General features: G+C 37.9%; 16 protein-coding genes, 1 long non-coding RNA gene and 2 pseudogenes across 26 annotated transcripts; 12 read left to right on the top strand and 7 right to left on the bottom strand.

Annotated features, from left to right (window-relative positions):
* The first annotated feature begins 3,493 nt into the window (after positions 1 to 3,493).
* Positions 3,494 to 7,503, top strand: LOC126606696 (uncharacterized). Its single transcript, XM_050274083.1, has 9 exons — positions 3,494 to 3,981; positions 4,564 to 4,644; positions 4,757 to 5,221; positions 5,514 to 5,649; positions 5,855 to 6,017; positions 6,503 to 6,631; positions 6,786 to 6,980; positions 7,090 to 7,212; positions 7,324 to 7,503. Exons 1-9 carry the CDS (start codon positions 3,777 to 3,779, stop codon positions 7,429 to 7,431), a joined length of 1,605 nt encoding a protein of 534 aa, XP_050130040.1. The 5' UTR covers positions 3,494 to 3,776; the 3' UTR covers positions 7,432 to 7,503.
* A 131-nt stretch (positions 7,504 to 7,634) lies between these two features.
* Positions 7,635 to 9,364, bottom strand: LOC126606695 (DNA damage-repair/toleration protein DRT100-like). The gene has a single exon (XM_050274081.1). It carries the CDS (start codon positions 9,350 to 9,352, stop codon positions 7,718 to 7,720), a length of 1,635 nt encoding a protein of 544 aa, XP_050130038.1. The 5' UTR covers positions 9,353 to 9,364; the 3' UTR covers positions 7,635 to 7,717.
* Positions 9,365 to 15,943: 6,579 nt separating this feature from the next.
* Positions 15,944 to 18,235, bottom strand: LOC126606697 (glycerol-3-phosphate acyltransferase RAM2-like). The gene is made up of 2 exons (XM_050274084.1): positions 17,446 to 18,235; positions 15,944 to 17,014 (listed from the first exon to the last, which is right to left on the bottom strand). Exons 1-2 carry the CDS (start codon positions 18,055 to 18,057, stop codon positions 16,112 to 16,114), a joined length of 1,515 nt encoding a protein of 504 aa, XP_050130041.1. The 5' UTR covers positions 18,058 to 18,235; the 3' UTR covers positions 15,944 to 16,111.
* Positions 18,236 to 19,188: 953 nt separating this feature from the next.
* On the top strand, positions 19,189 to 24,085 carry LOC126607833 (hydroxyproline O-galactosyltransferase GALT6-like). The gene is made up of 9 exons (XM_050275546.1): positions 19,189 to 19,208; positions 19,846 to 19,867; positions 21,018 to 21,474; positions 21,637 to 21,869; positions 21,950 to 22,240; positions 22,318 to 22,446; positions 22,534 to 22,707; positions 23,367 to 23,444; positions 23,535 to 24,085. Exons 1-9 carry the CDS (start codon positions 19,189 to 19,191, stop codon positions 23,574 to 23,576), a joined length of 1,446 nt encoding a protein of 481 aa, XP_050131503.1. The 3' UTR covers positions 23,577 to 24,085.
* A 23-nt stretch (positions 24,086 to 24,108) lies between these two features.
* On the bottom strand, positions 24,109 to 25,666 carry LOC126606703 (uncharacterized). The gene is made up of 2 exons (XM_050274091.1): positions 24,520 to 25,666; positions 24,109 to 24,390 (listed from the first exon to the last, which is right to left on the bottom strand). The coding sequence occupies exons 1-2, from the start codon at positions 25,388 to 25,390 to the stop codon at positions 24,341 to 24,343; spliced, it is 921 nt and encodes a 306-aa protein (XP_050130048.1). The 5' UTR covers positions 25,391 to 25,666; the 3' UTR covers positions 24,109 to 24,340.
* Positions 25,667 to 27,818: 2,152 nt separating this feature from the next.
* Positions 27,819 to 29,115, top strand: LOC126606701 (protein ALP1-like). The gene is made up of 2 exons (XM_050274089.1): positions 27,819 to 28,465; positions 28,563 to 29,115. The coding sequence occupies exons 1-2, from the start codon at positions 27,880 to 27,882 to the stop codon at positions 29,015 to 29,017; spliced, it is 1,041 nt and encodes a 346-aa protein (XP_050130046.1). The 5' UTR covers positions 27,819 to 27,879; the 3' UTR covers positions 29,018 to 29,115.
* A 610-nt stretch (positions 29,116 to 29,725) lies between these two features.
* On the top strand, positions 29,726 to 33,578 carry LOC126606690 (pentatricopeptide repeat-containing protein At1g05670, mitochondrial-like). 3 transcript variants are annotated; one of them, XM_050274075.1, is made up of 4 exons: positions 29,726 to 29,843; positions 30,308 to 32,745; positions 32,920 to 33,100; positions 33,209 to 33,578. In XM_050274075.1, the coding sequence occupies exon 2, from the start codon at positions 30,418 to 30,420 to the stop codon at positions 32,662 to 32,664; it is 2,247 nt and encodes a 748-aa protein (XP_050130032.1). In that variant the 5' UTR covers positions 29,726 to 29,843; positions 30,308 to 30,417; the 3' UTR covers positions 32,665 to 32,745; positions 32,920 to 33,100; positions 33,209 to 33,578. The 3 variants fall into 3 exon arrangements, with proteins under 3 accessions (XP_050130032.1, XP_050130031.1, XP_050130030.1); XM_050274074.1 differs by having other exon boundaries at positions 32,916 to 33,100; XM_050274073.1 differs by having other exon boundaries at positions 32,891 to 33,100.
* Positions 33,579 to 36,557: 2,979 nt separating this feature from the next.
* Positions 36,558 to 79,932, top strand: LOC126606707 (uncharacterized). Its single transcript, XM_050274096.1, has 2 exons — positions 36,558 to 37,019; positions 78,422 to 79,932. The coding sequence occupies exon 2, from the start codon at positions 79,171 to 79,173 to the stop codon at positions 79,843 to 79,845; it is 675 nt and encodes a 224-aa protein (XP_050130053.1). The 5' UTR covers positions 36,558 to 37,019; positions 78,422 to 79,170; the 3' UTR covers positions 79,846 to 79,932.
* On the top strand, positions 41,082 to 42,694 carry LOC126606706 (glutathione S-transferase U17-like). The gene is made up of 2 exons (XM_050274095.1): positions 41,082 to 41,707; positions 42,154 to 42,694. The coding sequence occupies exons 1-2, from the start codon at positions 41,390 to 41,392 to the stop codon at positions 42,529 to 42,531; spliced, it is 696 nt and encodes a 231-aa protein (XP_050130052.1). The 5' UTR covers positions 41,082 to 41,389; the 3' UTR covers positions 42,532 to 42,694.
* On the top strand, positions 48,576 to 52,859 carry LOC126606698 (uncharacterized). Its single transcript, XM_050274085.1, has 14 exons — positions 48,576 to 48,875; positions 48,980 to 49,132; positions 49,224 to 49,322; positions 50,054 to 50,155; positions 50,406 to 50,549; positions 50,658 to 50,752; positions 50,842 to 50,971; positions 51,044 to 51,148; positions 51,452 to 51,558; positions 51,643 to 51,694; positions 52,015 to 52,104; positions 52,196 to 52,280; positions 52,355 to 52,419; positions 52,542 to 52,859. The coding sequence occupies exons 1-14, from the start codon at positions 48,783 to 48,785 to the stop codon at positions 52,629 to 52,631; spliced, it is 1,410 nt and encodes a 469-aa protein (XP_050130042.1). The 5' UTR covers positions 48,576 to 48,782; the 3' UTR covers positions 52,632 to 52,859.
* Positions 53,059 to 55,680, bottom strand: LOC126606691 (LEAF RUST 10 DISEASE-RESISTANCE LOCUS RECEPTOR-LIKE PROTEIN KINASE-like 1.5). The gene has a single exon (XM_050274076.1). It carries the CDS (start codon positions 55,663 to 55,665, stop codon positions 53,506 to 53,508), a length of 2,160 nt encoding a protein of 719 aa, XP_050130033.1. The 5' UTR covers positions 55,666 to 55,680; the 3' UTR covers positions 53,059 to 53,505.
* Positions 60,033 to 68,650, top strand: LOC126606693 (uncharacterized). 3 transcript variants are annotated; one of them, XM_050274078.1, is made up of 4 exons: positions 60,033 to 60,834; positions 63,790 to 64,389; positions 64,476 to 64,764; positions 68,330 to 68,650. In XM_050274078.1, exons 1-4 carry the CDS (start codon positions 60,184 to 60,186, stop codon positions 68,464 to 68,466), a joined length of 1,677 nt encoding a protein of 558 aa, XP_050130035.1. In that variant the 5' UTR covers positions 60,033 to 60,183; the 3' UTR covers positions 68,467 to 68,650. The 3 variants fall into 3 exon arrangements, with proteins under 3 accessions (XP_050130035.1, XP_050130036.1, XP_050130037.1); XM_050274079.1 differs by having other exon boundaries at positions 60,034 to 60,834; positions 68,277 to 68,650; XM_050274080.1 differs by lacking the exon at positions 68,330 to 68,650 and adding an exon at positions 65,260 to 65,616 and having other exon boundaries at positions 60,040 to 60,834.
* On the top strand, positions 66,318 to 68,085 carry LOC126606702 (uncharacterized; annotated as a pseudogene).
* LOC126606704 (uncharacterized) lies at positions 74,212 to 82,470 on the top strand. Of its 4 annotated transcripts, none has more exons than XM_050274093.1 (4): positions 74,212 to 74,577; positions 80,660 to 81,690; positions 81,839 to 81,924; positions 82,099 to 82,470. In XM_050274093.1, exon 2 carries the CDS (start codon positions 80,688 to 80,690, stop codon positions 81,600 to 81,602), a length of 915 nt encoding a protein of 304 aa, XP_050130050.1. In that variant the 5' UTR covers positions 74,212 to 74,577; positions 80,660 to 80,687; the 3' UTR covers positions 81,603 to 81,690; positions 81,839 to 81,924; positions 82,099 to 82,470. The 4 variants fall into 4 exon arrangements, 2 of the variants coding, with proteins under 2 accessions (XP_050130050.1, XP_050130049.1); XM_050274092.1 differs by having other exon boundaries at positions 74,213 to 74,577; positions 80,660 to 81,712; XR_007617299.1 differs by having other exon boundaries at positions 74,241 to 74,577; positions 81,491 to 81,712.
* A 1,112-nt stretch (positions 82,471 to 83,582) lies between these two features.
* LOC126606711 (uncharacterized) lies at positions 83,583 to 84,964 on the top strand (annotated as a pseudogene).
* Positions 84,965 to 85,034: 70 nt separating this feature from the next.
* On the bottom strand, positions 85,035 to 97,104 carry LOC126606710 (thioredoxin H2-like). Of its 3 annotated transcripts, none has more exons than XM_050274100.1 (3): positions 96,708 to 97,104; positions 85,969 to 86,091; positions 85,035 to 85,434 (listed from the first exon to the last, which is right to left on the bottom strand). In XM_050274100.1, the coding sequence occupies exons 1-3, from the start codon at positions 96,837 to 96,839 to the stop codon at positions 85,300 to 85,302; spliced, it is 390 nt and encodes a 129-aa protein (XP_050130057.1). In that variant the 5' UTR covers positions 96,840 to 97,104; the 3' UTR covers positions 85,035 to 85,299. The 3 variants fall into 3 exon arrangements, with proteins under 3 accessions (XP_050130057.1, XP_050130056.1, XP_050130055.1); XM_050274099.1 differs by lacking the exon at positions 96,708 to 97,104 and adding an exon at positions 86,543 to 86,747; XM_050274098.1 differs by lacking the exons at positions 85,035 to 85,434; positions 85,969 to 86,091 and adding exons at positions 95,081 to 95,605; positions 96,101 to 96,223 and having other exon boundaries at positions 96,708 to 96,955.
* Positions 90,004 to 90,665, top strand: LOC126606709 (uncharacterized). The gene has a single exon (XM_050274097.1). It carries the CDS (start codon positions 90,055 to 90,057, stop codon positions 90,463 to 90,465), a length of 411 nt encoding a protein of 136 aa, XP_050130054.1. The 5' UTR covers positions 90,004 to 90,054; the 3' UTR covers positions 90,466 to 90,665.
* LOC126606715 (uncharacterized) lies at positions 91,494 to 93,755 on the bottom strand. The gene is made up of 4 exons (XR_007617339.1): positions 93,350 to 93,755; positions 93,174 to 93,268; positions 92,552 to 92,620; positions 91,494 to 91,679 (listed from the first exon to the last, which is right to left on the bottom strand). It is a non-coding gene; the product is annotated as an uncharacterized LOC126606715 (long non-coding RNA).
* A 4,711-nt stretch (positions 97,105 to 101,815) lies between the features above and the next one.
* LOC126606700 (uncharacterized) lies at positions 101,816 to 106,485 on the bottom strand. Its single transcript, XM_050274088.1, has 4 exons — positions 105,591 to 106,485; positions 105,323 to 105,480; positions 102,591 to 102,665; positions 101,816 to 102,478 (listed from the first exon to the last, which is right to left on the bottom strand). The coding sequence occupies exons 1-4, from the start codon at positions 106,273 to 106,275 to the stop codon at positions 102,101 to 102,103; spliced, it is 1,296 nt and encodes a 431-aa protein (XP_050130045.1). The 5' UTR covers positions 106,276 to 106,485; the 3' UTR covers positions 101,816 to 102,100.
* Between the last annotated feature and the right edge of the window lie 2,084 nt (positions 106,486 to 108,569).

Genomic DNA, 108,569 nt, shown 5'->3' with positions numbered 1-108,569 from the left:
GTGTCCAAGTCGTAACAGACTGATATCGATTCTTGTTTCAACAGTCTGTTATGGTGACATTAGAAAAAAATTGATTTTGTTTCTAGGTTGTACCAGCATTTTAAAAGAATCACTTACGATATGTTTCTTTATAAAGCAATTTTAATAAAAAAACACTTTTAACGAAAGTGCTTATGAGCATGTGTGCATTTTACACATGCATAATGCATACGTTTTTACTTTTCTTAACAAAGAAGATAAAAATATTAGAAGTTGGGGGTTCAAATTTGAGCTAACATTTTACAAGTTACCTTGAATATGAGTTTGAAATGTCATAACACAAGTTATCAATTATAAATCATAGAATATAAAAAGTATCGTACATCTATATTATAATTCGTAAATTATCGTATAATATTTTTATTGAGGTTGGTATTGAATTTCAAATCCTAAAAGGACTAAAAAAGAAGTTAATCCCAAGAGTAAAGTAGCTGGAAACAAAGGAAGGTTTGAGGCTTTATGCAGCTTTGTGCCGATGGCAGAGCCACCTAAATCCTTGGAGTAACGAGCACTCCAATATTATTTCCAAACAAACATGGACTTTGATTCCCGATTAGGAGAATAAAGTAAACACCAATTAAAGCTCTTTTACTCCTTAATTGCATTAATTAGTTGCTTCACCCTCTAAGAGTATTGCTAAACAAGTCATATAGTTTGTTTGGTAGAACAATCATTAAATAAACAAATGAGGAATCATGAATTAACAATGGCACACTCTACTAAATCATAGACCATACATGAGGTTACTCAAAGATTCAAAAAGGATATATTTTTTAGTATGCTTGGAATACGAAGTGATACACTATGTCACCATACAAGTGGAGAGACACTTGAAAATTAAAAATTATCTTCACTTATATAATAACATAGGACATGGATCCTTTCCGGATCCATTGGTCCTAATCCACCAACTCACATTATCTGGGTCATTGAAATTTAATCTAACGGCTGCAAACATGATTCTATTTTAAAAGTTATAATAATTTTAGTCGTTGGATCAAATTTCAATGGACCAGATGATGTGACTTGGTGGATTAGAACCAATGGATCCGAAGAAGATCCATGTCCAATAACATAGATCAAGTTACTCAAAGATTAAAAAAAATGGTGAGATTTTTTAATATGTTCGGAACACAGAATGATACATTAGATGTCGTTATATAAATGGAAAGACAATTGAAAATTAAAATTAATCTTTATTTATAATAACATGTCGTGTATCACTCTGTATTCCGAACACACTAAAATAAATTTCCATTTGAAGGACGTGCAATGCAATCCCAATCACAATTCCAATCTCAATCCCTACCACCAATGGCAAAGGTGGTGTTGACGTTTGGGTGTCGCTATCGGGGACATGCACGAACGTTTCCTCATGGAATTTAGTGTTCGTGTCGACGTTTGTATTCATCAATTCATTGTTTGCTGCTTATTATTGGTTTACTGACTTCACACCTGCAACGTGGGGCCTTGCCAAGTCACCTACGCAACAACATATATGGCAGTACACGAGTCCTGCTTCCAACATTTTGTATTTGTATTTGTATTCGGTTTTTGTATAAAATTTATTTAAAAAAATATTAAGATTAGTTTAAAGTTTTAGTATAATTATTCTTTCTTTTGTATAAAATGTGAAATTACAACCACAACAAAAAAAAAAAAAAAAAAACCCTTCAGATAAGCATAATACAAATATTTCTAACAACAAGCATCAACGACAAAATTCACCGTTATAGAAATATAAATGTATAACATATTTTTCTTGCTGTCCTGTTATTATATTTATGATACATAAGTTTATTTGACTAAAGATCTATGGTTGGCGATGTGACAAGCTTATCTATCAATCAAAATTTGTGTTTTGGTACAATAAAATTACAAAATTTCTAATAATCTTTATTCCCCGTACTGAAATTACCTTTATACCTTGCGTACGTACAAAATACAAAGAACGAAATCCTACAAGTGAGCATAATATTATACAATTACAAACATAAAGCAATGAAAGCATGGATTTTATTTTAATTTATATTTCACTTGCGGAGTATCAAGAGAAAATCTTTTTTCTTTTTTTTTTTTAAGAAAAAAAAATCAAATCAATTTTGGTAGGTGAGGAATGAGTGGACAAAACAAAGGGAAAGGGTCAAGATATTAAGATGGGAAGGGGAAACCCATCTTAAGATTCTTAACTATCCACCATCACCAAAAAGTTGTTCTTCTTTCTGTTTCTTTCTCTTTTTATTTATTTTGCTCTCTCTCTCTCTCACTTTTCCTTTGTTGTTAAGAAATAATAATATTATTATTAATAATTAAAATAAAATGATTTTCTGATTTGTTTTTTCCCTAATCATTTCAGTAGAAATGGTAAAGGTAGGCTAGCCGACCTTATTGTAATTGTCAAAGAACTGTAGCACAGCTTTATCATCTACGAGACGACGACGTTTTTTGGACTCACTATTAGAATGGAAAGAAAAAGAAATCAGATGGAACAACGAATACTGCTTTGGTCCTTACCCTCAAAAGTCATTTCTCTTTAGAGTTAGATATTTAAAATCATTTATCTTTAGAGTTAGATATTTATGTTTGGGTAATGCGGGAGACTAACTTGATAGATGAAATTTTAGAAACTAAATAATATGAAAGTTGATAATTTGTTTACTTTTTAAACGTTGATAAACATGTTCATTCATATTGGTGACACATCGTTTAGCTTGCAAATTTTATCTTTAAATTTAATCTCCTTAGCATTATCCTTTATGCTTACGTACAAATTACAAGATAAACATTTTATATGGAATGCATTATTGAGTGACGCGATTGGAGGCCACATAAAGTTAGGGGATCAAAATAAATAATCTTATACTTTTATGTGAGATGTACTATCAAATGACATGTCAAGAAGGAGACCCAATTAAATTTTTGTAACAAACTTTTGACACAACAATATAAAAAAGATATACTATATACTATATAATGCTTCGGTCATAATTAAATATTAAACTCGTTATTTATCAAGGAAAAATAAAACCAAATCAGACAATTGCACAACTGCATGAATTTGAATAAAAATAAAAAAGTGCTTTCCCAACTGTGAAATTTTAATGAACAACGTAAGCCAAACGCCAGCGTCAAAACCAACACACACGGAGAGAATGAAAACCCACACGTTCCAGGGTCAAGTAAAACCACATGACGCCACGTGTCAAATCATTTGGATGCGTACTCCCGTCCCAACCTCACGAGAGATTTTTTAAAATGACCATCATACGAGATGGTATATCACGTGTCTCTATATAAATGATAGTTTATGTACGTTAAAAGGTTAATAACTTAAAAATTAAAATTTGTCATAATTTTTATTAAAACACGTAATGTATACCATCCATGTTCCCGAATAAAAATTTCTCCAACCCCACCACTCACTGACCGCTATAAACTTAATAGAGATGCCTTTACGCTGCCACAACAACTGCCGTCTCTCGCTCCCTCTCTCCCTCCTTTTTACTTCCTTTTATTTGACTCTGCCTGCCATTAAAGCTTCCGCCTCGAGCTTTTGCTTCCAACAAACAAAAACCAACAAAAAACCAACGACCAACAAACAAACGCTAGCTCCTTCCAGCTCTCTTTCTTTCTCTCTCTCTCTCTTGTTTCTCTCTCTCTATAATTATGCTATGGTGAATTGGCGACGGTTGTCTTGTTGATATCTGAGCGCGAGAGAGAGAGAGAGGGAGGGGGTTATGGGGGCGTGCGTGTCAAAGCCGGAGGGGTGCGTCGGAGGGAGATTGAGCTCGTCGAAGAGGAAGAGAACCCGGAAGAGGAGGAGAGACGGGCGGGCTAAACAGACTCCGGGTCGGGCCGGTCGGTTGTCGGAAGGATCGCCGGACAAGTTTGATCGGTCCGCCCCGCCTGATCGCTCCACCTTCAACAACCCCACTTTCCAAGGTCCATTTTTTCATCTCTCCCTCTCTCCCTCTCTAGAATCCTCTGTTTTATAAGTTGTTAAATGGTGAAATTTTGGAGCTTTTTGTTTGGAATTGAGTTATTTTTCTGGTATTTATAATTCTGGGTTTTTCTTTTTTTGTTCATGGGAAAATTTGAGCTTTCTTGTGAGTACTTATCTTGATAATTAAAAGAACGTGATTGATTAAGATAATAATTAAGAACATCATAATTAAGATTGAGCAATTGACCAGAGAACATGCTGTAATTTTCTTTGAGAACCACCAAATGTTTAATTTATGCTATGATTTTGTTTCTGGAAAGGTTCAGTCTTTAAGTAAATCCGTCTCGGAGCTAGTTCATATTTGATATGAAGCAAGAAGATATTGCTACTGAAAGATTATGTTGTCTTGGTCTTTTAATGCAAATGGCATTCTGGAACAGAATTTTATCCGACAGATTATTCAGGATTTCGGTGGCATTTTCTTTTTCTTCGAACATTGTAATTCTTAAATTGCGTTTTACTGTAATTTTTTCTATGGCAATGGTTCCTGATTGTTGTTAAAAATGTCATCGCATCCGCAGAAGGTAGTGAAGACGCATGGTTTGATCCGGTTGCAAGATTTGAGTCCGACTGCGATGAAGATTTCCATAGTGTTCAGGATGGTAAAGTTTCACAGATGTCTGATTTCAGTCATATTGTATTCATTTTCATGTTTTTTTTCTGATTAATTAGATGCTTTTATGTTTGAATTACTGAAAGTCTTGATATTTGCAGAGGTGTTATCTGTGAATGGATTTGAACGCGTATCCGTATCAAGCAATTTGTCATTGAGAGATGCCAATTGCGGAGAGTATAATATTACTGACCTGCATGCCTCATCGACTGATCAGATGCATAAGAGAGGGGATTCTGCAAACAACTCTGTCAGTGTAGTTTCTCAGAAGAGCATTAATCATATCATGAGTGGTAATGACGTTGATGGACATTCGACTGCTGAAGCAAACCAACCTGTGTTCCTTGATGAAATCTCCTCTTCTGTGGATGAATCTTCTACCAAGGAGGAAGGAATATTGGACAATTGTGGGATTCTTCCAAGCCATTGTCTGCCTTGTCTTGCTTCAACTGTTCCATCGGTTGAAAAGAGAAGGTCACTGAGTTCTAGCCCTCCAAGTGCAAGGAAAAAGGCTGCCATAAAACTTCCCTTCAAATGGAAAGAAGGACATCCTAACGCAAGTTTATGTAAGAACCAGAACTATGTTTTGATGTGCCAATATGTTACATGCAAATGGTAGACACACATATTATCCTTTTCTTTTTTATCGTATTATCATGAGTATGCATTTTCTTTAGTCTTTAGACGCAGTATTGGCATTCGTCAAGCAGGTATGTTCAGTTTAGCATAAAGATGTCATAATATTTCGTTGTAAGTCTTAGTGTTCGTATATTTTAAGCATCTTGACTCTTTAGTCTAGCGTAAAGATATCAATATGTAATTCCTTTAACTAATCCTTTTTTTTGGGCATATTTCCAGTGTCCTCAAAGATGCTTCTGCAAAGACCAATAGCAGGTTCTCAAGTTCCTTTCTGCCCTATGGAAAAGAAAATGTTTGATTCTTGGTCACATATTGAGCCAAATTCTTTCAAAGTTCGGGGACCGAATTATTTTAAGTAAGATTCCCAGAGGAAAGTATTCAATTACTTAAAGCACTAGTACATGTACATATGTACATATGTACATTCATATAGGTATAGGACATATTCATAAATAAATTCACACACTTTTTATGTTAACATAATCTAATAAAAAATAGTAGTAGTTGTAAAATAGTGATTGTAAGTGGCGTCCATCAAAATTTGATATTCTTTGTTGCAGGGACAGAAAGAAGGAACATGCTCCCAGCTATGCTGCATATTATCCATTTGGTCTTGACGTATTTTTATCTCAGCGAAAGATAGATCATATAGCTCGGTTTGTCGAGCTGCCTGTTGTTAGTTCTTCTGGAGATCTTCCCGCTATTCTTGTTGTAAATGTACAGGTAAGTTTGATCTCCCTCTCCTCTCCCCGCCTCTCTCCTTTTCTAATTCTCCTGTAATGCACAGTTGTCCATCTTTTCTAATACTCTGTTATTCTTATGCGGAGTATGCCCTTAGTAGTAGACTTCCCAAACTATCCAGCTCGGATTCAGAAAATAAGTTGAATCGAAATACTTTCTAAATAGCCAATAAGCTGTAACAGTTGAGGAGTTATACCCTTCCACCTGTGACAATAATTTTCCAGGCTAGGTTCTAACTTTAAGGCTCTCCCACTCTACCCACCGACCACCGTCCACCGCTTAAACAAAGGTCGGGGCCAGACAAATGCATCTTGCTCGTTTTAAATTTGTAGCTCAAATTGAGTTCAAGATGGGTAGTTAGTTTAGATACCTTCTCGTTAGTTAATGAGATTCAAATGGCTTTGCTTTCTAGATATGTGTAAATATGTTCAGATTTTGTAATACTGTCCTTTTCGTTAATTCTACAGGTACCGTTGTATCCTGCTGCAATTTTTCAGGGAGAGACAGATGGAGAAGGGATGAATTTTGTTTTGTACTTTAAGCTTAATGATATGTACTCTAAAGAACTTCCACCTAATTTTCAAGAAAATATCAGAGTAAGATGGAGCCTTTTTGAAGATTCTGTTGTATTCCCATTTCATATTGAACTTTATTCGTAAATATCATATCTTCATCAGTTATGATGCTGGGGGGAATCGTAGCATACCTTAATAATTTACTAATCCATGTCCATGCCTTTTTTCAAACCAGAGGTTAATTGGCGATGAAGTAGAAAAGGTCAAAGGTTTTCCTGTGGACACAATTGTTCCCTTTCGAGAGAGGTTGAAAATATTGGGACGTGTTGCTAATGTGGAAGATCTTCACTTGAGTGCACCGGAGCGGAAACTTATGCAGGCTTACAATGAAAAGCCCGTTCTTTCACGTCCTCAACATGAATTTTACATGGTGAGTGTGTTTGGATTACTTTAATTGCTTACTTCAGTCTTCCAAATTCGCAATCGATTTATATGGCTTCTTAAGTGTTTCTTTTCTTGCTAACCGTAATGGATTTCAGGGAGAAAACTACCTCGAGATTGATTTGGATATGCACAGATTTAGTTACATCTCTAGGAAAGGGTTTGAAGCGTTCCTAGATAGACTAAAGCACTGCATATTGGATGTCGGGCTCACGATTCAGGTGATTTTCCCGGTAGCAAGTTTCAAACTTCTATAATTAATCCCTTATTCTGTTCGTTTGCTGGCCTTTTGAAGTTATTCATCCATACCTTATATTTGCATTTCGAAACAGGGGAACAAACCCGAAGAGTTGCCGGAGCAGATCTTATGTTGTATACGATTGAACGGAATTGATTACATGAACTACCACCAACTGGGGTTGACCCAAGATCCCCTTTAACCCCCCCTGTAAGTGATGGGATTATGTAAATCTTATAATTATTCATTAATACAGCTCAAATTCAAGAAGAAATTCTGTCATCTTTTGTGTCGTTTTATACTCTAAAGAATCTCCATGAACTGAGGCAACAAGCATCCTTCAGTTTTCAAACTACTTAAGATCAGATGCTTGATATTTAACGTACCGTAAGCCCGAGCATGTACGAAAGAAATATAAATTTATATAAATCGGAGATTTAGAGCTCTATTCCAAAAGTTATTTGGCTGCATAGATAGGAGGCCTTCAACTAGGCTTTGCAGGGAGCCAGAGGCTTTCCGCATAAGCCATTGTTTCCGGAGTAAGAGCTTTTCGGAAAGTCACTGAGCGGTTTACCCTCTGGGATTTTCCCCTCCAGAAGATTGTCTGATAAGTTCAACGTTTTTAGCTCTCTCAACTTCAACAACCCGTATGGAATTTTCCCGGAAAAGCGGTTTTGCTGCAACTCGAGAGTCTTTAGCATGCTTAGATTTCCCAAGGCCTCTGGCAAGTTGGAAGCTAACTTGTTTGCGTGGAGATCAAGCAAAATCAACCTTTGCAAGTTTGCGATTGAGTCGGGGATCTTTGAAACAAGTGAATTATCGGACAGGTTTAATGAGTAGAGCGCCTGAGCAAACTTTCCATCTCCAATCCATGTCGGAATGCTTCCGGTGAGATTGTTGGCTGATAAGTCTAGTTCTTGTATGAGAGTCAGAATCGTGCGTAAGAGCTCTGGAATTTGGCCCTGAATTCCGCAACTTGCCAAGGAAATTCGAGAAAGAGGCAACTCTGCAAACCATTTTGGAACGGAGGAGAATCTCAAACGGTTGAATGACAGATCGAGCGAGTTGAGATTTTTGAGGGAAGACATCTCAGAAGGCAGTGATCCTTGAATCATATTGTGAGCGATGTTGAAGTATGCAAGATGTGAGAGTTGACCAATGGATTTTGGAATTTCTCCTTCAAGCTTGTTATTTGATAAGAAAGCAACTTCGAGCGAAACCAGATCTCCGAAGTTGGGTGGTATTTTTCCGATGAGTCGATTATTCTGCAGCCTTAAGAGCCTGAGAGAAGTCATTTTCGCAGAGCTTGACGGGAACGGAATTGGCCCCTCAAGAAAATTAGTGTCCAACCAAATAACTTGAATGGCTGAAAGATTAGCCATTGAAGGTGGAAGCTTACCGGACAAAAGATTGTTTGAAAGATCAAGGTCTTGCAAGACTTGCAACTGACCAATTCTCTGTGGGATGTGACCAGTTAGAGAATTGCTATTAAGATCCAAATGCACCAAATTTGTCAAACTTGCAAGTGAATCTGGCATACAACCCGAAAGGCGATTCGAGTACAATTGTAGCGAACTCAGATTCTTAAGGCTACCAATGCTTGATGGGATTGACCCAGAAAATTTGTTCCCAGGCAGAAAAAGTTCTTCTAGATTTGAAAGCCTACCAATGGATTCTGGTATTGGTCCAGTGAGGCTGTTTTTGTAGAGGTAGAGCTTTCGGAGACTCGGAAGGCGAAAGCCTATGAGTTTTGGGATCTTCCCGGAAAGGCCAGAGTAACCACCAAGATGCAGAACTTCAAGGAATGATATGAGAGTTATTTTGGAAGAGAGAGAACCTTCCATCCAGGCATCGAAAGGAGCATCATCTTTTGTCATGAAGCCTGGTAGGTTGATCTCTGTCACTCTGCCGGTCCTATTGTCGCAGGTAATGCCATCCCACGCGCAGCAATCACTGCCAACCCATGTCGCTAGGCGGTCGGAAGTGTCAACGTGGATTCCGGCCTTGAAACTGGTTAGACCTTTGAGGTCATCGGGGTTGCATGCTCGGTTGGGACTCGTGTTTCCCTCTCCAACTGTTGAGAGGGTGATGAGTAGCACAAACCCCCATAGAAACTTGGTCATCTTTGCTTAATTAATTGGGGATTTGGAGAATATTTGTTCTGAGTTTAACTTGTATTTTAGGGCTTAATATATATAGGCATGGTCGGATAAAACTTGTCTTGTACTTGAAGAGTAAATCTTTGCAACCATTTTTTCGACTCGTTAAGATGCCATAATTATGCACTTACTTTGATTTGGAATCCAATGGTTGAAATGCCTTAATTATGCACTTACTTTGATTTGAAATCCAATGGTTGAAATGCCTTAATTATGCACTTGCTTTGATTGATCATGTATTCTTGTATTATTGTTAGTAGCGAAGTTAGAAATTCTACCAATGGGGAGTCAACCTTAAATATCCATAAACTTAAATTGAAAAAAAAAAAATCATGAATGCTTATATAATAACACAAAATCATAGTTTGAAAACTCATTGAAGACAATTTAAAATGTATTTTGTATATTAACTTCTAAATTTCTAAAATTGGAAAGTATTTGCAAACTTGTTTTACGCATGAAGAGTAAATCTTTTGTACTATTTGTGCAATGTGTTCACAAAATTCAATATAAAAGTAGATTTTGCATATTGTTTGTGATCGTAGAATCTTGTATATCCAGTATGATAAACGAAAATCTTATATGTATTTTGTAAACTATTTAATGTAGGACTAGAGCAAGGAAACACGATGAGTTGCTTATCTGAGTAATTAATAATTATACTGTAACGTTTTATGTTTTGTTTCTAACATAGGTAGATCAAGGATGGCAATGGATCGATTTGGGAACGGAAATGCTATATCCATCTCTATAACCACGAAAATTAACCATATCCATAACCGCAAATTAATCATCGGGTATTATCTATAATCATAACCACCGGATAATGGATTTTTTATCGGTTAACGGTTATATCCATCTTCATTAATACAAAAAATATATTTGCCCAATTGACGCATGATAATTTAGTAAATATTAATTTCATCATTAAATATTTGATGTATAAAATGATTTAATTAATGGATCTTGTGGAACATAAAAATTAAAGCTAAACATTGATAATGTTGGTTGATCTTTGATATCTCGCATAAATACTATTAAATTCTCATAGATTTTGATTAATATCAAAACTTTTGAACTTTGCCCCAAAATAAAACTCACACAATGCAATTTTTGTATTATCAAGGTAATGGATTCGGTGAATAATGAAATACATATAATTATATTATATATTATTCAGTTCGGATTCGAGTACGGATATGGATTGGGACCCCTATAACCATATCCAAAACCATAACCGAATAATATTCACGGTTTTTTCCCATACCCAAGATATACCCAAATTTTCATACTCAAATCCAATCCATTCGGACGGTTATCCACGATTATCAGGTTTAACGGTTAAAATTGTCATTCCCTCTTTTTCCTTCCTTGAGAATTTTTTCATGTGGTTTGCCCAGGACGAAGTTTTTTCAGGACCACTTTCTTATCCATGCTCTCTAATTAGTTCCTTTAATGACCAAAGAAAGTGTTTGCACGTGATGGTATTTACCAAAACACAATCCTCCATGTGATGGCCTTGTTTATTGTTTAAACAAGTCAAAGGAAATTAATGAATCAGAGTATTTTGCTTCTAATTAATCATAAAAAAATGTTGAATTCTCCTTTTTCTAGTAAACTAAAGAGTGGTTTGCATTCCGATTCATATTCCCATCTACATATGTTATATTTCCTAATTTAAGTTTGAAATTATTAAACATACTAATCTACATGTGCTTCTACATATGTTTTATTTCTTAATTTAAGTTTGAAATTATCAAACATACCATTCTACATGTGCTTCATTATCTTCTTCAATATGTACAAGACGTAACATGAATGAGAAGCACATGTAGGTTTAGCCAGTTGTTTATGATAGTGTTTGGGCCCAAAATAATAGTTTGGGCCGAAGGTAGGATCATCCTCGGCCCGGGAGGCCGTGCGGCGAGAGGGCCATGGATCGTTCAACCCGTGGGCTTCCAAGCCTAGGTCGGATAGATCATAACGCAAGTCGAGTCCTAGTACAATGAGGAGTCTCGGCGGGATCAGTAACCCAGAAAGCGAATCCGGCTCAGTTAAGGACTAGGTTCACAATCCTAGTGAAGATAGGACTGGTCGAGGTGGTGTTGATCCGGAAAGGAAGACCTAGTCCGAGTAGGATTTTAACTTGGATTCAAGATACAGCGCTATAAATAGGGGAAGCTGTGCGTCAGAGAGGGACCCCTGCAAATCAATACAAAATTGCCCTGCGCAAATTCTCAACAACTTGAGATCTTTTTCCTTTTTCTTTTTCGCTGACACATCTTCCGTTGGCATCAACAGCACTGTGGAAGCAACCGGTGATACCTTAAGTCGGCATAGATAGCTCTGTCACCGTAGAATTAGTCGTTCTCGCAGTATCTTCCGTTGGCATCAACAGCACTGCGGCGAGAGCGGTTGATTACCTATCCAAGTCTCGGTCGAGAAGGGTTTCTAAATCCTTATTGGTCGAGGTCATCTCATTAGCCTTCTCGGCGAAGTGAGGTGTTACAGTTATTACATTCGGCACATTGAAAGCCGAATTTGATATTGAACTTCGTAAGAATAGTAACCTTGTCTTCAGGTTTGAGAGCCCAAGAGGCCGAGACGTGTTCCTTTCTCGGCCACAATCGCAAGACGCAGAAGTCAGCCGCGCACCCAACGCAACATCAACAAAATTTACTCCGAGGCCGAGCTCGGCCGACGAGTTGGCACGCCCCGCAATCACCGAAGGACGTAGTTAGCTTTTAGATTACTCGGCCTGCGCGCCACGTAGGCTTTGTAGTTTCTAGGGTCAACAGATAGTATCTTCGGCCCCGAACTTACTGACCAGCAATTCCATATATATCATCGTCCAACACATTTGGGTATAGGCAGTTATTTATGATAGTATCTCCAGCCCTGAACTTACACACTAGTTGTCAACATCTTTATAGCTATTTGAGCTACTTCGGCAAACCAGTCGTCCTCCGGCTAAACACTGCCCAAAATAAATAGCTTTATCAAAGGGTTACACTTACACTGAGCAATGCTAATAGTTTCATCAAAGGGTTACACTTACACCGTGTGCTAATATTCCCTGATAAATTGATCACTGAAAAAACAAAAATAGCTATCGAGCGAGTTTTACAATGGTGCCATTTGATTCCGAGTGCCTAAAGAGATTCGCATGTGTCACCGGTTGTTTATAACTATGTATCTATCTTTCTCGGCACAAATTAAATTTTTTTTCAATTTTTTTTCATCAGATGTGATTATGAAAATTAGAGAGAGAGCGAGAGAGATAGAGAGAGATTGGGGACCTTATCACTCATGGCGTGGCATTTGGTGGTGACGTTGACATCGTGGTCGAACTGGGATGTTTTGAAGGCCTTGAGGCGATCTTTGAGTGGAAGATTGCCTTCGAGTTCCCACGAGTCTCCGATGCTCGACGAAAACGATCCGTGTGAAAGATGTGAAAACGTCGTCGAGTTCATTGTTAATTAATGTCAATTAACTGTTTAATTAATTGGTTTTCACGTTTTAATTAATCTGTAAGCAAAATCAATGCGGTGATTTCATGATTTTGGTCAGAGAGATAGAGCTTGCAGTGGGAGGAGGAAGAGGAGGGAGACACAGGCGGGAAAACGATATGCTCATCCTTTGCAACCATTTTACAAACACTTAGGACTCGCTCGCTTTATTCTATTTGGATTTGTCGTAACCATCCGTTGGCCTAAAGAATGGAATCTATCATAGCCGTTGGATCTTCACTTATATAGTTTCGTGTTTTGTTTGTAAAATTGTTCGTAATATTAGAATTGTATCTGTTTGTAAGTGTTTTTATAATGACTAATTAAAAGTGTTGCTAAGAACATTTAACAAAAAAAATTTAAGTATTTATAAAAGCAATTTGAGGTGTTTTTTAAGTTTTGCACATGAATTTCGATAAAAGTTTCAACCTGTTTTTTTATACAAAAGATATAGAGAGTGGGAAGGAATTTTTTCAATAAAAATTATTGTGTGCTTCTAACCGAAGTTTTTTTAATTAGCAAAAACAATTACGAGTAGAAATATTTTCTGCATAAGCATTTACGAATTTCCGATGCATGAAATAGCTCCACAATTTGACTTTCGTAACAAAAAATATAATCCAAATAAGAATAACTGGTAAACTTTTTGTTCTTATCAAACATCAATTTCATTTGAAATTTGATTATTCCCAAACAAACAATAGGAAAATAAAAATACATATTTTCTTCTTGGTAAACATTCTATTTTCCCGTGCCATTTATTTCTACATAAACATTTAACTAGGCTAGAAAAAGTATACTTAAATAAGCTAGTAAATCAAAGTTTTAAAAACATTTGAAAAAGGGACACTTTGGATACGGTCCTAACTACCAATGTTATTTGATTGAAACCTTTGGAGTTTTTAGTTTTTGATGGAAGTCCCTGACATTAATGTATAATGTGTTTCTATGTAGGTATTATATTTTTAAATTAAAAATAAAATTTGTAGTTATTTATATTAACGAGATTTAAATTAAAACCCATAATATATGGGATTAAAAATATTAAAGATAAATTATACTCTCCAATATATTGTGTATATACATGTATACATGGATACGTTCATAAAAAAACTAACCAAAAAATTATTGTACCAAAACTTGGGTATATTTTTCAAAAAAAGAAAAGAAAGAAAAGGGCTTAATAACATTATTAATTTCTTCTATTAAACGTGACATGGATACATTCTCAAATCAACGAAATAGAATGTACCCTTATAAGTTTAAAAATAGATTATTATTAAAAAGATTGAATGAAATTTATATAAAAAATGGGTACATATTATATTAAAAAAAGGGTACATTTTTCATATAACAAATTGGTATATTTAAGAATGGGTACATATCAATTTTTTATAAAAATTAATGGGTACAAACTTATTCTTATTTTATTTTTTATATATTTGAAATGTTTGAATTGAAGATTAATTAAGAGTTTAATAAGGGTGCGAGTATTAAAACTCTAAATCAATTACTAATTTTTATTATGAAAATTATGTAACTTACATGTAATTCATTAATATATTAATGCTAGGAACTTTGATCAAAATATAAAGGGTAAAAGACTGTTTACTACCCTCATGTTTCATGGTTTTCAACATTTAGTACATCAAGTTTTTTTCGTCTCAGAGTCATACATAAAGTGTAAATTTTGGGACAATCTCATACATCCTTTAGTCAAACTGTTAAATTTGCCGTTAATTGTGACGTGGCACCCATGTGGACAATGACTGGGCGCCACGTGTCAGCCACGTTTTTTTTTTTTCTTTCTTCTTTTCTTCTTCTTCTTCTTCTTCTTCTTCTTCCACCTGACTGCAACATTTTTTTTCCTTCCTCCTTCTCCTTCATTCCCCTTTTTCTCCTTCTTCCTTCTCTTCCTCCGAATCTGGGGAAGTTTTTTTTTTCTTCCTCCTTCTTCCTTCCTCTTCTTCTTCTTCTTCTTCTTCCTCCGAATCTGCCCAGATTCGGTTTTTTTTTTTTTTTTTTTTGAGGAAGATGAAGAGGAAGGAGGAAGGAAGAAGGAAGAAGGAGAAGAAGAAGGAAGAAGGAGGAAGAAGAAGAAGGAAGGAAAAAAAGAAAAGAAAAAAAGTTGCAGTCGGAGGAAGAAGAAGAAGAAAGAAGGAAAAAAAAAAAAAAAAAAAGCCGAATCTGGGCAGATTCGGAGGAAGAAGAAGAAGAAGAAGAAGAAGAAGAGGAAGGAAGAAGGAGGAAGGAGGAAGGAGAAGGAAGAAGGAGGAAGAAGAAGAAAAAAAAAAAAAAAAAAACTTCCCCAGATTCGGAGGAAGAAGAAGAAGAAGAAGAAGAAAAAGAAGGAGAAGGAGAAGAAGGGGAAGGAAGAAGGAAGAAGGAAGAAGGAGGAAGAAGAAGAAAGAAGGAAAAAAAGAAAAAAACGAATCTGGGCAGATTCGGAGGAAGAAGAAGAAAAAGAAGAAGAAGGAATAAGGAGGAAGGAGAAGGAAGCAGGAAAAAAAAATTCCCCAGATTCGGAGGAAGAAAAAGGATAAGGAGAAGGAGAAGGAAGAAGAAGGAAGAAGGAGAAGAAGGGGAAGGAAGAAGGAGGAAGGAAGAAGGAGAAGGAGGAAGAAAAAAAAAAAATCCCCAGATTCGGAGGAAGAAAAAGGAGAAGGAGAAGGAGAAGGAAGAAGAAGGAAGAAGGAGAAGGAGGAAGAAAAAAAAAAAGTTTGCAGTCGGGTGGAAGAAGAAGAAGAAGAGAAAGAAAAAAAAAAAAGTTCGCAGTCGGGTGGAAGAAGGAAGAAGGAGAAGGAGGAAGAAAAAAAAAAAAGTTTGCAGTCGGGTGGAAGAAGAAGAAGAAGAGAAAGAAAAAAAAAAGTTTGCAGTCGGGTGGAAGAAGAAGAAGAAGAACAACGTGTCACAAAAAAAAATGTGGCTGACACGTGGCGTCACGTCTTTGTCCACATGGGCGCCACGTCACAATTAACGGCAAATTTAACAGTTTGACTAACGAATGTATGAGACTGTTCCAAAATTTACACTTTAGGTATGACTCTGAGACGAAAAAAACTTGATGTACTAAATGTTGAAAACCATGAAACATGAGGGTAGTAAACAATCTTTTACCCAAATATAAAAATTGATAAGATCTTAATCAATGAACATTAGAACCTAGAGATCAAATACTAATTTTTCTTTTGAAAAATAATTCCCAAATATAAAGCTAGCATCCCATGATTTTATTGGGCTTGAGCAACGGCTTCTCAGTCGTCACCGTCCCATCATTTCCGGCAAGAGCCCGGTACTTATCCTTCCTGGTGAACCCGGTGCATTCATACGAAAGGCTGGCCGCTATAACCCTCTGTATATAATTCGCCACCTCATGGCTCGACTTTCCGCCCCCATACGTCAGCTTAGCTGGCAGCTTGTTCAAAAACGTCACCTCGTACGCGGGGCTCGGGTTCATGAAGAAGTAGAAGGGGTCCATCCCTTTCCACCCACGTGCGGTGGTCCCGTGAAACATGCTCATCTTGTTCACCATCGCCACCGGGACCAGTTCGTCCGTCAGCTCGGCGAAAAGCGCCGAGAATCTCAAGAGGAAGGGCTCTCGACACGTGGTGCCTTCCGGGCAGATTGCCAGGTCACCCTCTTCTAGAAGCTTCTTGATCATGGCGGCGTCGAGGGCCCGATCGCGGTTGAGGCGGACGGTCTTGATTGGGGAGATGAACTCGGAGAGGCGAGAGACGGAGTAGGTGACGGCGGGGATGGGGCGGCCGAGGGCTGTGGAGAGGAAGATGGGGTCGAGGAGGGTGCGGTGGGAGCAGATGAAGAGGACGCCGGTGTGGCTGGTGGATTTTTTGAGGGCAGGTGGTGGGGTGCCCTTGACGGTGACACGGACGCCGAGGGCCCAGAAGGCGTAATAGACGAGCGGCATGGGGAGGAGCGCCCCGGCGGCAATACGGAGGCAGGCGAGGAAGAAGCCGATGGGGAGCCAGAGGAGGGTGAGGAGCGCCATGAGAGGTGTTGGCTTTTGAACAAGGCGGCCGTCGTGGAAGATTATGGGCTTTGGTAGCTTGTCGTTTGTTACTGCTTCCACTTTTGGTTTGGCTGGCACCATGTAACCCTCCTGCAACAATTTTTCACATTTACATGTTTCAAGTAAATTTAGTTAATGACACAAACAATGCTAGAGAGACTAAAATTGTGAAATCTAAAGGACATAGAAGTTAATGATTGATTTATTACTTACACGTCGATAAATGTGCTTATTCTTATTGGTGACACGTCATTTAGTTTGCAAATTAGTCTTCAAATTTGGTCTCCTAACATTACCCTAATGACACTAATTAAAATAAAACAAAAAGTAATTGTAGAAATGTCTTATGGCATGTAGTATTTACCCTTATTACAATTTTCATAACATATTCCTACTCACACTTCTTGTGTTTTGGTGCCTTGTACAGACTTCGGCCACAAGAATTCCTCTAAATCGAATGGATTAAGGATTAAAATTAAACAAAATAAAACTAAAAACGAATAGCAAGAAAATTGTCGAACCTTGCACAGTTTCATGAAAGGAATGTCAGTGTGTCTATCACCAAGCCCAATCTCTGGCAGGACATCTCCAAAAGCCTTCTTAAGAGCATCTGCCTTGTTCTTTCCCACAAGCACACCAGGTGGGGAAACAAACCCTGTAGCCTTACCCTTATAAGTGGCCACTTCCGTCCCCAAAACGGTGTCGAATCCAAGAAAATCCTTCAAAAACGGCTCCACCATGATCCTCGGATTTGCAGTAAGAATACATCTCTTTTCGCATGCAGAGATCACGCGCCAAGACTCCGGGTGCAAATCACTCGAGTAAAACTTAGGCAGCACGGCTCTGGCCACGGACTCGATCTCCGAAACCCTAACCCCGGCAAACGTTGCAAAGATGAGAACTTGGATTCCGGCTGATTCCGAGACAAAGTAGTAGAGGAGTCCGGCTAGTGGTGTAACCAAGATCAAGAACAGGAGCCTTAGTATCCCACCAACCTCAAAAGCAATGAGAGCAAAGTAGGGGAAAGAGCTCCGGCCTCTAAGCAAAGTCCCGTCCATATCGGCGACCACTGTGTGCTTTTCCCGTCCATCCGATGTGCATTGATCAACCGTCGGGAAGGTCGTCGTAGTCATATTGTAACAACTTTTGTTGTTGTTACAAAGTAAACTAGAGATAGTAAATATTGGCACACTAAAACTTTGATGATACAATAGAGGAAAGAGAATTTGAACTCGGGTTTAACGTCTAGAAAACTATAGTACTCTCTAGCTGATTTTTTTTTTTTTTTTGAAATAGAAGTTGTGCATGCTAGGTATATATAGAGAAACATACAATTTAATGCCAGGGTGTGTGACAAATATGGATTAGGGTCTAATTAATTGATTACAACAATGAGGAAAAGGTGGCATTGATGAGAGGCAACTTAGTTATTTATGGAAGATCCAAGGGTAGGAGACCCTTGTTTTTGGAGTAGCAGCAATTGCGTGCGCGGCAATTTGCTTGTCGTTATTTGTTTCCACCGCCACTCGTTCGTTTGTGTGTAGTTGAGCATTTTACAGATGCATATGATAAAAGCTGAGTGCGACTTTCCTTACCAGATAACTGTTAACGTATATAATTAATTATTTTTTGCTTACTCAACATGTATTATTCATGCAATACAGCGGGATGGCTTAGAGCTGATAAATTAGTGATATGACATGTGTCATTCATCTGTCAAGTTATTAATCCAATGAATGTAATGTCTCATGAGCTAATAAGGAAGACTATAAAAAATACATTTTCAGTTCATGAGACATTACAATCATTGGATTAATAACATGACAGATGAATGACACGTGTCCTATTACTAATCTATCAGCTCTAAGCCATCCCGCTATATTCCATGAATAATACATGTTGAGTAAGCAAAAATTAATTAATTATATACGTTAGATTAGTAATAGGACACATGTCATTCATATGTCATGTTATTAATCCAATGAATGTAATGTCTCATGAACTGATAAGGAAGGCTATAAGAAATACATTTTCAGTTCATGAGACATTACATTCATTGGATTAATAACATGACATATGAATGACACATGTCCTATTACTAATCTATCAATAACATGACAGATGAATGACAGATGATTGGCAATTTGGCATATTGTCCATATTTTCCTTCCACCAGTATGCCAAAATTTATTGTTTCATTTATGTTTTTTTTAAACAAAAATAATAAAAGTTGAGTTGTTGTTGGTTTAAAATAATACTTAAATATGTTACCAGTTAAGGTAAGGTAAGTGAAATGCTTTTGGAAATAACAAAAATCAAATTTAAAGGCAGCTTCAAATTTGACATCTTTTTGTCTATGTCAGCTTAGCCTTTATTTCCATGTCATCTTTGCACTACAGGAAAATGAATTATGAGGGGCAGATTAAAAGAATCGCATCTATTAATGAGTTTTTAGAGGCATAAATATTAGGGAGCTTTAATGAAAAGTGATTGAATTAACTTTTATTTAATGAAAAACCACCCTAAACTATTATTTAATAAAAATGGCTTAAATTTTAATCATAAGGACACAAAACTTTTATCCTAGGCCCTACAAAACTAAAACACACAGGCTCACCAAAAAGCCCAAACCGCATAACAATTAATATTCCAAAATTGCCCCTAACGGAGCCTAACCCAGGCCCGTTAGCCGAAGTTACTAAAATTCATCATCCCTCCCAACGCCATTAATGTTCACCAACCCCTTCACACTGTACAAAAAAATCGAAACCTCCATTACTCCAAACGTCAAGATCTTAAAGCGTTTTCAAGTTCGATTCAAGTTTTCAAACAATAATCTACACATCAAATCCGGAATTTCTCAACCCAAAAACTACATTTGAAGACGAAAAACTGAAAACATTCGAACTGTATGTTTGCAGAGTCGAAATCGGACAAACACAGGTACGAACCTATAATTTCTGATATTCTTGATGATTTCTTACTTTAATTTACTAAATATGTGCATTTGCATGTTTGAGATTCTAAAAAATGAATTATGTTTCCGGTTCACAGTTCTGATTTACATCCAGACGAAAACACACAAAAAATTTGGGAAATAAAAGCAACAGAGAAGAAACAGAGGTACGTACCACAAAATTTCTGATATTTTTGGTGATTTTACAGTAATATGTAAGTTTGCATGCTTCGAATAGCAATGTTTCTGCAAAATGGTATATTTTTACTTCACTTTAATAACTGCTCGTTTTCTTATAACCTTTAAATAGTATTTTCTTGCCCTCATATGTTGTTTTCTTTGCTTAAATAGCTTAAATAACTTAAATATAATCAACATTCTATTTTGGTGGTGTTTTAGTTTAATAGATAGTGTTTACAAAATAGTTCACGATTTTTAAGTTTAATAAACAATGTTTACAAAATAGTTTACAATCTGCTTCATTTGTAAATAGAATTGAAATGTAAGGAAATAGTAAAATCTGGGATGCATTCACGAACGAGTGTGGTTTTCTACTTTAGTTTGATAAATAGTTCAGTTTGCTAAATGTTTCAGTTTGATAAATAGTTGAGTTTGCTAAATAGTTCAGTTTGATAAATAGTTCAGTTTGTTTTGTAAAAAAGTGTGGTTTTCTAGTTAAATTTGATAAATAGTTCAGTTTGTTTTGGTAAAAAAGTGTGGTTTCTACTTCAGTTTCATAAATAGTTCAGTTTGCTTTGGTAAAAAAATGTGGTTTTCTAGTTCAGTTTGATAAATAGTTCAGTTTGATTTGGTAAAAAAGTGTGGTTTTGTAGTTCACTTTGATAAATAGTTCAGTTTGCTTTTATAAAAAAGTGTGGTTTTCTAGTTCACTTTGATAAATAGTTCAGTTTGTTTTGGAAAAATAGTTCAGTTTGATAAATAGTTCACTTTGCTTTGGTAAAAAAATGTGGTTTTCTAGTTCACTTTGATAAATAGTTCAATTTATTTTGGTAAAATAGTGTGGTTTTGTAGTTCAGTTTGCTAAATAGTTCAGTTTGCTAAATGGTTCAGTTTGATGAATAGTTCAGTTTGATAAATAGTTCAGTTTGCTTTGTTAAAAAAAGTGTGGTTTTCTAGTTGGAGACCAAGCCCGAGAACGGCTCTGAGCCATGCCCGGACTCGTTTTTGCTGTCAGGGTCCGAATTCGAGTCCCGGAAACGGGTAATGGTTATTCCCTGCGGGATGACTCTTGGGTCTCACATAACGGTGGTGGGCACGCCTAGGTGGGCCCACTCGGAGTACGACCCGAAGATTGCGATACTGAAGGAGGGGGACGAGGCGGTGATGGTCTCTCAGTTTATGATGGAGTTGCAGGGTTTGAAGAACGTGGAGGGGGAGGACCCGCCTAGGATACTGCATTTCAATCCGAGGTTGAAGGGGGATTGGAGTGGGAAGCCGTTGATCGAGCAGAACACTTGTTACCGGATGCAATTGGGGTCGGCCCTCCGCTGCGAGGGGTGGAAGTCCCTGGCTGATGAAGATACCTGTAGGTGGCTTCAATGTGTTCTAATTGCTTTGCTTAATGAATTGAGAGGTAAGGGGTCTTTGTGTTTTTGGGTTGTATTTAACTAAATTATAGTTTGGTAGGTAAAGAGTATATTATATTAGATGTGCCAATCTAATCTAAATAAAGCGGTTGCGGTTCTATTATTTGGTGAGATTGTTATGTGTTTTCTGATTCTTTTGTTTTGTGAAGTTGATGGACAGGTGAAATATGAGAAATGGATTCGTGACGATGACAATAAGTCGGAAGAATCGAAGGTCACATGGTGGTTGAACAGGCTGATAGGACGAACAAAGAAGGTGACCATAGACTGGCCATACCCTTTTGCAGAGGGAAAGCTGTTTATTCTTACTGTAAGTGCTGGTTTGGAAGGTTTCCATATCAATGTTGATGGTAGGCATGTCACTTCTTTCCCTTATCGCACGGTGAGTACCTTTGTGTTGTGATATTAACCTACAATGTAAGGAATGCGGAATATCTTAAAATCTTATTCACGGATTGACAGGGATTTGTTCTTGAGGATGCTACCGGACTATCTGTAAATGGAGACATTGATGTGCACTCTGTGCTTGCAGCCTCCTTGTCCACATCACATCCTAGTTTTTTGCCTCAGATGCACCTTGAAATGGTTACTAAGTGGAAAGCTCCGTTTCTTCCCTTTGGGCATGTAGAGTTGTTCATTGGCATTCTGTCTGCTGGCAGCCATTTTGCGGAGCGTATGGCTGTGAGAAAGTCTTGGATGCAGCATAAATTAATCAAATCTTCACGTGTTGTGGCTCGTTTTTTTGTAGCACTGGTAAGGAATGCAGAATGCTTGTTTTGTGCTTTGATAAATGTCAACTATTTACAGTATTTGGAATTATATTTTGACAGCATGGAAGAAAGGACGTAAATGTAGAGCTTATGAAAGAAGTAGATTATTTTGGGGACATTGTTATAGTTCCTTATATGGATAACTATGATCTGGTAGTATTGAAGACTGTTGCAATTTGTGAATATGGGGTACGCTTCATAACAAGACTTCAAATTGGCTGTACTTATTTTTTTCTTATGGATATACTTAACATCAATGTTTGTGGTTCTTTACAGGTTCGCACTGTGCCTGCAAGGTATATCATGAAGTGCGATGATGACACCTTTGTCAGGGTGGATGCTGTGCTCAAGGAAGCACGGAAAATTCATGGGTATAGAAGCTTCTATATTGGAAATATGAACTACCACCACAACCCTCTTCGCCATGGTAAATGGGCAGTGACATATGAGGTATGCATTCTTCTGCTCTTCACCAATGATTCTAAACAACAAATTATACAAACTTGAAATTGATGTACAACTTCTACTGTTTGTAAGTCCTTTCTGGTATTCTCTAAACCATTAAGTAATTCTGATCTTCTCAAGCTGTATATGTCCTTTAAATATATTGCTTAATGTGATTAACATTCTCTTCTCTGATTTTAAGGACAAACGTTTACAACTTGTGATTTACAAGTTTTTCTTCGAATGCTTAGCTTTCATCTTGTGCCTCATGTTAATACGTTTTCTGGTAAATTCTGTTTGTGACACCTCTTAGTTGAGTGTTGATGCTTTGGATTAGAGTAATATTTTTTAGCAATCAAGAGACAGAGGAACAAATTTTTACTTACCCACCATTAATTTGACAGCCTTAATACTCTTACCAAACTCTAGCTTTTATTGTGAATATTTTATTCGGTTTTCTTATCCACCTGATTGTCATTTGCCTCATTGCGTATGTTGTTGTCTGCAATTGTGACTGGTGATAAGAATTAGATAGTATTTAGCTCCTAACAATCAATAAGTCGTTTAACGGTGTCGCTTTTTAGTTCACGTTCATATAGAATTGGTATATGGGTTGTGTCATGAACAATCTCTCATCCTTCATATTTTTCCTTGGTGAGCTCCAGGAATGGCTTGAAGAAGATTATCCACCCTCTGACATAGCAAAATCCATCGTATCCGAGTTTGAAAGGCACAAGTTGCGAGTATGTGATGAACATACTGTTTTTTCTTGTTTGCATCTGTATTCCGTGTACAGGTCTCCATATCTTTAAATTAACTTCTGTTCTGTGCAGTTGTTCAAGATGGAAGATGTGAGCATGGGAATGTGGGTGTAGCGGTTCAACAAATCTAAACCGGTGGAGTATGTGCACAGCTGGAAGTTCTGCCAGTTTGGGTGCATCGACAACTATTACACCGCGCATTACCAATCTCCGAGACAAATGATATGCATGTGGGACAAATTGCAACAACAAGGGAAACCCCAGTGCTGCAATATGCGATGACCAGGAATGACGCATTGATCAAACATTTTGCTCACAGTATAAAGAATGTGAAAAGAAGAATACAGAGAAACAAGTTTTGCAGTCATAGTATACCGCTGTAAATATCCGGTGGGGGTTAATTCTGTCAATATTTTCTCACCTAGTTTAGTTTCTAAGTCCCTCATTTACCGTCTTTACTATTGTAAAGAAGCTAGATGGAGAAAGTTACTGTTCTGCCCCTGTAGAATCTAGCCAACCATATGTGGTGATGTAACCGTGGATACAGAAAGAGCCTTTGTAATGAAAGTTGATTCTTTCTGAGTGGTGAAAATGCTACAAAAAGATGGAACCAAATTCCCTAATCTTCTTTTTATATGCCATTTCCTTTGGGTTTTTGAGTTCTTTTATCTTATTTTTTATATAACATTGGGGCAAGATGAAAAGTACATTGGCAGAGCTAACTGACCCAACCTAGTTATTGCTAGGAATATTGTGGAGAAATCTCAACAGTTTACAACAACAAAAAGTTGAATCTCAACATATTTTATAGGATTCATAAAAAGTTCAAACCGCAACTTGCATTTGAACTTTAAAATCCAGCTACGAAATTTCACAATCTACAATACCAAAAGCAATAACCAAGCCAAGCAATAGATTAACCCAGTCTCTGCAAAAACACCACAAACAAACAGACTAAGTTGATTAGACCAGTGTACTCTCTTTACCGTCCCGGAATGTGAATAAAAATTTGAAAAATGAAACCACAAAAGGGTAAAAGGATAGATTGAATACGTACCAATCTGCCACGATCGAGGCCTTGAACCATAATTATATGAAGCTCCAAAGAAACAATCATTAGTGGTGTTGATCCCACTGGCGCAATTACATATAAATGAGTTGTAATTCCCATAATACCCGCAAACCCCGTTACTCCTCTCACAATTAGCACACGAACTCGGATACTCGTTGTTCACACTAAACTTGTACTTGAGGGCAATCCCGTACTTCCAACTATTAGGATCAGACTCACGTTCGTTGAAGCTGTAAAACCCTGAGTAAGAGCTGCACCGCAGCTTCTCCAAATCCATCTCGAAAGCCGGCCCGAGATCCACCGGCGTGTAAACGCAACACGTGGATGTGGGGAGGTTGATTGTGCTGATCGCCTGACATGAGTACAAGTAGCTACAAATCGGGGAACCTTGGTTGTCACATAGGGAGATTTTTGAGCTGTTTTTTTTGTCAGTGTATAGGGAGTTTTGTTGGAAGATTGGAGAGGTGGAAAGTGAGCAGTCGAGTAGGGCAAAAACGTTGTCGTCTTGGAAGTCGAAGGGTGCGTCCCAGTCTAGGGCAAACCCTTTGGATTGTTGTTTGCATGAACATGTTGACATGGAGGGGTCTGAGATGTACATGACCTTGTTTGTGTAGTCTATGTTGGTGATGGGGTAGGATCCGGTGTGGGTTGTGAAGATGGGGTTTCCCTGGCTGCACGACACGTGAGGGTTGAAGCGCGGGTCGCCGCAGCCGGGGTCGCTGCCGAATGGGAACTTGAGGGGGAGTTCGCCGCAGGATCTTTGGCAGGTTTGGGAGGAGATGAAGGTGAGTTGGAGGAGGAAGATGGAGAGGAAGGTGATGGAGAGAGTTGGTGTTGAAGGAGAGCTAAACTTCATCCTGTTGCGAGTTTGGAGAGGAGGAAATGATAAGTTTGACGAGAGGGTGTGGAGTGAGGCCTTGGTGTTGTGTTGGTATGTATATATATTATGAAGTGGAACAAGAAAACTTAGTGAGTTTACAGTTTTGGGGCCAGGGGTTTTCGATAAATAAAACTACTTGTATCATCTCAACTGATGTCGAGTTAGTGTAAGGTATACTTAAGAAAATAGTATACTAGACGATCACTTGAGATGATACAAATATTAATATTCCGCCGAAAAGGAGCATGTAGTTTTGGATCTCATCAACACTTTCGATTGGCAGTAGCTAGTTTTGTTTTTGTTTTCTTCATTACAGTGAAATAGAGGAAGTACGGAATCAAACTCGATACCTAAAGTGCAAAGTTAAATGTTCATACCCACTTAGCCAGACTACTAGCTAGCTTTAGATGTTCCGTGATTCTCTTTTCCCTATTAACAGATGCCCTTGTTCCACCTACCTACCTTTGAATTGATTATCTCCCTCGTTCTCAAATGACATCTCGAACAATAATTTAATTAATGGAGACACGAAGTAATATGTTACTAACCATTTAATCTGATGAACGGTTTAGGAATCAATATTAATTCACCATGCAGTTCCTTGGTCACATAACTCACATGGCTTGTAACCCTAACTATCGACTTGCTTCTGCACAAAGCACTTATGCTAGAAAGCACTTTATTAAAAACGCCGACACCGGTTTTTAGAATCTGAAATTTTTTTAATTGTTTTTGTCAAATGCACTGCTTTGAGCATTCTTAATTAGTTACCTGAATTCACTTTTAACCATTTCAAAAGCATTTTCAAACGTAATATATTTGTTGTGATTTGAGATCCCCATACGGCTACCTACCCATAGTTTCGTCCCCAAAGCAATCGTAGCCCTAGCTTTCTATATATTTTTTGAATTTCCATTCACAAACTCAACTTTCTGCTTGGAGTAATGAGTATATATTCCCCACCACTACCACTTCAGCCCTAAATCAGAAAAAAAGAGAGATCAAAAGCATAGTGTTCTGGAATTAAACCGGATTGAAAATGCAGCAATGATGATTTCTCCTCCATTTATTGAACTTTTGCAAATTATTTATGTCATCATCGTCGACATTATTTGTTGATAACAAATTTTATTCTTAATTAGTTTCCAATAATATATGTAACTGGGGAATAGTTCTTTTGGTAGGGTATCCAAACTAAAAAAAATTGTTAAGCGCAAGTCGTGGATTGCCTTAGTAGAACTTTATACGTACATGTGAGAGGGGGAATTGTATCAATGGAGAAGAACTTACTCAATCACGACCTCATGGTGGCAAGATGATTATAAGTTTATCACATGATGTTATTTGTTTGGGTGTTTTTTCTTTAGGTAAAGTGATGTTCTACCATTAGAGTAAAAGGAGAGATATTTGAGTTAAGTCACCCAATGATTTTACCAGCTTGTTTGGTTGTGCTTTTGAAAGAGTCAAAAGCGCTTCCTAATGAGTAAAAGCGCTTTAGTTTTAAAAAATGGTCGTTTGGCAACTATTTTAAAAGTGCTTTTAGTTAGAAGTAGAAGCACTAATAAGCATTTTCTAAGAAGCACCTAGGAGGTGCTTCCTCCTAAAAGTACTATGCAGAGAAAACAAGGGAAGCACTTTGCTCCCTTTAATGAATTTTTTTCAATTCCCGAATTATCCCTATTTTTTAATTTGCAAAGTCTAAAATGCCATTACACTTGAAAAAAACATCAAAATTGACATCACCAATTTTTTATAGGTTTGCACGTTAAAAACCTAGAAGTCTTTTATTTTCATAATATTTTGGTGGCTGGAGAAGTCATCTTGGTCTCCATCTCTTCCTCTCCATCTTCCCCAAATCTCCATCACCTAAAATTCTTGTGGAGGTATGTTTGCTATTTCTTATCTTAAAATTTGTATGTAGTGTGTGAATTTGATTGTTGATATGTTATTTTTATCAAAATTGTTGTGATTTTTGAACTACACGAAAATAATTTTAGGGTTTAGTGATCGTTCATTGACATTCCAATGGTATTTTCTGCATTTTTTTCATGATATTTCTAATTTTCCTGATTCATTCTCTGATGAGCAAATTATATATGTTGCCTATCAAGTTAATTAACTCTAACAGCAACTTATTAAAACGCTCATGATCAAACTAACACAAGTAAAACCATCTCCAGTTTCCTATCATTGATCGAGATGTTTACAGAGGATGCATGTGCTACAGTTTGTTATAATTTTTGCCATGATTATATATTCCTCTCGTATTAAAATTTTCTTTTGTGTTTACAGATATGAGTTCTAGCAGTAGTGATAGTAGCAATACAAACAACTCTACTGATGGAAGTGATGATGAATTTTATCAACTGGTTTCTGCAAGCTGTGTCACGGCTGTCTCTGAATGGTTAAAGTATGTTGACAAAGAACCTTGTAGGACTTCTTCGTATACGGGATATAGATGGGTAATGGAAGTTTTAAATGGTCATCCTATAAGATGCCATGAACAATTTAGGATGGAACAACATGTTTTTAAGGACTTGTTAGAGACTTTGAAGCGTGATTATGGCTTAAAAAGAATTGGAGATATAACCCTAGAAGAAGCATTAGCAATGTTTCTAAACACATTAGGTCATGGGCACACTAATAGGATGGTCCAAGAAAGGTTTCAACGCTCTGGAGAGACTGTTTCTAGGTGGTTTGGGATACTATTAGATGTTGTTTCTCGCATGGCTATTGATATTATATGTCCACATGATCGGCAATTCAAGAGAGTATCAAATAAAATTAAGGATGACAATCGGTATTGGCCATATTTTAAAGGTTGCATAGGGGCAATTGACGGAACACATGTCCCAGTTGTGGTACCTAGAGAAATGCAAGTGCCATATATAGGTAGAAAAGGAAATACAACTCAAAATGTTATGGCTGTATGTGATTTTAATATGTGTTTCACATTTGTCTGGGCTGGATGGGAGGGTGCTGCTCATGATTCACGTATATTCATGGAGGCCTTGAGAAGACCAGAATTGAAATTTCCTTATCCCCCTTCTGGTTAGTAATCAACCTTAGTCTTATATGAATGTGTTTATTTATTTATTATCTTATGAACACAAAAATCTTTATATTTTTCTTTTCAATTATGGTGTAGGCAAATATTATTTAGTTGATGCTGGATATCCACATATGAATGGATATATTGGACCTTATAGGGGTGAACGATATCATCTTCCTGAATTTCGACGTGGAAGTCATCCAAGAGGGAAAAAAGAGATATTTAATCAGAGACATTCATCCCTAAGATGCACAATAGAAAGAACTTTTGGTGTTTGGAAAAATAGATGGACAATGATTCGTCTCATGCGTAACTTCCCTTTTGAAAAACAGGTACAAATTGTTGTTGCTTCAATGGCCTTACACAATTTTATTAGGAAGCATTCCATGACAGATCAAGAGTTCCAACCTTATGATGATGATGATGAGCTACTTCCACCTGGACATGAGGAAGATCATAGAGATGAAGAAATTGTTGATGAAAATTTTACTCATAGGCGAGAGATGGATGTTGAACGAGAAAGGATTGCTAATCTTCTTATATCTAGTTAATGCTTATTTCACATTTGATTGTCATGCAACTATAACGTGTCATTTTGTTTTCAAGAAACAAACACATATTCTCAATAAGTATGTATAATTTTGTTAGTGATCATTATTTTTTGTAATTGAATTTTCATCAACTCTTAATCAAATTGTATGCTAATTATATACAAAAAATACTTATGCAAAAATTATTGAGAATTATTAATGAAAGCGCTTTTTCATTTGACAACCAAACACTCTATTTAATATCAAAAACGCTTCTATCCAATACAAAAACGCTTAGTTGGTTGCATGCCAAACAACAAACTACTTCCTCATAGAAGCGCTATTGAAAAGTGCTACAAACAAAAAGCGCTAGTGAGTAAAAGCGCTTTATAGAGTAGCACATCCAAACGAGCCCTGTATTGAATTCGTATTCAAGTGAGCCGAACTGAAGACCTTCTATTTATAAGTGGAGAAGAATACAGTCAACTCTAATGCTAGTAGTGTCATTTGCGGGGATGATAAGCTTGAGATCGACTACCTATGTGTTCTAATTGCATGCAAATTTCTCTCGTTTAAGTTAAAACACACTATAATATGTTGTATAAACTCATTTATCATTTTGAGCCCGGCCCAAGTTATTTGATGTCCATAACTTGGCCCAAACATATAGGGCCCAGTTAAATATCTTTTTCCCGTATTGTTTCTCTCACTAAAATTAAATACCTGCCGGAGGAAAGTGGAGGCCGAATGAAACTCGAGATATTTACAGGCAACAGCCATCCTTCTGAAAACAAGTTTCTGGGAAGTTGAAAGCTTTCGAGCTTTTCACAGTCGACGCACGTCTAAGGTAACACCTCTCATGCATCCCAGCTTCAAAAGCTTGCCCCTTTTGCCACCTTGTTTCTTTATTTTTCAGTTTTGAGTGCTTTTTATTGATTGCTCACCAAGTGTTTGATAGAATGCGTGAACCACTTTTAATTTGTTTTAGTTAGTGACGGAGTGTGGGTGTGATTGTGAATGTCAATTTGATGAAATTTTTGAACGTTTTATTGGTTTCGGAATCAATGTAGATGATAGCAACTTGAATGGTTTCATTGGTTTTGCAATCAGAATTTGTTCATTGTTCAAGTATTGCCATGCAATGCAAGTGTGCTACTCTCTGCATTTTAATGAAATTCTCTGTTTGTAAATGATGTTTGTCGAACGAACAAAAGTTGGTTATGATATGTATGCTTTGATGTATAGGCGCTATATTTTGTTTTACGAGAGTTTTTATATGTTTAGTGTTTGTGTTTAATTGTTACCATACAGGTGATGTGATGAAGCAACCTCTTTGCTTTGGTTCTTCTAAATGGAGGAAAGCCGCTGCATTACTAGAAAAGGGTCCCAAAAATTGTTCTTGATGGGTTCCTTGAGTAGGTATGAAGAGGCGCGCCATCTTGTCAGTCTATAGTTTTCAGATCTCCCATCATCATCTTTGCTTAAATCTTGCTGTAAATTCTTCACTATTCATCTTTAGGAGATGTTTGAGTCATGGAATTTCCTTAGGAGCAACACATACAAGACCTTTTCCTGACTATTCCCCCAAGAAACCGTCCATCAAAGATGCCGAACTTGTACATCGCATCTCCACCACAATTAAGCTTCGCTGCTCTGAGCCCTTTTGCAGTATTCTGAAGCCTTATGAATCTCATTTCAGGTCTGACCATCTTATTTGGGTCCTCATGAATATTAAGAATGACTATAAACTAGTGTTGGATTTGTTTGACTGGGCATGCTTACGAAGGGACCCATCATTAGAAGCCCATTGTGTCGTTGTACAAATTGCTGCAGCATCAAAGGATCTTAGAACAGCACATGAGCTTATTCATAATTTTTGGGCAAAACCCAAGTTAGATGTTAGTGTTTCATTCACTCGCTTTTCTGATCGGTTGATATACACTTACAAGGATTGGGGTTCAGATCCCCATGTGTTCGATGTTTACTTCCAGGTCCTTGTTGAAACTGGGATGCTCAATGAAGCAAGAAAGCTTTTTGATAAATTGTTGAGCTATGGGTTGGTTATCTCTGTTGATTCCTGTAATTTATTTCTTACTCGGCTATCAAGCACCTTTGATGGGATTGAGATGGCAATAAAGTTTTTCAATGAATATCCTGAAGTGGGTGCTCACTGGAACACCATATCATACAATATTATCATTCATTGTCTTTGTCGATTAGGGAAAATAAAAGAAGCCCACCATTTACTCCTCCAAATGGAGTTGAGGGGTTGTATACCTGATGTTGTAAGTTATAGTACTTTAATCAGCAGATATTGTTATGTTGGAGAACTACAGAAGGTGTTGAAGCTCATCAAGGAAATGAAAATAAAAGGATTGATGCAAAATTCCTATACCTATAACAGCATAATACTCCTTCTGTGTAAGACTGGTAAACTATCTGAAGCAGAAGTGTTACTGAGGGAGATGATGGTTTTGGGAATACTTCCTGATAATGTTGTCTACACTACTCTAATTGATGGATTCTGTAAGTCGGGGAATGTTCCTGCTGCAAGTAGGCTATTTGACGAAATGCAGGGTAGGAAAGTTGTCCCTGATTATATAACATATACTGCCATTATTCATGGATTTTGTCAAATAGGGAAGATGACAGAAGCAGATAAGTTCTTCAATGAAATGGTTAGCAGAGGATTAGAACCAGATGAAGTTACTTATACAGCACTTATTGATGGTTATTGCAAAGCAGGTGAGATGATAGAGGCGTTTTCTCTTCACAACCAGATGGTTAGCATGGGGCTTACCCCAAATGTTGTCACTTATACGGCACTGGCTGATGGGCTTTGTAAAAGAGGGGAGGTAGATGTAGCAAACGAACTTCTTCATGAGGTGTGTAGGAAGGGCCTTCAACTTAATGTCTGCACTTACAACTCAATTGTTAACGGCCTTTGTAAGTCGGGAAACATAGCAGAGGCAGAAAAATTGGTGGAAGAAATGGAGGCTGCTGGGCCCTGTCCTGATACTATTACTTATACCACTTTGATGGATGCATATTGTAAGATGAGAGATATGAGTAAGGCTCAGAAGGTCCTGCATGAGATGCTCGATAGAGGGCTTCAACCTACAGTTGTCACATTCAATGTGCTGATGAATGGATTTTGTATGTCAGGAATGGTGGTAGATGCTGAGAGGCTACTCAAGTGGATGTTGGAGAAGGGTATAGTGCCTAATGCCGCAACCTACAATTCTCTCATGAAGCAGTACTGCATTAGAAATAATATGCGTACTACGACAGAAATTTATAGGAGCATGTGTGCTGGCGGGGTGATTCCTGATAGCAACACCTATAACATTTTGATAAAAGGGCATTGTAAGGCAAGGAATATGAAAGAGGCATGGTTTTTGCATAAAGAAATGGCAGGAAAGGGATTTATTCCCACGTCAAGTTGTTACAGTGCACTTATTAAGGGTTTTTTCAAGAGAAAGAAATTTGCGGAGGCAAGGGAACTATTTGAAGAAATGAGGAGACATGGTGTGGTTGCAGATAGAGAAACATACAACATTTTTGTCGATATGAACTATGAAGAAGGGAACATGGACATTACTCTTGATCTTTGCAATGAAATTATAGAGAATTGTCTTGTTGGCAAGCCCAAGAACGAAGACACGTAGCAGAATTGCTCTAATGGGATCTGTTGGAGAGAAATTCAGTTTTAGTTCCTGCGGACTCGCATCTACGATATTATCATCACGGTAATAGTTCTCATTCCGATGTGTTTAGTATGATATAGGATATTGCACAGCCTTTCTGAAATGATGATATTGAAATGTTAGTAAGTTCTTATTGGTATCATTTCTAGACTTTTTTCCCATTACTTGATGAATCTACACTGCACAGGTTATGAGCTATTACTCTTTGTTAGCCAGGGACCTACATATGTACCTGGCTATCGAACATTTGATACGAAATCAAAGATAGATGAAGCTGGGCCCTAAGGAGTAGGGCTATTCCGTAAACAGATCCAAGCAATCTCAAGATGGCTATTTCGCTCAAATGTTCTGTTGGATTTCATCACTGCCCAAATGTTCTGTAAACACGAACCTCCTGGTATATGTAGATTTTTCTTCTTTCATGATTTGACATGAAACCGTTCCATGCAGCTTAGAAATGTTATGTCAGCATTCTTCTGATCTTAACTACTTTGGCTGGGTGCAGCACTCTTGGTAAAGTTGGAGGATGTAAAAGCAGAGAACATGCAGAAGTGCTTGCATCCCAGAAAATCAGCAAAGAAAAAAGTTAAGCTGATACGGCGTCACCAGGGGCAAATCGCAAGGACAACCGCTTCAAGGGCCAACTTAAGACCAAAGAGACCGAGTGAGAATGAAGGGACTCGGAAGCAACTCGGAAGAATTGCAAACTTGGGACTGCCCCGAAATGCTTTCTGGTCTCAACGAGCCATTCCGTTGCTTTGAACCCCGATAGATTTGTAACATGACTGTTTTTTTGCAAAGATTGCTGCTACTTGTGTATGTTTACAAACAAAACCAACAAATCAATACGAAAACACGTCACGTGAATTATGAAATCTACACACAAACAACAACAACAACAACAAAGCCTTTTCCCACTAAGTGGGGTCGGCTATATGAATCCTAGAACGCCATTGCGCTCGGTTTTGTGTCATGTCCTCCGTTAGATCCAAGTACTCTAAGTCTTTTCTTAGAGTCTCTTCCAAAGTTTTCCTAGGTCTTCCTCTACCCCTTCGGCCCTGAACCTCTGTCCCGTAGTCACATCTTCGAACCGGAGTGTCATTCGGCCTTCTTTGCACATGTCCAAATCACCGGAGCCGATTTTCTCTCATCTTTCCTACAATTTCGGCTACTCCTACTTTACCTCGGATATCCTCATTCCCAATCTTATCCTTTCTCGTGTGCCCACACATCCCACGAAGCATCCTCATCTCCGCTACACCCATTTTGTGTACGTGTTGATGCTTCACCGCCCAACATTCTGTGCCATACAACATCGCTGGCCTTATTGCCGTCCTATAAAATTTTCCCTTGAGCTTCAGTGGCCTACGACGGTCACACAACACGCCGGATGCATTCTTACACTTCATTCATCCAGCTCGTATTCTATGGTTGAGATCTCCATCTAATTCTCCGTTCTCTTGCAAGATAGATCCTAGGTAGCGAAAACGGTCGCTTTTTGTGATCTTCGCTAGATTGCTCCGGTCATTAGCGTGGATAAGTATATAAATGGATAGAGATAGGAAAGCAAACACAAGATGTACGTGGTTCACCCAGATTGGCTACGTCCACGGAATAGAAGAGTTCTCATTAATTGTGAAGGGTTTACACAAGTACATAGGTTCAAGCTCTCCTTTAGTGAGTACAAGTGAAAGATTTAGTACAAATGACATTAGGAAATATTGTGGGAGAATGATCTCGTAATCACGAAACTTCTAAGTATCGGAGTGTGGTGTCGTCTTGACTTGCCTTATCTGTCTCATAGGTAGATGTGGCATCTTCTCTGGAAGTACCATTCCTCCATCCAGGGGTGGTATCTTTAACTGGTGGAGATGCACAAGGTAATGTATCAATTTCACTTGAAGCTTACTTGTAGTTTCAGGCTTGGTCAAGCGCGATACAAACCATGTAGTAGGAGTCCCCCAAGTCGCCGAGCTAGGGGGTCTGCTGAAAGAGGTGACAGACAAGGTAAGCAATCAGAGCTCCGACTGATTGTTCACCTTCTCCCCATCTTGCAGCAGCATGAAGGATAAAGAGAAGAAAAATGAGAAGAGATGATATGAGATACTTTTGCTTTTGAAGAAGTAACTTTCCACAGGCTTATTCTTGAACTGAGCTGGAGGGTTTTCTGGTTTCCTCCAGAGTATAAGGCCGACTGAAGAATTTGAGGGTCAAAACAAGTCCATCAAATCTAGAGTACGTTCCACCCTGCTGATATGAGATACTTTTGCTTTTGACAGAGTAATGGATGTATCGGCACGTGTGCTGTTACGCTTGTCTCCACATGCTTCCTTGTATCCTTCGCACTTGCCCTATCTGTTCCTCAAGCAGATGCGGAATCTTCCCTGGAAATATAAGATGTTGAAGATGAGTACTCGAGAGCAATGCCAGGTAAGTAATCAGGTAAGGGGTTCCAGGCAGTCAGTTCCTGGCTGGAAGCTTGATTCCAAGTGCTGACTGATTGCTCTCTTTCTCCTTGTCTTGCAGGTAAAAACAAGGCCAAAGGAAAAGACAGGGAAAAAGCATGATATGGGATACTCTTGCTTTTAACCCTGATGATATGAGATATTCTTGCTCTAGTATAGCTTGTTTGCAGAGGTATTATCGGGGGGAAGGAAAGCTGAATATTTCGAAAGGCTTCGTTGGGAGTGCCCTCTCAGATATGATGAAGGGTTGAGCATTTTTGCAGGTCTGCCTGTCTGTTGGGGATGGAGGTCGACATATATAGGAGTCTCCCTAAGAAGTAGTAATGCTATTCCTTTACCCTGCTTGGTCATAGCACGGTAGTGGGAGCTGCCAGTTTCACATGTTTTAACTCTGTCAGAGCACTTTGAAAAAGTGGTCTGTGGTATCTGGCTCTCGAGATTCGGAGAACGATGCCTCTTCGATTTTTGAGAAAGCAATCATGCTGGGGGTCTGGCTCTCGAGATTCGGATAGCAGTGTCTCTTCGATTTTTGAGAAAGTAATCATGTTGGGAGTTTGGCTCTCGAGATTCGGAGGGCGGTGCCTCTTCGATTTTGGAGCAAGCAATCTGTTGGGAGTGTTGTCTCGAATGTGAGTAAAGGTTGGGCATGTTTGCTAGTCTACCTTGCCACGAAGCACAAAGGTTGACACACAGGGACTTTCCAATTATCCAGCAATGGTACTGTTCCTTTACCCTCTCTTCGATTTTGAGAAAGTAGTCATGTTGGGAGTCTGGCTCTCGAGATTCGGAGGACGGTGTCTCTTCGATTTTGGAGCAAGCAATCTTGTTGGGAGTGTTTTCTCGAATGTGAGTAAAGGTTGGGCATGTTTGCTAGTCTACCTTGCCACGAAGCACATAGGTTGACAAACAGGGACTTGCCAATTATCCAGCAGTGGTACTGTTCCTTTACCCTTGTGGGTAATAATATGGTAGCTAGACCTTCAAAATTTATGTGTCTAAACTTTGTTAGTGCTGTTTCTTTGCTATTCTTTTACCTTTCTTGGTCAGAGCGATGTAGTGGGAGTTGCAAGCTTCACGTGCTCAACTTTGGCAGAGAACTTTGGCAAAGTTATCTGTGGTACCCATGAGCTATTGTTGCGTGTGGGAAGTGGGTGATTGAACAGTAAGATTCATGTGCTTTCTACTTCACCAGAAGTCTTCGACAGAATGCCCATAATTTCTGCAAAGCTGAGTGTGCGTGTGACAGGTGCTGACAAGGCTAGAAAAGTAGGTGCCTCTTCGATTTCTGAGATCGGCCCTCGTGGTCTCTAAGCAGCCCAGCTTTTGAGAAAGCGAGCGCCTCTTCGATTGATTCGGAGAACGATGCTTATCGATTTTTGAGAAAGCAATCATGCTGGGGGTCTGGCTCTCGAAGATTCGGGGAGCAGTGTCTCTTCGATTTGTGAGAAAGTAATCATGTTGGGAGTCTGGCTCTCGAGATTCGGAGGGCGGTGCCTCTTCGATTTTGGAGCAAGCAATCTTGTTGGGAGTATTTTCTCGAATGTGAGTAAAGGTTGGGCATGTTTGCTAGTCTACCTTGCCACGAAGCACAGAGGTTGACACACAGGGACTTTCCAATTATCCAGCAATGGTACTGTTCCTTTACCCTCTCTTCGATTTTTAAGAAAGTAGTCATGTTGGGAGTCTTGTGCACTGGGTACGACCTTTTAGTCATGTTGGGAGTCTGGCTCTCGAGATTCGGAGGACGGTGCCTCTTCGATTTTGGAGCAAGCAATCTTATTGGGAGTGTTTTCTCGAATGTGAGTAAAGGTTGGGCATGTTTGCTAGTCTACCTTGCCACGAAGCACAGAGGTTGACACACAGGGACTTTCCAATTATCCAGCAGTGGTATTATTCCTTTACCCTTGTGGGTAATAATATGGTAGCTAGACCTTCAAAATTTATGGGTCTAAACTTTGTTAGTGCTGTTTCTTTGCTATTCTTTTACACTTCTTGGTCAGAGCGATGTAGTGGGAGTTGCAAGCTTCACGTGCTCAACTTTGGCAGAGAACTTTGGCAAAGTTATCTGTGGTACCCATGAGCTATTGTTGCGTGTGGGAAGTGGGTGATTGAACAGTAAGATTCATGTGTTTTCTACTTCCCCACAAGTCTTCGACATAATGCCCATAATTTCCGCAAAGCTGAGTGTGCGTGTGACAGGTGCTGACAAGGCTGGAAAAGTAGGTGCCTCTTCGATTTCTGAGATCGGCCCTCGTGGTCTCTGGGGAGCCCAGCTTTTGAGAAAGCAAGCGCCTCTTCGATTTCTGAGATCAGCCTTCGAGGTCTTTGAGCAACCCAACTTTTGAGAAAGCAAACGCCTCTTCGATTTCTGAGATCAACCCTCGTGATCTCTAAGCAGCCCAGCTTTTGAGAAAGCAAACGCCTCTTCGATTTCTGAGCAGGCGCCTCTTCGATTTCTGAAGCTCCGTCGAGTGCAGATTTTTATAGGGGCTGGCATTAAGTTCCAAAGCACACTTGAATCTCCACCAGTAGAAGCTTCATTCTTGCACTTCTAAGATCTTGATTTGTCCGACCTCTTCTCTCTTCAACACCTTTGAAAATGTCTGGCCCCTCCGACCGTCGTTTTGACTTGAACCTTGTTGAAGAGGCAGCCCCGCCTTCTCCAGACAACATATGGCGCCCATCCTTCGTCTCCCCTACTGGTCCTCTTACCGTTGGGGATTCCGTGATGAAGAATGATATGACCGCTGCGGTGGTGGCCAGGAACCTTCTCACTCCCAAAGATAACAGACTACTTTCCAAACGGTCTGATGAGTTAGCTGTTAAGGATTCGCTGGCTCTCAGTGTTCAGTGTGCAGGTTCTGTGTCTAATATGGCCCAACGCCTATTTGCTCGAACCCGCCAAGTTGAATCATTGGCGGCTGAAGTGATGAGTCTCAAACAGGAGATTAGAGGGCTCAAGCATGAGAATAAACAGTTGCACCGGCTCGCACATGACTATGCTACAAACATGAAGAGGAAGCTTGACCAGATGAAGGAAACTGATGGTCAGGTTTTACTTGATCATCAGAGATTTGTGGGTTTGTTCCAAAGGCATTTATTGCCTTCGTCTTCTGGGGCTGTACCGCGTAATGAAGCTCCAAATGATCAACCTCTGATGCCTCCTCCTTCTAGGGTTCTGTCCAGTACTGAGGCTCCAAATGATCCCCCTCCGGTGCCTTCTCTTTCTGGGGCTCTACCGACTGCTGAGACTTCTCCTAAGCAACCTTTGTGAAGGCTCCCTCTTGTGTGTTTATTTTGACTCATGTATATGTACATATTTGTAGCTTATCGGGGATATCAATAAATAAGCTTTCCTTCATTTCAACGTATTGTGTTAAATACACCAAAGCCTTCTTCGCTAAGTTCTTTGAATTTTCTTTTGTTGAAGCTTGTATGTTGAAGCTTTCTGAGTGGAGCATGTAGGTTGGGGTAGTGTTCCCTTAATTTTCCGAGTGAGGAAAACTTCTCGGTTGGAGACTTGGAAAATCCAAGTCACTGAGTGGGATCGGCTATATGAATCTTAGAACGCCATTGTGCTCGATCCTGTGTCATGTCATTCGTTAGATCCAAGTACTCTAAGTCTTTTCTTAGAGTCTCTTCCAAAGTTTTCCTAGGTCTTCCTCTACCCCTTCGGCCCTGAACCTCTGTCCCATAGTCGCATCTTCTAATCGGAGCGTCAGTAGGCCTTCTTTGCACATGTCCAAACCACCGTAACCGATTTTCTCTCATCTTTCCTTCAATTTCGGCTACTCCTACTTTACCCCGGATATCCTCATTCCTAATCTTATCCTTTCTCGTGTGCCCACACATCCAACGAAGCATCCTCATCTCCGCTACACCCATTTTGTGTACGTGTTGATGTTTCACCGCCCAACATTCTGTGCCATACAGCATCGCCGGCCTTATTGCCGTCCTATAAAATTTTCCCTTGAGCTTCAGTGGCATACGGCGGTCACATAACACGCCGGATGCACTCTTCCACTTCATCCATCCAGCTTGTATTCTATGGTTGAGATCTCCATCTAATTCTCCGTTCTTTTGCAAGATAGATCCTAGGTAACGAAAACGGTCGCTCTTTGGTATTTCTTGATCTCCGATCCTCACCCCTAACTCGTTTTGGCCTCCATTTGCACTGAACTTGCACTCCATATATTCTGTCTTTGATCGGCTTAGGCGAAGACCTTTAGATTCCAACACTTCTCTCCAAAGGTTAAGCTTTGCATTTACCCCTTCATGAGTTTCATCTATCAACACTATATCGTCTGCGAACAGCATACACCAAGGAATATCATCTTGAATATGTCCTGTTAACTCATCCATTACCAACGCAAAAAGGTAAGGACTTAAGGATGAGCCTTGATGTAATCCTACAGTTATGGGAAAGCTTTCGGTTTGTCCTTCATGAGTTCTTACGGCAGTCTTTGCTCCTTCATACATATCCTTTATAGCTTGGATATATGCTACTCGTACTCCTTTCTTCTCTAAAATCCTCCAAAGAATGTCTCTTGGGACCCTATCATACGCTTTTTCCAAATCTATAAAGACCATGTGTAAATCCTTTTTCCCATCTCTATATCTTTCCATCAATCTTCGTAAGAGATAGATTGCCTCCATGGTTGAGCGCCCTGGCATGAACCCGAATTGGTTGTCCGAAACCCGTGTCTCTTGCCTCAATCTATGCTCAATGACTCTCTCCCAGAGCTTCATTGTATGACTCATTAGCTTAATACCCCTATAGTTCATGCAATTTTGTACGTCGCCCTTATTCTTGTAGATAGGCACCAAAGTGCTCGTTCGCCACTCATTTGGCATCTTCTTCGTTTTCAAAATCCTATTGAAAAGGTCAGTGAGCCATGTTATACCTGTCTCTCCCAAAAGTTTCCACACTTCGTTTGGTATATCGTCTGGGCCTATTGCTTTTTTATGCTTCATCTTCTTCAAAGCTACAACCACTTCTTTCTTCCGGATTCGACGATAAAAAGAGTAGTTTCTACACTCTTCTGAGTTACTCAACTCCCCTAAAGAAGCACTCATTTCATGTCCTTCATTGAAGAGATTATGAAAATAACCTCTCCATCTGTCTTTAACCGCGTTCTCTGTAGCAAGAACCTTTCCATCCTCATCCTTGATGCACCTCACTTGGTTTAGGTCCCTTGTCTTCTTTTCCCTTGCTCTAGATAGTTTATAGATATCCAACTCTCCTTCTTTGGTATCTAGTCGTTTATACATATCGTCGTAAGCCGCTAACTTAGCTTCTCTGACAGCTTTCTTCGCCTCTTGCTTCGCTTTTCTATACCTTTCACCATTTTCATCGGTCCTCTCCTTGTATAAGGCTTTACAACAATCCTTCTTAGCCTTCACCTTTGTTTGTACCTCCTCATTCCACCACCAAGATTCCTTTTGGTGTGGGGCAAAGCCCTTGGACTCTCCTAATACCTCTTTTGCTACTTTTCGGATACAACTAGCCATGGAATCCCACATTTGGCTAGCTTCCCCCTCTCTATCCCACACACATTGGGTGATTACCTTCTCTTTGAAAATTGCTTGTTTTAGTTTTGTAAAGGTGGGTGGGTTGACCGCCCTGTATGATATCTCCTTTATCAATCTTTATCACATTTATTTTTTTGTGAGAGATGTGTGCAGGGAACAAGTGCCCAGCAGAAATGACTGAATGCAGAATAAGCCACGCAGTTCCAGTTGTTGTCGTCTTACGTGCTCCCATCTCAGCCGCACTACACACCAACTTCCTATCTGAACACAAGACCGAATAGAAGTACGTTGAATACGCTGAAACTCAATATGGCAAAAAATCAGGACGTGTCAAGCGAGAAGTTAAAATACGTGATAATTTAACTTTGATTGCATGCAAATTTTTCTCAATTATCTAGACCTAGTAGCATCTTTCATAAATAATACATTATCATGTGTTTTAAAATTATCTATGCAAGTCTCTTCCCATCCACACATTGGATATTAACTTCTTTTTCCTGCCTTTGAAACCTCTCCCGACTGCCACACATATTGTCATTACTTTTACACCAAAATATCACTTTCTATACCTTTACCTTCTCCTTACTATCTTTCATGCACATTCATAAATAACCGGATCCCAAAGCACAGATTTTGCATCTGCATTTTGAGAGCTTTTCTTGTTTGCGAGTAAATCTGAATCATTAATCATGGCGAAGAGCAACGTGAAGGTTTTGGGAGCGTGGCCGAGCCCATACGTGATGAGGGCTCGGGTCGCGCTCAATATCAAGTCGGTGGAGTATGAGTTTCTGGAGGAGACATTCGGATCCAAAAGCCAGCTTCTGCTCCAGTCCAATCCCGTCCACAAGAAAATCCCAGTTCTGATTCATGGCGACAAGCCCGTTTGTGAATCTCTCATCATTGTTGAGTACATCGATGAGGTTTGGTCCTCTGGCCCATCTATCCTCCCTTCTGACCCGTTCGATCGCGCTACTGCAAGATTCTGGGCTGCCTATATCGATGAGAAGGTAACTGCATGGTTTATCTTCATGTCCTTAATTTTTAATTGTTGTAGGCTGATTTCATTAATTTATTATTATTCTTTTGGATTATCCAGTTAAATGTAAGGGATTTGATGAATGATGCACGTCGCTTTTTTATTCTTTGCTATTTAAAATATGGGGTGGTTGCGGCGACGGCAGAGAAATGACGGCTCCGACCCTCCAAAGAGGGGCGGACAACCGCCAATCTCCCTGGAGCGGAGCCTCATAATTTAATCAGTGTGATTCATTACTTGATGAAATATGTTTAAAGGTTTTGTTGCTAGTCTTTCTCTTTATTAGGTCTCGAATAAGATCTATTTGGAATTGCTTATAGAATGATTAATATCTGCATAATTGCTTCGTACAAAAGAATTTTCCAAACGTGTTCTAAAATATGTTCACTTTTGTATATATTGGTGCCTCTGGTGCAGTGGTTTCCGGCGATGAAAGGCATTGGTGCTGCTCAAGGAGATGATGCAAGGAAGGCAGCAGTCGAGCAAGTTGCCGAGGGGCTAGCTCAGTTGGAGGAAGCCTTTCAAAAAACCAGCAAAGGCAAGGACTTCTTTAGTGGAGACAAAATTGGGTACCTAGACATTGCGTTCGGGTGCTTCTTGGGGTGGCTCAGAGTCACAGAGAAAATGAATGGGGTCAAACTTCTGGACGGCGCAAAGATCCCAGGGCTGGTCACATGGGCCGAGAAGTTCAGTGCAGATCCTGCCGTGAAGGATGTCATGCCGGAGACTGACAAGCTGGCTGAGTTTGCTAAGATTCTTGCGGCCAAAATGAGAGGTGCAGGGGCTCCCAAATGATTAATTAGTGAATCTAATTAACGGATCTTGTTTATTTAAACGAGTGATTAAGTCGGATGTGTTAGACTGCTGTAGTTTGATAAACTCGGGGACTTTGGCCTGTTTTATTTTGTGTCTGGTTTTTATGTTAATTTGACAGTGAAATAAAAAATCGTTTAGGTGAGTCTATTAGTTCAGTAGTTGTTTTTTATACGAACCATTCTTGATTATAATATGGGTAGACGATTTAATTGAAAGAAAATAATTATGTGAATAATTGTCAACTATTGATGCGTTGTGAGATTCACTTGTGCTACTTTCGTCTTGCGCACAGGGGCTCAGAATCAGAACAGTTATAGGGTAGGGTTAAATATTCTTGGAATGAATCTAAAAACTTCACTCAAAAGTCAAGGCTTGCAATTTTTATTTTGGCACAAGCCCGAAAAAGCTCTAAAAACAACCCTAATTTAGTGATTTTGGAAAGAGACTTTTCTACATCTCGATACACCGCTCCGGGTGTTCGAATCGATCACAAATTGAGTGTTAACTAAGTTAAGTAATCGTGACGAGGGCTCGCATTGCCCTTAAGCTCAAATCCGTCGACTACCGAGTTTCTTTCAGGAGGCAAAGATGGCAGCAATCGAGCAAGTGACAGGAGGGCTGGCGCTGCTGGGGGAAGCCTTTGAGAAATCCAGCAAAGGCGACGAACTATTTTGGCGGAGATGAGATCGGATACCCATTTCATTCGGGTGTTTCTTGGGGTGGCTCATTCTAAACGAGAAGCTGCAAGGAACCGAACTGCTTGACCAAACGAAAACGCCGGGGCTGGTAAAATGGGCTGACAAGTTTTGTGCACATGCTGCTGGATGGTATACTTAAGACTGACAAGCTTGTTGAGATTGCTAAGATTATTGCTGCCAAAGCAAGAGCTGCAGCGGCTCTTAGGCGAGGAACTTACATGTATCTGAGACGTCAAAGTGATAGCATGCAGGCGAGACATATGTCGACCATAGTTTCATAAAACTTATAGCCTGGCCTTATTTTTTTGTCTGCATGTAGTGTGTGCTTATTGAGCACTCACAGTAGAGAGCGAATCTCCCGTGTGAAGTATTTTCTTTTTTATGTTCAGAAAACAACACACAATATGCATATGGGAAGACCGAGGGCTCGAATGAGTTATCATCATCTTCTTTCAAATATTGTCAATAACGAGCTAGCCTTTCCTTCAGTCTGAGACCACTAAGAGCACTCAAATTCTAACTCTATATTCTTGTATTTTAGTATTAAAAAGGTAATGAATTTATGTATTTTGGTTTTGTTCTTCGATACAAAGACTCAAATATTTGAGTTTTGAGTCTATGAGAAGAGGTTTAACAATTCAGCTGTGTGCATTGGAGATGATTGACTCAAAACTCGTATTTTAGTTTTAACAATTGCATTGGAGATTACTAGACTCAAAACTCAAATCTATTTTCTTTTCACTGAATAATATTTTTCCTAATTAAAAAAAAATTAACATGGGCTCCACCTTGAACTCAAATTTCATACTTGAGTCTCAGCTTCTTCAGAAACTTACATGAGTTTTAAGTCCCAATGCATTGGAAAACCTTAAACTCATATTTAAACTCAAATATAAAATTTGAGTCTAAATTTTCTAATGCATTCAAGATGCTGTAAAAGGACCAAATATTGAGGTACTTGTGCCCTTTCCAAAGTAAAATAACTTAAAACTTTTGTGTTCCAAGTGTCATATTCTCAAAGAGTAGTATTATTCACACACCTCTTTTTACTTTCACACACATTTATTAATTTATTATTGCCGATCTTATAAATTAAAAAATATCAAATGATAAAAATTAACAAAAAAATATATATAAAAAATAAAAATACGTGTGTAAATAGCACCAACAATTCTCAAAACTTTGCTCATCATAAAGTTAATATCCACATGCACAGGTGTCAGGCGCCGTTTTGTGCTTTTGTTATTTTCCCCCATATTGGTTCAGTTTTTGACACGACACGATGACACGACACGAAAACGACACGAAAATAACGGGTTTCGGGTCAACACGATAACTTATCGGGTCACTATCGGGTGACCCGTTAATAACGGGTTCTTAACAGGTATACACGCGGGTAACACGTGGGTAACCCGTTTTGACCCGTTAAGAAAAAAATTATTTTAATAATTTTAAAGTTTAATTACTAAAAGATTTATTATAAAATACAATAGTCATATTAATATATACAATATATTCTATATTAAATATATAGTTTTGTATTATTGTTCTATATAAATTTAAAAAAAATTAAAAAAAAGTTTTAGTCATTATTTATTTTTATTATGAGAGTTTCTTATTATCATTACTAGGATAAATTTTACATAACATATTATTGTCCAAAATTAAAATATACTGGTATAGTATTTGTATATGCAAGAACTAAGAAGACATACATACAAATATGAAAAATGTGAAAGAATATATAAACACTCGTGATTTATCATTATTCCTCCACGAATAGATAATTGTTACACTTATATTATCGTTTAGATTTTTAAAATCCTTCAAACCCTCATGAATAATGTTTTTTATTTGTGGGCAAAATTAATAAAATTAATAATAATTATTGTAGAAGTGTAAAAAATGTAAAAATATATATATACAATCACTCATATATAAAAAAATGTAAATGCTTTAAATTAAAGATCAAATTTATTCATTACATTCTTATAGGGTCGAGGAGTGTATCTGTAAAAAATCATCAAAATCAGAGATAAAATAACCGTTAAATTGTGATTTTTCGTTTATAACTGCCGAAAACTTTTGTTCCATTACGTAATCTCTGAATGTTTGTTTTTTACGATTTTTTACATATGCGATCTCGGAATGTGTACAAATAAGTTTGATGGTTGGATCGTTGAAAAAAGTTTCATAGAATGCATATTGCGTCAAAACGGTAGATTAAGCAAACACTTAGAGTTAATATTATATTTCTATTAAGTATACACTAGTGTAAATACTTTAAATTAAAGATCAAATTTATTCATTACATTCTTATAGGGTCAAGGAGTGTATCTGTAAAAAAATCATCAAAATCGAAGCTAAAATAACCGTTAAATTGTGATTTTTCGTTTATAACCGTCGAAAACTTTTGTTCCGTTACGTAATCTCTGAATGTTTGTTTTTTATGATTTTGTACGTATGCGATCTCGAAATGTGTACAAATAATTTTGACGGTTGGATCGTTGAAAAAAGTTTTGTAGAATGCATATTGCGTCAAAACAGTAGATTAAACAAACACTTAGAGTTAATATTATACTTCTATTAAGTATAAAATAAGTTTTTGTGGTATCCACTAGTGTAAATACTTTAAATTAAAGATCAAATTTATTCATTACATTCTTATAGGGTCGAGGAGTGTATCTGTACAAAATCATCAAAATCGGAGCTAAAATAACCGTTAAATTGTGATTTTTCGTTTATAACCGTCGAAAACTTTTGTTCCGTTACGTAATCTCTGAATGTTTGTTTTTTATGATTTTTTACGTATACGATCTCGGAATGTGTACAAATAAGTTTGACGGTTGGATCGTTGAAAAAAGTTTTGTAGAATGCATATTGCGTCAAAACAGTACATTAAACAAACACTTAGAGTTAATATTATACTTCTATTAAGTATAAAATAAGTTTTTGTGGTATCCACTAGTGTAAATACTTTAAATTAAAGATCAAATTTATTCATTACATTCTTATAAGGTCGAGGAGTGTATCTATAAAAAATCATCAAAATCAGAGATAAAATAACCGTTAAATTGTGATTTTTCGTTTATAACCGTCAAAAACTTTTGTTCCATTACGTAATCTCTGAAAGTTTGTTTTTTATGATTTTTTACGTATGCGATCTTGTAACGTGTACAAATAAGTTTGACGGTTGGATCGTTGAAAAAAGCTTCGTAGAATGCATATTGCATCAAAACGGTAGATTAAACAAACACTTAGAGTTAATATTATACTTCTATTAAGTATAAAATAAGTTTTTGTGGTATCCACTAGTGTAAATACTTTAAATTAAAGATAAAATTTATTCATTACATTCTTATAAGGTCGAGGAGTGTTTTTGTAAAAAATCATCAAAATCGGAGCTAAAATAACCGTTAAATTGTGATTTTTCGTTTATAACCATCGAAAACTTTTGTTCCGTTACGTAATCTATGAATGTTTGTTTTTTACGATTTTTTACGTATGCGATCTCGAAATGTGTACAAATAAGTTTGACGGTTGGATCGTTGAAAAAAGTTTCGTAGAATGCATATTGCGTCAAAACGGTAGATTAAACAAACACTTAGAGTTAATATTATACTTCTATTAAGTATAAAATAAGTTTTTGTGGTATCCACTAGTGTAAATACTTTAAATTGAAGATCGAATTTATTCATTACATTCTTATAGGGTCGAGGAGTGTATTTGTAAAAAATCATCGAGATCGGAGCTAAAATAACCGTTAAATTGTGATTTTTCGTTTATAACCGTCGAAAACTTTTGTTCCGTTACGTAATCTCTGAATGTTTGTTTTTTAAAGATTTTTTACGTATGCAATCTTGGAATGTGTACAAATAAGTTTGACGGTTGGATCGTTGAAAAAAGTTTTTGGACCGCCAGCAATAGATAATTTTGTAGTAGTGAAACCTTAAATTTATTTAACCGTCAATTGCTATTTACACTTTATTCTTCTGACTGAATTTCATTTTTAAAATTTTATTTTTTGAAAACATGATCATCTAGTGGATGTAAGAAGATAATATCACGTTTCGATATTTACGATTAACTGAAATATGAGTCAATGTCATATAATTTGTAGAAACTTTATAAACATCAAGCAATATTTTCACTAAACGTAGAACTCTAAATATAATATCAACGATCCAAACCGTTCATCTACCTGCACCATCTAATAGATCATGTTTTCAAAAAAGAAAATCTAAAAAAACGAAATTTGATGAGAACAATGAAGCATAAATGTAAACAACAATCAACGGTTAAATTTTGATCTATGATTTATATGATTATAGTGGCGAATTTCGAAGTTAAGCTCTTCATGAAAGTTATAAAGCTTGTCATTACGAGTGTTTATATATATTTTTTCTATATTTTTTTACACTTCTTTTAATTAAAAAACTATTAAAGACTTTAGGTAAGCGAAAATATACTTATAACAAAATTGCGTTTTTATGTTTTGGATGTGATAATATGGAATGTATATACTTATTTAGTATTATGTTTTTCATTTGATTATTTATTGGTTTAAAATATATTTTCCTTAACGGGTAACGGGTCGGGTCATATTACCTGTTAATATTATCGGGTCGATTTCGGGTCGGGTCATTTTACCCGTTTATTTTAACAGGTGTTACATGACACGACCTGTTAAGATATCGGGTATGACACGAAAACGACACGAACACGGAAAACACGACACGAATGCCAAGTCTAGTTATCATTGGGGTGGGATTGAAATTGAACCCGAATAATGAATAGAATCAGATCCAAATTCCAAATGTTACTGCCCCAACCGCATAAGGAATAAGCCCAATACCAAGTTGGGTCTGATTCTGATATGCCTTTCTCCAAAATATGACAAGCCTTTTAATATGTTTACTTAATAAGAAAACTATAAATTGAAATGGCACCTGGTTGCTTATGGTATAAGATGTGTTATTTTCTTTTTACGTGGACGAAAAATAATGCGTAAACGACAACGGAAAATATGATTTATTATAAATCGAAAAAAATTAAACAAAAGTGGTTAAACAAGATTATTATTTCTTCATTTCGACGGTTAATGCATAAAAAATTTAGTGTGCGTTTCTATTTGAATGTATCTGTATTACGTGATGTATCAATCTTATTGCATCAAAATTTGGTAAGTTTTGGTACATAACATATCTACTTTGTTGTTTACAAAAATAATATGTGATTTATTAAGATAAATATGTGGATTATTAAGACATTGAAAAAAGATCACACGAAAAGACTTCTTTAAGAAAATCAAGGACAAAAGGCTGAGTAGGCCGATGCCAATATTAGACTACGCACCAAACCAACCGCGACAGCTGAGAACGACCTTCGTATTTCCTCTACTATTTTCACACTGATTTTCCGATTTACAGGCGAAAGAAAACAAAACCCAGCACCGGTTTCTGCAAAAAAGCTCTCTTCTTTTGATCGGCAGCGAGTAGAGTGGTAGCCTCAGCTAGCTAGAGAGAGTTAGAAATGAAGGGAGAGTTAAAGGTGGATAAGTTTGGATACGAGGTGAGGACCTCTTCAGACGCCTGCATCTCCGCCATCAACGCCTTCTACGACCAGGTGGGTACCATCAATTTTTTACTCTTTCTCGATATCTATGGCTTTGGTGTGGGAAAATCTGAGATGGGTTTTTGAGATTTTTCATTTTTGATGAGTGAATGAAGGTTTTGAATTATGGCCGGCGGCGGTCAGTGATATTGGAGGCGGCAGCGCACGACGGCCAGTGCGTGCTTGCTAACATACTGGCTGCCCATTTCCTCTCCTCCTCCGATCCTTCTCGTGCTCCTCCTCATCTCCAAGCCGCCAAGTCCCGGCTGGTGAGTTTCTTTGGGCAAATTTAACCCTTTTTTTGTTGATTAATTTTGGATATTTACTTATGTGGCGTTATGGGAAATTTGTTGTGCAAAGGAACAAGCTACCCCGTACGAGAAAGCAGTGTTTGCTGCTGTCAGTTGTTTGATTTCTGAGGATAGAGACGATGATGTTGCTTTTGAGTTGCATTCAAAGGTGGGCCAGCGCCAGTTCCTCTCTATTGGGTTTTTATTTCCTTGATGAGCATATCTTACTTGGTTTCTTAAGCTTTTCATTTGGCAGGAGGATTCTCTCCGGATCCTCAAATTGTGTCTATTCATCATATGTTCCTCATATACTATTCATATTTAATTTAAAATAAAAGTATTTAAAATGATTTCTGAGCTTATGATATATGATAAACGAACACGATTTAAGGATCCGGAAAGGATCCTCATTCTTTAATTTGTGGTTTCTTGGCAATTGTAACAAGGTCGTTAGTAACTATTTGGTCAGTCATGCTGGTATAGCAGATTATCCAGCGCAGAAACTGAGTTGGAAATCTGCCTCAAACTATAAACTTTTTTCCCTTCAAATTCCAATTTTATGGATACAGAGTTCACTGCTTAATCTTTTACATGATTGCTCAATCACCTGCCTATGGAAATCTGCTCTTATGGTTTAGTGGCATCTTCTCTAGTTTGCATAACCGATATATCATCCCGAACCCAAGACACAAATGGGTGTTAACGAAGCATGATGTTTTCAACTATGTTTTCAATTGCTTGTTTCTCATTGTTTTTTACAATGGCAGATACGGTAGGAAACATACTGTGTGGTTCAAGTATTTTGTATAAGAATGACAGCCCTTCAACATAAGTTTAGTCTTTATTGTTTGTACTGGCTCTGTCGGTTACATGTTTTTTCTTTTTTTCTTTTTTTTGCAGCTCTTGAAATGTTTCCCTAAAGATTTGGCTTCTCTGAAAAGGGCCCAAGGGCTCTGCTTCTACACGGCTCGACCTGATCTATCGCTGGATCTTGTTCAACAGGTTCATTTCTGTATGTAATGTTTATATTTTCGTTGAATAATGTTGAGCACAGTGGAAGATATGTAATTTATTAGCTGCTATTTTTCTGGCATCTTGCATGAGTACTGAGCAATTTCAACCAAATAATAAAAGTTTATGGCGTAAGATATAGGTATTAGGAGAGCACATTTTTCTGCGGTTTTGAGCGTTTTAAATAGTAGTCGAATCTTTTTACATTTTCTCAATTGCCTCAGTAACAATTTTCTAACAGGTTCTTCCCAATAATGAACAAGAAGATTACGTGTATGGCATGCTTGCTTTTCCTTTATTAGAGCTTGGACGAATGGAAGAGGCTGAGAAAGCTGCAAAAAAGGGATACAAGATCAACAAGCATGACAACTGGGCGCAACATAACGTGAGCTTTAATCATTTACTCTGCTTCATATCACTATCTGTTAGTTGTGTAAGAAGTTTCTAATGCTTAAGTTCTTGATTGTAATTCACGTGTTCTTAACTTATGCAGATGTGCCATGTTCTTCAGTACAATTGCCACTTTAAAGAAGCAGTAGAGTTCATGGAAGAATGTTCACCTTCATGGGATTTGTGTTCGTCATTCATGTATGCATATTGAATTAGTTTATAGTTTGATTTTTTTTTTCTTTCACTTTACCTGGTAATTAGATGCTAATAAGTGTGACAATCATCAGGCTTACACACAATTGGTGGCATGTAGCTCTTTGTTATTTAGAAGGCCATGCTCCAATCCAAAGAATCCGAGATTTATACGACCATCGAATCTGGAAGGAGTTGGAGAAACCTGATGCTGCACGTCCAGAGGTTTGTTGAAAGTATTTTTTTAGATCACCCAGCTCTTTTGCATCTTCTGTTCCTAACGTCTTGTGCAATTAGGTCTACTTGAATGCCCTTGGGTTGTTGTTACGGGTGCATGTTCGAGGTGAAATGGATGCCTTTGAGGACCATTTGAAGACTTTAGCTAATTGTGTGACAGATCAAGTAAGTTAAACCTTGGGTTCATTTTCATTTTTCTCAAGAGGTGCGCTCGTTTATGCAGCAAAGAATAGTGATTTGAAAAGTGCAGAATGCACCCATATAATAAGGGATAGCTTGTATAAATGTGTAGAAGGAGAATATTTATTAATTTTTCGATCGCTAGAACTATAATTTAGGAAAGAATTATATGAATTAGTGGCTCTTATTGCAATGTTATTTTGCTAGGTGATGGGCATTCCATGCTTTGTGTGCTTTAATTGTTGTCAGACACCGTTCTGTTATCTGAATTTGTTCCATTTTGTTCAGGCCAACTGGTATTTAGAGTGGCATCTTGACGTGTTAATTTTATGGGCGTTGACTCATACTGGTGAAATTTCAAAGGCAGAAGAATTGCTTAAGGGCTTAAAATCCAGGTGAAATAACCTTCCACTCACTCAAAAGCACTCTATCAACCGCTATCTTTCAACATATTGATTCCTACTTTGGTCCTCATGTAGAATTGCTAAGATGAACAAGAAGAAGCAACAGTTCATGCAGAAAGCAATGCTGGTTTGTTTTGATTGCCACCTCCCCACTATTTTATCTATTGGAATATTATGTTATCCTTTTGTTCATTTCTTTCTGCATCGTCTTTTCAAAAGTTCTCTTTATATTTGTATTCTGTATTGGTCTCACATTACACCACCTACTGAATCTTCTTCGTAAACGGAGCGTGGCATTGAACATTTTATGGGCAGTAAGAAGTTGTGTTGTTACTTTTATCCAGGGCTCTTTCACCCGTACTATCGGCAAGAGAATGAATTTAGAAGATTATCGTTGTTATATTTGGTTTATCATTATAAATAACAGGACAACATCTTCGTTATCAGCTTGCAGAAGCCACGTACGAGTATGGGATGGGTAATGAAAAACAAGCATTAGAATTGCTTGGTCCCGACTTTGATGCGGATAACTGCAAGGTATTAACATTGAGAACTGATTTCCTTGTTTTATTCTTTTCTATTTCCACATAGAGAAGCACTAAAGAATTCTTATGTACTATCATTCAAGATGATCGGGGCATCGGGTGAACAGCTTGATATATTCAATGAAGTTTGGTACTGTATGTTGCTTAACAATGGACAAGCTGCAAAAGGTATGATACACACACTAATGTTTCGCCATCAAACCCCACCGGTGATTTTCTTCTGACTTGTGTGCGGATTTCAGCGATTGAAGTGCTTAAGAAGCGGATCAAAACAAGAGAGGGTATCCCCTTCCTTAGGCGCCTGCTGGTATATACATCTGCCATACTAAATGACGTACTTTAGCTTCGTAATCCTCGATTAGAATGTGAGCAGTAGGAACGATTTCAATCCGAACAGTTTCATGTAACGGCTTCATGTCTTGCTTGCAGGAGAGAGGCTATAAACTGGCAGGCAGGGAAGAGGAGGCAGCAACTGCAAGTGAGGAAGCCAAGCGTTTGGAGAATGCATATTTCCCGTAACCAGTAAGATATCACAGCCAAGCCGAACACTTGCACATCTCCATGACCTTGGAGTGAGAAAACCAGGTGTTGTATGTGTCCCCTGTATTATGTGTACTATCTTTCAACATTACATTGTACTTCCAATGTTCCATCTACATGGCATTCTCGTGCAGCATGAACAAATATTTACATTTTGTTTCAACTAAAAGAACAACCTAGTTTCCTGCTTTGGAAACAGTTAGTTGATGCTTCTTTCTTTTGCAATTATGTGTTTACAACGGGAAAACGGAGAAACAGGGTAGGACAGTCTAACCAGCATGATGGTTAGACACTTTCATACAACTTATACGCTCGCCATTCCACACATCTCTCTTGTTCCCTTAACTTGATAACGGGAATATAAATTCGTGATAGCTAAAATTCTCCACTTTCGTAGACAAATTAATTGGGAAACCAAAATTGAAAATTCCATGCTAGAAATCACATTTATTACAATGCTTCGATACATGACACATAAACAATGAAAGATAGATGTGCGGTTTAGGATTCAGAGAGAGAGAGAGTAAAAGCCAGAAGCAGGCGAAAAGCAGAGGGGAGTTCCAAAGTTTAACCAAACACAAATCTCTCCCTGCATTCACAAGTCGCAACCATCTCTGACTTGCCCCTCACTCTTTCACTTAGGTGACTTCAGTTGTCGGTCAAAACCCGCACATGCACACCAGACCCCACGCCACGCCCACGGGCCCCACACACGTCCAATTAAATCATCCCTTTGCCACGTCCTCACCCATCACGTTCGAACTCGAAGCCCGGGACACCCCACGTGTGCGGCTCCTGATCCGCTTCAGCTCCTCCACCACTTCCTTGGCGTCCGGCCTGTCGTCCAATCAAATCATCCCTTTGCCACGTCCTCACCCATCACGTTCGGACTCGAAGCTCGGGACACCCCACGTGTGCGGCTCCTGATCCGCTTCAGCTCCTCCACCACTTCCTTGGCGTCCGGCCTGTCGTCCTTATCCGCTGCAACGCACCTGAACGCCAGCTCAGCCGCCGCATACACGCCGTCGGACACGTCCCCGTCGACAACCAGAACCGGGTCCACCACCTGGTGTAGCAGGCCCGTCTGGATTTTCTGCACCACCAAATCCGCCAGCGCCAGCTCCCTCTTGTCCCTCCGCTGGTCCACCGCCTTCAGCCCCGAAATCAGCTCCAGTAAAACGACACCGAAACTGTACACGTCACTCTTGTCGGTCAACCGGAACGACCGGTGGTAATCCGGGTCCAAGTACCCAGGCGTACCCTGCGGGCCGGTCCAAACGTACCCGGAACTGGACGACGTCCTTTCGGGGAAAACCAAGAGCCTGGAAAGCCCAAAGTCCCCGACTTTAATCCGCATATCTTTCTCGACGAAGATATTCGACGACGTTATGTCTCTATGGACCACCGGTGGCACCACCGAGAAGTGCAGGTACTCCATAACCATTGCGGTTTGCAGAGCAATGTCGACTCTCACCTGCCACGTCATCGACCCTTTCCGGTAGAGGCTCTTGGGGCCGTGGAGGTGGTCCGCGAGGGTGCCGTTGGGGACGTAGTCATAGACGAGAAGGAGGCCTCTCGGGTCGCTGCAGTAGCCGTGGAGTTTGACTAAATTTGGGTGGTCAATGGAGGAGAGGATTAGGATTTCGTTGCAGAAGCATTTGTTGGAGAAGGCTTTACCGGATGCGGCGGCGCCGCGGAGGGGTTTGTGGAGGTGTTTTACGGCGACGACTCTGCCGTCGTAGAGCTGACCCAGATATACAGACCCGAACCCACCGTCCCCGATTTTGCGTTTCGGGTCGAATTGGTTTGTTGAGGATTCAAGCTCTTCGTATGTGAAAACTGGCGGGAGGAGGTTGGCGGAGCGGTGGCGGTGGAGGAACAGAGCTGTTGGGTCTTCTTCTGTTGCGGCGGAGCTTAATCTTTTGGACCTGAAGACGGCTATGACAACAGAGACGACGAGTAGGAAGCAAGCCAATGTGAACACGGAGGACAAGATGGTGATTCGATTCGGGTTGTCTTTGCTAATCCACGGCGGCGTGAGGTGAGTTTCGTCGTAAAAACAGAGGAATTGCTTAATTGGGTCGGAGGAGTTAAAGCCGCAGAAGCCATTGTTGGACTTGCATGCTCTGCAGCTGGAAAAGTAAGAGTCTTGTGCTTCGTCCCACTCCAGCTCGATCCCAATTTTGAGGAAATCGTCGAGAAAGCTCAAGACGTCGTCGTGGCAGCCCTGCTGGGTGACAGGGCGGTGCGGAGATCCGCAGTCGTTGAGAAGCTTGAGTGGGTGTTTGATGAGCTTGCAGTCCCAAGGGCAATGGCTGCAGTTGGGAAGATTTGGCGAGAAGCAAGGCTTGAGAACTGAGAGGCGGGAGCAGGAGGCGTCGGATATTCGAAATGGGGTGGCGGAGATGTTGATGGAGCGGCTAGGAATGGAAGGATAGTTAGAGGACGAGCAGTTTGTGACTGTTGAGTTGGTGGTGTGGGGAGAGAGGAGAAGCGAGGAGGCGATGGGATCGTAGCTGATGAGAGAGAAAGAGAGGTTATTGATGGAGATGGTGGAGTGGGGGGCAGAGCATTTGATTTGGAAAGAAGGGTGGCCGCATCCTGGTGAAGAAGAGAAGGGGAACGGCGGCGGTGAAGTGAATGGTGGACATGAAAATTTGGAGAAGGACGATGGTTTTGGGAAACATGAGTGGGCGGCGGTGGCAGCTGAGTAGAGTGTTAGGAGGATCAGGACTGAGAGCGCGACGGAGTATGGTGGTAGTGGTGGTGGAGGCATGGATGTGGAAGGGAATGGGAGTGGGAAGGGAAAGAGTGAAGTTTCAGCAGTCATGAGAGAAAAAAAATTGAGATTTTGAATCCGAGGGTCACGTGAAGTGAGGTGGAGATCGAGAGAGAGGACAAAAAAACTCGAAAGCGGTGGTGGACCTGGCGGGTGAATAGTGGTGATCGAGGTGGGTTGAATAATGGTGAAAGAGTTTTTCATTGTGAGTTTGAGTTTTACGTTACGTAGCATTTAACGTTATAAGTATTGGACGATATGTATTCACGAGATTACAGTAAAAATAATAATTCAAATTATCCTAGTTTAGACAATGTTAATCACGAGCTAATGGTCTAATGGTAAATGGTAGCTTGCGAAGTTTCATTCAAACTAAAAACTAAAGGTCTCTGGTTCGAAACCATAGTTTGCCACCTGATTCTGAAAAAAAATGGTTATTAGCTTCAGCTTTTTTTCACAATTTTAGGTGAAAAAAAAAGCTAAAAACACAAAACTGCAAAACCCAGCTTTGAAAAATCAGTTTTTTTTCACATTTGTTTTACATAAAAGTTTATCAAATACTATAATACTATTTTTTTTTAAAAGCACTTTTACAAAAAAGTTTATACTCTGTGCTGCTTTATTTCACAGCTGTTTATTCTCACAGCACAGCAAAATTCATTTTTTTTTTTAAATACAACAATACCAAATCAACCCTTAGTTAACGGTTGAGACTGACACACTTAACTAGAATCGAAGAAAGATATCTCACACAAATTGGAAACATGAAAGTGGTCGAACTAAATGATAGCCTTTATAGCCTTTAGAATAAAAAGGTTATCATGTGGAGGGTGGCTACATACAAGTATAGCCAAATCAAGATGAGACGGGACGGACGGTCAGAGGCCGCAGCGGGACTACCATAGGAAAGCCCACCCCTACTACCTAAAACAAAGAAAGAAATCCATTCCCATATAGCAATAGCCTTTATGTGAATTATTGTGTAACAAAAAAGCCGCCCCGCCGCGGCAAGCAGGTTGACAAACGCAGGGACGCAGGCTCGCTTACACAGAGGTAGAGTATAGTCAGCTAACCGTTAGCAATCAACGCTAAAACTTCTGTGCTTAATAAATCGTGGAAGCTTAATATCCCACCTAAACTTCGTATTTTTGCACCACCGAGAGTATATTTTGTTAGAAAATGAGGAGAGAGAGAGAGAACGTGAGGAGAGTGAGAGGTTTTGTTTTTGGTTTTTTTTTTTAATATTTGATGTATTTTAACATCACCTGTAGGTGAGGTTTCAATAAAAAATAGTAAAATTTTGATCTATGAAATTACATTATTGTCCATCATTTTTTTTTTTGTGATAAAAGATTAATTTATCTTTTCACTCTCTTTTGGCTGACAAAGAGGATTTTATTAATTAGTAGAGATATACGATGAGTTTATGGCAACGTATTTTTTATTCGTGGTGGCAATCAAGGTTTAGGGTATAACTACATGGTAAAATATCATAGACATAATTGTTTTGCATTCATGCAGTAAAACGTCTTCTACAAGCAAATTTTAATTATTGTGATCAAAGATCCAACAACTAAAAATTTCAAATATGCTATAACAATCTTTATATTTCTCGAAGTTGAAATTACAACCAAGTAGTCTACCTTTATCTCCATTAAACCTCTTCCCTTCCTTTTCCTTTTCCTTTTCCTGTTCTTCTATTCTCTTGCCTTTCATTTTCCATGGTGAATAATGCTTTTACTTTTATCTTTATAGAATGTCACATCACATTCATACATACTTTAACTTTTTTAAGCTCTGAAATTACTTTGGTATTATTAACAGAAGCTTCGGATCTCTCGATTCAAAATGATTGCCATTTTATTACTGCTTGATTAATTCAATCATGACACAATTTTGCTTTATATATGCAAGGATTCTTATCAATAATGAAGTTTGTAGCTGTTTTGTACTGTCGATGTTAAAAAAAAAAGAAAAAAAAAAGAGGTTTGTAACTGCAGGAATAGGATCCTCTTTGGATTCTCTTTATGCGAATTCGGATGATCAATTAATCGTGTTCATTTATCGTAACTCGTGCGATTAGAAATCATTTTAAAATTGAATATAAATAGTACCTAACAAAAACTGATCACACGACGTATAATGAACGGATACTATTCATTGATCCCCGAATCCCACAAAAGGGATCCGAAGAGGATCCTTGTCTGTAACTGTGGATAATTAATTGTTCTTAACAATAAAAAAAAGGGTGTGCTATCCACACACTCCTTTTTACTTCTCACACACCTCTTATTAATTATGTCATTTGATCTTATTTAATTCATCTTATCTAACGTCCAAAAATTAAAAAGATGTGTGGATATCACACCCCTTAAAAAACTAGGTCCCTCTGGTGTGGGTGTTTAGGGCTGCGGCCGATGGAGGGAGAGACGTGGTGTTTATATATATTTTTTTCAAGTTTTTCTTTTATTTGTTTTTATGAATTAGAAAATGTTTATTTGATTAACGGTATAATCTAGCATTTATATTAATTTTGCTGTTTTACCTATTTTTTATATTTAACTTTCATGTGGCGTATTTTTGTTGGTTTACATTGTTGTCATTTGACATGTTAACGAAAAATTAGGAAAGTGATCATATCCGGATCCCTTCCACCCAATCTTCCTCATCAAACAATCAGGGCCCTTGAAATTTAATTCAACGGCTAAAAACACGGGTCCACTTGAAAAGTTATAATAACTTTAGCCGTTTGATCAAATTTCAAGGATTCATGTTGTTTGATAAGCAGGATTAGATGGAAGGTATCCGGAGAGGATCCCTTTCCAATCCCTTTCCAATTAGATAATGTCAGAGGTTTAGTACAATTTTGCATATTATATTTCCGGTTTGTCTGCACCATTGGAGATACTCTACGTTAAAAGGACGGGAGTTCCAGTCATTTTACTTCAAGCCTGAGGTAGGCCCACGTCTGGATCAACGTGAAAGCCCATCTCGTTATTAATGGCCCAGTATAACTTTCGTTCCTTGAGACAACAATATGTATGACCCATACAAAACGTTGATAGGATTGCAATGCACGAACTAAAACTGCATGGCCCATGTCACTTTCATTTCTCGGTTTATTTTTCGTATTTGTTATATTTTTCTTTTGTTTAATTGTTTAGACTAGCGGCACGTAGTGGACTAATCTGGTTGTTGAGAGCCTTTTATGCGTCACGATTTCAAATTCTCTCTAACTCATATTAGTATAAATTAATTTAGAGTATTGTTTGTAATAAAAAATAATTTTAATTATTAAGTTGTTTGAGTTGCAATCAGTTAGAACTTGTATAGTCACATTTGATATATACATTGTATTGCAGAAGTCGACTTCAATTTTTGCATTAAAATGCTCATAGTAGTGTATCTTACTATTGTATTTAGGATTCGTTTGGAACTACTTTTAAAATTGCTAAAAGTGTTTTTTGTGAAAATATTTTTAAAACCAATCTTTAGTAAAATACAACTAATATTGGAAAATCACTTGAAGTGATTCCTACAATAAGCACATAACAGATGCTTCTTGCCGCAAACACTTTAAATTTTTTTAGAATCCAAAAACATTTTCCCTAAAACTCTTTTAGTCGTTTTAAAAACATTTCCAAAGTGATTCTTACACTCTCTAGTTTAAAATGGACAATTGAAGGGAATATTGATATGGTACAATGAATTTTTTTGAGAAACTAAGAAATGCATGAATCTTTTTAATATGTGGTAAACAAAGATACATGAATTAGTTCTTATTATTTTTGGTACGAGATAAATTATCGTTAGAAACAAAGAATGTAGTATGTGAATATCATAAATGTTATGTTTTTTTTTTTTTGGTCAAATATCATAAATATTTTGTTGGTAGAAAAGGAGTGGGGTTCGAAAATATTTTACCGACTGACTGCAATGCGAAGAATTGTCCAAAATAATCTGGTCGGTCCACGAATATGAACTTCTAGATGATACGACAAACGCCCTCGTACGCGTTGCCATTCCAAGACAAAACCAGTCTCTATTGAAGCCATCAATAGTCATGAGCCCTAACCCTAATTCCGATACATAGGACGTGAGCCCAACTTCTTCGACTCGTCAATGAATTGCAGCCACCGGGAAATTTCGTGGGCCATCACCAAAGTCCCTTATCGTCATTTCCTTCTCATCTTTCTTCTTGCGTAATCCAAGTGCTTGACTATAGTAATCTTCCAATTAAGTGTCTATTTGTTTTAAGAAGGTGAAAATACCGTTTTCTAACTCTATGCAATTGAGTTCGAATTTTTTATGCTTAAATTTTATAAATTTTAATTAGTAGAGTGATAAGTTTTTTATATTTGATTGCAGAAATGCTTAATGTTCATTATGTTGTCATCATATCATCGTTGCATGATTGTTATATCATCGTTCAATCATCACGTGTTATAAATATGTAATCTTTATTAAACTCATGAAACAGGTTATTCCTACTAATTATCATAAACACTTCAATTTAACTTTAACGCATTGTTTTATCGCGTTTACCATAAAAACTCTTCTAGCATAAGTGCTTCCTGCGTTGTCCATCCCAAACGAGTAATATAAACCATCTAGAAAAGCAGTTTAATACCAACAAGCAAAACCCAACACAGCCACCCTTTTCCCAAACCCCAATTTGACTAAAAATTTCACATACTATACTCATAGTCAATTTTCATCCGCATCCACAATCTCATTTTTTGACCATCAATCATGGAGTTCTTCAACACCGCCAGGGCGGTCAAGCTGCGAAGCCACCTCGACAAGTACCTCGTCGCCGACGACAACATGGAGTCCGTCCGCCAGAGCCGGAACGGCACCTCCCGAAAGGCCCGGTGGACGGTCGAGCTTGTTGAAAACAAACGCCACGCCATCCGTCTCAGGAGCTGCCACGGCCTCTACCTCACCGCCACCGACCTCCCCTTCCTCCTCGGCATGACCGGTAAGAAAGTCCTCCAGGCGGAGGCCGACAAGCTCGTCGACTGGAAGTTCGAGTGGGAGCCCATACGGGACGGGTTCCAGGTCAAGCTGCGGACGTGGTGCGGCAAGTACTTGCGCGCCAACGGTGGGCCGCCGCCGTGGCGAAACTCCCTCACTCACGACGACCCCACCACGTCAACCACCCAGAACTGGATTTTGTGGGACGTTCTGGAGGCGGAGGTTCCGGCGTCAGAGTCGTTGACTGACTTCTTGCTGTCGCAGCAGTCGAGTTTTTCGTCGTTTTCCGACGAGCCTAACGGGTCGGAGCACGGGTCGCCCCTTTCGGTGTTTTCGACCAGGTCGCCTAGAATTATGTCTCCTAAGCCGTCGTTGAAAAACCTGGTTATGACTACGAAGCCGTCGTCGAAAAACCTGGCTAAGCAGGTATGTTTAGTTTTTGCTTAATTAATTTTAGTTAATTAGTCTTATTAATCGTGATTAAATTTTAATCAAGCATCTTTGTTTGATCATGACATACCATGTTGATCGTCTCTGATTAACCATTGTCACATTTCCATTTTTTCCTTTTCACACTCATGTTTTCTTTTTGGTTTTTAATTAATTTTCAATCAAACAACTATAAAATAAAAATTAATAAATGCGTGATAAAAATAAATAAAATTGTGTAAATCACTTATGTGGATGCAAATTTCTTCCTCCTCGATCTTGGACGATTTTGCACCTACAAAACAATTAACACCTTAGGTTAAGGCCAAGAGCCTCACGCGCCCACGATGAATGGGGGGCTTTGGCCGAAGAACCTCCGATGCCAAAGTTAGAATTTAGAGAGAAATAGTGTTTAGAGAATTTTGGGATTTTTGCCAAAGTGTTGGAATTAGCTTTTTGGTGAGAATGGGAGTATATTTATAGGGATAGGAGGTGGCTAGGGTTTTTAGGTTTAATTTAGGTTTAATTAGCCAATTTATTATGATAAATTTGCTAATTAAACATAAAGGGAATAAATGGATGGTTATAGAATCAATTAGCTAGCTTAATTGGGGTTGTAAAGTGGGAAAAGATAGGGAAGGTAGAAAGCTTAAGGGGATGGCCGGCCATATGATGTTTTAGGGTTGAATTGGTTGTATTTTGTGGTTATTTGGATATAATGGATGGTTTAATTGAGAATTAATGGGTTAATTAGGCAATAACCCATTAATTAGCCAATTAACATAATTAAAAAGGAATGTGTTTGGGAATTACCTTGTAGAAAGGATTTGATGAGATGGACTTTGAATTGTTGCCTATTTTGGGCACTTCTGTCTTGGTTGAAAGAGGGTTGCCCGCTGCTTGCGCGTAGGAACCTCGTTGTACTGCAAGGGTATTTTTTTCTTTTTTGTCCAAAAAACCCACGTGTCGCCTTGTGAATATTTTTGGCTCCACAACTTCTCTTAATTAATCGTCAGATAAATTGTTGGTTCATCCTAAAAATGCTTAGTGGTTGAATCAAATTATGTGGTCATGCATTTAGGCAATGGAATGTTATAATGTTTGGTGATTGGACATGCATGTAGAGTGTACACTCCTAATTCCTAATTGAGTGAGGAATCTTGCATTTTTGGGCAAAAAGACATTGACTCATTTGATGCATGTATTGCGCAACTTTTATTTGTCTATTTAAAATTTTCCACAAGAAATTGTTAGGAATCAAATCATAAAGTACCTTTAAGATATGAAATAAACTTACATGTTACAAAGTTTGTACTTTTAAGATACTTTTAAATATTAAACACAGAGTATATGTTTAGATAATGTGTGTATTCACTAGTGACACAAACCAGCACCATAATAAAACATCTCGAGAAAATAAGACGGACCTATCATCAATTAGCACGTGATTTAGCCATAATTAGCAATGTTTGATTGCAACTGGCGTGTAAACATATATTTAAGTAGCTACTAAACACAATACCATTTCCGTATATCTATTGAAGTTGATGGAATTTAGTTCCCTAATTGCAATATAATCTCAAAAATGCACATACTATGTCACCAACCCTTCCCCACTACAACTTAATGCGCACTACTTTATTAGTACACATCACATTTGGTCAAGTTTTCACTCCTTTCCTCTCGATCCCTCATCGTGCCATATTCTATTGTACACGTGTCATGAAATAGACAATACACTTTTGTAGTGGAAGTGGACAATTCTATCCTCACCTACAAAAATATATTAAGAGGGGTATGATATCCACACACCCCTTTTTATTTCTCACACACCCTTCTAATTTTCGGTCGTCGGATCGGATGAAATGAAGAAGATCAACGGACATAAATTAACAAGGGGTGTGTGAGAAGTAAAAAGGGGTGTGTGGATGGCACACCCCTATTAAGAAAAGACTTGGTAGATTTTACTTGTCACGGATTCGATATTTTTAGGTTGGCTTACATGTGTGATATTTTTTGGGCTAGTTAGGCGTGCTACCATAAATTAAAAAAAAAGTGAAAATTTTCAATGGTATCTTAACTACTCTCATTTTATCATTAAACCTATCACTTGAAAGATTTAGTCAACTCAAGTCTATGTGAATGACTTCATGACACTGCAAATCTAATAAATTTTCATATAAATTAACTTTTTTTTTTTGGGAAATAAAAATTTACTAGTTTGCGTTGTCACGAAGTTATTCACATAGAATGGACCTAACTAAATCAGCATTCTTATTAATTTAACCAAAAGGGAAGATGGTAATTTCAAGAACATATTTGCCAATTTGGATCTTCTTCAGACCTTAGTATCTAGATTTGACTAAAAAATTCGGACTCTTGGTCAGTGTGAAAAAAAGATTGGAGCTCTGAGTTTGTGTGAGGTGGATCAGTAAAATGAGTTAGTAGAACTGTCGAATTCCATCTGAATGATCTGAATTGCCTGATTCTTAGACTCCGAACAATGAAATCCAAAGAAGATCTCTATCGCATACTCCTCCCTAGGAACTCCCATCCCCATATTGTCCATGTTTTGAATGTGACTCTAGGTTTGTTTTATTTGGTGACCCTATGTGTAATTTGCTTCTGATGCATCCTATATCAATCATAATTAAGAATAAGAAAAAGAACTCGGGCCAGGCCCATGAAGGGAAGTCGGCCGCTCAGAGGCTCTCCACGCGGAACCCATAAAGAGATTAGGCCACGTGAGCGACACGTGTACACAATCGCGTGGCCAATCACGCGGTAGGTGACGGGAGCCACTGGCGTTTGTCGTTACTTGACCAGTACAAGTTCAAATTCATCGCATCTTCAAAGCGTACACTCCACATTTGCTTGTCCGAATTAGATTTTCAGAAACCGAAAAATCCGTTAGATCTTCCGATTTTTTAATCCGATACCATTTTTCCGCAGATGAATACCAACAAGTTCCGAATCGGAATGGACTTCTTCCGCAACGCCAAGGCGGTGCGTCTCCGCAGCCACCTCGAGAAGTACCTCCTGGCCGAGGAGGACGAGGAATCCGTCACCCAGGAGAGAAATGGGTCATCCAAGAGAGCCCGGTGGACCGTCGAGTTCGTGTCCGACTCCGACCACATCATCCGGCTCAAGAGCTGCTTCGGCAAGTACCTCACCGCCTCCAACCAGCCCTTCCTCCTCGGGATGACTGGCCAGAAAGTGCTGCAGACTCTGCCGCAGCGGCTCGACTCCTCGGTCGAGTGGGAGCCCGTCAAGGATTGCAAGCAGGTCCGGCTCAAGACCCGGTACGGCAACTTCCTCCGAGCCAATGGGGGACTGCCGCCGTGGCGGAACTCGGTGACTCACGACATTCCTCACAGAACCGCAACGCAAGATTGGGTTCTGTGGGATATCGATGTTGTCGAGATTCGTACCAACTCTCCGGCTGCGTGGCCCACCGGACCGCCGCCGCTTCCCCATTCTGATTCTCTGGATTTCGATTCCAGCTCCCCATCAGCCGCTTCCGTCAAATCCAGCCATTTTTCAAGACAAGGGGTTTGTTTCTGAATTGGGTTTTCTTAAAGTTGGATTTTTTTTTCTTCGATTTAATCTAATTTAATTTGATGAATTATAAATTGCAGTCGAGTGATTCTTATGTGGAGTCGCCGCCGAAGGAGGGGAGGACTATATATTACCAGATAGCTGAAGATAACGGCGATGTGGGTGATGAAGCAGTGCAGGGCTACTCTATGACTTTTAAAGGAATTGGGGTTGATGAGTTGACTCGTAAGCTCGAGGAGGAAACCGGGATTGAGGGGATCATCGTTTGTGCTCGAAGCCCTTTGAATCACCAGCTCTATCCACTTCGATTGCAGCTTCCCCCGAACAATGTGACCATGCAGGTTGTCCTGGTGTTGCCGAATTCAAAAGGTGAGGCTTTTGTTAACTTCGATTAATCACTGCTACCATTACTTCATGTTCAATGTACCAATTGTGACCAATTCTGCGAGTTCCGATGCCGTTTTGCTGAAAAATTTTGTGAACTAAAAGTGGCAACCAGATAGCATTGGCTTCTCTATATAAAGATGTGCTGTTTTAGTCTTATAAGGAGCGAAAATGTCGATTTGTAGAATGGAAAAATAGAGTGTCTGTCAAATGCATTACAGTATATGGCTCCGAATTGGAAATCTCATAACCATTTCCAATTAGAGTATTTAGAAATCGCGGTTTTTCTTGTAGCGAGATTGAAGTTAAAAGACAAGATTCAATGCTCGCGTCAATTTGTTTCGGTTTTTCTTGTTAACTGAGTTGTAATAAGTGACATAATCTGTTTATACATCTCCAATTCCCGATTGAGAGACTTGGATTGATCTTGTCTTCTGCTGTTGCGTACGCCTTACCATGTTTTCCCCTTTGGTGTATCAGCTGGGAAAGATCTTGCAAAACAGGGTTTGTTATAGGAGGCATCGTCATCAAACGGAAATCAAAGTTTTGGTCCGGCTGCAAATATACACTCTCATCATCTTCTGTACATATTTTGATTTAGGAGACTTCTGTGTATGGTATACCAAGGATTCGAATCACCGGATAACGCCAAGTCCTGCCTTCGGTTGATGTCGCAACAGCTTAAGTACATGATGTGCAGAGAGTTGAAGGACTTGTGTTCTTGTCCTTTTTTTTTTACTTGGGACTTACTTAAATCTGTAAAAATTATGCTTTTTGTATGAGCATTTTCAGATGAACCGGTGGCTTTGTTCCTCCTGTTAATTTATCTTTTATCCACTTTTATTTCTTTCATATGCATTATATATATATATATATTTTTTTAAATAGTAGAAATAAATTAAAATCTTCTAATTCCAATAAATCTTTCGAAATTTTTTTTCTTCAATAAATCTACTTAATATTTTCTAAACAAAAAACTAATATGCTCTCACAAATTCATTTGCACACCCTAACTCAACGTAATAAATATATGAACGTATATATCTACAAGGGATATATGAAACCTAATTAAAAAGGACAAAAACATAAAATATTTACAAGTAAGACACAATAATATGTGATTAACCTTGATTACAAAAAAACATACAATAAAAAACAGAAGAAATAATTAGGAAAAATATAAAAAAAATTTTATGAATATTAGTGATGTGTAAATCCTAATGAGGTTTGGATTCTTTTGAGATGATCCATTATTCATATAATTCTTAATCGGATGATAAGTCATTCATAATTTCTTGTGCTGACAACTCAATATGTAATTCGACTGGCTATTTAATTGAAATAATATTAGGAAATTTTATTCAGACCTATTTATCCTTATTCTATACTCAACTTATCATTTTTAATCTTAATATTGGGGAGATTTTATTTGCACCCCTCTTTCTTGCTAATCTATACTAATTAATAAAACACTCATTGTCAACCAAAATCTTATGAAATTACCAGTTTAACCCTATAATTAAAACAGAACATTAATAAGAAATATATGGCAAAAATATAGTTTCACATATCAAATTTTACTGTTTTTTTCAAAATCACATCTACATGTAATTCTAATATATCTCTAATTAAAAATAAATAAATAAAATTTCCTAACCCACATTCTCTATCACTCACTTCCTCTCTCTCCTTCTATTTCAAATCCACCCCTAAACTTGAGCCGCTGCCATAGCCCCAACCCCAATCCTAAATTGCGCTCCGCCTGCGGCCTTCTCCACTCTTCGACCCTAACCCTAAGTTGTGCTCCGTCAGCGGCCTTCTCTGCCGACGTGCATCCCCAAGCTTATCGGTGAACCAAGGTCAGGGATCTAGTCGATTTCGTCTTCTTAATAGCTTTTTTTTTATTTTTTTTCCTCTGAAAATGTTGATTGAACTAGGAATGTCTGTTTTCTGTGGCAATTTTTGAGGATTTATACTTCTTATGATTTATTCGTTTATCACTCTTTATTTTATTTTAATTTCATTCAATTTTTGCAAAAGGGGAAGCAGTGAAGAGAATAGTTAAACAAAAAAATTAATTAATTTATTGATGATGATGATGATGAGAAGTTTGGTATTCTTTCTCAAGAAAACAAATAAATTTTAATAAAATTATTTAATTTAATTTGAATGCCATGTACAAATTTTCACAAGGTGCTTGAAAAGCTTGTTGCCCACGGAGATGTCGGGGGAAGCGAGATCGTTTCTTGTGGCGCATTGTTGGGAGATGGACTCGTCAGGTGCAGTCTATCGAGTAAAACTCCAAGGAGGAGTCCCTCTTGATCTACTTGAACCTGTGTAGAAGTTCTTCGAGAAGGAGCCGCGTCCTTATCTTCACTCTCAGTGTACATTCAGATTCAGACGCTGCCAAACCCCCCCCCCACTTTTATCGGATACAACCATGGATACCACTTCTGAAACATTCCCTGCCCCTAAAACACCTAAGCCGCTCGGGTCTGTTGTCTGTGCGTCCGGACACATCTACCATATTGCAGATCCCTTGTCCGGAACTCCAGAATGCAACTCAAAGATTCCGAACCTATCCTTTGCGCGTTATAAACCTGGTCAGGAAACTTGGGAGACACTGCCTCATTTTCCGTATTACATAGAGTGCCGCTTTATGTTTATATGTGGTTATGCTGTTTGTCGCGGCTGGATTTTGTTTTCCCTGCGTCACATGAATGGGTCAAATTACAAATCTATGCTTTTCATATCAAGACACAAGAATGGCATTGAGTTACATCAGGTCACACTGGCTTCGTTGGGAGGGCCGTGGTTGTAGACCAGACTATCTATGGCTTGTTGTTAACTTGTGATAAAGTGCTAGCGTTCTCATTTGGGATCAGTTATGGTGAAGAGGGTTGCAATATTGCATGTAGACTAAGCACACCCATACCATTGCAAGTCCTGGATAGTGCTCTTAAGCCATCTTGATTCAGTGAGTTGACAGGGCAATTGTTTCATCTGGGAGACAAGGATTTTTGTCTTGCCCAGACTAGAGACGACGAGTACTCTTTTGTTCATCAAGATATTTGTATCACCACTTTTCAGATCGTTGCCGGAGAAGGAGGATGTCCCATGATCAAGACCGTGCATTCAACTGTTTATACTGTGGACACCAATGAGTTGGGTCCTTTTGGTATTTACTGCAGCTTCACGGCCTAAGTTTCCTTCAAGTCTCCCATTTTTATCATCTATAATGGTAACTTGTACATCGCGGTTGTCATTACTAGAAACACACATAATCTCAAGAAGTCATTGACCTCACCTGAACTGGTTTGAATAGGTGTAGGCAGACCAAAATTATGACGCCCATCGAAGAAATTTTAATGATGGGACTGGACTCCTTGTGCCTCTTTGGCACACAAATATTTCGTAGGTTTCTGTTTCTCTTCGTTTTTTTACCTTTTTCTTTCAATATAATTTTAATATTTGTAGTTGCTTACGATTCTGTGCAGAAACTTACCGAGGGTTATTTGTATTCTCTTTTTGGCAAATTACGTTCACGAAGAGCTTGAAGAAATGACGAACTATGTCATTGGGGGCGATCAGCTCCGATTAATCAATGTCCAAAGGAAACTTGGGATTGTTAGCTGTTCTGAATTCAAGAAGGAGCTAATGCATTTTAGGAACATGCTTCGCAACTAATGAGCACTCGGAACACTTACTGGCCGGAGCGGGATGCTTTTCTGAATTACTTTAATCATTGCAACGACAATATTTCGTAAGAGTTGCTTATGAATTATCTCCATTTCAATTTTTTTTACTTGGGACTTACTTAAATCTGTAAAAATTATGTTTTTGTATGAGCATTTTTGCATTTTCAGATGAACTGGTGGCTTTGTTCGTCCTGTTAATTTATCTTTTATCCACTTTTATTTCTTTCATATACATTTTATATATATATATATATATATATATTTTTTTTTTTTAAATATTATAAATAAATTAAAATCTTCTAATTCCAATAAATCTTTCCAAAAAAAAATTTCCAATAAATCTACTTAATATTTTCTAAACAAAAAACTAATATGCTCTCACAAATTCATTTGGACACCCTAACTCAACATAATAAATATATGAATGTATACATCTACAAGTGAGATATGAAACCTAATTAAAAAGGACAAAAACATAATATATCTACAAGTAAGGCACAATAATATGTGATTAACCCTGATTACAAAAAAAAAATACAAAAAAAAAAACAGAAGAAATAATTAAAGATATAATTAGGAAAAAAATATAATTTTTTTTTTATGAATATTAGTGATGTGTAAATCCTAATGAGGTTTGGATTCTAGATGATCCATTATTCATATAATTCTTAATGGGATGATAAGTCATTCATAATTCGTTGTGCTGGCTACTCAATATGTACTTTGACTGGCTATTTAATTGAAATAATGTTAAGATATTTTATTCAAACCTATTTATCCTTTTTTTTTTTTTTTTTTTGAAGAACAGACCTATTTATCTTTATTCTACACCTAATTTATCATTTATTCGCACCCATTTTCCTTGTTAATCTATACTAATTAATAAAACACTTATTGTCAACCAAAATTTTATGAAATTACCAGTTTAACTCTCTAATTAAAACAGAACATGAATAATAAATATAGGGCTGAAATGTAATTTCACACACCAAATTTTACTGTTTTTTTTCAAAATAACACCTACATATAATCCTAACATATATCTAATTAAAAATAAATAAATAAAATTTCTCACCCCACATTCTCTATCACTCTCTTCTCTCTCCTTCTATTTCAAATCCAGCACTAAACTCGAGCCGCTGCCGCTGCCGCAGCCCCAACCCTAATCTTAAATTGAGCTCCGCCAGCGGCCTTCTCCACTCTTTGACCCTAACCCTAAATTGTGCTCCGTTAGCGGCCTTCTCAGCCGACGTGCATCCCCAAGCTTATCGGTGAACCAAGGTCGGGGATCTAGTCGATTTCGTCTTCTTAATAGCTTTTTTTATTTTTTCCTCTGTGAAAATGTTGATTGAACTAGGAATGTCTGTTTTCTGTGGCAATTTAATTTCATTCAAAGTTTGCAAAGGGAAAGCAGAGAAGAGAATAGTTATACAAAAAAAAAAAAAAATTATTTATTGACGATGATGATGATGATAATCCACCTCTTCAGGGATCCATTGAAGGTTTCCGTCCACTCCAAGCTTCATCAGGTGTCATGTTTTTAACAAAAAAAGTAGGGCACCTATTCAAAACATGAATGGACCACAAAACTGTTTCAGGCCAAAAACTTTTAGGAACTCATCCCTTTACTAGCAAGCTTCTGACCATGTTGAGAATGGTTCGGTTTTTTCTCTCTGATTCACTGTTTTGCTGGGGTGTATATGAGGTAGTGAGTTGCTTTTGAATCCCTTGCTCATCACAATAAACTTCAAACTCTTTTGAGCAATATTCACCACCACGATCGGTTCGTAAGGTTTTGATCCTTCTTCCACTTTCGGTCTCAACTAGTGCATTGAAACTTTTAAATGCATTAAAAACCTCTGATTTTTCTTGCAAAAAAATACACCCAAGCCTTTCTACTGAAGTCATCAATAAAAGAGATAAAATAGTTCTTTTTACCATTCGATAGTGGACTGATTGTACCACATATGTCTGAATGCACTAGCTCCAATAGGTTTTGAGCTATCCACGCCTTTCCTTTTGGAAATTGATCACGATGTTGTTTGCTAACAACACATTCTTCACAGACTTCATATGAAGGTGTGATCATAGGAAGGCCAGTCACCATTTACTTATGATGCAGTGTCATCAAGCCATTGAAATTCAAATGGCCATATCGAAGGTGCCACAGCCACAATGAGTTGTCTTCCTTGGCCATCAAACAAGTTTGGACAATTTTGATCTTCAGCGGAAACAATCTGTTTTGGCTCATTTGAACAACAGCAATGACACCCCTTACTGGATCATATATCTCACATGCATCTTTCTGAAGAGTTATTATATAACCATTTTCTTGTAATTGTCCAACACTCAACAAAATTGTTTTCAAACTAGGCACATAAAACACATTCGAAATTGTTTCAACAAAATCATTCTTAGTCCTAATTTGAATATCACCATTTCCCATCACATTAACACTTGACCAATCCCCAAAGCTCATGGTAGTTTGAAAGTTTTCATCCAAAAATGAGAAAGATGACTTACAGCCACTCATATGATTGCTGCAACCTGTGTCAACATACCATACTTCAGAATCAATCTTCTTCTTGACGTGGAAAGCCATCAACAGTGTCTCATCATCATTTTTTTCAGCAAAGTTGGACTTATCTCTTATCTCTTTGTCTTTCAGTAGATTCGTGTAGCATTCATTGTGATAATGCCCAAGATTTCCACACCTATAACATTGGATGTTGGACTTGTCAACTTGTCATTTGCCTCTATTCTGAGAGTGATCATCATGTCTCTTGGAACTTTGGTGTTGTCTGTCTCCATCTCGGTTGCCTTGACCACCTTGACCTCTTCCTCTACCTCTACCTCGGCCTCTTCCTCTTGAGCTTGAGGATTCAGAAAAGGTAGAAGCTTTCAGAGCATGTTCTTCTAAGTTGACATGTTATGTGGTCCCACGGTTCAGCTGCTGCTCATGGACCAACAATAAGCTTTGAAGCTCATCAATCGACATCTCCGCAGTGTCATTTGACTATTCAATAGAGCAAACGATGTAGTTGAACTTTGGAGCCATAGATCTTAAGATATTCTCTACAATGGAGCCATCATCAAGCTTATCACCATGGATTTGCATTTTGTTTGCAATCCCCATGGTCCTTGCAAAATACTCGGTGACAGACTCTCCATTCTTTATTTGGAGAGTCTTAAAGTTTCGTCTTAGGGCCTGAAGCTGTGCATGCTTCACTCTTGCTGACCCTTGGTACTTTCTCTTCATGAAGTCCCAAATGTGCTTGGAAGTATCCTTCTGGAGAATAGTCTCCAAAATAGCACGATCAATTGATTGGAATAGGTAATTCTTTACCTTCAAATCCTTCAATTTCAGTTCTTCAAGCTTCCGTTGCTGCGCAACCGTAATCGTACTTTCTTCGGGTACAGTATGTCCCGTTTCCACAAGATCCCAGTACTTTTTAGACCTTAGGAAATTCTCCATCAACATGCTCCAATGATTGTAGTGACCGTCGAAGCGAGGAATGGCTGGTTGAATGAAATTCTCTGCTGGCTTGTCAGACGCCATGGATGCTTGCTACTGCAAGGATGAAAAGCTGCTGCTTCTATGAGAGATTCTCGACACAGGCCCAGTGGGGGCTTTGGTACCAAATGTTGGTTAAACTTTTGAAATTGTAAACTTAAGCTTACTGCTAAAGAGATGGCTAAGAAGCTCTGAATTTCATTAATTAACTTGAATGAGAAAATTACAACTTAAATAAGAAAACAAGTCTACTGCTGCAAGAAACATAACGTCCACTTTGTAGATTTTGTGGAACTACATACCACGACTCCAGCATGAAAAATTAAACCTAACCATGACTCCTACAACTTATGGATTCTCCTGTAGACTAGGTAAACAGGTCTCCTAACTACATGCAACCACTTTATTGAAAAATAAATAATCTAAAGATAAATCTTAACAGAATTGGGAAAGGAATGATTTAGAAAGAGAACATGACTGCACCCACCTTCTCTTTCTCTCCCTGTAATCGCGCACCCAAACCCCCATGGAAAATTAAACAGTAAGTAATTGAATGGCAAATCCAACAGTGAGATAAGGAATTGATTAACGAATCCCCAAATTTAGGGTGAACAACCTGTTAGAACCAACCCTTTGGGCCTAACACTTCTCCCCCAGTACGGGCCCTTTTGTGAATAATCACCCTGCCTTGTTTTCAAGCCCATTTCCCAGGCTCTTGGAACGACACAGCTCGACTGGCGTTTCCCCAATTAGCTAGGGTTTCTTTCCAATTTGGACTTGATATAAATATGTATAGGGGTGGATTTTTTTGCCAAATTGCCGTGCCATACCAATTTTGTGTCAAATTTTTTGTACCAATCGGTAATGGTACGGTATTGTACCGTACAGAAATTTCATGGTACGGTATTGGTAATGGATACCATTACCACGGTATTACCGTACCATACCGAAAATACAATATAATATATAACTTAGAAATTATATAATAGATAATTATATAACACATATTTATAATATTCCAATAATTTGAAAATAAAAACCTACTTATATTAGTATTGTTGTTGGCGACTTTGATCTCTTGAAATTGTGGAAATTAAACACAAAAGAGTTCATAATTCTTTCACAAATAGCCAAAATATCTTTGTAACCCCCACTTCTACTTTTGCTAGTGAAAATGCATTTAACCTAGGGAGGAGGGTTGTGGACCCTTTAGGGTATCATTGACTCCTAAAATAATGGAGGCACTAGTGCGTACTAGTGGTTGGCTTAGGGCAGATAAATTAAACTTCTACAAGGAACCAACGGAAGATATGCTTCAATTTTACAAGGAAATGGAAGAAGAGAAAACAAGAAAGATATGCTTTAATTTTTTTAGTAAATTTGTTATTAAATGATTTTCAACTTTAATTATTCTTGCTACTAATTAATATGTTTTCTTTGTTTGTAATGTAGGCTTGACACAAACTCAATCTTCTACAAGTTCAATGCCTCTTCCAAAAGTTTCGACATTTTAAGCTTGAATAATTGATCAATGAATTCTCCTTTTTGAAGTTTACTTCCAATTTTCATTTGGTTTGAAACTTTAATTTATATTTGGATTGTTAACTTTTATTTGTTTTGATTCGTAACTTCTATTTGGATTGAAGCTTAATTTTCATGATGAATCTTGATGCATCATTTGAATTATTATGTGTGTGAATTGTGAATGATGAATAATAGATGAATTTAATCTATAATGTATGAGATAAAGGTACAAAAAAAAAGTTTTGCCCTCGAATTGGGTTAAAAAAACAAAAACAGATTTTGTCCCAAAATAAAATGGCAATTACCATTGCCATACCATGCTAACCGAACTTTTAGCAATATCGCACTTCGGTATACCGAAAGTTTGGTACGGTAATGGTAATAGATTTTACCAAACCGAAAGTTTGGTATGGTAATTGGTACAATGAGTTTGATACGGTAACCGTACCGAACCCACCCCTAAATATGTATTTATCTGGCCTCCGTGGAGAAGAGGTCAGAGATGAATGAAAGCAGTTTTCTTCCCTTATTTTTCTCCCTTTTCTCTCTTTAAATTTCAGGAAAATTAATGAAAAGAACTTGAAAACTTTGAGTTTTAATGACAAGGACAAAATAAAGGGTAAAATGAATAGTATCAGGATTGATTTTTTAGTATAAAAATATGGTTTTTCGTTAAAATAAACAGTACCGGTGCTTTTCGTTAGAACTCTCTTAAATTTCTGCACTGTTACATTTATTTAATATTTCAGCTCTTACTACCGATTGGGCGTACCACAACCCTACCTCCCCAGTATTTCGATTTAGACCCGCTCCTCCCATCTCTCAATCTCCGGAACAATCCTCAAATTTAGGGTGATTCGTGCACCCACCCCATGTCTCTACACCCCTAGCCCCTCACTCGAATCGCCCATCCACCGTCTGTGCAAACCCTAGACCCACCCTCTATCACCCTTCTGATTGAGACCGACGTATAGCCGACCCATCTCCTTCGAGGCTCCGACTGCAAAGGACCTCTCCCCCGAGGCTTGGACCATCGACCACGCTCAATCGCCCATTCTCCAGGTGGGCTGCTCAACCTACTCTTAAATTTTGATAATCTGTTGTGTGTTGGACATTTTTTTTGTGAAATTTGGTCGCTTTGGATTAATAATTGTGCGTGTTTATTGATGAATTTTAGATGTAGTTTTGGTTTTTCGGTTACTTTCAGGGTCGGCCCTGAACATATAGATAATACTAGAAGTAAAAATATGGTTTTAACTTTTAACATGGTGAGATTATTTTTTTTCTTATTTGATAATTCATGTCACGTCATTTTGTGATTAAAGATCGTGTGAAAAGCTTATGGGGTTTTATTTTAAAGTTTCAAATCTCAAGGAGATATGTGAGAACACAATGAAGTTGAAACAAAATAAATTTCCAAGGGTGCAATAACTCTTAAGATTAAATTTATCAATTGAAAAACTGTTTTGATGTCACATCAACAGTTTTAGGATGAAAATCTACCGCCGAGAATTTTTGTACGATTTTTTTAAAATTATTATGAGTTGCATCCAACATCCACTTACTAATTATAACTTAGGCAATACGATGTTTTAAAATAACGAATTCAGAACTAGAATGCACACAATTCTTATCAATTGGTCTAACCTGATGTACCAAACACTCCCTTATTTATCTTGGAAAGTCATTCATGATTCGTTCTGTTGGCAAAGCAATATATACTTCGACCGGCTATTTAATTGAAATAATATTGCGAAATTTTATTCAGACTTATTTATCCTTACTCTACACCCAACTTATCATTTTTAATCTTAATATTGGGGAGATTTTATTTGCACCCCTCTTCCTTGCTACCCACGTTATTGCCTCTCTCTTCACTCTCCCTCTCTCTAGGTGACATTGAGATTTTATTTCCATCCCTAAACTCGAGCCGCTGCCGCAACCCCAACCCTGATCCTAAATTGCGCTCGGCCCGCGGCCGTCGCTGCCGCCGTGCATCCCCACCCCAAACCTATCGTTGTGAACCCTAACCCTGACCCTAAATTGTGCTCCGTCAGCGGCCTTCTCTGCCGACGTGCATCCCCAAGCTTATCGGTGGACCAAGGTCAAGGATCTAGTCGATTTTGTCTTCTTAATAGCTTTTTTTTTTTTCCCTCTGTGAAAGTGTATTTGTTGATTGAACTAGGAATGTCTGTTTTCTGTGGCACTTTTTGAGGAAATATATTACTTATGATTTATTCGTTTATCACTGTTTATTTTATTTTAATTTCATTCAAAGTTTGCAAAAGGAAAGCAGGGAATAGTTATACAATAACAACAACAACAACAAAGCCTTTTCCCACTAAGTGGGGTCGGCTATATGAATCCTAGAACGCCATTGCGCTCGGTTTTGTGTCATGTCCTCCGTTAGATCCAAGTACTCTAAGTCTTTTCTTAAAGTCTCTTCCAAAGTTTTCCTAGGTCTTCCTCTACCCATTCGGCCCTGAACATCTGTCCAGTAGTGACATCTTCGAACCGGAGCATCAGTAGGCCTTCTTTGCACATGTCCAAATCACCGGAACCGATTTTCCCTCATCTTTCCTTCAATTTCGGCTACTCCTACTTTACCTCGGATATCCTCATTCCCAATCTTATCCTTTCTCGTGTGCCCACACATCCCACGAAGCATCCTCATCTCCGCCACACCTATTTTTTGTACGTGTTGATGCTTCACCGCCCAACATTCTGTGCCATACAACATCGCTGACCTAATTGCCGTCCTATAAAATTTTCCCTTGAGCTTCAGTGACCTATGACGGTCACACAACACGCCGGATGCACTCTTACACTTCATCCATCCAGCTTGTATTCTATGGTTGAGATCTCCATCTAATTCTCCGTTCTCTTGCACGATAGATCTTAGGTAGCGAAAACGGTCGCTTTTTGTGATCTTCGCTAGATTGCTCCGGTCATTAGTATGGATAAGTATATAAATGGATAGAGATAGGAAAGCGAACACAAGATGTACGTGGTTCACCCAGATTGGCTACGTCCACGGAATAGATGAGTTCTCATTAATTGTGAAGGGTTTACACAAGTACATAGGTTCAAGCTCTCCTTTAGTGAGTACAAGTGAATGATTTAGTACAAATGACATTAGGAAATATTGTGGGAGAATGATCTCGTAATCACGAAACTTCTAAGTATCGGAGTGTGGTATCGTATTGACGTGCCTTATCTGTCTCATAGGTAAATGGGGCATCTTCTCTGGAAGTACTCTTCCTCAATCCAGGGGTGGTATCTTTAACTGGTGGAGATGCACAAGGTAATGTATCAATTTCACTTGAAGCTTACTTGTAGTTTCAGGCTTGGTCAAGCGCGATACAAACCATGTAGTAGGAGTCCCCCAAGTCGCCGAGCTAGGGGATATGCTGAAAGAGGTGACAGACAAGGTAAGCAATCATAGCTCCGGCTGATTGTTCACAGTCTCCCTATCTTGCAGGCAGCATGAAGGATAAAGAGAAGAAAATGAGAAGAGATGATATGGGATACTTTTGCTTTTGAAGAAGTAACTTTCCACAGGCTTATTCTTGAACTGAGCTGGAGGGTTTTCTGGTTTCCTCCAGAGTATAAGGCCGACTGAAGAATTTGAGGGTCAAAACAAGTCCATCAAATCTAGAGTACGTTCGACCCTGCTGATATGGGATACTTTTGCTTTGACAGAGTAATGGATGTATCGGCACGTGTGCTGTTACGCTTGTCTCTACATGCTTCCTTGTATCCTTCTCCCTTGCCCTATCTGTTCCTCAGGCAGATGCGGTATCTTCCCTGGAAGCATAAGATGTTGAAGATGAGTACTCGAGAGCAATGTCAGGTAAGTAATCAGGTAAGGGGTTCCAGGCAGTCAGTTCCTGGCTGGAAGCTTGATTCCAAGTACTGACTGATTGCTCTCTTTCTCCTTGTCTTGCAGGTAAGAACAAGGTCAAAGGAAAAGACAGGGAAAAAGCATGATATGGGATACTCTTGCTTTTAACCCTGATGATATGAGATATTCTTGCTCTAGTATAGCTTGTTTGCAGAGGTATTATCGGGGGGAAAGAAAGCTGAATATTTCGAAAGGCTTCGTTGGGAGTGCCCTCTCAGATATGAGGAAGGGTTGAGCATTTTTGCAGATCTGCCTGTCCGTTGGGGATGGAGGTCGACATATATAGGAGTCTCCTTAACAACAAGTAGTAATGTTATTCCTTTACCCTACTTGGTCATAGCACAGTAGTGGGAGCTGTCAGCTTCACATGTTTTAACGCTGTCAGAGCACTTTGAAAAAGTGGTTTGTGGTATCTGGAAAGCTGATGTTGCGTGTGAAGATTACAGATAGCTTTATCCAAGGAGATCCGGCTCTTGAAGTTGGGAAAGTGTTGCCTCTTCGGTTTTCGAACAAACAATCCTATCGGGGATCTGGCTCTCGAGATTCGGAGAACGATGCCTCTTCGATTTTTGAGAAAGCAATCATGCTGGGGGTCTGGATCTCGAGATTCGGAGAGCGGTGTCTCTTCGATTTTTGAGAAAGTAATCATGTTGGGAGTCTGGCTCTCGAGATTCGGAGGGCGGTGCCTCTTCGATTTTGGAGCAAGCAATCTTGTTGGCAGTGTTTTCTCGAATGTGAGTAAAGGTTGGGCATGTTTGCTAGTCTACCTTGCCACGAAGCACAGAGGTTGACACACATGGACTTTCCAATTATCCAGCAATGGTACTGTTCCTTTACCCTCTTCGATTTTTGAGAAAGTAGTCATGTTGGGAGTCTGGCTCTCGAGATTAGGAAGACGGTGCCTCTTCGATTTTGGAGCAAGCAATCTTGTTGGGAGTGTTTTCTCGAATGTGATTAAAGGTTGGGCATGTTTGCTAGTCTACCTTGCCATGAAGCACAGAGGTTGACACACAGGGACTTTCCAATTATCCAGCAGTGGTACTGTTCCTTTACCCTTGTGGGTAATAATATGGTAGCTAGACCTTCAAAATTTATGTGTCTAAACTTTGTTAGTGTTGTTTCTTTGCTATTCTTTTACCCTTCTTGGTCAGAGCAATGTAGTGGGAGCTGCAAACTTCACGTGTTCAACTTTGGCAGATAACTTTGGCAAAGTTATCTGTGGTACCCATGAGCTACTGTTGCATGTGGGAAGTGGGTGATTGAACAGTAAGACTCATGTGCTTTCTACTTCACCAGAAGTCTTCGACCGAATGCCCATAATTTCCGCAAAGCTGAGTGTGCGTGTGACAGGTGCTGACAAGGCTGGAAAAGTAGGTGCCTCTTCGATTTCTGAGATCGGCCCTCGTGGTCTCTGAGCAGCCCAGCTTTTGAGAAAGCAAGCGCCTCTTCGATTTCTGAGATCGGCCTTTGTGGTCTTTGCGCAACCCAGCTTTTGAGAAAGCAAATGCCTCTTCGATTTCTGAGATCGACCCTCGTGGTATCTGAGCAGCCTTGCTTTTGAGAAAGCAAACGCCTCTTCGATTTCTGAGTAGGCGCCTCTTCGATTTCTGAAGCTCCGTCGAGTGCAGATTTTTTATAGGGGCTGGCATTAAGTTCCAAAGCACACTTGAATCTCCACCAGTAGAAGCTCCATTCTTGCACTTCTAAGATCTTGATTTGTCCGACCTCTTCTCTCTTCAACACCTTTGAAAATGTCTGGCCCCTCCGACCGTCGTTTTGACTTGAACCTTGTTGAAGAGGCAGCCCCGCCTTCTCCTGACAACATATGGCGTCCATCCTTCGTCTCCCCTACTGGTCCTCTTACCGTTGGGGATTCCGTGATGAAGAATGATATGACCGCTGCGGTGGTGGCCAGGAACCTTCTCACTCCCAAAGATAACAGACTACTTTCCAAACGGTCTGATGAGTTAGCTGTTAAGGATTCTCTGGCTCTCAGTGTTCAGTGTGCAGGTTCTGTGTCTAATATGGCCCAACGCCTATTTGCTCGAACCCGCCAAGTTGAATCATTGGCGGCTGAAGTGATGAGTCTCAAACAGGAGATTAGAGGGCTCAAGCATGAGAATAAACAGTTGCACCGGCTCGCACATGACTATGCTACAAACATGAAGAGGAAGCTTGACCAGATGAAGGAATCTGATGGTCAGGTTTTACTTGATCATCAGAGATTTGTGGGTTTATTCCAAAGGCATTTATTGCCTTCGTCTTCTGGGGCTGTACCGCGTAATGAAGCTCCAAATGATCAACCTCTGATGCCTCCTCCTTCTAGGGTTCTGTCCAGTACTGAGGCTCCGAATGATCCCCCTCCGGTGCCTTCTCTTTCTGGGGCTCTACCGACTACTGAGACTTCTCCTAAGCAACCTTTGTGAAGGCTCCCTTTTGTTTGTTTATTTTGACTTATGTATATGTACATATTTGTAGCTTATCGGGGATATCAATAAATAAGCTTTCCTTCATTTCAACGTATTGTGTTAAAAACACCAAAGCCTTCTTCGCTAAGTTCTTTGAATTTTCTTTTGTTGAGGCTTTGTGAGTGGAGCATGTAGGTAGAGGTAGTGTTCCCTTAATTTCCTGAGTAAGGAAAACTTCTCGGTTGGAGACTTGGAAAATCCAAGTCACTGAGTGGGATCGGCTATATGAATCTTAGAACGCCATTGTGCTCGGTCCTGTGTCATGTCCTTCGTTAGATCCAAGTACTCTAAGTCTTTTCTTAGAGTCTCTTCCAAAGTTTTCCTAGGTCTTCCTCTACCCCTTCGACCCTGAACCTCTGTCCCATAGTCGCATCTTCTAATCGGAGCGTCAGTAGGCCTTCTTTGCACATGTCCAAACCATCGTAACCGATTTTCTCTCATCTTTCCTTCAATTTCGGCTACTCCTACTTTACCCCGGATATCCTCATTCCTAATCTTATCCTTTCTCGTGTGCCCACACATCCAACGAAGCATCCTCATCTCCGCTACACCCATTTTGTGTACGTGTTGATGCTTCACCGCCCAACATTCTGTGCCATACAGCATCGCCGGCCTTATTGCCGTCCTATAAAATTTTCCCTTGAGCTTCAGTGGCATACGGCGGTCACACAACACGATGATGAGATGTTTGGTATTCTTTCTCAAGAAAACAAATAAATTTAAAAAAAAATTATTTAATTTAATTTGAATGCCATGTACAAATTTTCACAAGGTGCTTGAAAAGCTTGTTGCCCACGGAGATGTCGGGGGAAACGAGATCTGTGTTTCTTGTGGCGCATTGTTGGGAGATGGACTTGTCAGGTGCAGTCTATCGAGTAAAACTCCAAGGAGGAGTCCCTCTTGATCTAGAACCTGTGTACCAGTTCTTCGAGAAGGAGCCGCTTCCTTATCTTCACTCTCAGTGTGCAAGGATTTTCAGCAATTCCAACTCCAAGTTATATCGAATGGTACATTCAGATTCAGACGCTGCCAAACCCCCCACTTTTATTGGATATAACTGTGCCATGGATACCACATCTGAAACATTCCCTGCCCCTAAAACACCTAAGCCGCTCGGGTCTGTTGTCTCTGCGTATGGACACATCTACCATATTGCAGATCCCTTGTCCGGAACTCCAGAATGCAGCTCAAACATTCCGAACCCATCCTTTGAGCGTTATAAACCTGGTCAGGAAACTTGGGAGACACTGCCTCATTTTCCGTATTACATAGAGTGCCGCTATATGTATATATGTGGTTATGCTGTTTGTCACGGCTGGATTTTGTTTTCCCTGCGTCACATGAATGGGGTCAAATCACAAATCTATGCTTTTCATATCAAGACACAAGAATGGCATCGAGTTACATCTGGTCACACTGGCTTTGTCGGGAGGGCCGTGGTTGTAGACCAGACTATCTATGGCTTGTCGTTATCTTGTGATAAAGTGCTAGTGTTCTCATTTGGGATCAGTTATGGTGAAGAGGGTCGCAATATTGCCTGTTCACTAAGCACACCCATACCGTTGCAAGTCCTGGATAGTGCTCTTAAGCCATCTCGATTCAGTGAGTTGACAGGGCAGTTGGTTCATCTGGGAGACAAGGATTTTTGTCTTGTCCAGACTAGAGACAACGAGTACTCTTGTGTTCATCAAGATATTTGTATCACCACTATTTAGATCATTGCCGGAGAAGAAGGATGTCCCATGATCAAGACCGTGCGTTCAACTGTTTATACTGTGGACACCAATGAGTTGGGTCATTTTGGTATTTACTGCAGCTTCACGCCGTAAATTTCCTTCAAGTCTCTCGTTTTTCTCATCTATGATGGTAACTTGTACGTCGCGGTTGTCTTATATTATTTATCATTTCATTTAACCTCTTCCATATGGTTTCTGCTGTTTATCTCGCTTAGGGAGTTGAAGGATGTCGAACCTGAAGAAGGGGAGATTGTTGCCGTGCAAGAACCAGCCAAATCAAAAGGATGAAAGCTAGGACGAGGTAATTTAGTTAGTTAGCATCCTCACGTCGCTCCTAATTGAATTACTTGGAAAAACTATTTGACAGATTCGCATCTATTGATAATTTTGAATTTGTTGATTGCAGTTGGATATGTAGTGGGCTTGATGCCTGTAAGTATAACTAACAAACACTTTGTATCTTGATTTTGTTTAGTGCCTGTGTGTATCGCACCAAATGGACATTCCAGCAAACACACAAGTCACAAGAGCTAACCTGTGCCCACTTTTACAAGCTTCCATCATCATTAGCGTCAAAGTCTCTGAGCTAAGTTTCCAGCCTTAAAGGCTGTATCTGGTGGCAGATTTTCAAGTTCTAAGACAAGGCCGAGTAAGAAAGGAATGCACTATAGAACATTTTGTAATATGTGGTGCATTTTAAGCCCTCATATCAACAATCACTAAGACCTACTCCAATTCTTAGAGTAAAACTCAAAATTTAGGTTATAAACTTACCTCAACTTGCTCCAACCCTTGGGCCAAATATGACTTAAAACCCAAAACTTATTTTTGGGGCAAATTTAGCCAAGACTTCCTACTGGGTTAGTGGGGCAAACCCACTAAATACGTCTATTTTTTTTAGTTTTATATTTATTAATTCATTGAATCCAACAACTAAGATTTAATTTGATCAAATCCAATGGCAAAATAAAAATAAAAATAAAATAAAATCTAATGGACCAAATTTAAATCCAACAATTAAAGTAATTAAAAAAGTTTATTTTATGTGTTTCATATTCTTTCATAGTGTTTCATGACTTTCTTGGTGCTGGTTTAGTGATTTTTCAATATTTATCGGAATCTAAATATTTTTAAGTTAAAATGTTCATAAAATTAAATTAGAATAGTCGACATAATTTTTTTTTTCTTAAAAAAAAGTTACTTTAAGAAAAAAAATTATCCTAAATTCATTTTTAATAATCTCGGGCTAAAAGTTTAGCCCATGGGTCGGATGAGATAAATTGTTTCGGGGTTAAAACCTAAAGGGTTAGAGATGGTCTAAGGAGGTGGGGTGGGCTAAGCCTCACGAGTTACAATGGGCTAACAATAATGTGGTTTAAATTCACGTTTGGCGGTAATCAAACATAAGACCGTAGTATTAAGTGGCTACTATTTTCACTTTTGAGTAGCAAAGATGGAATTAGACTAATGTCATTACTGAACTGTTTTTTGACACACTAAAAAATCTAGTTTCTAATTACAAGAATTAGATTAAAGTCACTACAGAGCTGTTTTCTAATACAATAAAAAATCTCTTTTCTAACTACAATCATCGAATGCCCCAGTGCCCCCCGATGCAGGTCGACCGCCAAAATTTCAGCTTCACAAGAAAAACAATAACAATACTCACAATATCCCATATTTAAAGAAGAAAGGACGGCGGATTAATCATTTGTTTCAAACAGGTTCAGAACCTCAAAACGACGTCGTCTGACATATCGATCATATTCTCCGCTCTTGTATATGCGACACCTGTGCAAAGATTTCCGACATCAACGACCAACAAGAATCTGTGCAACTGTAATTACAAATATATTTCCTTTAAAAACTAAAAAATAAAAAGAATCTTAAAAATCAAAGTCTACGAAGATACTCAAAGTCTGCTTGGCTCCCACCTCACTGCACGTTGCCAGAGATTTTAGTTATTTAAATCCCCGCTGTGTCCTTCTCTCCAAATTCCAATCCCCCCACCACCACTCCATTCACGAAACGCGCACCAACCACCTTTGCTTTCTGCTTCATAAGCACTTTTCCACGACCGGCTTTTCTCCCCGACTGCCATAGAGATATCGAATCAGGGCCGTAGATAATTTCGATCAGAGGAATCACATGGGTGTGGATTTCTACAGCGTGCTGAGGGTGAACCGGAACGCGACGCAGCAGGACCTGAAGAAGGCGTACAAGAGGCTGGCGATGAGGTGGCACCCCGACAAGAACCCAGTCGACAACGAGGAAGCGGAGGCCAAGTTCAAGCAGGTGTGCCAGGCGTACGATGTTCTCAGCGACCCCCAGCGGCGCCAGATCTACGACATCTACGGCGAGGAGGGGCTCAATTGCGGCGACCCGGAAGACATTTTTGCCGAGTTTTTCGGCGGATCTGGCGGCGTCGGGGACAGGGCGTTCAAGAAGAGCAGTGTGAATGGTGAAGGGCGTAATGGTAATCTGAAGAGTAAGAAGGTTGCGGCGATTGAGAAATTAAATCAGAAATTAAATGGAAACATTTAGAAAAGGAATCGATTTTGGATTAGAATTCTGAACTTGATATAGTCCAAACGATATGTTCTTAATTTGTCCGAATTGAGAGGACGTGAGTTATGCCAGTTGAACAAGGCAGTTCATCCGTCGTGTCATTTGCGTTTGATCCCCTTGTCGTCGTAAGTTATAGATTAGAGTAGTTTCAACTGTTGAATACCGAAACACAATTTGTTTCCCAAAAGTTTTAGACTAGTTGTTCAAATAATATTCAAACAACTACTTTGTTGCAGTAAGCCAAAGACTATTGAGGAAACCCTAAAGATAGACATCAAGCCTGGCTGGAAGAAGGGTACAAAGATCACATTCCCAGAGAAAGGCAACCAAGAACCCGGCACCTCTCCGGCTGATCTCATTTTCGTCGTTGACGAGAAGCCCCACCCTCTTTTCAAGCGTGACGGGAATGATCTTATGGTCACTCAGAAACTGTCTCTGCTCGAGGCTCTCACCGGAGCGTTCGTCAATCTGACAACGTTGGACGGAAGGGTTCTCGTGATCCCGCTGAAGAACATTATTATCAAACCTGGCCATGAGGAGGTGGTTCCTAATGAGGGAATGCCAATCTCTAAAGATCCGACCAAGAAAGGAAACCTAAGGGTCAAGTTCGACGTCGTCTTTCCGGCGAAGCTTAGCGCAGAGCAGAAGGATGATCTCAGGAGAGTGCTGGGTGGGGGTGATACCTAAGGTAATGAGAATTTATATGCCTAGGATAAAAACCAAATCCATTAACTCTAATTATCATTTAAACATTTAATCTTTCCACGGTGCAATTGTGCAATTGTGTGTGTGTGTGTATGTATATATATATATATTTTTCTTCTTTTTGTCAAAATATATATATTAGACAAAATGATATCGGTTTTATTATAATTTTAAGAACTAATACAAATATCAAATAAGACATTTGAAATAGCATACCAAACGTCCTTAATCCAAATAAAACATAAAAGACCAACTCAGATGAACGAGTTGCCGCGGTACTATATCTTTTCCATTTCACTTTATTTCTTCCACTCTCACACGTTGGTGTCACATCATCATCATAATGTATTCCTGATCCAGCTTTAATTTACTCACATAATCAGTTAATTAATCATTTGATTAATTATGATCTCCTATGTTTCTCAATCTTCTTCTGCAGTTCATCTTTCCTAGCCCCCACGATCTTATCAACCACCACCCCTTTCTTCATGAATACAAATGATGGCATTGCCTGCACCCCAAACTCCCTTGCTACATCCTGCATCCATCCATTCATATTTATCAATTATATACCCCATATATATATATATATATATATATATATATATCTCTCTCTCTCTCTCTCTCTCTCTCTCTCTCTCTCTCTCTCTCTCTCTCTCTCTCTCTCTATACGAGTCTCGTCTTTTTGGTCACCTAGTAATCAAAGATTCATGGTCACTCATCTTTAAATTTAATATCAAGGGTTGATATCAAAACATTAAAAACATGTTCATTTGTTCTCCACTAGTGATATTAAATTTAAGCATGAGTGACCATATATTCTTTCGCAACTTGGTAACTAAGATCACATTTCTGATATTTGTATGTCATGTTCGATCATGGGTCAATTTCAAATTTCAACAGAATGTTATTGATACTTCAAGAAGATCATTATGTTTTCCTGGATGCGAATTCCATCTTTATACTTTTGCAAGGAATCAGTGCGTAATAACGTTTTTGAGGTGTAAATAATAGTTATATATATAATTAAAGAAAACTATGAGGAGAAGTATTCATGCATAAAAATATATACCGGTAGCTCGTCAACATCAAGCTTGACAAACTCGACGTCAGTGAATTTATCAGCGTAGTCTCTCAAGATTGGCTCCATGGCTCTACAAGGTCCACACCATGTAGCCGTGAAATCAATCACCATCTGTGCATCACCATAACCATTCAAACAAAATAATTAATCAACTAAGCAACTTCATTTAAATAAATAGAGTGGGGTATAATATAGTAGATTTATCATATGCGGAGCTTGATTATAAGCTCATTTAGAATTGCTTTTAAAATGGTTGAAATCGTTTTTGGTGAAAATATAAGTAAAATGCAATTAATGTTCTTTTTGGAAGAAGCACATAATTAATTGGTGCTTTTTGCAGAAAGTATGTCAAATGCTTTTAGAACTCAAAAATATTTTCTCTAAAAGCGCTTTCGGTCATTTTAAAAGTACTTCCAAACGAACTCTATAACTTTCATTCTATAGAAACAATAGTACAGGGAGGGAGTATTCAAACTCGAGACTTTCAATGTAAGAATAGATGCTTTTAAACAACTGAATTACAAAACATACAAGCTCCATAAAGGAGTTTAATGATAGTTACCAGTTTATCACTGTCTTTGGAGGCGGCGAAGTGGGTGTTCCATTGACCCTTGGAATGGAAGGACACGATGCGAGACTCGTGTCCATGTGAAGATTCATCCGAGTCTAGAATGTGTGACATGTTGCCTCCCATTTCTTCTTTCTTCTTCTTCTACTATTCTCTTTGCCTAAGACAAAATGATAAGCTGTTTCTTCTAGTCGACTGCGCTCGGCTGTGGATATTTGGTGTTGGTGGGAAGGTGTTTATATAGGCTTTAGGGCAATGGGCAAAAGTTGTATGGTGAACTTGAAGAATCGGATTCGTTCGACTCTTTGACAGCACCATTCTACTATGTGGCTCGAACACCGTTGAACTTAATTTGGAAATTTTTTAAGGCATCTAAGGTGGGATATTACTCATAAAAAAGGACTCTCTTTTATATAAACTCATATTCCTTTGCCTAGTGCATGTTTGATTCTTCGTTTGTACAACATTTGATAGAAAAATTGACTGTGAAAATGACTGATAGAGGGCCGAGTAAAATTTAATTTCAAGACTACAACTAATATTTGAATTCATGGACGAAATGCTTTCAAAACCATAAGTCAACGAATATTTCTAAGTAAAGTGTATTTATAACATATTTGTTGAATGGCAAGATGATTTGTCTGACCCAAAATGGGTTTAATCCATGAATGTTGAGATGGAAGCTCTAGAAAAGAATTCTACTTGAGATTTGGTTCCTTTGCTAAAAGAGAGAAAGCTGTGGTGTTCACTGTCAAGCAGAAAGTAAATCACTGTTCACAACATGGTGGCATAATCTATGTTCACGCACGGCACTATTCATGATTTTGTTAACAAAGGAAATCACAACAACACGAACACTGACTTTACAGTCAATACTAAGAAAAAGTGGGCACAAAATTAAAGCGTACATGTCACTCGGAACAAATTGCTCTAAAGTCAAGTTGAATTGAATATGCATGGTAAATACAAAAAAAGTATCAAATAATAATTTGGAATTTCTTTTATATTAATTGATCTTCAAAGTAAAGTATACATATATAAGTTACAACTAGTACATATGCACTTCGTAAATGTACGACAAAAGACTACTATTTATACATATAACTTGCAACATATTATCATATTATGAATTATATTTTCAACTAAGACGAACATTAGTTTTACTGATACGTCCACAATGCGGTAGACATAGCATTGTTTTTTGCTCTTCTTTATGGATGTTGTTAGGACGTTATAGTAGTTTAAGAGTTATGCTCACCCTTTCCTTACAAGCCAATTTTTAACATGATCAATCGACTAGTATTAGAGTTATTGCGTACGGAAGCGCGGCGGTGTAATGTTAGGACTCAATTGTCCCTATATCAAAATAATAATATATACTAATGTTGTTTAAAAGCTCTTGGCCACCTTTCTCTTTCAATCCGGTAAGGACAAGTTCTATCTAGGAGAAATTAGGTTTTTATTCTTCTTTTTGCTACTCCATTGATTAAAATCATATTCCTTTTCAATTTTTGATCAAGGTCCTTGGGTATTAATAACATTATTAATTATTTCAATAATAATTTTTTTTATTTCTAAATATATTCATTTAATGTTAAAAATGTTACAATTAGTATATTTATATTTATGACTCATTTTTATATCATATATTTTTTGTTTTATTTTGTACCCATTTTTACTTTGTAATTCTTTTTTAACTTGTACCAATTTTCTTTTCAGTTTTAATTTGTACCCATTTGCCCATATTTTTTAAAGTTTATTTGTATTTGTACCCATATTTTTTTTATTTGTACTTTTTATTTTGCTAAATGTACCCATGCTAATTATATGTACCCATTCATGTAAAACTTTTTAATCTTAAAATGTACTCATTCTTAAATATACCAATTTGTTATATGTAAAATGTACCCTTTTATATATATATATATATATATATATATATATATATATAATCTATTCAATTTTTTTCTAATCCATTTTTAAACTTATATGGGTACATTCTTTTTTCTTTGATTTTAAAATGTATCCATGTCAAGTTTAATCGAAGAAATTTACTAATGTTATTAAGCCTAAAATCTTTTTCTTTTTTTTTTTTGTGATTTTGAAGAATGTACCCATGTTTTGATACAATAAATTTTTTGGTTAATTTTGATGAATGTACCCATGTATACACACACACACACATTTTTAATCCCACAAATTATGTTTTTTTTTAAATTTAAAATCTCATTTATATAAACAACTAAAATTTCTAATTTTTAATTTAAAAAATTATAGTAATGTACATAGAAATAAATTATCACATTAATTTCAGGGACATCGATCAAAAATTAAAAACCAACAAGGTTTCAATCAAAGAATATTCATAACTAAGGACCGTATCCAAAGTCTCCCTTCTATCTATCTGCTAAGCGGACAAGTTCTATCTATATGCTCTTAGCAGATGAATCTAAGATGTTAATTAAGTCATAATAAACACCCAAAAAAAGATGAAATTAAAAGAAATTAAAAGTCTATGACAGAGTTGGTGAGTGGTATTGTTTCTGAATTTGGCATCTAATAATTCAATCAGTTTTCATTTTCTAATTAAAGGTAAATGCTGGGATCCCTAATTACACCAATTAGAGTGTAAAGAGCAGTTGGCTCTTGTTAATCTCAATAGACAAGTTTTGCCACGACGTCAAAAACAAATATAATGGCATATATTCACCATTAGCATCCAAAACCAAAACTAAAAGTCAGCTTAGTTAGCGGAATTTTCTACTATCATCGTACGCAATATTTTGAAATATTGCCGAAATTAATAATTAAAATTTAACGGCAAAAAATTTCACAGTATAAGATACCTCGAAGCATTTGCCATGGGAGCTACAAAACAAGATATTCACTCAGAACTACAATTCTGTGAGTGAATGAAACCCATGAGCTACCAAATACTGTGGAATCTAATACAAAAAATTAAACGAGGCTAATAAAAGGGGAAAAGGCATCTCCTTTTTTTGCACTTTACGGTGGTTCCAATTGTTGCTTTGATCAAGTTGCCACCACCAGTGCAATACACATAAACCCACCACCACACATATGATAGATAGAGCATAAATCACCAATGAAATGTATGGGCAAACTGCGGCTTAAAAATGGTAACGAAAACATGTTTTCTAAAGAATTACAGGTTAGCAGATGCATGTTAAACCAATTAGTCAAGGCAACATATCTACATCTTCGAGTTCAATTCGAATCTCTCACTCCCCACATATTAAAATAACTTAGAATATATATTATTAGTTTAAAAGGTAACTTAACATTTATAGATGTTGCAGACATGAGCGTAACTATATTGACTAAAACATATATACTTCCGTCATTGTACACAAATTCAAATTTCTCTCTTTATAATTTGGATTAGTTTGTACTTGATGCTGAAAGACTCTTTTTTCCTCTTTACCCTAATAATGTTGAAACAACTTTTTTGCAGTAAGCCAAAGACTATCGAAGAAACATCAAGCATGGCTGGAAGAAGGGTACAAAGATCACATATATTCCCAGAGAAAGGCAACCAAGAACCCGGCATCTCTGTGACTGATCTCATCTTCGTCGTTGACGAGAAGCCCCACCCTCTTTTCAAGCGTGACGGGAATGATCTAATGGTCACTCAAAAACTCTCTCTACTCGAGGCTCTCACCGGAGCGTTCGTCAATCTGACAACGTTGGACGGAAGGGTTCTCATGATCCCGGTGAAAGACATTATTAGCAAACCTGGCCATGAGGAGGTGGTTCCTAATGAGGGAATGCCAATCTCTAAAGATCCGACCAAGAAAGGAAACCTAAGGTTCAAGTTCGACATCGTCTTTCCGGCGAAGCTTAATGCAGAGCAGAAGGATGATCTAAGGAGAGTGCTGGGTGGAGGTGATACCTAAGGTTATGAGAATTCATATGCCTCGGATAAAAACCAAATCCGTTTTAACTCTAATTGTCATGTAAATATTTAATCTTTCCTCAGTGCGATTGTGCATACTAGTCTAGTTTGAAGGTTTGGAATCCATAAATGTAAGAAATGCTCATGGAGCGCCATAAATTGTAAGATTATTTTCTAATGGCTTATAACACTTTTCCTTCATGTTTGCGTTAAAGGTATTGCGAAAACTAAAAAATTGCATTTTTTCAAAAAGAATTTTTACTCGCGATGTTTAATCGGTTTTGTGAAATAAAAAAACTAGGGTGCTTTAGATTTTGGATCTTACAACTCATTATTTCTAGATAAAAACTCATTTATCTTAAAGATTCAGTTTAAGCCCAAATTTAAAATTTGCAAACATATAGGAACACTATTGACCTATTAATACAATTTATTTACACTCATGCCACTCATACTTTATGGTCCTTTTTCCAAATCCCTAAATTTATGCCAAATTAAAAGTAGTAGAAAAAGTGAAATAAAATGTAAAAAGTGTTTGCATTAACCGTATCCATGTCAAACTAGAAAAGTAGTTTTTTTTTTGTTTGTCATATATTTTGTAGCAATTTTACCCATATTAATTGGTAGGTAAATTAGTTTGTTCCAATTATTTAAAAAAAATACTACACCTATATTATATATTTTGAATCAAATAACATTCCTCTAACTTGTAGGTAAATTATTTTCTATGTATTGTTATATATGTTAGACACGTTTTGTTGTTGTATAAACATGAGTGGAACATAATATTGTTGATTTTATACATCAAACTGCATTTCTTTTGTTATAGGTAAATTATTTTCCATGTACAAGTACTTATGTTAGGCACGTTTTGTTGTTGGTACATACAATATTTTGTATCATTGTAAAGAAAGATATTACATTACACCCATGGTATAATTGTTGTAGGTAAATTATTGGAAATTAATTTATAGTTAGGTAATGAACATTTTGCATCATTAGAAATGAACATTTCAAATAGTAGGTATGACACACCCCGTCCCGAAGGAGGGCATGCTGGCCGTCACGTGAGAGTGACGTAACCATTTGCACAGTACGGAAGCTTTAAGATACAATTTATAAGTTGATACACCCGAAGGTGAGTCCTAATTTTGTCCAATCTGTCAGAACACCGTCGAATTCCTCGTAGTCACCACACCTTTGTGATTCCTGAACCTGGAGGGGCGCAAAACCAAAATTGAGTGGGTCAGTAAAACAATTCTTTTCCAAATCCAAACATTTCTCAAAACGTTGTAACCCCTCTCCGTAAAACCTGTATACTTTCCCAGAAATGTAAAATATAAATATACATATATATTCTCAAACTTCATTTTTACTATCTCAACATTTTTCTTTATCAATCATGCCATGCCATGTCTAATTCAACAGTTAAGTATGGATGCATCAACAATAATCATATCAGGTGCAAGAAAGTAATCAACCGGAGGCCCTCTAATAGCCTGTACGGTTGAACCTAGAGCTCAAAATCTATCACTCTCACTCTACCGGAGTCACCTCTGTGACCTGTCCGGCCTTCTGCACACAAGTTACGCTCTAGTGCTTTCTCATTAATCATCTGTGCACATAATCTAAGGTCACCCACCAGTCGAAATCTCACTAACACTCTTCGACTGGCCCGTCGCACCCACTCCGCGTGGACTGTGCGACCAGCATCTACTTGGATCCAAGGCGAGCGTGCGATGCGGTGAATACTATAAGCACTAAACCATGGTGCAGGATTTGAGCTCAATATATATCATCATCATCATAACAGTAATTAAATACTCACCTGATACTCACCTGTGCGTCCGCCGCACCATTCATTCATATGCATCATATCTCAATTCATACTTTTCATATCATTTCATGCATGGCAATTCGATTCACATTTCTATATATATTTCATATACTTCTATGCATGATCTTTCAATTCACGTTTTCATATCATTCTATATACCTTTCATTTAAAACATAATTTCATTCTAATTCAATTTCTGGGAAAACGTCAAGTATATATATATATACGGCAAACAAAACTGCCCACTCACAGATTACATCGACGTCTCGTAAGTCCCTGAGCATCCCTTGGCCATGCCCGATGCCCGCATAAACCTCACCTATACAAAAGTAACCAATTTGACGTTATTTAACGCCTAACCCAAAACTTAGTTAATAACTCCTCATATTGCTCAAATTGGGTATATGAATATACCACCGTGACCTACACAACCTCAGGATCATCCCCATATTTTTAAAATAATTTTTGGAGGTCTCACGCGCCCCCACGCGCCTGACGTGGCACGGACCTACGCGCCCCCACGCGCGGCCACGTGTCGTGTACACTGACGGCACAGTAAACGGCAGTTAGGGAATATTCCGTTAAATCCTAGCATATTCCGTTAATAATTAACGGCGTCAGTCAACGCCGTTAGCATATTCCGTCAAAACTGACGGAATATTCCCTGTCTTCTCCGGCGATTCGCCGGTCGCCGGCGACTGTTCGCCGGTTTCTGGAAAAATTTCAAACTTGCTATTCTCCTTCGTTTTTCATCCATTTTTCACGTAGATTATACCAAATTGAAGCCCTAAACATCTACTATCACGTTGGACTAGTTTTAGGGTCTAAAAACAACGGGATCAAACTTTCAAAAATTCAAGAAATCGGCCTACCTTCGAACTAGGTGATCTCGACGTCCAATTCATGCCAACGAAGCACTCCGAGCTTCCTTGGGACTTCCTTAAGCTCACTGTGAGCTTGGTTTCACCTAAAACAAAGTCAATTCGAAGATCATGAACAGTGTTCTTCACGGGAACTTTGAAACTAGGGTTTTCGAAGTGAAACTTACCTTAAACTGGTACCTACGTGATCGTGGAGTCCTCAGGAGTGCAATGGTGGTTTTAAATCCGGCGTTGGTAATAGTTTTAGGTGGTTTTGATGGTTGCCCGTGTGTTCGAGAGGGTGAGAGAGAGAGAGAGTGAGGTCTGAGGAAGAGAGAGAGAGTATGAAGGACAGTATACGGGAAATGGGGAGGGAAATAAGGAATGGGGATCCCACGTGGTCCTTTTCCAATCCCCAACTCTAAACCACAAAATTTTAACCTAAAAATCTAAGTTCCATCCTTATTAAATTCCATTTTATTTTCAAAACTTAGGAACCTAGATAATTATCAACTTGAGCTTCACATACTTAGTATTTCTTAAGGGCAATTTCGTCCATTCACAGCCACGAATGTAATATTTTGGAACGGGCTGTGACAAGGTAGGCAAATTAATTTGTTCTAATTATATATAAAAAAATTACACTACACCTAGTTATATTTAATTTTTCCAATTATTAAAAAAAATTATACTACACCCAACCAAATAATATTTATCTAACTTATAGGTAAATTATTTTCCATGTATTGTTAGATATGTTAGTCACGTTTTATTGTTGTATAAACATGGGTGTAACATAGTATTTTTAATACTATGCATCTAACTACATTTCTTCTTAATATAGGTAAATTATTTTCCATGTATTAGTAAATATGTTAGGCACGTTTTGTTGTTGGTATAAACATTATTTTGCATCATTGTAAAAAAGAGATATTATATTACACCCATGGTATAATTGTTGTAGGTAAATTAATGTGCATGTAGATAATGAAATACAATGTTCTAATATATTAATTAAAAAAAAAGATAAATTCAAAAGTATTCAAGAGTAGGGTGAAAAAAACTGAATCGAATAGTTTTATGAAAATTCAAAGCCTTTCTAAAAAATTAATATGCAATAAATTTTTAACATTAATGTCTTTTTTTTTTATTGTTGCAAAATCATTTACTCTCTCCTTACAATTAGTTGTCTACATCAAATATGTAATAGGGGTATTTTAGGCATGTGAAAAATGTAAAATGTGTGAAGTAATATGAAATTAATGAATTTGCTTATGTGGATGCTAGTCATTGGTTTTTCTTTGAGTAAAAAAGTTATGTAGGGGTTTATATGAAGAAAATTGAGTTGGAAGGGCTAAAATCATATTTTCAGAAAAAAAAATTATCATAAGTTATATTTTCATGAAACTTTCCTACACCGCAAAGTTTTTAAAATTCATACAGGATATACCAATGTTCAAAAAGACTGAACTACGTTATGGCTAAGTTTTACGCTCGGTTGGAATTTTCTATTAATATTTTAAAAATGGTTTAAAAAGAAATATTTATGTCACTCAATTATTGACAATATTTTCAAATGTATTATAACATTGTCCTTAATGTATACACAAAAGATCTCGAGAAAACTCAACAAATTACTCATGATTGTTTAACTAATTTGCAAACTTCTAGTGGAATTTTTGCCGCTGCTCAAACTTCTTAAATTTTATGCAGAATATTTCATTGTAGTGCAGCAAAATTCCACAACACAGGTTTAATTAATCAAAAGGAAGCAATACAAAGTGATCCGTTAAATTTTAATGATACATATAGCTCACATTTTTTTTAAAAATAAAGTGAATTAGCACTTAAGAAATACAAACATACAAAACAATCGCGAAAATTAGAGAATACACAATCAATCTTATTTAGTCTACACCTTTTTTAAACAAAACGATAATGTTTTTATTATAATAATACAAATATTAAAGGGAAGTGTTATTGGCACTAAAAAAATCTCATTCTACACTCCTTACAAATGTATTTTTTTTTCCAAATATAGAAAGTTTAGAATATAGAATAAGATTTTTGAAGTGCCAATAACAATTCTCATATCAAAAAGTACATTCGAGATAATATTTATGAGGTCTTCAATTCAAAAAAACTTTAACAAAGCATAAAAAGCCAATTCGACCAAACTACTTGCGACCGTACTACATTATTTCTTGTTCGCTTTATTTCTTCCACTCTCACGCGTTGGTGTCACTTCATCATATTCTCGATCGAGCTTTAGTTTAGTCACATCATCGGTTAATTAATCCTTCGATTAATTATGATATCCTGTGTTTCTCAATCTTCTTCTGCAGTTCATCTTTCCTAGCCCCCACGATCTTATCCACCACCTCCCCTTTCTTCATGAATACAAATGAAGGCATTGCCTGCACCCCAAACTCCCTTGCCACATCCTGCATCCATCCATTCATATTTACCAATTATATACCATACATATACATATATATTTGTATTTTCATTTCGTCACCTAGATCAAGAAATCACGGTCACTTACCCTTAAATTTAATATCAAAATATTAAAACCATGTTCATTTATTCTCCACAATTTAAGGGTGAGTTACTATGTATTCTTTGGCCACTTGGTAACTAAGATAACATTTCTGATATTTATACGTCATGTTCGGTCACGTGTTAATTTCATATTTCAACATGATGTGTTTATTTTATTTATTTATTATTTTTGAACAAAAGATAGACCTACACGAAGAGGGTAAGAGAGTGGGTTAAATCTTAAAATGAGCTTGCTATAATAATATGGTTTAACTTCACAACCAATCAGTGTATACTACAGAATAACGTTTTTAAGGTCTAAATAATTGTTTTCTTTGTAATATATGTAAAATTTAAGGAAAATACGAGGAGAAGTATTCATGCATAAATATATATACCGGTAGCTCATCGACATCAAGCTGGACGAACTCAACATCAGTGAATTTATCAGCGTAGTCTCTCAAGATTGGCTCCATGGCTCTGCAAGGTCCACACCATGTAGCCGTGAAATCAATCACCATCTATTCATCACCATCACCATCCAAACAAAATAATTAATCAATTTAGCAACTTTATTAAAATAAAAAAGAGTAGAGTATATTAGAGTAGATTTATCATATATGGAGCTTAACATGAGCTCGTTCAATAGTGCTTTTAAAATGGCTAAAATTATTTTTGGTGAAAATATTTTTTGAACCAATCATTGTAAAAATGCAAGTAAATCCTGAAAAATCACATAAAGTTCTTCTTAGAATAAGCACATAATTATTGTTTCTTACAGAAATTAAGCATTTTAAGTACTTTTGGAACCTAAAAACATTATCTCTAAAACTGATCCAACCATTTTAAAAGCATTTTTGAACAAGCCCCATGACTTTCCCTTTATACAAACAATAGTGTAGGGAGGGACTATTCAAACTGGAGACTTTCAATGTAAGAATAGTAACAACTGAATTATAAAGCCTACAAATTAACTCTTTAAGGAGTTTAATTATAGTTAGCTACCAGTTTATTGCTGTCTTTGAAGGCAGCGAAGTGGGTGTTCCATTGACCCTTGGAATGCAAGGCCACGATGCGAGACTCGTGTCCATGTGAAGATTCATCCGAGTCTTGAAGGTGTGACATGTTGCCTCCCATTTCTTCTTCTTCTTCTTCTTCTACTACTCTCTTGTGTCTCTGAGAGATGGTGATAAAACAAAACTATAAGCAATTTGTTCCAATCGACTGCGTTTGGCGTGGATATTTGGTGTTGGTCCGAAGGGGTTTATATAGTGGTTTAGGACAATGGGGCAAAAGTTGTATGATGAACTTTTAAGAATCGGATTCCTTTGCCTAGTGTATGTTTGGCTCTTCAATCGTAGTAAGTTTGATAGAAAAACTGACGGCCAAAAGGACCGATAGAGGGCAAAGTAATATTTAATTTGAGTACTACAAAATCTAATATTTGAATTCATGGACAAAATGCTTTCAAAACCATTATTCAATAAAAATTGCTATGGTTAAAGTGTATATATGGCATATTTATGGAATAGCAAAATGCTTTTTCTGATCCTAAATTGGTTAATACCATGAATGTTGAGATGAAAGCTCTAACAAAGAATTCCACTTGAGATTTGGTTCATTTACCAAAAAGGGAGAAAGTTGTCCTATGTAGATGTGTGTTTACTGTTCAGCACAAAACAGATCATTGTTCACTCACGGCACTGTTCACAAAAATTCTTTTTTTTTTGAACAAAGGAAATCACAACAATACAACCCCTAATTGAACACTTAGTACTAAGAAAAAGTGGGCACAAAATTAAAGCACACAGGTCACCAAGTGCGAATTGCTCTTATGCCAAATTGAATTGAACATGTTAAATACCAAAAAAGTTTACACATGCACTTTATCGATGTAGGACAAAAGACTACTATTTACACTTATCTAATATTTACACATATAACTCGCAATATATTTGATCATATAGTGAATTATATTTCCAACTGAGATAACACTCATTTTACTAATACGTCCACGATGCGGTAGATATAGCATTGTTTTTTTTTTCTTTTCTTCTTTTATGGATGTTGTTAGGACGTTATAGAAGTTTAAGAGTCTTTGCACGCCCTTTTTCTTACAAGCCAATTTTTAAAAAGAAAAACTAATGAAAATTGTTTGAAAATTTTGAGTTTTAACGATAATGACAAAATAAAAGGTAAAGTGAATAATATCATGATTGACTTTTTAGTGTAAAAATGTGGTTTTTCGTTAAAGTAAACAGTATCGAGAGCTTTTCATTAAAGTTCCATTTTTAAAATGATCAATTGACTAGTCCAAGAGTTATTGCATACGAAAACGCAACGGTATAATGTTAGGACTCAATTTTCTTCATATAAAAAATAACATATACTAGTGTTGTTTAAAAGCTTTCGAGCAACCTTTCTCTTACAAGCCGGTTTTTAGACAAATTCTATCCATATGCTCTTAACAGATGAATTCAAAATGTTAATCAAGTCAAAATAAACACCGCATGAAGATGAAATGAAAAGAAATTAGAAGTCTATGACATACAGTTGTGAGTGGTGGTGTTTTTGGATTTAGCATCTAATTAATTCAATCAATTTTCATTTTATAATTAAAGGTGAATGCTGGGATCCCTAATTACACCAATTAGAGTACAAAGAGGAGTTGAGTGTTGTTAATGTCCACGGGCAAGTTTTGTCACATGACGTCAAACAAAGAGAATGGCACATATTCACCATTAGCATCGAAAACCACAACTAAAAGTCAACTTAGTTATCGAAATTTTCTAGCATCCTTATACGCTATATTTCGAGATTTTACCGTCACATTTTTTATAAATAATACAATGACTAAATTTAACGGCAAAAGCACAGTACAAGATACCTCGAAGCATTTGCCATGGGAGCCGCAAAACAACATATAACTAATTAATTGAGGGAGGCTAACACAAGGGGAAGGGCATCTCCTTTTTTGCCCTTTCCGGTGGTCCAAATTTTTGCTTTGATCAAGTTGCGCACCACCAGCGCGTGCAATGCACATAAACCCACACCTACACATATGATTGATGGAGCATAAATCATCTGACAACATGTTTTCCAAAGAATTACAGGTTGGAAGATGCGGGAAATTGCGTAGCGTAAGGGAAGAAAATGCCCAAAAGTCCCATGTTTTTCTTGGTTGGAAACCGGCCACTTCCGTCTTCCCGAATTGGGAGAGCAAGAACAAGTCCTACTTTTTTGGAAGGGAGGGAGGGGGGGGGGGGTTGTTCTAGCAGCATATCCACGTCTGCAAGTCTAATTCGAATCTCTCTTTGTCTCCTTGCATGTTGAAGACGTATTAGTAACCACGTTAACGAGAACATACATACTTCTGTTATTGTGTCCGAATTCAAATTTTTGTCTTCATAATCTAGAATGGTTTGAAATAGACGTAAACATAGATAAAAAAATTATAAAAATAAAAACAGCATTTTAGTTAAAATAATCACATATATCATATGGTCAGAAATCATTTGAAATTTAAAAAAATCCGGCCGATATCCTTTTCCCTTGATGCTCTTTCTTGGAGGGATAAAAGCAGAAAAGCAAAAACCACTAAAAACTCAGAAAGTTTTTTTTGAAAGACTTAAAAGTTTATTCGTGGGGTAAAGGACTGGTCATTTCGCATTCAATGTTACTTTCTTCTCTCAATCTTTCCTTCGGAATTGGATTCTCGCCGGATCAATCCACGTGGGTCGTTGATAAAAAATCGTGCGATCATAATTAAATGTTTTAAAAGTAAAACAATCTCGTTTTGCGTAAAAAATATAAAAAAGAAAAAAATTGTGATCGCACGATTTTTTATCAACGATCATTCTAACATTGAATAGGTCCATCCAAAACAAAAAGGGGCGATTTATAGCACTATTTTTTAATACAATTTCTTACACACTTTTTTGTAGGTCTATAATCTATTTTAATGATCAAATCGTTTATCTTATAGAATATCATTCATATATCATTTTTATAAAAAATTAGACAAATTTAAAACTATTAAAATATTTATTTTTCGTGAAAAAAAATAGACAAACGTGTTTTTACAAAGAAAACCTTAACCCTTAATCCAACGATTATATGGTTCAGTTTTGAATGATTTTTTTTATAGATATAATCTTTGATGGAATACCTAAAAGATAAACGGTTTGAATCATTAAAATACATTACCAAATAAACCCTACAAAAACCTTTGTAAAAATTGGGTAAAAAAATAATACCATGGATCCGTTGTAAACTAAAATAGGCCATTGATATATCGCTAAATAGTAGAGTATTATTGATTTTTGGCTAAATAACATTTTATTTAATATCATTTTGTATATTGATCAACCTATGTGCTGAGACTCAACATGGATATAAGTAAATCCAAACACCGAACCATTGCCAAAAAAATATATTATAGTTAGAGAAAAATATATGAAAATTTTTATTTGAACCCATATAACCTCTATTTACACCAAACTTAAATTTTAAGTGTGAATTGTCTTTTTTTTACCATATTGCATAATTACTATCAAGTACATTATGAAATTAACAATAAAACTAAAATTTCTCAATAAACCCACAACCATCACCTAGGCACATGGGTTTGATTCACACTCTATGTTCTGAGAAATATTTACCACCCAAAAAGAGGAAAAAACAAAGTTTTGTCTAAAGAAGTTCCTTGAGAAGGGGTGGATGTATAGAACTCTAAGACACTAAGGGTATTCATGACGGCTAAACCCTAAGACGCTCTCAGATAAGGGTATTGTCCGCACCGCTCTCCATCAACACACCCAACAAACCTGGAATTGCAGTGGTAGCCCATGTATCAGGACCATGGTCTAAAATATCCATAATATCTCGGTATTTCCATCGAAATTTCCTTGTTTTTGGACTACCGATATTTCCGATATTTCCGATATCATCGATATTTTAGATCTTGCTAAGTCACTCATGTATCTTACCATGTAATGTATAAAGTGTAAAATATTGTACTAATTCATTACATATAAATGATTATAGTGTGTTTAAACTTCTTTCATTAATTACTACATATTTTCTACACTCACAATGTTTGCCAGCTCGCTATATAATCAACTTAAACCAGTTATATCTATCATGCAATGCATTTCCTTTCAATTTTTTTGTGATAAACTAAAAGATAATTGACTAAATAAACATCCTGCAAAGTTTCAATAAAAATTTCTAAGTTTTTCTTACAATTTCCGTGGTTTTTATTCAATTTTTATCGATATCGATAATATCCTGATATTTCCATCAAAATTTCCGTATTTTTAGACTACCGATATTTCCGATATCATCGATATTTAATACTTTGATCAAGACCAAAAGAACATCTGAAGAACTGAAGGGAGACTTCTTTTATGTCATTCGACGCAAGCTGGTTACTAGCAACATGCAGATAATTTTAGTTCGATCTCAACAGCCTAGCTGTTACGAACTCTACCCTCTTTACCCTTAACACTTTTCTTTTTTTTTTCTTTTTTTTTTTTGTGGTGAAACAATAACAAATTCAATGAAGTTAAGAATTGACTTAAACCAATATCTCTCTTCCCAAGCTCAGATTCATAGAAGCGTTGGACAAACTCGTTATACATTTGGCCAGTCCACAGTCTACAAGAGCACTATTTTTTCAGTAGGAGAGCCGCAACGCATGATGCCAGATTTAAAGCCCTCATGGCAGCTGTGGTGGCACCCCGACAATGATCTTCTCGATCAATCTTATGATTGCACAAAGTTCTTGATGTGTACTCAAGAATTATATTGACCATTCCAGAGTGATGGACAAAGCATTATTCAAAGTTTGTGGCTGATAGAATCAAAATCTTTCTTTTTTTCTTTTTTTTTTGAAGTTGTCTTTATTTTAATGAAATGGTTCGCTCTTGACACGAAATCTAACATACTTTTTGGTTTTGTTCTTTTAATCTATTGGGTGTAAAGATAAATGTAAACATATTGAACTGGGCTTGTGAGGATGATTTAGATAATAAATTTGGGTTTAAAGAGATTTTAACAGTTTTTTTTTTTAATAATATAAGCGTAAAAAGTAAGCTAGATGTGAAAGTAAGTTATATAGGTTCAAATAAAATTATCTAAAATATATTAATCCATCAGGCACCGGAGTTAAATTATGTCAAATCATGTCCCAAAAATACTTCAACATCTTATACCTTTGAATGTTTTCGAACGCAAAACGCATTAACTGAACTACAGGCGACCAAAAAACATCCCAGATGGTGAATCCGTCAACCACCCACATACAAACCATGTCTCATGCAAGGCAGCAAACGTCTTACCCCCACCGCTTCATATAAAAACTAGAAAGAAGCATTCTGCAGAGACTGAAGGTACCGTTACGAAGCAACTCCAACGTTGGCCGAGGCATGACCGTCTTGAGCTGCACCTTGGTGGTTGTAAGATGCCACGCCGCCCCTACCCCTATTGTTATAGTGGGGTCTTGGATAATAATTTCCAGGCTGGTCGTAATACTGGTTGCGACCATTCTGGTAGGAACTACCTCCTCTGCCATTGCCTCGGCCTCCACGGCCATTAGTGTAACCTCTACGGCCACCTCCCCCACGACCACCTCTTTGGTTTTGATATGGTCTGCGAGAAGCATGCTGTTGCTCGAATTCTACATCTCTCTGGTTGTAGTCTGCTTCTGTTTCTAGCTGAACTTCTTCTTGTTGAGCTGAAACAGCCTCCGACGGATTTTCAGTCACCACTTCATCCTGCAAAAGCAATAACCTCCCACATTTCAATAAACTAGATGCAAATTCCAAAAAGAATTGACGGTGAAATGATAACACAAAAAGAATCTGTCGAACGCTAAGCTAAGAGCACCTTCTGAAGTTCCTCTGTATGACTCGATTGGCTATCACCAGTCTCATGTCCTTGAAAATTTGCAGTGTCTTCAACCTACAGAGCATAAAAAGAAAATTCAACACATATCACTTGACCAAAATTATTACTCAGTTAACAACAACAGGAACAAAATCAATTAATCACATTACACTAACCATAATTGATTAAACAACTTTCATTAAGTTTGAAGACTACATGCTAAAAATTTATTGTTCACAACAACTTCAAACAAATAAGGTGTAAAGCATGCACAAAGATAACTGAAGTTGAGAAAGGTGGTGACTGGAAGATGAGACAGAGTGTGACTGTTAACAGCACAGCAGGATGGATGCTAGAAGATGAGAAGGGGTGAGACCAAAAAACAGCACAGCAATGACCTTGGAACAAGGATAACAATGCCAAATTGTCAAAAGGAAACAAGTAAAAATTGCATGTTCACTTATTTTTCATCCACACTCGGCTAAACCAAAAAATTAAAAGTAAGCCATGAAAGTACCAACCTAATCGAAACCTTGAAAAGAAATATAGCTTTAGCATATCACCGAAACCTTGAAAAGAAATATAGCTTTAGTATATCAAAGAGATATAATAAGAGAAAGTTAGCCATGCATTAGACAGTCCGGAATCCAAGATATAGATCGATTGCACTTGTTCATATTGTCCCGCATATGCAACATAGGGTGAGACTAAAGCCAGATGTTTCATTCCCCTGCCCATACATGAAGGTTTAATCTTTTAATACCCTTTAATTTTTCTTTATATTCATTATTTTTTAATTAATACAACCACCACCACCTTTCTACCTCTGACCTTAAGAAGAAAAGAGAGTACTTTACCCTAATCCAAATTTTAATTACTGCAGGATTGAAATTCCAGATGGCAGTAATGTCTGCCTCCAAAAGTGGGAAGCATAAATTACTTCTACACAGCGCATAGAATTTACTATTGATTTGTCCCCTAGACTGAACTTATTCTGATTCTGAATTGTTCGTCACGCTGTTCCCAAGGACCAGAAAAAGTGGACGAGTTCAAATACCTCCTCAAAGTCCGAAGTTGCATTCAAATAAAAACAAGGGACCATGGGTTTAGGAAATATGCAGTATGGGGACCAAGAAATAGATTAATATAATCCTCTAAGAGCACTCAATTCAGACAAGGTCGGAGGGAAACCAAAAAGCACCTAACCTAACAGGGTAAAAGTTTTGAAGCATAGATTCATCATATCAAGTGTCCTTATAAAGAACAAAACAAAAAACGGACTTTTATTATGCATAGTTCATCTGTGAAGGAGATACCGATGTTTCATTTGAGCTAAAAACACTCATATTAATCTCAAACCAATACACCCGTGCATTTTGGAATCCTCTAATCATTATTAGGCAAAGTGTTCAGAAAAATTGTGATTCGTGTTGTCCTACATACAAGAAGTACATAAAATTTTAATGAAAATTTTCACCGATCAATGTTGGGGAGGCAAGGGCACACAAATCCAAACAGTGCTGTACTTTTCTGCCAAACGGAAGCGAATTCTAACAAAGTACCAATATCAACGTCGTAGGTGAAAGCTAAAACAAACAATCTCAAACTAACACAAAAGATTTACGTGGTTCAGCGTAAAGCCTACGTCCACGAGCAAAGCACGGCAAGAAATTTCACTAAACAAACAGAGATTACAAAAAGAGTGTTTAAACTCTCAAAACCCAAATCCCACAATTTACAAACCCTAAACCAAACGAGTAGAGAACTCATACAAAGGGAGAAGATTCTCCCAAATTGCTCTCTAACTCACAAACTCACAAATTGACTCTCACCAAATTGTCACATGAATGAGCCACACAAAATACACTAACCCTAAGGTCCTATTTATAGTGCATAGGACTTATGTTACAATAAGAATCCTACTAGGAAGTAAATACAAATCCTAATCAAATAGGTAATTAACAAAATCCCTCAACCAAGGACCAACTAAGAAGTCTAAATCCAAACCAAAATAGGACACCAAAACCAAATAGGTAACACAAACCTTATTTTTTACATCATCCTAATTTTGAGCCGTAAAACCCAACAAACAGAAATGCACACAAGCAAGAATAAATTTTTTTTATTTCCAATAGATAATCTTCTTCGAGACCTAATTGTGCTTGCCTTTCATACAATCATAGTTTCATTCAGCACCAAATACAAATCTCTTCTATTCTATTTTATACTGTAAGTTTAAAATAAATTAATCATTCAGTATTTCATAGTTTCCCTCGCATCTGGAAGGGAATGCAGTGTCCAACAACTCATTCCTTCCTAAGACTGTTAATGCCAACTTCCAGCCACTCAATTTAAACCCTCCATAACCTTGTGAAAGCTACTACCATGCCTGAGAGTAATAAGGTCAAATCAGATCACTACATCTTACACTTTAAGGTTGGTATCACCCACGAGAAACATTAGCACGAATAAGAACACACTATTCCTATGCACAAATTATAAACGGAGATGTGGAATTAGTCTTTATTTTTGTTCTGTAATAAATACCAAGAGGCAGAGCAGCTCATAGAAAATATAAAAGAATAACTCATAAGAAATACCACAATAGTACAAATCATATGCAACGCAATCAAAACACCAAAACATCATAATGAAATAAGCACCTACATTGTTATTAGAACAACTCAAAGCAAATCACAAATGACGAAAATTTACAACTAAATCAATGATACCTTCTGCTGGAAATCCAGCTGAACAGGCGAGATGGACCCCTGTACCGGCACCTGAAACGGAGCATAGTTCCCTGCAGCTGCAACTTCTTTCATTTGCGGTGTTATGGTAAAGTAGTCCGATGCCATAATCTTACTGAGCCTCTCTCTTAAGCCCGCATCTACACACAAATTAAACCATTGATGTCATCAAAGCAGCCACATATAAAACATAATTTCAATCATTTACAGAAACCAACTAAATATTTCACAAAAAAGATAGAAACTTTACATGTCACACTGGAATTCGACTCAATGGGTTGCTCCGAATTAGCAAGCCAAAGCTTGGCGTGTTCGAGGCATTGCTGCAATGCATTCTTATGCGACAAGCTCGAATCGCCGGGCCGCGAGATCAACAACTCACCGAGCGACGAAATCAAATCCAAGTCCCTCGGGGCAAGCATCTCAGTGTCGTCGTCAGTGATGGTATCGTAAGTCAAGCAGCATTCTCTCTCGTGGGTCCTGGTTAGAATAATCCGGGTGAAGTCACTCTGCGACTTCACGTCGAACAAGGACCCAAAGTAGAGCAGATTCAGAAGCTCCTCGACGGCGGCAGCTTGGCGGTCGTCTGATTCACTGGGCTGGACGACATTGGGCATGTCATCGTGTTGGGGCTTCTCATCTGAGATAGGCTGGGTAGAGGCTGAGACATGATGGCGCTGCACGGCGAGGCTTTGCTCTTCGGCGACGGCGTCGGCGAGAGGCTGGCGAAGCTTCTCGAGTTCTTCGATTAGGGCAACGACCCCGGCCTTGGATTGGAGGACGCCCTCCTGCTCCTTGTTGAGGGCTTTGCCTTGGGCAAGAGACTCCTCCATCTGGACTATGCGGTTCTGCTTTTTGCGGAGGGCTCGGAGGCGCTTGTTGATGAGGCTGAGGACTGGTCCGTCGGAGAGGTCCGAAGCCGAGGTGGCCGCCATATCGGCTTCTGGGGAAGTTCTAGGGCTTTGTGATTCGGGTGATCGGAGAAGCACCACCAGGCGGGGGCGGTGTGGTGGTGAGGGTTTCGCAGACAACGAAGCGGCGGGTGGGAATTTGGGAAGAGAGAGAGAGAGAGAGAGAGGGGCAGGGTGAGAAGGTTGCCAAATACTAAATAGCAGGTGAACTGTTTGGGGCACGACACAAACACCAACTTTTTTTTATGGAACACAACCACATTTTTTCTGTGTTTTTATTCAACTCCGCTTCAATTTTCGAATCCGGATTTTTGCCGGATAATCTTTATGAAATGATCCGGAAATTTGTTCGTTTATCGTATATTATACGAACAAAAATTATTTTAAATATATTTATTTAAAATTAAATACAAACAGTATTTGATAAAAAATGACTATATTATGTACGATGAATATACACGATTTATGAATCTCCATGATCCTCACCAAATTCTATTGGCAATTTTCAATGCTATCTAACATTTTAAATTTGATTTTCATGATTATTAAACTCTTTTTTTTTTCAATCACAATAATTCAGTATTCATTATTTGTATCATTCATTGTTAGGTATAATTAAAAAAAATTGTTGAATATTTTTTATTTACGTATTTATGATAACGCTGACTTAACTTCATCCTCTCTGAACTCTAAAACTCTAATTTTTCTCAATTAACACCTTAAAACTCAAATTGATCTCACATTACCTCATGCCGTCAAAATATTGTTAATAATTATGTTAGAGGTTGATCTGGCATAAAGTGGAATCCACTTCTTGCTATGCAAGTCAGCAATAAATACTAAGAAAATTTTGCCTAGAGCTGCTCCCTCTCTCTCTTTCTTTGGCTTATTTGCACGAATCGATCCATCCATTGGTGTACGTTGAGATCAAGGTGATCCCAGAACCATCCGCAGACTAGAAAATAAGCATGTGGAAGTCTTTTGAATACCCTTTTTTAGTACGCCTTTTTGTGTGCACTAGCACTAAGAGTAATGTAATATTTTTTAGGCATATCTCAGCAGCACTCGACATGTTGCATGTTTCTCCAACAGCACTCAACAAATGCTCTCGATAATACTCGTTAAATTGTGTAAACAACACTGGACACATTTTTTTATGCTCTTAATCACTTGAATTACAAATTTTCGGTTTTTTTTCTTTTAGTAGGTACACATTGCAAATTTAGTTAGAATTTCCTCCGGTTGATAAAAGACAAACATTTTTTTATGCGTAATATAACCGTTTTGAACATTGAATTTGTGACCCTCGAGTCTTAATTACTTCAGACCATCTCCAACTCGTCGCTCTTGACTCTTCCAATACACACAGCCAAATATTATACTTTTGAAATTTAAGTTTAGTATGTGCACATAACTGATGGAGAGAACATTATAATTCAAACTCAAACTTGGATATATGCACGGGAAACGGTTCAAGATCTTTTTTTTTTGCCATGTTTCTTCCTTCAAAGCTGTGGGGAACTGCCTCTGCTGTTTCTATCAATTCTTTTACATAAATTAGTACCGCCCAATTTCGATTCAAAATTAGCAGAACAAGGGCCTCGGGAAGTATTGATGTCAGCGCTAACTACTGTCATGTCATTGGAATAGGACTGCCAGGAAGAAGCAACACTTTGGACGTACATTGCTTCATGGATCTACTTCTTCCGGAAACCTAGCTTTCCCTGAAAAGATATACTGTATTTCCTCCTTCCAAGTCTGCCAAAAGCGGATCATTCAGCGTGGAAAGTGGAAGGGGGAGGGACAGATTTTACTAGTTTAACCATAAACAGTTACCTCGTGTAGAAAGGCAATCCACAAATGGGGCACGTTTGACTTCTGCGGATCGTTTCCTTCAGGCCCTCTCAGGAAGTACTTGCTACCAAAGCCAATGCGCCTGCACGAGGAGAAAAAAAGGAATTAATCATGGTGAAAGGTCTTCGCCTAAGCCGATCAAAGACATAATATATGGAGTGCAAGTTCAGTGCAAATGGAGACCAAAACGAGTTAAGGGTGAGGATCGGAGATCAAGAAATACCAAAGAGCGACCGTTTTCGTTACCTAGGATCTATCTTGCAAAAGAACGGAGAATTAGATGGAGATCTCAACCATAGAATACAAGCTGGATGGATGAAGTGGAAGAGTGCATCCGGCGTGTTGTGTGACCGCCGTATGCCACTGAAGCTCAAGGGAAAATTTTATAGGACGGCAATAAGGCCAGCGATGCTGTATGGCACAGAATGTTGGGCGGTGAAGCATCAACACGTACACAAAATGGG

Source organism: Malus sylvestris, chromosome 16, assembly GCF_916048215.2.
Source record: "Malus sylvestris chromosome 16, drMalSylv7.2, whole genome shotgun sequence".
In the NCBI taxonomy this organism is placed as follows: domain Eukaryota; kingdom Viridiplantae; phylum Streptophyta; class Magnoliopsida; order Rosales; family Rosaceae; genus Malus; species Malus sylvestris.
This window is presented reverse-complemented; position numbering and strand designations above follow the sequence as displayed.

Coding starts and splice junctions, on each gene's coding strand:
- LOC126606696 (XM_050274083.1), top strand. CDS start 3,777: ATGGGGGCGTGCGTGTCAAAGCCGGAGGGGTGCGTCGGAGGGAGATTG. Junction 3,982..4,563: donor CAACAACCCCACTTTCCAAG/GTCCATTTTTTC, acceptor TCGCATCCGCAG/AAGGTAGTGAAGACGCATGG. Junction 6,018..6,502: donor TTCTTGTTGTAAATGTACAG/GTAAGTTTGATC, acceptor TTAATTCTACAG/GTACCGTTGTATCCTGCTGC.
- LOC126606709 (XM_050274097.1), top strand. CDS start 90,055: ATGGCTGGAAGAAGGGTACAAAGATCACATATATTCCCAGAGAAAGGC.
- LOC126606697 (XM_050274084.1), bottom strand. CDS start 18,057: ATGACTACGACGACCTTCCCGACGGTTGATCAATGCACATCGGATGGA. Junction 17,015..17,445: donor CTTTCATGAAACTGTGCAAG/GTTCGACAATTT, acceptor AAATTGTTGCAG/GAGGGTTACATGGTGCCAGC.
- LOC126606707 (XM_050274096.1), top strand. CDS start 79,171: ATGTCTGGCCCCTCCGACCGTCGTTTTGACTTGAACCTTGTTGAAGAG.
- LOC126606701 (XM_050274089.1), top strand. CDS start 27,880: ATGGAAGTTTTAAATGGTCATCCTATAAGATGCCATGAACAATTTAGG. Junction 28,466..28,562: donor ATTTCCTTATCCCCCTTCTG/GTTAGTAATCAA, acceptor ATTATGGTGTAG/GCAAATATTATTTAGTTGAT.
- LOC126606710 (XM_050274100.1), bottom strand. CDS start 96,839: ATGGGAGGCAACATGTCACACCTTCAAGACTCGGATGAATCTTCACAT. Junction 86,092..96,707: donor TCAAAGACAGCAATAAACTG/GTAGCTAACTAT, acceptor GGTGATGCACAG/ATGGTGATTGATTTCACGGC. Junction 85,435..85,968: donor TTGATGTTGACGAGCTACCG/GTATATATTTTT, acceptor GGATGGATGCAG/GATGTAGCAAGGGAGTTTGG.
- LOC126607833 (XM_050275546.1), top strand. CDS start 19,189: ATGTTACCAGTTAAGGTAAG. Junction 21,475..21,636: donor TTTGCTTAATGAATTGAGAG/GTAAGGGGTCTT, acceptor TGTTTTGTGAAG/TTGATGGACAGGTGAAATAT. Junction 21,870..21,949: donor CTTCTTTCCCTTATCGCACG/GTGAGTACCTTT, acceptor ACGGATTGACAG/GGATTTGTTCTTGAGGATGC.
- LOC126606700 (XM_050274088.1), bottom strand. CDS start 106,275: ATGGCGGCCACCTCGGCTTCGGACCTCTCCGACGGACCAGTCCTCAGC. Junction 102,666..105,322: donor AGCTGGATTTCCAGCAGAAG/GTATCATTGATT, acceptor TATGCTCTGTAG/GTTGAAGACACTGCAAATTT. Junction 102,479..102,590: donor ATACAGAGGAACTTCAGAAG/GTGCTCTTAGCT, acceptor TTGCTTTTGCAG/GATGAAGTGGTGACTGAAAA.
- LOC126606691 (XM_050274076.1), bottom strand. CDS start 55,665: ATGCTACGTAACGTAAAACTCAAACTCACAATGAAAAACTCTTTCACC.
- LOC126606704 (XM_050274093.1), top strand. CDS start 80,688: ATGTCGGGGGAAACGAGATCTGTGTTTCTTGTGGCGCATTGTTGGGAG.
- LOC126606706 (XM_050274095.1), top strand. CDS start 41,390: ATGGCGAAGAGCAACGTGAAGGTTTTGGGAGCGTGGCCGAGCCCATAC. Junction 41,708..42,153: donor CTGCCTATATCGATGAGAAG/GTAACTGCATGG, acceptor CCTCTGGTGCAG/TGGTTTCCGGCGATGAAAGG.
- LOC126606698 (XM_050274085.1), top strand. CDS start 48,783: ATGAAGGGAGAGTTAAAGGTGGATAAGTTTGGATACGAGGTGAGGACC. Junction 50,550..50,657: donor ACAACTGGGCGCAACATAAC/GTGAGCTTTAAT, acceptor TAACTTATGCAG/ATGTGCCATGTTCTTCAGTA. Junction 51,149..51,451: donor CTAATTGTGTGACAGATCAA/GTAAGTTAAACC, acceptor CATTTTGTTCAG/GCCAACTGGTATTTAGAGTG.
- LOC126606693 (XM_050274078.1), top strand. CDS start 60,184: ATGGAGTTCTTCAACACCGCCAGGGCGGTCAAGCTGCGAAGCCACCTC. Junction 64,390..64,475: donor GCCATTTTTCAAGACAAGGG/GTTTGTTTCTGA, acceptor TATAAATTGCAG/TCGAGTGATTCTTATGTGGA. Junction 64,765..68,329: donor GGTGTTGCCGAATTCAAAAG/GTGAGGCTTTTG, acceptor ACGTTCACGAAG/AGCTTGAAGAAATGACGAAC.
- LOC126606703 (XM_050274091.1), bottom strand. CDS start 25,390: ATGAAGTTTAGCTCTCCTTCAACACCAACTCTCTCCATCACCTTCCTC. Junction 24,391..24,519: donor GCCTCGATCGTGGCAGATTG/GTACGTATTCAA, acceptor GTGTTTTTGCAG/AGACTGGGTTAATCTATTGC.
- LOC126606690 (XM_050274075.1), top strand. CDS start 30,418: ATGAAGAGGCGCGCCATCTTGTCAGTCTATAGTTTTCAGATCTCCCAT.
- LOC126606695 (XM_050274081.1), bottom strand. CDS start 9,352: ATGACCAAGTTTCTATGGGGGTTTGTGCTACTCATCACCCTCTCAACA.